A 144,179-nucleotide genomic window follows, 5' to 3' on the forward strand; every position below is an offset into this window, starting at 1 on the left:
AGAGTTTTGGTCACTTGTGGGCAGAAAAACTGAAAAACACAAACCCCTGATACATTATCACCTTATAAAGTTGCTCTGGCTACAGAGACGAGAAGAAAAGAAGAGGGGTGGAGGCAAATAGAGTTTTTGAGATCATGTGAGCTATCACAAACACAGCACAAGCACACTCTGCACACACATGGTTAGTGCATACGTTTATACGCACACGCAGCAGGTATAACCTGAACCGGTCAGCTGATAATCAAATACCTGCAGGTAGTGGAGATGCTGTGGTAAACCTTAATTTCATCTTTTCACAGAGACAATGCAGCATATTTTCCATTTGGCTTCAGGCCACTACAGGCTTTGTGAAATATGTGTTTGTTGGTCTGTATGATTTTGCGATGCTGTTGGTGCACATGCTATTTTGTTTACTCGTCACTCCGAGCTGTCAGTTCAAGCTGCATGTGCTGTTTTGTGTGCCGAATTGAAATGGACCACAAACCACGACCAACCGGCTGTGGCACTGTGCTGGTCTGGTTTTGGAGCGCACCTGGTATGATGATGAAGTGGGACAGTTATAAATAGTGTCAGTGCTAACCTGAACTGCAACATTTCCAGATGAGTTTTAATCATTCATTTCATAGTTTATTAGCAACTGCTAAACTGCAAAATACCTTTATAAAATAAATACGCATTGGTACACATATTGGTGGTATCATTGGTGCATTTACATATTTTATGTTTATAGGCTAATTCATATGATTTTGGCCCTCGAGGAACTCCATACAAACCAACCGAGGAGACAGTTCATGTTCAATTATTGGATTCATTGCAAATTATGAAAAATGTATTTGTGTTTTTAAAAATAGAAAACAGCATGGCAGTCAAAAGTGTATTAATCTTGTTCGTTTATAATAAGCTGTATTATGCAATGACGGTGGTTTACTTAATTAAGCAAGATCAGAGTTTTATAAAATTTTAAAAAGTATGACGTATAAGTGGGTAGATAATATTGGAGGTACTATAATTGCGAGCATTGTCAGCATCGCGTAGATTACGTGAGATGCTTCCTGCTGGTAGAGGCTGGCTGTGATGTAGAACTGCCACCCAGAGAGCCGAGGGTGTGTGTGTGTGTGTGTGTGTGTGTGTGTGTGTGTGTGTGTGTGTGTGTGTGCGCGCGCGTTACTGCGCGCGCGGCCGGAGACGGCGGATTCCCATCACAACCAAGATGGCGGCGGAGCGGACAGCCGGCTCGGCTCAGTGACTGACAGACACAAGAAGCCTCGTATCGGTTGGACACCTAACGGTTAGACTCTGAGAGGAAAAAAAAAAAAAACATAAAATAAAAACAACACCCGCGCAGGTCACCTCACCTTTTCGGTACCGACAGTGCTGTGATGAACCAACACCGGTAGACGACACCGGCCGAAGTTGCGTGTTAGGACTAATTTGACGTCCACAAGCGGGGGTAAGTACGAAATGATGAACCGTTATAGTGACTGGTGAGGGATTTACGGAACAGCTGCTAGTTCCGTGCTACAAATCCCCCATGCTAGCTCCGTCACCTAACTTGTGTTGTCTGTTTGTTTACATTTGTTTTGTGTTTTATCCGTAACCAACTATCGCTAACGGCAATTCCGCCCCTCGTAGCGTTTGACCCAATGCCTCCAGTGCTCCCCCCGCCCCTCCTCGCTGGTTTCATACCCGTAGTTAAGTATGTGCCACAGGTTGTTTGCAATCAACGCCAACGGGTGAATATTTTAGTCACCTGTGCTGTGTGTGACGTGATGCAAACGAAGCCCTAGTCGCACCAAATTAACCCTCTGTTCATCCAGCGATATATGTGTGTTTTATCCACTAGCGTGCGGTCGTTTAGAGCTAAAAATAACATAAAACACTACCCTTGTACACCCCCCCCCCCTTGCCTCAGAACATTTTAGGTTGTTTGTTTTGTACTTTTGTCTCAGAAAAATGCCTCTCACTTAGCCTTGCTATTAGGCGTTTTTCATGTCTTGTTTTGTGAAGCATTTGCAGTCCCGACTATAAGGCTGTCATTGGTTTTCATAGTTTTTTTGTTGTTGTTGTTTTTTTTTAAAAAGCTGTAACTGGTGGCAAAAGGCAGAGAGGGAAAGGGTGGTGAGTGAATGCTAATGCAGCCTTGCAAATGTTGCTCATGTGTAAGTTTGGGGGAATGTGATCACTGATATTGTGGTGCATCATCATGCAAATATGTCTGTCTGAGAAATTCTGCCAGTGCAAGGTGAGGAAACAGAGCTGCGAAGGAGGCAAACATACCGGGAGTCCAGCTGTGTGGACCACTACAGCTGGACTCCATGTACATTTGCCTCTGGTGACATCGTGGCTTGACACTGAAGGTTTACTTCCCCAAAATTCCCCTCTGCATCGTTTAGTGGTGTTGCACAGGACAGGCAAGTCTGGTCAAATCATACATGTGACAGAAATACTCTAAAGCCTGTGATTTGAAAACCTCAACTCCACATACCAGAAAGGTAACCTACACTGTGTGATCCCATAAATCCTCTGCCTGCTCAGCATTTATGTATTTAAAAAAAAAAAAAAGTTTTGCTTTTCATTCAAGTGTTAGTTTCTTCACGTTCTGTTGTTGTGCACATGATGGACGGGGTGTTTGTGTTCTGTCTAGTATCCGTGTCTGTTCATGTCCCGAGGGCAGAAGGGCGCCCTGTTGAAATGCCAGAGAGGAAAAAGAGTCGCACGTGAGATGAAGGCACCGTGGTCTGGCACACGAGAGCCAAATGGCATGGACCGAGTGCTCGACTGTAGTCTTGTGCAGGTCCATGAAGAGGATTTACAGTGAGTAAAAGATCAAAGGGCAGACAGCTAGACGGTGTCTGCTTAGCAAGACTTCAAGTAGACTCAGTAACCCTGGTTCCTCTCACCCTGACACCAGCCTCAGGGTTAATGCCTGCTGTCCATCTATAATTGACAACAAAATGTCGCCTCCTGTGGCAGTGGGGGTTTTAACTGGGGAAAAAATCATGTATTTCACTGTAGCATTCACCTTAACTTGTTCTGCATAACAGCACATGCCAAGTGCCTGAACTGGAGTTTGTAACAAGACTGTTTCTTTGGCAGCGAGTGGAAGTCTGATGTTGGAGTCTGCTGTCGAAAGTTTGATTGTTTAATTCCCAAGTATTTCTCCAGAAACTACATGAGCCACTAAAGCACATATTTGTATTTGAAACATTTTTTATGTTATTACATGTTATATATGCTCTAATATTACTTTAGTTCATACAACAGTGTATGTATTCTTTGAATATTGTATTATAGGCGGACTAGACTAAGGTTATGTTTATATCGCTATTATTTTGTCTTTAAGTGCTAGAATACAGGTCCATATATTTTTGTTTTTTACGACAGGTGATGGTGCGGTAAGGCAGTTCTTTACTGCGCATGGGTAAAGACGGTTAGGAACAATGTGGTCCTAGTAAGATGCAGAGGAGTCTACGTACGTCATACGGTGTGAGAACGTGTAACAATGTGTAGTTAGTCATGTAAGTAGGAACAGAACATCAAGTCGGTAATGGACTGTGCTGAGATGTAGTCTTGAATGAGAATCACCTGCCCGTGATGTTGTAAATGAATCGTCAAATAAACCCTCATTCAACGTTTCCCCTGTCTTATAAGTTCAAGAAAGTTGGATTTAATTTAGTGGAACACGAAACAAAACTAAGATGCTTATGCAGACTAAGTGACCTTGGTAAAACAGCCACTACACTATGGATGCCCCCCCAGTTTCTCCCAGTGAAACTACAGGTTGTATAGACGGTGTAGTCCCTCATTCGTCCAGGAGTGTTCTATCGTAGAAAAGGTTTCAGTCGTAGTCATCTGGACACTGTTTTCAGAATCAAGACGTTTCGGCTCCCATCCGGAAGTCATTCTCAATTGTGAAAAAATGGAACGGGAACTCAGAAATTTAAGCTACTCTGTGTTACATAAGCCCTGCCCTCAGGAAGGAGTCTACCTGAGTATCTATGTAACACAGAGTAGCTTAAATGTCTGAGTTCCCGGTCCATTTTTTCACAATTGAGAATGACTTCCGGATGGGAGCCAAAACGTCTTGATTCTGAAAACAGTGTCCAGATGACTACGACTGAAACCTTTTCTACGATACAGGTTGTATAGGTAAAATACTATGTTCATTGCTTTCCTGGAGTTGTTTTGTGATGAAGCTGTAGCAGACATGTGAAGACACTATGAAGTGTTTCCTTTAGTTTTCACCCCCTCCAGCAGTAATGTGGAAGCTGAAGGCTACAGGAGCTTACGGCCTATTTTCATTATGATTAGGTTACACTATAGTCAAGCTAATGAATGTTATCACCTAATTTACATTATTTTCTAACAGAATCGACTTATTTTTCTCCAAGGACAAGGGAGAACAATTTTATACTGCTGCTTTACTTTAGTCTCACTTGCATCCATGTAGAAGGGTTATTAACGATTCCTTACATTTGCCCATAATCCCGTTCAGTGCCAACTTGTATTTAGCTGTGGTTTATACTTACAGTTGGAGGGAGTAATGGAGATGGTGACAGCATGGAAGAGCAACAGAGCAAGAGATGTAACTGCTAAAAATTAGTGACAGTCACGCTTTTTGCATTCTGGTCTATTTCCTGCTTCTGTGAATGTTAAAAATGATTTTTTTTTCTTCCTCTTTCTGTATGATTGTTGACTGATGCAACATGGTGGGTCTAGAAGGAAGCTCTTGCTCTTTGGTGCAGAGGGATGCACACTGTGCATGACACTGAAACATTTTCTCTTGTTAAACTTTGTTGAAGCTGCTGGAGATATGTAGACACGATGTGACAGCGTTAACATGTGGCCAATATATAACGAAATATGCCCAGTACATCACCAGCAGCTGCTTTTTAGGTTGCATATTTCCTTTAAGGATATCAATAATGAATTAAACAACGAGGCGGTTTTGTTTCAAGCTTTGGAAAAATAAAAAATGTTTATACTGAGATCTTTAAGCCCACTAATTTGGACCCAGCTGACAGTTAAATAATGAATAAATTACCAAAATTTTGAAAGTGTGTAATATCAGATTAATTAAAAAATATTCAAAATTAAGAATTTGATCAAGAATACGGTGCCAGGTTTTGAGTTTTTGATTGCTTGCTGCTACAGACACTGCTGATTATGCCACAAACTTAATATTTGAGTAACAAGACTTGTTGGAAGCAGAGCTGATGTTTCAGTGATGTGAAGAATTCTTTGATAAAAAGCAGGATATTGTATCAGCCAGAAGGTCACAGCACAGCGTGGTCACCATTTTTATGCTATGTACGCAAAAGGCGACACTGTACTAGAAAAGAAAAGCTGCTATAGATTGGCATGCAGAATAACTGAGAACAGGATTACATGTTCCCAGGGAATACTATCCACAAACACTAATTAGCTGTAAGCTCAGAGTATTGTCTGCAGGGAGAAAGGCAGGATGTGTCCTCAGTTGGTGGGTGGTATCTGGTGTTAGATGAGATGAATTTGGCTGTTGGGCTCCTAGCAAAGTCAGAACACAAAACACAAAAACACATTTCACTCGGTTCAGTTGTTAGTGCCTTTTCTCTGTGGGAAACTGAATAATTGGGTAAATAAAGTTCAGTTCAGTCAGGGGTAGTGGAGTAGTTTTTAAGAATTGAATGACCCCTTTGAGAGCTGGACAGGTGCTCAGACTGAAGGGTTGCAAGTATAGCTCTACTGGTACCACTGTTTCACATTCAGAAGAAAGTACTGAGTACTTAAACAAAAAAACTGTCAGAAAGAGCAGTATGGACAAGTGCATAATTTGATTAAAATAGCAGATAAACTACACACATTGTGAAGCAATTTACAGTAAAAAAAAACAAACAAACATACATATCATTGGTAATACTTAATTAGAAAACCTGAATGGGGCTTTGGAAACCTGGAGGTGTTCTTTTCGCCAAAATGTTACTCAAACATCCGCCATAGACGGAGCAACATGGGCAACCCATTGGACTCCTCTTTCTCTCCACGTTTAAAATACGAGTCCAATAAATTCTGACTTAAGAGAAAAATTTCTATATACCGGTATTTATAAACCAATAACTAATGCTAGCCAATTAAAATATCATAATAAAACTTAATGTGTAGCAGTTTTTGAGCAATGGATGGTCCTGCATTCACATGCACTGAAGTATACACATTGTTTCTAGGCTAAATTACATTACAGTCAGATTTTCTGCTCCGTTACACTATTGAGGAAACTTTTAGTTCAATAGACTGAAACTATAGTCGCTAACATTAACTGAAACTTTCTTGGATGTAGGCTTGTCACAGCCAAGGCTCGACTGGTGAAGGCTGTAATTGTCTGATTCTCACATTATTCTGCTGCAGCTGCTGTTGTGTGGTCTACTGGGTTCTCAAGGGTAAAGGATTGTTCCCCACTGTCTTCCCTTTCTTCTCATCATTCAGACAGAAATGGGTGCTTATCAGCAGAGACTAAAGACGTCACTAAATCAAAACTGCCAGACTCTAAAGTTAACAAGCTGCAAATAAAAAGAGGTCACACTGGAAAACAAATGGGTTTTGTACAAATCATTTTGTCTGCCTTGAAGGCAAAAGACCAGCCTTAAGAATGGTTTTCTGCCAAATAGGGAATTAAAAGATCAGGCTGGGAGGGGAGGCAGGTTAGTGAGATCAGGTTTCCTGGAGACATGGTATTAATTGCTGCAGGGCTCTGCGTTAGCACGTCCTTGTGCTAATATTGTACACAGAGCCAGGATGGTAACATCTTGTTATAGGGCTGTAGCCTGGGAATTGTGATCCCAATATTTCCCTTGATATCTGTGAACTGAAATATGAACTAGAAATGCAAAAATAATTTCAATTACTTTTCATGCTTAAATGAAAGATCAGGTGTGCAGGAGGCTCAACAAATGGCTTCATGTAAAATCAGACTGCAGAGGAGCCTTCAGGTGGAACATCAAGTGCAGTAAAAAGATGTAATGTTAGTCTACAGCAATGCTCCTGTACCTCAAACCACCAATACAACTGGACCAAAACCTCTGCTGACTAATATCAGAAATTCAACAGACGCATTTTCAAATAGGATCCAAGTTGATTATAAAACTGCCTTGTTTTTACTAATTGATTAGTTTATATTCCTTTGCCTGCCCGCTGTAGCTCTATATGCCTAAAGTGAAACTGGAGGCCTTGATCAGTCATCATAGATATAGTTAACATGGTCACAACATGTATTATAAAGTTGGAGATTTGTGTGATTTCAATGGGTGCCACTGCCTATGGAGATTATGGTTCACTAAGCGCACAACAGGACAAAAAAAAATACATTTAGAGCATAAAAACTCCAGGGAGCTGTGTATTGTCTGAATTGGTCAGAACAATATATTTGCTGTTATTAGCATATTGCAGGTATATTGCTATCAGTGTGTATGTTGGCTGATAAGTTACAAGAAAATGCCTAAATGAGAGAGCCAACAAACCAATGAACTGCAACGTCCCCAGTTCGAGTCTGATTGGGATGCATCTTTCTCTCCCTCGTTTCTCGACATCTCTCTACAGTCGTGATCTAATAAAAGCCATAAAATGCACAAATAATAATAATAAAAGGGAATGCTAAAATATGTTCTAGGTAATTTTGAAATAGTGCAGTGCATAGTTTGTCCACCAGAGCAAGTTTATTTTTCAGCTACAAAATGCCCTGTTTAGTACACATCATTCTTTATAAAACAAATTTAAGTGAATGGTTATGTTCATGTATTTATGTTAAATAAAAAAATTTGACATCAGTATCGGCCTTAAATATCCGTTATTGGTCGGGCTGTTGTATTGACATGCGTCATGTTGTCTGTCTGAGTCATGTTGTTTGGCACATTTGTTCCATGAGATGGACAAGAAACACGTCAAATGCTGGAGGTGATGAGTGCCCTTTAGTCTGTCCCCCAGCTCATTCGTAGTGGATTGTTTTTGCTTTGTTTTTATTTTTTTCTAGATGTAATCAGATAGTGATGTTAATAGGATCAGTTGCAAGTCTGTCACCGCTGCGTCTCATGCTGCTGCTTCACCATCCATCATGGTCTGTGCTTAATTATCCATAACAAACACATCAGTCTCTCCGCTCACACCAAGAGAGAGAGAATTTCAAAACATCTTTTTATATTTAGGTCAAGACCTTGTACAAAGTTTTTCAAGGCACTTGTTATGCTCACCGATGCTTTTATAGTAAAGCACCTCACAGTACCATTAGTATATTCATGTAGGTTAGTTCCAGCAGGGCACATATTGCTAACCCTAACATTATTTCCATTTTCTACCCATTGATCCTCCTCTCTACATAGCTAACAGCATTATGATCTGTTACATAAGTCATGTTTCTCATGTACAGTATGTGTGTTAATGGATAAAACCTCAGTGCCCGACCCGAGAGCATCCTCCTCCTGCTTTGACAAGTGCTTAACTTTGACAATTTAATATGAAGTCAAGGAGAGTTACTCCGGAGGCACAAATACTGGAAGTGCCATAGCTGCAGCTAAACCTTTGCTATCTTCATTAAATAAAGCAGCACATTTTCTCATACTGTAACCTTGATGTTTGTTTGAAAGTATTTTTTTGTTGTTCATTTCACAAAGCTGAGACACTTCAGAAGGCCTGTGGTTATTCAGGAGGCGTCTTCTGTAAGCCTCTACAGTGGAAATAATAAAATTTAAAGCTTCTGTGGTTTAAGATACTATATATTACTATTATAGATACAAAGTTATTTTCTTGACTTTATATAGCTGTAAATTTAGTCAGTGTCAACACACATTGAGATGTTGTTGATAATTAGTACTATATTGAAATTCTGACCATCTCACAGCATCAGTTCTCCCATCATTTTTATTTTTATTTTTTGCAAAACGTGAACAAATACTTGCCTGAATTTATTTGAGCTGCTGTGATCAGTCCCAAAAAGGTTCTTGAAATGATTCTAATGTAAATGTAAACTGGTTACTCTAAGTCTGCTGACATCCTGCAAGCAGAAAGAAAATGGGCCTCATAAATGATGACTCCTTTATCCAAAGTGATCTTAATGCCTGCTGCTTAAAACTCGCAAGTCACAATGTCCAGTTCTACCAGTGTTGCCAGCTGTATGATAATTATTGCATTTATATGATCATTTACCCCTTTGTCAGAGTATCAGTTTTTCCACTGTTATTGGCTTATTATTAATGAAAGTTTATGGAGCTGATTTGGAGCCAGCCTGACTCCAATGTGCATTAACTACTGTGTGTCAATAATGTGTTACAGAAAACTGACCCTGGATCTGTCGTAATTGATCAAATCACATCTCTGCTGAGATCTCATGAGACAGCCACTCACAACCTTGTTTAAACTCTTTGTGACTGCATTTCCCAACTTTTGTTTGGTGTGGTTTATGGTACAGAAAATCTATAGTCTACCTGAAACCTATTTGCATAACATATTTTCTTGTCTTCATAATAAATGCTGGCCTATAGTCTGGGCCCATCGCAGTAAACTCAGTGAACCCACGGATGTATTGTGACCTTTGGCAAAGATTCATACAAGCTGGAAAGCAAACTCAGTTCTGTGTGCGCTGCAGTCTGGATTTAATTTGCCCTCAAATATGATCATTCTGGAGTCAGTGTACAAGTATTTGGTTATTTTACAAAGTACCAACTAATTTATTTGTGTCTCTGGATCTGTCTTCCATCTTTTGTATATGGCATCTTAAAGAGAGATGACTAAATTTGGACAAAACACGAGAGTAAGTTTGCATCTCGTTACTGTGCTGTGGCATTTTACACATTGCACTTTTGCACTGCTGACTGGGTTTTGCTGAAAACTAAAACAATTATACACCTATTGTCCATTTTCTTTTTGGCACTGATTGGCCCAAGGTCGGGTGCCACAGTTACAGGTGAATATTTGAGACTGACTCAGAGGGGGAATGCATCATTTGTGCAGAACACCATGTTTATTGTTGCCTTGTTAGAAAACGGAGCGCAGTCTAAATGATGGTTGTAAGATAAGATTGACTTTATTAGTCCTTGAGGGAAAATTAGTTTCAGACTATGAAAAAAGCACTGCAACAAATAGTCACATACCTAATTAAAAATAAAATGTCTGTTGACAAAGGTTAATGCATCCTAACTGTCTCCTATGCATACTGTCTGCTGGATACACACACACATTCACTCAATATAAGAGCAAATATAAAGTTCATGTTTCATGTTCATGCAAACTATTCTAACTCGCTTTTTGTCGATGGAACCAGGGCGATGCTAACTTTCGGGTTGGCCTACAAAAATACGTCACTGTGTAAATAAATCGACCGTGATACCAGGAAAAACGTGGTTATCTGCCAGAGGAGCTGGTAGCAGATACATTTCCTGCAGTACCAACAGTAAATATGCAAACTTCTTTCATGCACAAAGCTGGCAAAGTCTAAAGCTTGTTGCCCATTCCTCGGTGGATATTTAGCTTCCTTTTGTGTCTGTGTTTTTAATTTGATCGTTGTTTTTGGACCAGCAGTAACTCCATTACATTTCACTCAGGTGTGTCAAAGATGTTCGGCTGCAGAAACATGGAACAACTCGAGTTGAGTTTCTCTCAGCATTTGGTTGAATAGTTTAAATAACAAGTCAGGTGTTGAGATTACAGTTTTACATGGAAAAACGTATTTCTCACAGAGGTCATCTTTCCTCCAAAACGTTACTTGACCTGATGCTGCTAAAAAGCACAAGAGTCAAATGCCCACCCCTCTGGGCTAACTGGACGCAGATGCTTGGCGAGTGAGGCTTCCTACTGGCGTGTTTATGTTCTTGAGCACATTCCTTTTCACCTCCTCCACGTGTCTGCCCTGCTGTGGCTGTCTCTGTGCTGGATGTCTATACAGCTGGAGCCGAGAGCAACGACTGGGCAATTAGAGACTCGAATGAGAGTCCCTTTGGTGAGTTTCATTGGCCCCGGTTCTCGTGAACTCGAGACAGCTGGAAATCATTCCCTTGTCACGTTGGCTTAAACAAAACCCTTGTGGAACCGACTGAAGGCCTGTTGGGTCTGGACATCTTATTGAACTCCTCCCTGAGCTCCTGCTGTGGTTATAAGTCAACGAGTTTGGGCTGGGAAGCTTTGTCTACGGCTCTGGCACCAGGCCCTTCATGTGGCCGAGTTTTAAGTTTCTCTGGTTATGTGGTGCTTTTCCACCAAGTCTGTTTCTGTTGTTTCTCTGGCTCCCACACCACTCTCTACCCTGTGTGATTACTGTAGAGTATCATACAGAGCGCAGATAATCTGTGCATCCAGCTGTGTCATGTCGTAAAGTGCATTTTAATGGAAGTTAACCACATCATTTAAGGTACTCTGCAGTCAAATGCTGATTTCAGCTTTACAAAGACAAATTGTCTGCAAAGTCTTGGGGAAAATCATGTCTTAAGGCACTTGTGCTGAATAAACCCACATCATAAATGATTCAGAAACACATAAATATTATCTGTAGTGCTTCAGGATCACTGTGAAGGACTCCAGTGACCTTTTTAAAGATGCTTGTGGCCTGAGCACATTCTCTCTTAAATGTTCACAGCTTTTTATTCTGGGAGGATCAGCTGTGACTTCTCTCTGGGCGTTTACCTCAAGACCAAGTCAAGCTTTCCCTTCCAGGTCAGTCTGCCAGGGGAGAAGTAGGGCAGCCAGCAAATTAAGATATTTGGATTAGACCACTTAAGCTGTGAAGCAGATTTTTATTCTTATGTATCTGGCACGGTGTGAGTCACAGCTCTGCATCTTTTGGATGCAGTTCCTGGGAGGGAATCCAGTGGTAATTGTGCATGAAAATTCAAGGACTAGATACGCAATAGATGGGTGTCTCACACTGTTATGCCTTCTCAGCACTTTGATGCACCTAAATTCAAGGCTGTCTGGGGAGAAAAACGTATCGCTTTTTCTGTTTCTGCGCAGACTGAACATTTCATATTAATGTGAAATTCATTTTAAAAGATTGTTTTGTTTTCTGGTTTCCAGCATCATGTCAATGCAGCATAGGCTAAGATTGCCTCTCAGTGGATCAGTTTTTGTTGTGTAACCCATAAATCCTCGCTATCACCTTTTTACAAGAGGCTTGACTGACGGCTTAGTGAAAGAAGTGAAATCTAGAATTCATTTTTCATTCTGTCACCTGTGTCTCCATCGTGAACCCAGCAATGTTGATTTCTTCTATTCTTGAAATGTAGGGCAGGCAGAGAGAGCAGGTTGAAGACAATAGAGGTCCACATATGCAGTGTATATATATGTAATCCTTATATAATGTGTGCCACGGTACTGCTACTTTGGTTTGCATTGTATTTTTAGCAGGCTGACAACACGCCAAGGATGAGTATCATTCTTTGGCCCATCGTGTGGCTCTGTTGTCAGTCAGGGACAGGGAGGTGACTGCAGAGCTTTCCACTGCTTTGCATCCATGAAACTGCAATACATTTAGGTCAATATATATATATTTTTTTGTTACAGTTTTGTAACAAGTGAGGAGTTAACTGTTCTTACTGTGTGTTCCATTAAACAATATCCACGTCTGTTTTTTTGTCAGTTGAGTCTCATGCAAAATCCCTATGGGTCAATAAAGCAGCAGTCATTTGCAAGAAACAAGATAGTCGCTGTACTGGTCGACACCCTGTGTAATTCCACCCCTCTTTTCATTATACATTGCATATGATATTGTACTTTGTTTTTTATATGGACTACAATTGAACTTAGATGGGCTTTATAGTTTTAAATGGTTGTCCTGCACTTGACAAAAAACACACGTGTTGACCACATTTGTTTCGGCCCTTCATCGTGCCTGTGAAATACAAGAATGTGACCCCAGGACCTCGTGCTTGCACACACACTCACATAAAATTTCATCAACGCCTCATCTCTTCTTCAGGCTGTCTGTCAGCATGTCAGCCTATCCAGACACATGCTCACTTGCAGGCTTTTAATGAGTGTGTTGTTAGCACGTGTGAAGGTGCAAAAAGAATGTGTGTGTGTTTGTCCCACCACTATGAGCTTCCCCCATATATCATTTCCTATTTTACTTATGCTGTTGTTTTCCTCGTGCCTCATCTATTCTGTCACCCAAAGCAGGGAAGACGTTGACCAAAGTTTGAATCAGGGTTATTATTTAAAAAAACCTGTGTTTGTACAGCATAGCTGTTTAAACCAGAGTTTCCACTTGCACTAGTGCTGCAGTTGACCTGTTTTCATTTTAAAACGAGGGAGGATTATTTTTGGTATTTTGTGTATTTTGTATTGTGTTAAATTCCCAAGTAAACATTTCTAAAAGAGAAGTGAGCACGTGTCCCACTTCCTGTCCTCTGGGTGTTACACCAATGTGTTGTCCCAGGAACACTTATGAGTCCGCTCTGTGTATTGGACAGGAAGTTGAGTGTAGACTGTGGTCCAGGACTCAGGATGCTGTGCAGATGTGCAGCCCTTAGAGCTCCTGTGGTCACTCTTAGTTTAACCAATTATTCCCTAGTTGATAACCACAGGAGCGCTGCCAGTATCGAGGTAGATTTAAGATATGCGATTAGGCCTGAATGTCCTGGTGCCATATGAGGAATAGAAGGACCAGAGGCCTAGGTCCACCTCACTTCTTCTGCCTTAACAGGACTGACCAGACATCACTTGGCACAGAAAATTAGCTTGCTGTGACTGTCTTCTCATCAGCTTCTCACAGTGAGGAAGTGGTGAGCTGAGATGAATTTATAGAGCCAGAACACAGTGAACCTGTGTTTTCTCACCATCTGTCAATAGCTGGAAGTGATAACCAAAGACAGAAACACAAATCGCTCTTTGTTTGGATATAAGCTTGGCTCATTGACCCTGCAAAGATCATTTCATTATACCAGTAAACACCCAGCTTTAGTTGGATTTATGTAAACAGACCCTTTTCTCCACCAAATGTTGTGTCTAAAACATAACTATAGACAGAACCACTCATTACGCAAAAAGACCTGAAGCTGTTATGAAGAAATACAATAACAAATGTGATTCTGTTCCATCTGCCTGCAGCCTGGAGGACAGGAGTTTCAGTCTGCATGATTTTATATTGAAGCAACAACATGTGTCACAAGGACACTTTCACATGAAGTGTTTTCAACAGCTGATCAAAGACAAAGACCAAAAATCACAATGTGCAGATGGAGGAGATTCACTGGTAGAGGTCAGAATCGAGAAAGATTTTGTCACTTTGATCTCCTTTTGACTTAGTCTGTGATGGTGAGGAGATAAAATGAGGTACTAACAGTGGTTTATGTATCTGCAGTGGCAGCTGAGGTCTTGCTAGCATAGTATCACACAGAATGGAGTTGGCAGCTTTTTCACCTTTCCCCTGAGCCAATGCATTTAGACTAGCTAACACACCCTGCTAATTAAACCTCTCCTCCCACACCCTCTTACTGCATATGGTTGGAATCACAGACCTTGTCCAGTTGAATTATTCAGAATCAAAGTGAGCAGAAACTCTTGGATTACAAAATCTGCTCTCAATGAAATGACTATCTGGGTGAGAAATTGTCACTGGCTGGCACACCAACTTGGGAATTTTAATGTTGAATAAAACAGCTTTCACATGCTCTTTTTTTTCCATCTTCGCAAAATTCTATTTTATATGAAAACCATAAGACATGTTTGAATTGTGTCCCATTTCTTACATTCAATCTGTGTTCTTGCTGTGCAGGTACACATTTCTTACACCTCCTGATTTCAGCTGTCATGAACCCAATGTGTTGTTGTGTTTTTGCATGACTGACTGGAAGAAGAGTGAGAGTGCTGGCAGGGGTAAAGTTTCATTTGAACCCACAGAGACAAACTCGTGTCCCAGAGGCTCGAGTGACAAGAGGTTGAGTGATGAATCTGGTCACTGAGACAGACTAAGACTTTACACCACCATACCCAGAGGCTGCCAAAGAGGAAAAAGTCCACTGTAAAACAAAACTGGCTTACAGTATTTCTTTGTTTTTCAGCACTTAGTAGCATTTTGTTAGACTTTTATGCAAAATGTAGACCTGCTTTGTCAAGAAGAGATAAGAAGAATATTATTTTTCTTTGAGTTGTCACATGTACATATGTATCCTTGTGGGTCACCATAGGTGATCTTAATTTATGTAACTTGAAATAAGATTTAGTGGTACAAATTGAGAGTTACGATGTGTATGTAATTCAAACGTGTTTAGTCATTTCACACTTCAATCAAATTGCCTCACAATGGAACCAAATCCCCTGAAAAATCTAATCGAGGACGCAAAAAAGTGCCTTTTAAACGAAGGGAGCAACACAAATTTAACACAACATTTTTGGCAAAGCCTCCAGCAGCTGCTATTTTTAGATATGCCATAGTTTCTCCTCCCACCATTTATTTTGTTCTCAGTTGTTTCTTTGGCCCCAAACGTTTTAGTAGTTCTGTCCCAGACTCTGACCTCAGTCGTCTTGACTCCTCTGTTTTCTTGAAATGGTACTGCGATCATGACACAGCAAACAATCAGTGGTCATTTGCAGAGCTGGACTTTAAGATTCACCGGCTATCCTCACAAAGTGGTGAAAGTGTTTGTTGAGTCTCCCTCTGTTTCTGAAACAGAAAATGCACTCCCGTTGTTTGGAGATTTGAACTGTTGCAGCTGTAACTCGTGTCAGTGTTGTTTCCAGAGGGGGATTTGAACATATAATCATCATTCGGCACAATGAAGACGGAAGTTTTGTGATGATGTCCTGGCAGAAAAACAACATAGCAGCATTTGATTAGGTGCAGATTTTATTGAGGGTAACTCTAAAAAAGTCTTCTGTCTTTATTATTTTCTAGTTGAAGGTGACATCTCAGATGTTTCTGTAGCGCTAATGTGTTTACCCACCCATATCAATACGCCTTTCAGTCTGTGTCAGAAAGTGTAGATGATGTTGTGCAGTCAGGACATGCCCTTCTTAGGACAGATTAAGAAAACTACTGTTTGGCTTTTATCACGCTGCTTAATAGGCTCCATGATATCACAAGGCTTCTAATCAGCAGGTTTTTATGTGGCCTGTAATTGAGGCAGAATGTCAAGTGTGAAGAAACACCTCACTGCTCCCTTTTTAAAATGCACACTCAGGTCTGTGTAGCCAGCCAGGCTTTAACTGTGCTGTTTCAGTTTTTCGATTTAGAGAAAGGTTCAAAATCCTCAACACCAACAATGTTCTGTCCTCTTCAGAGCCACATGTTTTGTCAAAGTGTCCTTGAGCCAGGACGCTGAACCTTTTAGCTGATCATGTGAACTAAAGTCAATGTGGTCAAAGACCGTCAGCTAACTGCCTAAACCGTAAATGGCTGCCTGGTACCTAATCAAAGCCCCTCTCTGCCTCATATTTTTACCCTCTCTTTTCATTTGCCCTTCTACTGGCCTCCCTTCAGTAAGATTTATGACTGTCAGATTTTCTATTTTACTGCCATAGCAAGGACGCAAGAACCGTCTGTACCTGCTACCACAACGAAAATCAATCTCCCCTCCCCTCCCCTCTCTCCCTCTCTGTCTCTATGTCTCTCTTCCTCTTTCCCTGTGTAATCGTGCAGGCAGTTGGCGGGGATGGGAGATGATGGAGGACAAAGGCCCTCGTGTAGCCGACTACTTTGTGGTGGCTGGTCTGACGGATCCGTCCAAGCCGTTGGACCAGGAGATCCACTTTGATGATGTCTGCCACAAGACAGCCAAGCCTAAGGCGCCCATCACCGATGTGGCGGTGGTGATTCGCTCGATGGGCGAGGAGGTGCCGCCAGGGTTCACTTGCATAGAGGAAACACCAACCGGCCTTTCGGCTGATCTTAACAATGGCGGCCTCATGGCGCCCCAGATCTTCCTGTGCTACAGGCGGGGTCGTGACAAGCCACCACTCACTGACCTGGGGTAAGTACCAAAGTAGTCTTAATCATTGTTTCTGACATGTTGTTTGTGTTCAAACAAGGCAACACAAAACATTATGTGTATTAACAAGCTAAGAGTCTACAGCCACACTAGCAGCTGTTTGAGGCTGTATTTAGGCACAGTGGTACTTGCTGAAGTCAGCATGCTCACAATGGCAATGCTAACATGTGTTAGCAGGTAAAATGTTCACCATGTTAGTTTAGCATGTTAACACTAACTTTTGCTAATTAAGCACAAATGAGTTAAAAGTTTTGCGGGTATTTGGTAAACCAAAAACCATAAACGACCGGTTAAAATTTTGACCTGAAGATGACACTCAATGAAAAGTTAAGGGATCACCTAAGTTCTAACAATTCATCCTGTGGGAGGCATACACGTGTGTACCAGATGTCAAGGAAATCAATCCAATAGTTGTTGAGATATTTCACTAAAAACCACAAATGTGAACCTCGTGGTGGCGCTAGAGTAAAGGTTAGGTGCTCACCAAAGTCAGTAGGCATCATCCTAACAGAAATGATCTCATTGCACTTTTCCTATAGAGCAGGTCTAGACTGTAATTATGAATGTCTGTACACAATTTCATGGCAATGCATCCAATCATTGTTGTGAGATTTCATTCTGTACCAAAGTGGTGAACTGACTAGTAGTATGGGTAAAAACATCTGCGTTATTTAACCATAGCAAAATGATTTTAAAAGGTCTATACAAAGTCCTCCTGCAGTATAATGCATTTCAGCAATGCCACTGGCCAGCAGTCCTGCTCAGTTATATCTCTCATTGACTCAACCTAAAGCTATCTAGCCAAATTGTAAAGAATAAATGATATCCGACCAACCGTCATTAGATGAATGACCAGAATTTGTCACAGTACTTTTGGGAAAACAAAACTTTTATTTCCAATTCACATAGAATCCAATTTATTCTACAGAAAGTGAGTTTCAGTGTGAATTTTATGGAGAAAAATCAGTTGTAGTTGTGTAATATCAGGCAGGTAAAGGTAGACACATACTTTTCTGTCCCTGCATCTTCGCAGTCACATTGTAAAACAAGTTCTGGACAGGCTGCTCTGCAGAAAACTGTTAGCAGTGGTATTGCATTGTGACCACAAAATCTAGAGGTAGACAATGTGGTATACTGCAACAGACAAGGTGTGATAAAGGCTGATGGAAACATATTTTTAAATGCACCTTGACGTTGCAGTTGCTGCTTCTGCTTCATCTACTGTAGCATATATTATCAAAAAAGTGGTTGATGGAAACATACACTGATCCACATTTTATTTTGCTGAAATTTCTGAAATTCGCTTTAAACTTATGTGTCCAGTTTCACAGAATTTTCTAGACAACTGAAATGAATCACTGTAATGAAGTGCACAGTCTATCCAACCCACACAGCCAAGTTATTAATGTATTGCAACATGTTTCTGTATCCATTATTTGTCTAATTCCTAGTAATGATCAGCTGCTGCCATTATCAAACATTGTGGTTGCCGGTTTTTCTGTTAGCTTTCTACTTGCCATGAAACTCTGCCCTGCTGTTCCTTGCTATTGTGAGTGAGGAGTACAGTTCCTGTATAAAAAGTGGTTCATGTCTGTTTTGAAAAGCTTAAGTGCTCTGAACTTTTGAAAGTGTTCTGCTCTGCCTCAAAATTCCTCCTGTGCAGCAGTTTTCTACATCAGCCACTTTCTGCCTGCCTTGCAGCCGTTCCCCATTGTGATTTCTGCAACAAAAAGTGGAATAGTGTGAAGCGCTTACAGGTGTCCTCCTCAGCAACATCTTTTGAACTGGGGGAATTCAATACTGTTTGTTCAGGGCTCTCTGGCTGGCAGAGGCAGGTGGTGACAATGCTAAGGAGGCTCATACTGGCCTCTGACACTACAGAGTGCAGTGCTTATCAGGCACTGACAAAGAGGCTTTGCTCAGACAGTATCAGCAGCTTTTGTGTGCTGATAGCTCAGAGGGGCTGCACTTCCCAGACATTGGTAGGTCTAATGGGAAGCTGAAGTGTGTGTGTGTGTGTGCAGGTGTAGCCATCATTTATATCCATTTTGACTTATTGCTTCATTATAGCTCAGGCTGATCAGAATCAGATCAGAAATCAGAAATACTTTATTGATCCCTGAGGGGAAACTCTTTTAAGCTACGGCAACAGGCAGCATGCACGTATGCGCATGCGCACTTTTCACCGCAGAGGTAATAATTAGTATTATCTGTGACCAATTTGGCTTTGTTCAATACTGAGTACTAGAAAGGAATATGAGGAGCATTTGTACCTCCAGCGCATCCACCAGGAAATTGTTAAGCAGAGGTGATAATCCACCCAAACATTGACACATCCCCTGTTGTGATCACTTTAGTTAGTAGCTGACGGCCTAAACAATAGCCACACTCATTAAATATGACATTTTCTGTGTGAAATTGATTCAAAGAGATTCAAGAATAGCACCTCTGCTCCTTTTCCCTGAAGATTAATGTTTTATTTCAGAAGTCATTTAATGTTATTTTCTAGCAGAGGTGAACCACCTCACCTAAAATAAAGACCAGCTCCTGCATGCTAATGCTACTGCATTTCGTTGCCTTGTACTTGTACATGTGTAATGACAATAAAGTTAAATCTTTAGAAAATACTGTGCAAAACTCTGACCTCCTCACACAAATCCAGCTGTTTGGAGAAGTACTCAAGGTCTAATTTAGCAAACACAAGGGCCAGTTTAAAATTCAACAGAACTGGTGGCTCTGTCAATAAAGAGAGGATATCAACTGCACTGGTCTGATGGCGGGGGCTGCATCAACAAAAAACGGTCTGGTATAACCGCAAAGAAAGATGTGCACACAGTGTTTGGCCCTGCTGCGAGCAGAACAGAATCACCACAGCTGACCACTTTAAATCCTGTTCGGTTTTCAACTTTCAGATAGTGCCATAAAATGCCCGTTGAGTTCCACTTGAAACGGTAATGGAGGATAAGTGCATAATGGAAACACAAAGAGGGATGTTTAAAATTACTGCTACAGGTTGTGTACCTCTGAGTACTTGTCCTCTAAGTGGTTTGTGTGAGTGTCCTCTTGTGCCTTATTGTAATGTTGTACTGGGTTAATATGTTTTGACTGTACCTACGGCACATGCATATACTGTATCAGGACTGTCAGATCCAACAATTAAATTAAATTCAGTTGTCATTAAAAAAAAATCTTAATAGATGATAAAACTTGCTATTTTGGGCTAGGAGACCATCATGGATAAATAAAGGCAATAAAAAAAAATCTGTATATAAAAACAACTCTGCAACAAAACAATCTCCATTATAATTTTGAAAAGAATTGTACTATAAAATATATTTGCACAACAATTCCAAATATACATTTAGGTCAAAGCATGCTCCAGTTTAAAGCATGGTCTGTAGATAAGAAGGGAACAGTAAGTAATGAGTGGATAGGCATAAACATATTACATTTGTGCTGCAAATACAGCATCATACAGTATGCACCCACCCAACTTCACGAAAGCCCACATACAAAAGAAAAAGAAGGTGTAATCTTTTACTCAGTGATTACTTTACCACAAGCTCTCAGTTTGGGTTTGAATGCAGCTGGGGCTCTTCACTTAGCCGCATTCGTTTCCTTGTGATGTCTGTTTACGTGAGCTGCCGTGTTTCTGTTACCTGACATGGAATATGGCATTTTGCATGCAACATAGCTGCCAAACTGTCATTCTTTTACCAGCAGGTATCATAATCATGAGTTACAAAGAAACTAAAATGCTTCCATACTCATGACTTACTGTAAGTGAAATAGGAGAATCTGCAGTTTCAGATTACTTGTAGGTTTACCTTCAGTCTTCACTCGTGTGTCAAAAACTTTTGCTAACAACTCAACACAACTTGATGGCGCTCAGCTTTTATCTCATATGTTGTTGTTACTATAAGTGTAGACTCCCGTGAGTGTGGCCAAAGGTATTGAGTTTAAAGGTTGTCCTGAGCTTGAAGGTAAGGAGACATCTGTACACCCTGGCTGCCATTTTATAAGATCATAGATCTTAATGGTTTTTCATGAATGCATCAATTCTGCTTTGGTGGTTATGAGGTGCAAAGCAGACATTAAGCGTAATCAACTCCATTGTCAACCACTGAAAACTGGGATAAATGCCCAATGTTACGCTTAAACAGGGAGCTCCACCTAATTGGCTCAATGAGATCATGACTGCATGCTGTGTTGATTAATTCTACACGGTAATCACACTAATAACTACACGATGTGGAGTTTTGTCTGGCTGACTGCCATGTTCTGCCTCCCCTCACAGCGTGCTGTATGAGATGAAGGAGCGACTGAAGCAGGGCTGCCACCTCATCCAGACCACACCCTCCGGTCGTCCAGCCAACATCAGCGGCAATTCCTCCCAGCGGATCTACGTAACCTACCGCCGGGCGCCTGAGAGCCAGCCGCACACCGCCCTGGCCGTCACCGACATCTGCATCATCATCCCGAGCAAGGGAGAGACGCCCCCACACACCTTCTGCAAAGTGGAGAAGAATCTCAACAGCAGCATGGTGAGAGAGACACTGGTGTGCAGAAAACGTCTTATAGATAAATTCTCCCCTACAACGCTGGTGAGGTGTTTCTTGGTCAAGCCCAGGTATTTCTAGCGTCTGCAGTGGAGTTTTGATATATCACCAATAAACATGAAATTTTGGTGTCAGTCCCTCAGAGTCAAAAAGCAAGGGCTTCTTTCCAGAGCCGCCATTTTGCAAAAACATTCAACAATCATACGGGGGGAACTCTGTAGCAGAAGAGGAGAAGAGACCAGTTTCTACAGCCAGAGCAACAGGATAGATTTATTAAAGTTAACCTTATTCATTAACAAGCTATATTTGTGTCTGCATACACCAAACTTTAATTGCTCATGCTCCTTCTGATGTAGTTGTTAAAGGGACTTCTTGAATATGAAGGAAATAGGTAACTGAGGTAGAGGGTGCAGGTTGAGGGTAAGTGAACACCCCAAAAATGTCATTCTTCATTACAGAATAACTGTTGATCAAAGATTTCAGCAGAATTTATTGCTCCTCAGAGCCTTGTCTGAAATTCAAAATGTCAAGATATTTTTTTTAGTCAGACGTTTTGAATCCTCAACTCCACTCTGATGCCTCTTTCCTCAAATCCTTCTCCACACGTTTTAAAGGAGACTTAAATTGGTGATATGAGCTTCAGAAATACAGTCAGCACTACAAGATGACATTAAGCCTTATTGCAATCACTATGAGTAAGCCTGACAAACACTGACAGATTTAGCTGCCATACTTTCTTCAGTTGAAATGATGGAGTTGTGTTGGCAGAGAAATGAGAAATAGACTGCATCTCACCTGTTTAATCTTTTTTTCAAGTTAATTGTGGTTTGATAAGTAGTTAAAAGAGATTTCAGCCCCTAGGTGAGTCTCTCGAACTGGCTAGTGCATCCAATTATGGAAAATTGTGTAAAACCCTGTCTCAGGAAGTTTTTTTTTAATGCCGTGTGTGTTTATACTGTCCCAGTCTTCAGTTTCTTTTCAAAGAGGGAAGCATAGTCCCTCGAGCTTTATGCCCTCGACTCCTGTGTTTGGTTTCCTCCTCACATAGTATTTGTGCTGTAGGAAAATATCTCTTTCTATCCATTGCCCTGTCATATTCTCTTTATGTCTCGCTGCTTGTCTCTCTCTCTCTCTCCCACCAGTCCACCCCACCACACACACACACACACACACACACACGCACGCACACATTATGATACTGTAAAAGTCCTTGCTGTGTCGGCTTGGTCTAAATTTGGCATTTCATAGAACAGGCTACAGGCTACCCCCGTTGAGAAACTGTGTGTGTGTCTTGGTGTGTGTGGCTTCACATGTGTCTTAAAATCACTGCAAGCTGAGAGTAAGTGTGCCAGGAAGTGTTTAGAGTTAGTATATAAATCTACAGAGACTTGTGTTGCATGAAGTCCTACAATAAAATTGGGATTTAGCTACACTCATTTTTCAATCTGACTAAGGAGCTGTGAAGATAATTTTTTAATATTTCAGCACAGCTCTGGGTGCATACTTCATGTCCAGCTCCTGGATTTAAAGATTTATTGCAAATTTTAGTTTCCATCAAATTTCATCTTCCCCTCACAGTGACTAATAGTCACAAACAAGATGTGTTTATCAGATATATCATCGCTTCTCTGTACATGCTAACAGTTTAGTTACTAGATGCACAGGCCTGACACCGACTGGCTTGATGGGGGCATTTTAATTGAGATCAAATCATGAATAATAATAACAGACTGTACTGTGTTTTTCTGCCTTAGCGGACAAAGGGCTTTGCAATTTACCTCTCATTCACCCATGAAAGGCACTGGCCTGGAAATCAGGAGCAATTTGGGGGTTTAGAGTTTACAGTTTTTTGTCATTAAAATGTTAGTTTGAGACACTGGCCTTGTAGTCGTAACCTTTGTTGCATGTCATCCTCCGTCTCTCTCTCTCTCTCTCTCCTCATTTCCTGCCAGCTTGCTACTGTCTCTGTTTAATAAAAGCACCCCCCAAAATATTTAGAAATATGTCATTTTTGACACATAGTAATGCAATAGCAAGCAGAGGCCATTTTGAAGATTTCAGACTCTGCTGCTAAAGCATTGCATTCAACCATATGCAATTATAGATCAAAGCCCAGGTCAAACAATAAGCACACATGCACTTTGTGAAATGAATTTGGCTGTTTGCATTTAGAAGGTTTTTATCAAGTGTTGGTACATCCTTGAATGCAACAAAAAGAAGGGTTTTTAAAACAGGCCCTACTTGTGACTGCATGACATACTAATAACGTTACTGTGACAAAAATAAAATGTTAACTGTGATGAACTACATACTGTATCTGCAGCAGGTTTCAAGCCTCTAATGGTTTTCTGGAAGGGGGGAAATCGGCAGTAATGTAAAGTATTATAATTTGTAACTTAACACCGAGCTGAAACTCTCTGTTTCACTGACTTCTTCTTGTTAAAAATTCTGTTGCTCCTCTGACCACACCCAGCATTACAGAACTAATCATTGGATTAATGGGTTAAATCATGCAAAACCACTTGGATGTTCCTTTAAAAACGTTGCGCTGACTTGTTTATAATTTCATAATTGCTGTGTTGTGTATAGATTCAACACATTGGGTTATAATTTCAATTTTGAAAAGGAGTAACTAGACTACAGCTCCAAATTTGATGGAATTTGGGATTATGCATTTGGTTCCTGTTTGGCCCATAGGTGGCCTGTGTCATTCATGAGGGACAACATGCTAACTTTTCCCATTTTGATCTTGTTTTCAGTGGGGCTCCTCTGTCTACCTGTGTTATAAGAAGTCTGTGGCCAAAACCAACACAATAGCCTACAAAGCAGGTAAACCCTCCCTAATCCCATAACTACAGTGCACACAGATCCAAATGTCCAGATATAAGATATCAAATAGTCATGTTGTGTGTAAATGCTTTCGCTTCTTCCTCACTTCTTCCCCTAATCACTGGCTTCTTGTGTGAGAAAACCAAAATTGTCAGAGAATGAGGATAGTTTTATTGCTTGTTGTTGTATGAATAAGAAATTGGACACATTGTACTAAAAATTAAGTTCAATTTGAAGTGATAACAGCTTTGTGTTGTTGTAGAAATGCCTCTAGAGAGGAGGGTCTCCTGCAGAGTAAACTGGCTGCATGAGGACATTCTGCTACAGCTGTGCTTGCAAGTTCAGGCTTGTTGAAGCACGTTGATGCCTCAGAATGGGAGAGATGAGATAAGCCTGCGCACGGCAATATTCTTCTCCTTTAAAGGGTTTAAATGGTTGCCATATATTTAATGGTAATATGAGTATAAGAAATGATATGCTTATTTCACATTAAATCCATCTGACTTTTCAGTGCCAAAAACACTGACAGAAGATTGTCATTTTCTGATAACACTGTTGGCTCAGTGCTGCTGTGTTTGGCTCAGCCTCAGATTGGCTGGCTGATGTTTTGTTATACATGTCTTGAATATACAGCAGAATGCGAATGGAGCGATCCTATCTGTTTCTCACTAATGCTTTGGATGAGTCAGCTCACAGAAATTAAGTTTATTTTCAACATTTCAGGCCAGGAAAAATCCAGCACGCATCAAGCTTTGAGTTTTGGTAACAGACGTGTTTTGCAACATCTGACTTTATTTATAGTCTAATGCGACAGTTTGAGCCAGAACTGAACACACTAAGTTCGTTTCCTTGGTGGATACACAGTTTTCATTGTGTAATGAAATATTGTAAATGTGCACATTTAGCTGTAGAGCAGTGCATATACAAGACATTCCCCAGTGGGTACAATATAGTGGGCGAATTTTAAGATAAGACACTAATAAGAACTGGGGAAACCTCCTGAAATGATACTATATTAATTCTCAAAGTTGCATTAATCAATATATTTTTATATTATCATTGAAAAATCAAATGTCTTCAGTACATGTAATGTGAAAGGAGTCACTTGCACATTATATTCCACGAGAATTATAGCCAACTCTTATCACCATGGAGCTTATTAACCTTTTACAGCACATTTAGACTGGTTCAGTCGCAGTGCTCTTATTTGCTCCATTTCCAGCAGCACCAGGCAGCTGATTTCAGCTGATAAATTGTATGCTACCTGCCAAACACTAAATGGCAGACAGGTAGCAAATAGCTGGTGAAGAAAGTGGAACATCTAGCAGCTAAAGAACCAGATATTTTTTGCATCAGGATGACACAAACACCTACTTGACAAAATAATAAGTGTGTTTTGGGCTTTATAATTCTAAATAGTCAGAGCAAAGCTTTAAAAACATGTTTCCAGAGTCTGTTGGCCAAGTAAAGCAGCAAGTTGCACCCTTTTCTAAGAGAGCTATTTTCAACACTATGTTTGCATTTCGTGAGTATACTGCATTCCGAAATAAATGAAAAAACAATCAAACATGTAAAAACAACAAATTGGTTTTACAGGGGTTTATATGCCAGAATACTTCTTGGCAAGATATAACGTGTTCATTTGTGAGCTTTAGAGGTGCTTGTAGGTTGATTTTGTTACCTTTGAACAGAGCCAGGCTAGTTGTTTCCAGTCTTTGTGCTAAGTTAAGCCAGCTGCGGTCTGTAGCTTCATATTTATCGTACAAACTTGAGAGTGGTATCAATATGAATGTCTACAGGCCTGGTCATACCACAATTTAAAATGGTACAAACTATCATAGTTTGAGTTGCTGACCAAGCCTTCATTAGACAGCATGTTCATTTATTCCCTCAGGGGGCTATAATGTAGCTGTGCACTTGCAGGTGTTTTAATGATGAATAATTGTATCAGATCATTTTAGTGAAGTGTTTAATGATACAGCATCGAAAGAAAAGTATGTCCCCAAGAATGTAAATGTGCATTTACAACTGTCCAACCTTTTAAGGAATGAACCTTTTGATGAGACTGTTTTGAAGATTTGTCACTTGGTAGGCATTGAGTTTTTAACAACAGAAACTGTTTTCGTCCACTGTTTGTGTCTGTTAGTAATGCTTGTAGAATACAGTCCTTGAGCCAAAGTTAGATGTAGCACAGAATTAAGTAAGTGCGCTAATACTACTTCATTGTTTCTTGTTTGTGCCCACTAACAGTGACTAATGAGTGACCCAAAGCCCTGATTACCAAGCACTTATTGCTTATTACAAAGCCAGGAGTTTGTAGTGAAACACTGGCCCAATAAAGTCGTATATTATCGTTGAGATTATAATGAATTGAACTTTTAAGCTTAGTGGAAAGGCGGTTTTGCATCTACATTAGCTATTAATTGGTAATCACAGGGGGAGGTTGCACCTAGCAGTTCACTAAATTGAGTTCTCAGTTTTTTTGTTTTGTTTTTTCCCCCTGTTAGGTTTATTCAGCAGATATCCAGAGGAGGACTATGAGTCATTCCCTCTGCCAGAGTCTGTCCCTCTCTTCTGCCTTCCTATGGGGGCCACAATCGAATGCTGGCCAGCTAACACCAAATACTCCCTCCCTGTTTTTTCCACCTTTGTCCTCACCGGAGCCTCTGGAGAGAAGGTAAAATTGATGAATGGATAGATTCACACTTCTATTCTACTTTTTCTTTCTTTCTCTCTCATCCAGACAGCTAACAAACATCTCAGTAGCAGCATCGGATATGAGAGGATGCCATTGACTGTTAGACCTCATCAACAGACTGTAACTTCCATCTGTACAACTGACATGACCACAGACTAATGCACTGTAGTAGGGCATGAGAAAACCACAATGCTCTGCATGCCAGAAGGGAAAGTGGGTCAGACATGCATGTTGCCTTTGTCAGGTGAAAACCTTGTAAACTAGTGTTTCTTTTTTGAGGATGGGCCCGTTGGCTTAAAAAAATTAGATCAAATGCAAAGATCCAACTGAATAATGTAGTACATGTATTAACACATGTATTTATTGACATCAATGACAAGGCTATTTCTTTTGTGGTCTTGAAAAGTTGACATTGATCTGTAAGGTTTTTACCAGACAACAATGCATACTCTTCCACCCACCCACCCACTCACCCACTCACTCACTCACTCACTCACTCACTCACTCACTCACTCACTCACTCACTCACTCACTCACTCACTCACTCACTCACTCACTCACATTTAGTCACGTATAAACAAACATCAAAGAGTTGACATGCACACTAGTGTCAAAATGTGATATAAAGGATGTAATGATCATCTACATGATCAAACAAAAGTTAAAAATACTTCTGTACCGTCTGAAAACACTTAAAGACTTAAAATCCTGAATACATTGGTTTAGGCAAAAAGACTATTTTGTCACAAAGTCAGTTGTAACAGACTAGACCAATTAACAGGATCACACACTTACCTACATAACAGATATTATTCTGCAGATAATTTTGGAGTCCTGACATCACATGTCACGAACATTACATCCTCTGACAATCTGCCCTTGACACTCAATCCAGTGTGAATCAGCATGCATGAAGCAACTTGCAGAAACTCCAGGACCCATCAAATGTCCAGTCATAACCCATTATCCACCATGTTTGATTGATTGATGCGGCTCAGATCAGTCCGGGACTTGATCCCTTTGTTTAGGCTGTACAGCCTGTAAAACTGAAGTTATGCTTCTGCGGAGATACAGGTAAATGTCTTCGAACATACACAGAGAAGGGTGTCAGAAGTTTTCTCTACTTTTCCCTTCAGAGTTTTTGCGTACATTATTTTTGTATTCTCATTGTTTAATATTGGCACTATTGTTTTTTTGGGCGTACATTTCAGCATAGTACTGCCACAACTGATGTTGTAGCATAGCATAGGAAACAAAATACCTTCTCAAGGAACTTAATATTGTTACCCATCTTGTCATTGTCCCCCATTTAAGTTTATAAACCAAATTTTTGTTGTTTGTTTCACAGATGTATTGGTTTGTTTACACTGTTACAGGACTGAAATTTATTTCTGTTTCCTGATTTCTTCTACGTTTTCTTCACATTGTGGTTTGCTAAACGTGACAGTGCTTCCTAGTGGACTTGTACATTTTACCCCCAATTAGTACAACTGTAAAAGAAACACGCACGCGACTGTGTCCGAACGACACCCGTCCGAACGACACCCGCTTACGTGCAGCCTGGAGAAGCATAATTCCAGCTTAAGACACCACATACACACACAAACACACACACACACACACAAACATTCTTGGTTTCCAGATCTAAATACAAGTCCCTTCCCGCTGTGCTGGTCTGTGGGTTTGGAAAGTGGTCCAGTTGGGTTGAGGCTCATGTTATATTAGTGAATTATGTGGTGGAACACAATCGTGATTGAAAACTAATAACATCCAAAGCCCACTGATGTTTAGATAGCAGCAGCTCTGCTGAACAACGGCAGTTAGGGGTCAGCAGCAATTGCTGGTGCCAAACCCTCCGCAGTCTGCTGCTGCTGAGTCAAGTTTGTGTGTGTACAGGTGTGTGTGTTTGCATGTGAGTTTGGAAGGCCTGCTGTAGCACATGCAGGGGAATATTGGCTGAGGACAGTGTGTATGCTGACTTTTGTTTTACTGTCCAAGGTCAGAGGGAGACTCAGCAGGACTCCAGTCTGCAGGCTCCATGTTTAACTGAGGAGTCGCCTGTTGACCCATGTGTACGCACACACACAACACTGTGTTTCTATACAGAATGGCCTATGTCAATGTTACATTATTATATATATATATATATATATATATATATTATTGGATTATTATTATATTATTACTGATGCATTCACATGTAAGCATAATTTTACTGTTGCAGATTAGGTCAAGCAAATTTGAACTACTTTATATAGTGATCGATAGTATAATGTATAACATTGCATCCTATTTTAGAAACTGATGTTTTGTTCGAAAAATCTTAATATGTAAAGTAAGTAGTAACTATAGATGTCAAGTACTATATTTTCCTCTGAAATGTAGTTGAGTAGCAAAAAAAAGTAGCAGAAAATTGAAATACTAAAGTAAGGTACAAGTACCTCAAAATTGTACTTGAGTATATGTACTTCTCACTTTTTACCACGGCCTAAACTAAACTCTTATTCAGGGCTCATCTTTACTCAAACATGAACTCTTGCCACACACCCTAATCCTAAACTATCCCAATCCTAAATTCGAAACATAATGCTAAACTAAAGAAGTTAGAAGTTTGTTTTATTTCATTTCATATTATACTTTTGTTTCTGCATGTTGGACTGAATTTGTGTCTTTCCTTTTGTTTTTCTTTGGGAATATTTGTACGTGTTATGTGCAGGTTGTTTGAACAGAATAAACCCAAACCAAACCAAACCAACCCAGAATGAGTCCCTTGAATAAGTGGGGACTGGTTAAATGTCTTTACCTTCAAAGAATGTTTTGTTTGTATTACACACATGCCTTTTTAAATAACCAGGTCCGATTGTCATTCATATATTCATCGAAATACAATGCTGTTCAACAAATAAGGCTCGTTTCAACAACATACACACACAGGCACACATGCGTCCTCACCTCAGTCATCAGCAAACAAAGACTTGGGCCACCTCAGTCCCTTTCGGGGGACCCACACAGGTGGCCCAGCAGGCCAGCAGATAAGCCAGTTAGCTTTGATCTATGCGTGAATTGGGAAAGTCTCATATTTCCAGGAAGCAGAGGGGATTTATTTGGCCTAATGCTGACGCTGGCTCCACTAACCGCTGTTTGTTTGGGCACTGTTGGCAGTCATGGTATTGATGTTCAATAAAGGTTAAACAGCGGTGCTCTATACTTACTTTATTTCTATGCTTATTGATGTGTTCATTTATTTAAGAGTGCAGGGATGATTCAGAGAGCGGCATAGAGGTTTGTAAACTGTCTGCTCCTTGTCATTATTAACTGGCCAGTTCATCTGTTGGACTTTTTCTTCTGGAAATTATTGTTAAACAATGACATGAGGTTTAAATTATATTACCTCTGTCTTTATGAGAACCAATATGAGTTTTGACCCTGAGAGTGGGGACATTTTTGGAAAGTGAGGATATTTTGGATTGTCCTCACTTCTTCACAGGGCTGTCTGAGGGAAGTAAAAAATCAATACGGAAACTAACGGGCAACAAATGTAAGGACTTTAAAACAGGTGTAATGTGTTCTCTCCTTCTGGTCTTGGTCTGTACTCGGGCCGCAGAGTTCTGAATCAACTGTAGCTGATAAGGTTTTTTTTGGTAGACTAGATAGGAGAGCATTACAGTAGTCAGGCCTGCTCGATAAAAAAGCGTGCATCAGTTTCTCTGTGTCACAATTCTTTGTCATATACTGCATCATTATTGAATATCTTTGGGTTTTGGACTTCTGGTCAGATAAAAAAAACAATTTGAAGACGTCTGCGTTCGTAGCAACCCCAAGGCTAATGAGCACAGATATGTAATAGATGTATTGAGAGGTGCCTTCACGGAGAGTTTAAGTGCGGTGAACTCTGACCTGCGCATTTCTACAGCAGGCGAACAGAAATGCTTTGCCACTTTAACCTTTGAAAGAAAATCCAGTATTGAGAAGTGTCTAACTGTGGCAGTGTCACATCATAAATGTATAACTCTTTAAGGATGAGCTACAGCGTGGCTTCAGACTGTTTTTTAGAAAGTACTAGCTTGTGCAGTTTCTGTATGTACATACTGCACTGATGTCTCAGTAACACTGTGTTGCGATAGACATGATACATCTGCAGATGGTGAGCTGTGTATCCAACCTGTCCCCTGTTTCAGGTGTACGGTGCTGCCATTCAGTTCTATGAGACCTACCCGCAAGAGTGTCTGACTGATCAGCAGCGCTCCCAGCTGGGTCTCCTGAGCCCAGATCCACACAAACCCTCCTCCTCCAACACTACGGTGACAGCCACCAACAGCACCACTAACAGCACCACCACCCCACGCTCAGTCTACACCAACAAGTGTATCTGTCTGCTTTCCCACTGGCCCTTCTTTGACGCTTTTCGCAAGTTTCTCACATTCCTCTATCGCTACTCCATCTCCGGTCCTCATGCCCTGCCCATCGAGAAGTGAGTTCTCTTTTTTTTATTTCTTAATTTCACCACTTTATGCTCTGTTAAGTTCACATACGCGCTCCGAACGAGATTAAAATCACTGTCGAGTGCAGGTTATGTTTAAATCACCCCTCCTCCCCTAGAGAAATAAATCCAGTCTGAATGGGGCTAAAGAAAGATGTAGTAGTTTTTCGTTGACAAACGTGCAACATTCTTGTACAGGAATTTACTGTATGGTGTCAACCTTACTAAATCAAAGGAGATATTATCAATACAGTATGTGATGTGCAGTGCATCTGAGGGACTGACAGCAAAGCCTGATGTTTAATGTTGATGTTATAGCTGAAAAATGTATCATCCTTACACCAGAAACATCTTGGTGCTTGCAAATTTGGGCTGTTATCCACCAAAAAAGAACAATACACCAAATAACAAAATAGCTCCCGAAATGCAAAATAAATCACCAATACTGTTCTCTCTAACAGGGTTAAGTTGTTTTAGGTTGGATATTTACTTGACATAACCCTGGCCAGGTCATAAGTAACAGAAGATTCATGCTTTTCATGTTTTACTGCTGCTCATAACTCTCACCCGTCTTGAGAGGGTTGCACTGACGGATTATTCGGCGTCCAACTGCTGTTATTTTTGGCCTCACATCCCCTAATTCTTCTTCTTCCCAGGCACATCTCTCATTTCATGCACAAAGTTCCCTTCCCTTCCTCTCAGAGGCCTCGCATCCTGGTGCAGGTAAGTTTAGGTCGCAAGAGTAAAACATTCTCTGTGATGTTTGCTGCATATGGTGCATTTTAGAAAAGGGTCATTTTCATTTTGCAGAAAATATTGTTGTTTTCTGAAGGTGTCTGCAGTAGTTTAGGTCTTCCATTATGGATGAATATTTAAATGATTCAGTGCAGGCGTTTTTTTTTGCTTGGTTGGTTTTATCTCACTTTCCAGCTTTTCTACAGCTTTCCCCTCATGACAGCTTGATGTTGAGCCAGCCAGTGTCTTCTCCTTTACCACTCAGGTAAGAACAGCTGGACGCAAGTCTTTCTTGTGATATCTGTCCCCACTAATTTTGTGCTCAAATGTAAAGGAATTATGCATTTTGTTACTGATTGGCCCAAGGATGCAGTGCATGTATGTGCAGAACAACATGTTTGACAACATTTGAGCTCCCTTCTATCACTTGAAAATAGAATACAGAGAATGCCAATATCAGATTCACATGACAACACTATTATTGGTTTGAAGAGTATTTTGGAACCCAAAATGTGTTCACGGACCAGAAAAGGTAGAAAGACCCTGTTGTAGTTTTTTTCTAGAAGTAGCAATAGTGTACATTTTTATTGAACTTGAATTTTGCACATTTGTGTTTTTCGTAGTGGTGGTCGATTTTCCATGCTGCTCCAGAACCTCGGACCAGAAAACGCCGTCACCTTGCTGGTGTTTGCTGTCACTGAACATAAGATCCTGGTCCACTCGTTACGACCCGCCGTACTGACCAGCGTCACTGAAGCTCTGGTGTCTGTAAGTTTGCCGTTAGCCTTTAGCTGAGTGGTTACCTATCTCTCCCCTCACCATGTTGACTTTGCACTCTTCTTGCTGTCGTCCTCTTCTTTACTTTTGTTAATGTATTTTTCTTTCTGTTTCCATTTCATTTTAAGTAAACTGCTGCACTAATAGTTATTAATGTCTAATATGGTTGTGATAGTTACTGTGTTGGTCACCGTCAGTTGTGGAAACAGAGAGTGGAAGTCAGTGAAATGTATAAATTGTGAGGGAATACAGGTTGTTAGCAGAATGTCTTTCATTTAGGTCATTAGGAGGTGTTTTTTCTTTTTCATAGTAAACTCTACTGTGTGAGTGTTTACCCCTTTGAAATAATTCTAATGAACCCGTAACATTTAACAAGAGAGCCCTATCTTACTTTTCATCTCACTTTACTTCTCATCTTCATCCTCCTCCTCAGATGATTTTCCCGTTCCACTGGCCGTGCCCGTATATTCCTCTGTGCCCCCTGGCGTTGGCTGACGTGTTGAGCGCCCCCTGTCCATTCATTGTAGGAGTGGACTCCCGCTACTTTGATCTTTATGACCCCCCACCAGACGTGAGCTGCGTGGACCTGGACACAAACACCATCTTCCAGTGAGCACAATATCCCAAAACCTTCCCATTGCTGTTGAGTTATTTAGGCAAACTATTGATGTGATAAAATCTTTAAAATGTGCAGACTTCACATGTTGCCTTCTCGTGATATCGGAAATAGCGTATGGCATCATTGTATGTAGGATGAACTACAGGGCCGTGAGCCACACATGTACTGTACAGCACTTCCAGCTAAGAGCTCAACATTGTTTCATTTGCTGCATCTTTTTTCCCTACCACGTAACTGCCAGGTCATGAGTTCTAAGTTTAGAGACCAGGCCATTTTCCTGGAGCCTGGGTGGAATTGGTTATATTTGTAGTGTCAGATTCGTTTTAATGTGAAGAGAATGCATTTTTCTGGTGCGTCAGGTAAGGTCAGTAACGGTTCACATCATTTTTGGCCTCATTACCAGCCAGACAGCGTTAGGGTGGTCTGAACTCCCCTGGTCCGACCGCTGTCCATGTTGGTTTTGGCCTCTGAGCCTCTCCAGAGCTCAGTGTATGCTTCTGCCTTTCCAGCAATGAAGATAAGCGAGCCCTCACATGGAAGATCCTGCCAAAGAAAGCCTGTAAAAACCTAATGAATGTGCTGAGCAATCTCTACCAGCAGCTGGTTGACGGTGAGTACTGAGCTGATGAATGAACTGGTAGAACAAATGACTGTAAAAATGTGTCAGTTGTTTGATTTTGTTGTATTAATTTCGTGATCAGTCCTGCATGTGTGGCAAAGCACACTTTCAGCACACTTTTCCATTCAGTGGTTCTTTTTATTCTGTGTTCGGTTGAATAGAAGGTGTTAGGGCTGTCTGAACAAGAAGGGTATTGCATCTTCTTAGACTATATTACTACCTTTTCTGACCTTTAGTGTAATCAAAATAAAATAAAATCTCCTCACAGACATCTCTAGTTTTGGATTCGATTGTCGTTACAATTTGTTCTCCATTCAATCTGTACTGTTCTGCTTTCCATTCAACTAATTGAAAGCCAGCAATAATTCCATCATAGCATAATTTCCTAATTACCCGTTTGGTCTGCCGTGGTGCTCATTGTATTATTGTGAACTTTCTCTGCTGTTCATAGAGCACAATCACTTAGAGACCATGAAACCTGCTGCTTATTGAGCTGTAGAAATTGAGTAAATTAATTTTCTTATTCAGTGAAGTTGAAAATCTACCCAGTTTCTGCCAGAAGTGCTGAATATTGATATGTCTGCCAGAGGTTTTAGTTGAGACATTTAAGCCTCATGGGCCATCAGAAACTCGGATATCAACTTTCCTAATTATGTAAGCTAATCCTCATTTGCAAAACGAATACTTACTTAAATACTTACAGCAGTGCACTGGCGTAAGACCTTTCAATGCATATCCTTTGATCATAACAACTTCATCAAAATGCAAATGATGCAACATTTTCAGCAGCAGCCTCAGTTTAAAGTGATCATTCAACGTTTATGTTGACATGAGACATGTAGAGGTTCTAATACAGTATGTAATGACAGCTTTTTTCTCTGTCCTCAGGTCAGTACCGTCCTGATGGGCTGCTGGAGCTGAGCATGAGTGATTCGTCAGAGCTGAGCTGCGGGAAGAGCCTCCACATGCTGGAGCTGGAGATCCAGGAAGCCTTCCTGCGCTTCATGGCAGCCATTTTGAAAGGCTACCGTTCATTCTTACGACCTATCACCCAGGCACCTTCTGAGAAAGCCACAGACGCTAGCTCGCTTTTTGACTTGCAAGGTATCTGGAATAATGTCACCCTGAACACTTGTAGCCAAAACACTGAAACAGTTTATCCATGTGCAGTGTGTTAGAGCCTGATAGCCAGGTCAGAGTCACAGAGGAAACAGGGTGAATGGATGAACCCAGCTGTCCTTTTTCCCAGCAGCATCCTCAAACTCCTCACACGAACCAAAACAAGTCCACTGTTGACTATAGTGGCATGAGCCAATTTTTTCTCTCTGAAAGAAATTTATCTGGATGGTAATTCCCACGAAAATGTGTTTACTGATCGCAGATGGTTTGAGCTTTGCTGTCTTAATACCAGCAATCTGAAAGAAAGGTTCTGTCATGCACAAGACCGGCTAGTTCACCACTAATTCTAAGAAAGATGGAGCTGATTGAGCGCTTGGTAGAATTATTGGTTCACTGTGCTTTCTATTGAATAATCACAAGAAAGCACATAATTACTGCAGTTTTTAGAGGGCGGGCAGGTCACCCACCATGATTTAGAAGCTCATAGAAACTTTTGTTTATAGTCATTTAAACAGAATATAATCAGAAGGAGCTTTGGCATGTTTTGACAGGTGTCCTTTTGATGAACAGATTGTTAAATTAATGAAAAAAGCTAGTAAATGGATCTATTATTTCCAAGGTCAAGAATAAACTTTCATTCTCAAGGATTGTAAAATGTTTAAGCCAAATCATTTCAAACGGAAAGACATTTATTTTGGAAAGAACCTGGTTGCTGATTTTTACGCCTGCGCATATTTTTTAAACTGCCCATTTTTTACTCTGATGGAGCTCTTTTTCTGATTATTAGTGAAATAAAGGGCTCAGTGTATGTCTGTCAGTCAAGTTTAGTGTTATAGCCCAGTACCAAATACAGTACAATTTTTCAAATGGCTCTACAGGCCCAAGACGGCATTAGTTCCCAACACAGCCTGAGCTCTTTGAGAACAATCACTAATGTCATTGCTTCCTGTCTTTTCTACAAACATCTGGAAATCACTTAGGGGCGACATCTCATGAGCAGTCAGTTCCTTAGATTGCATCTCAGTCAAGATCCTTGGGATCAAGAGCCGGGCTGATATTTATTTAAAACATCTAATGAGGGACTGATTTAAATTATGAAGTGGCGAAGGGGAGAAAACCAATAGTAATGAGACTGAGTACTATGTGATTGAGAACACGTTTGACCACCAGGCGGTTTTAAACAGAAGCAGATATTGTCAGATCAGAATGTCTATCATCAAAAAAGGTTACTTTGCTCCACTTCTTTATAAGTATTCAGTCTTCAGCTAAGACTGTGAAGTCAGTTTGAATCAGTTACAGTGCATGATTAGTGTTAATGAGTCTATGAATATATAAACTAATACTGGGTCATCTGTAGCACCTTCCTCTCTACAGCTGGCCAGCCTCAAAAACAGATGGCGTTGTTTAATACATGAGCTTTCGTAAGTGTCCATCCCCACCTCTTGAGTAAATATACACAGACATTTGGGTAGGAAGGCTGGGGTTTGAGAAGATGCTGGGGTTTGAGGTTCAAGGCTGTTTGCAGATTGAAGGTTAGTCAGTTAGCAGCGCAGCTGCTAAATGCTCCAGAGGCTTGAGTGTGGCCTCTGGATCAGAGCCCATGAAAGCTGGTTCACATCACAGCTGAATGAGTTAGGGTGAAATCATGGCTGCTCCGCTGGAGGATAGCTGTAGCCAAGGTCGTGTCCAGTATGAGTTATATGATATAGCAAACACTAATAGATGCAGTACATTACATAATGACTTGAGGAAAGATATTACAGCTTGTGCATCATGTGTATGAACCCCTCAATATTTTTGGACCTAATATCTGTAACAACAAAAATTAACAGAATGTGTTAATGTGCCCATATGGACTATTTTTTTATGTTTCCCTGCTGCTCCCTAAAAATCACAGTTTCCTCTATTATATGATTATAGTGCTTACAGTCCAACATCTGTGACTTTAACAATATTGCATGCATATTGCATCTGTATTTCCTTTTTGTCAGAAAGTCAAACCCTGAAGATGAGATGATAAAGAAACAAATACACCATTACAGAGACTGTTGCTTTACGAACTGTGGAATTAGTAATTGTTTGGGGTTTGTGTGTATTTGTTACTGTTTAAGGTCAAAGCCTAATTCTCTGAAGACCTGTTGTGTTCTATCACCACTTTCTGGGGTTATGAGCTGTTGGGTAAAACAAAGAATTTGGGACCTAAATGAAAATATAAGTATCTTATTATGTCTGTTAAATCTTGTCATTGAACTGTAGATGTTTAAATTTCCACACACACATTGAGCACTTAAAAGTCAAGTTTCAAAGTTCAATCTTGACCTTGGAAAAACCAGATGACAAAACATTTTCACTTCAAGGTCCATTTAGTAGCTGTTCTGCAACCATATCATTCCATGACAGCTGGGCAAACTCCCTCTGGTGATGACCATGTCGTATGATCAAAAGCTACTAGATAGACCTTGAGGTGAGATGGTTTTGTCAACTGGTGATAATGTATTCTTGTTTGTCAGTACTCAGCAGCACTCTATTCTGTTTTTTTTGTTTTTTTGTTTTTTTTTACATCTTTTACCATATTACTCATAAATTATGTCTCAGATCTTGTCAGTTGTTTATACTTGCTTCATTACAGTCAGTGTCACTGATTTTAAAAACAAACAAACATGCATTGTGTCCTTTTGGGTTGATGTTTGGAGGTTTCTGTTATTATTTTTTTTTACATAATGACTTTGTATTTGAAATGCTTTAACCAGAAAATGTAGTAAAAAAAAAAGTACTTGATTAAGTTTTGATTGTGGAATCAGTAACTAATCAATCAACTAATCATTAAATCGCTAGTTAGGACACTAGGAGTGTCCAGAAGCATTTTTAGACTGACTGGAAGGCTGTACTTACTGTAAAAAAGCTGTATAGTGTAGCTACTCAGATCAGTTTTGGTCAGAATCAATTGATGGTGCAGGATTAAAATATTTATCAGCTGTAGGAAGTGTTTGGCTTCCACCTCTGTGTTGTGAGCCAGTGGCCATCCATCCTGCTGTCAGTCTCACAACGGCAGTGGCATATTAGTCAGTTAAGCTGCTTTCAGCATCTATTAAGGAAGCTATTCACCATGTTGTTGTGCATCCCAAATTGGCCATTACACTAATAACAATGTGTTGGCTTGCATTATCCAAACCAAGACAAATGGAAGAGCCTTCTAAGGCAAAATGGATTCCTTAACCACAACATCACACACCTTTTTGGATTAAGTCCGTAAATTGCCCTTGTGAACGCTTACGTCTTTTTGGTAGATGAAATGAATTGAGCTATGTAAACAAACCTGTTGCTGTATCTTAAATTATCTGTGAATCATTCCTCACATTAGTCAAGAAAATAAGACTCAGCAAGGTAAGATTACTATCATTAGTAAAAGCTAACACTTATGTCCTCAGGGTTCTTGAAGAGCCGCGACCGCTCACACCAGAAGTTCTACACGCTGATGACCAAAACCCAGATGTTTATCCGCTTTATTGAGGAATGCTCCTTTGTCAGCGACAAAGACGCCAGTCTGGCCTTCTTCGACGACTGTGTGGACAAAGTAAGTGTGGTATTTAATCATATAAAACATACAGTATGTATGTTTATGTATTCGTTTTGATGCATTTCATAAAACTTCTCCTTTTCCTCTTTGGCCATTTCTGTTAATTACACTCATCTCAGTCTTCCTTCTTTTGGAATGATTGTGTGTCTCGCCAGGCCTCTTTGTGCTCCTCTTCTAACACTATTAGTAGTTTTCAATCAAACCTGCTCTTTTCCTCTTCACATTTCTTGAGTTTTTCTTTCTCTTTCCCTTTCTGCCTCTGTTTGCGAGCAGCTCTACAATTCAGAGCGGGGTGCAGACAAAGGAAGCAAGGTAAGTCTATTATTATTTGGTCTCGAGTCTCACCTGTTCTAGGTGCATTTTGTTTTCAGATGGGGGGATTAGTGCGTGGTGCATGGTCCCAGCAACCTACAAAATGACTTGTTGACAAAATGACAAGATGAAAATACAGGAAACAATATTTGTCTCCTAGAAGCAAGTAGTATGCCTTTAGACAATCCTCCACCCCTGCAACTATAGTTTGAGTTCCTTATGGTCCAAACTCTATCACCTTCCTAGAATCTTTCCATTTTTAATGAATATTGGAATATTCTCTCACCACATCAAATTTGCTGCAACAGCAATTTGTCCTGAGATAGTGAAAGTACAGTTTTAATAGAAAATCCATGTGCAAAGATTTCTGCCCTAAATGTTTCATGACTCCAGTGAGTAAGGGCTTTTAGCACTTTGGTGATTTCTGAAGCACTAACGGAGCGTGAAGTTAGTGGGGTATTTTTTTACATCCCCTGGGCTTATATCCTTCAGTGTGACAATATGAAGAGCCTTGGAGAGGCTGTCAGTGTATCTTCTGTGCTCCACTGGGAGCATTTTGAGTAGTTTGACCCTATGAGCTCACAGGGTAGTGTTGCTCTATCAGACTGCGTTTGTATGTTGAAGGTTAAACTTTGTGTGTTTGCAGTCTTAAAGTCCACGCAGTCACTCGGTTCCCCTGTCACGTCTGTGGGTCACTGGTTTTTGCAGGTGACATTTGTAACAGACTCTGAAATAGACTTGGCCATCCCTAGATTACTTGTGTATGTGTGTGTGTTCTGGCTGTAATTGAGACATAGTGGAAGTGAATCCAGAGGCCAGCATCCACAGCCTCCCCTCCCTGTGTGCTCAGGCCTGCAGTGGGGCCCGGGTCTCCTCGTCCTCCCTGTGTGTCAGCTCCATGGGTGATTAAATCTTCCAACTGTCTACACTGGCTGGATTACATTATGTACTCTCTTGGAGAGCCCACACGCACATCTCACACTCTAATACACACAAACACACACAGCAGTCACATACAGAAAGATAAGGTTGAAATGTATTGATCCCTGAGGGAAAGTAGTTCATTGCAGCAGCAATGCAATTAAATCCAGCAGGGGAACAAGACAAAAGACAAACTATTCATACATCATATATACACACACAGTGGTGTTAAAAAGTGTTTGCCCGCTGATTTCTTATTTTTTTGCATGTTTGTCACACGTAAATGTTTTAGATCATTAAACAAATTTAAATATTAGTCAAAGATAACACAAGTAAACACAAAATGCAGTTTTTAAATGAAGGTTGTTATTATTAAGGGAAAACAAAATCCAAACCTACATGGCCCTGTGTGAAAAAGTGATTGCCCCCTAAAGCTAATAACTAGTTGGGCCACCCTTAGCAGCAATAACTGCAATCAAGCATTTGCGATAACTTGCAATGACTCTTTTACAGCGCTGTGGAGGAATTTTGGCCCACTCATCTTTGCAGAATTGTTGTAATTCAGCCACATTGAAGTGTTTTCAAGCATGAACTGCCTTTTTAAGGTCATGCCACAGCATCTCAATAGGATTCAGGTCAGAACTTTGACTAGGCCACTCCAAAGTCTTCATTTTGTTCTTCTTCAGCCATTCAGATGTGGACTTGCTGGTGTGTTCTGGATCATTGTCCTGCTGCAGAACCCAATTTCACTTCAGCTTGAGGTCACGAACAGATGGCCGGACATTCTCTTTCAGGAGTTTTTGGTAGACAGCAGAATTCATGGTTCCATTTAACACAGCAAGTCTTCCAGGTCCTGAAGCAGCAAAACGGCCCCAGACCATCACACTATCACCACCATATTTTACTCTTGGTATGATGTTCTTTTTCTGAAATGCGGTGTTACTTTTACACCAGATGTAATGGGACACACACCTTCTGAAAAAGTTCAACTTTTGTCTCGTCAGTCAACAGAGTATTTTCCCAAAAGTCTTGGGGATTATCAAGATGTTTTCTGGCAAAAATGAGACGAGCCTTAATGTTCTTTTTGCTCATCAGTGGTTTTCGTCTTGGAAGTCTGCCATGCAGGCCATTTTTGCCCAGTCTCTTTTTTATGGTGGAGTCATGGACATTGATCTTAACTGAGACAAGTGAGGCCTGCAGTTCTTTGGATGTTGTTGTGGGGTCTTTTGTGACCTCTTGGATAAGTCGTCGCTGTGCATCCATCCATCCATCCATCCATCCATCTTCTTCCGCTTATCCGGGGCCGGGTCGCGGGGGCAGCAGTCTAAGCAGGGACTCCCAGACTTCCTTCGCCCCAGACACTTCCTCCAGCTCCTCCGGGGGGATCCCGAGGCGTTCCCAGGCCAGCCGAGAGACATAGTCCCTCCAGCGTGTCCTGGGTCTTCCCCGGGGCCGCCTCCCGGTGGGACATGCCCAGAACACCTCCCGAGGGGCGTCCAGGAGGCATCCGGATCAGATGCCCTAGCCACCTCAGCTGGCTCCTCTCGACGTGGAGGAGCAGCGGCTCTACTCCGAGCTCCCCCCATGTGACTGAGCTCCTCACCCTATCTCTAAGGGAGCGCCCAGCCACTCGGCGGAGGAAGCCCATTTCGGCCGCTTGTATCCGCGATCTTGTCCTTTCGGTCACTACCCAAAGCTCATGACCATAGGTGAGGGCAGGAGCGTAGATTGACCGATAAATCGAGAGCTTTGTCTTTCGACTCAGCTCCTTCTTTACCACAACGGTCCGATACAGCGCCCGCATCACTGCAGATGCTGCACCGATCCGCCTGTCAATCTCACGCTCCATCCGTCCCTCACTCGTGAACAAGACCCCGAGATACTTAAACTCCTCCACTTGGGGCAAGGACTCCCCACCCACGCGAAGAGAGCAAACCACCTTTTTCCGGTCAAGAACCATGGCCTCAGATTTGGAAGAGCTGATTCTCATCCCAGCTGCTTCACACTCGGCTGCAAACCGTCCCAGTGCATGCTGCAGGTCCTGGTTTGAAGAAGCCATCAGAACGACATCATCTGCAAACAGCAGAGATGAGATCCTGTGGTTCCCAAACCGGACACCCTCCGCCCCTGACTGCGCTTCTGGAAATTCTGTCCATATAAATTATGAACAGAACCGGTGACAAAGGGCAGCCCTGGCGGAGTCCAACATGCACCGGGAACAGGTCTGACTTACTGCCGGCAATGCGAACACAGCTCCTGCTCCGGTTATACAGGGACCGGACAGCCCTTAGCAAAGGGCCCCGGACCCCATACTCCCAGAGCACTCCCCACAAAGCGCCCGGGGCACACGGTCGAATGCCTTCTCCAGATCCACAAAGCACATGTGGACTGGTTGGGCAAACTCCCATGAACCCTCGAGCACCCGATGGAGAGTATAGAGCTGGTCCAGTGTTCCACGACCGGGACGAAAACCACTCTGCTCCTCCTGAATCCGAGGTTCGACTATCGGACGAATTCTCCTCTCCAGTACCCTGGAATAGACCTTACCGGGAGGCTGAGAAGTGTGATCCCTCTGTGATTGGAACACACCCTCCGGTCCCCTTCTTATACAGAGGGGGACCACCACCCCGGTCTGCCAGTCCAGAGGCACTGTCCCAGACCGCCACGCGATGTTGCAGAGACGTGTCAGCCAAGACAGTCCCACAACATCCAGAGACTTAAGATACTCAGGGCGGATCTCATCCACCCCCGAAGCCTTGCCACCAAGGAGCTTGCCAACAACCTCAGTGACTTCGGCCAGGGTGATGGATGAGTCCGCCTCCGGTCCCCAGCCTCCGCTTCCTCTTCGGAAGACGTGACAGCGGGATTGAGGAGATCCTCAAAGTATTCCTTCCACCGTCCGACAACATCCCCAGTTGAGGTCAACAGCTCTCCACCCGCACCGTACAAGGTGTTGGTGAAGAACTGCTTCCCCCTCCTGAGCCGTCGGACGGTTTGCCAGAATTTCTTTGAGGCCGACCGATAGTCCTCCTCCATGGCCTCTCCGAACCTCTCCCAGTCCTGAGTTTTTGCCTCTGTGACCGCACGGGCTGCAGCACGCTTAGCCTGCCGGTACCTGTCAGCTGCCTCGGGAGTCCCACGAGCCAACAAGGCCCGATAGGACTCCTTCTTCAGCCTGACAGCATCCCTTACTTCCGGCGTCCACCACCGTGTTCGGGATTGCCGCGCGACAGGCACCAGAAACCTTGCGACCACAGCTACGAGCCGCCGCATCGACAATGGAGGTGGAAAACATGGTCCACTCGGACTCAATGTCCCCAACCTCCCGGGATCTGGGAGAAGCTCTCCCGAGGTGTGAGTTGTAGACCCTGCTGACAGAGGGCTCCGCCAGACGCTCCCAGCAGACCCTCACGATACGCTTGGGCCTGCCAAGTCTGTCCGGCTTCCTCCCCGCCAGCGGATCCAACTCACCACCAGGTGGTGATCGGTTGACAGCTCCGCCCCTCTCTTCACCCGAGTGTCCAAGACACGCGGCCGAGGTCAGATGATACGATAACAAAGTCGATCATCGACCTCCGGCCTAGGGTGTCCTGGTGCCACGTGCACTGATGGACACCCTTGTGCTTGAACATGGTGTTAGTTATGGACAAACTGTAACTAGCACAGAAGTCCAACAACTGAACACCGCTCGGGTTCAGATCAGGGGGCCGTTCCTTCCGATTACCCCTCTCCAGGTGTCACTGTCGCGTTGCCCACGTGGGCGTTGAAGTCCCCAGTAGAACAACGGAGTCCCCGGGTGGTGCACTGTCTAGTACCCCTCCCAGGGACTCCAAGAAGGCCTGGTACTCTGCACTGCTGTTCGGCCCGTGAGGCCGCCACAACAGTGAGAGACCTGTCCCCACCCGGAGGCGGAGGGACGCGACCCTCTCGTTCACTGGGGTAAACTCCAACACGTGGCGGCTGAGCTGTGGGGCTATGAGCAGGCCCACACCAGCCCGCCGCCTCTCCCCGCCCGGCAACGCCAGAGAAATGGAGCGTCCAGCCCCTCTCGAGGAGACGGGTTCCAGAGCCCAGGCTGTGCGTGGAGGCGAGGCCGACTATATCTAGCCGGTAACGCTCAACCTCCCGCACAAGCTCAGGCTCCTTCCCCCCCAGCGAAGTGACATTCCATGTCCCTAGAGCCAGTTTCTGTGTCCGGAGATCTGGTGGCGAAGCCCCTGCCTTCGACTGCCGCCCAGATCTCTCTGCACCGGCCCCTACGGATCCTCCTGCGGGTGGTGGGTCCACGGGAGGACGGCCCCACGTCGCTCCTTCGGGCTGTGCCCGGCCGGGCCCGTGGGGAAAGGCCCGGCCACCAGGCGCTCGCCGTCGGGCACCCACCCCAGGCCTGGCTCCAGGGTGGGGCCCGGTAGCGCCAATCCGGGCGACGTAACTGGCCTTGATTTTAAATAATCCATAAGGGTCTTCTGAACCGCTCTTGGTCTGACCCGTCACCCTGGACCTGTTTGCCATGGGTGACCCTACCAGGGGCATACAGCCCCAGGCAACATAGCTCCCAGGGTCATTCGGGTACTCAAACCCCTCCACCACGTTAAGGTGGCGGTTCAAGGAGGGGTGCACTTGGGGTAATTTTGTTTGGCCGGCCACTCCTGGGAAGGTTCACCACTGTTCCATGTTTTCGCCATTTGTGAATAATGGTTCTCACTGTGGTTCACTGGAGTCCCAAAGCTTTAGAAATGGCTTTATAACCTTTTTCAGACTGATAGATCTCAATTACTTTCTTACTCATTTGTTCCTGAATTTCTTTGGATCTCAGCATGATGTCTAGCTTTTGAAGATGTTTAGGTCTACTTCACTATGTCAGGCAGGTTTAAGTGATTTCTTGAGAAAAGGTGTGGCAGTAATCAGGCCTGGGTGTGGCTAGAGAAATTGAACTCAGGTGTGATAAACCACAGTTAAGTTATGTTTTAACAGGGGGGGCAATCACTATTTCACACAGGGCCATGTAGGTTTGGATTTTGTTTTCCCTTAATAATAACAACCTTCATTTAAAATCTGCATTTTGTGTTTAGTTGTGTTATCTTTGACTAATATTTAAATTTGTTTGATGATCTGAAACATTTAAGTGTGACAAACATGCAAAACAATAAGAAATCAGGAAGGGGGCAAACACTTTTTCACACCACTGTGTAAAATACAATGGTTAAGGGCAAAATTGAATATAAATAATTGTTGGATTTTATAAGTAAATCAAGACCAAAATTTAAAGGGTCAATCAGTAATTTAACATATTCACTACATCGTAGAAAAGGTTTCGGTCGTAGTCATCTGGACACTGTTTTCGGAATCAAGACATTTCGGCTCCCATCCGGAAGTCATTCTCAATTGTGAAAATGGTCTGAGAACTCAGAAATTTAAGCTACTCTTAAGCTACGATAGAACACTCCTGGACGAATGAGGGACTACACCGTCTCATATTCACTACAGGAATACTTACCTACATTTTCAGGTGCCACTATTTGGTGCTGTATTAGAGTCAGGGAGTGTACGTTTAAAGGAGTAGTTTGACATTTTGGGAAATTCGCTTTCTTGCTGAATGTTAGATGGGAAGATTGATACCACTTTGGAGCCAGCAGCCGGTTAGCTTAGCTTAGCATAAAGACTGGAAACAATGGGAAACAGCTAGCCTGGCTCTGCGCAAAAGTAACAAAATCTACTAAATGACGGGTTTTACAGGGGTTATGTGCTGGACTATTCCTTGGCTGGGAACAGTGACTTTCTGGAGCTTTAGAGGGGTTGGTAGGTGGATTTTTATTATTCCTTCAATAATGCAGTCAGTAGATGTTTTGGCTCAGTATATTAGGGAGTAGTGTGGAAACGTATAGATGAAATCATAGTTGTTTCTGTATTTACCATTACAAGTTCATCTGCAGTCATTCAGCAGACACTGGGTGTCTCTCTCTCTCTCTCATGCACCCAGCCTCTTGGAAAGCTCCCTGTCTGATCCAGATGAACTGAATGTTCTTTGAGAGACGTAGACAAGACGTTCTGGTCTCACTAGTCTGTGTTTTTCTTACTGATGTCTGAACTGGCAGCAGACCTGCTTGTCAGACAGATTGCTTCTTTATCATCCCAGCTGTTTCCAGTCTCGGTGGTGCAGGTTGTCTCGCATTAAAAAACAAAAAACTCTGTGCTCAAGTATCCACAGGTATAAATTACATTATATTTGTGAGTATAGGGGGGTTGCAGGACTCAGTTCTTAAAATGGTCCCAAATGCTCATGTCTACAGTATATTGGAATTATTTAGATAGTTTAGTTTATTTGACATTATGACAATTACGAGGATAACACAATAAAGTCCCAGACTTATTTTCATTGTGGTCCTTGTAAAGATAGCAAAGAGGCAGTAGTCCAGGTGAGTAGGCGACATCACACTATCAACAAACCATCACTGTAAATACCTGAATCATCATCAGTAAAGTAGCTAAGATGGTAAGATTACACATACTCAACAGTTTTCTGTAAACAATAATTTGCCCTAATGTCCTAAATTGACTGAGATATTACTTTATAGATATTGTTTTTCCAATAGTTCTAGAGTTCTTAAGAGGTTTTCCAGCATCAAACCAACATTTTATTAGCTATAATGTAGTTAAATGCTGCTACTCACACATGTCCTTTAGCACTTCGTTCAGGTTACCTTGGCCATTGTGGGATATGTTGAGTTCTGGGTCTGCCCCCAGGTCTCTTCCCAGGTGGACATGTCCAAAATATTTCCATGGGGAGGCATCCCGATCAGTTCTCTGAATCACCTCAACTGGCTCCTTCCAATGCAGAATAGCAGTAGTTCTACTCCGATCTCTTTTCAGATATCTGACCTAATGCAGTTTTAGTATTGTGATTTAATCTGTGCTCAGAGAAACATCACAGAACATTATATTAGCCTTTGATGTTAAGACACAAGAGAATTAATGAAAGTTTTCTTAGGCTAAAAGACTTTGACTGCACCAAAGAACTTCTGTCTCCCACATTTTACTGCTTTGACTTTAATTGCTATCAGACTAACTAGACTAAATTATGAACTTTCAGCAAGTGCTTCTCTTCCCTTCCATCCTCCATGAATAAAATCAGTGCTTGTAGCACTAAAGCCTGTCATTAAGCACTTCTCAATTTATGATGCTTGTCTCTGTGACCCTTAATTTTTTATATCCACCATAAAGCTCAAACCTCCTGCTTTAAGATTCACTCAGAAAACTGCAAGTCTTATCTGTCAGCTCCACAAACATGGCTGTAGCAAAATATGTGCAGTAAATCCAAATGTCAGTGGTGAAAGTGATAGGTGTCGACCATTGCACCCATTGCATTTCATTTTGCCACCTTTCTGGCACCTTTTTAAAAAAAAAAAATAAATAAATAAATCTGAGCACTTTTCCCCACCACTGAGCAGCCATAACCTGTTATCTGCTGGATAAGGGGTTATGGCTGCAGACATGCTGGTAGGAACTAGCTTTACAGTAATTTAATGCTCCCGCCAAGTTGATTGCAGGCCGTGTATCAAACACACAGGACTGACTGCATGGGACTTAACTCACACAAGAGCCTTTACAATAGATTGTATACTACTGTAGAATGTCAAATTAAACTTAAAGCACGCTGATATGATGATGTGGTATGACGACTGGCTGATCTTGATAGTGTTTGATTGTGTAAATCAAACTGATTGATGATCCTGGTATATTAATAAATCAGTTGGTCATCCAAAGCTGGATTTGAGTTACTGAACTGTTGAATGAAAAATGTAGTTTAAAAAAAAAGTAACTTTCTAAAGTCCACAGAATATATGGCAGTAGTTAATACATAAATGAGAAGATAATTAATTATCCATTATGGGTTTAAATTTTCACTGTACAATAGCAGATATGTGCAGCAGAATAAACAGGCTGCTCACACACTGACCCAGCTCCCCCGAGGTGCAGATTTATCATTATGAAGTCGACACACTCTGACTAGACAAGTGACCTATTGTCGTTTGACCGTATAAATCCTCTCTGTGCTGATTAGATTCTCACAGTTTCTGACATCTCTGCTAATGTCATGTTATTTTCTCACACGTGCAAACATGCACACACAGACCACAGCAGGACTTTGAATCTAATTTCAGTTAATCCTTAAAGGGACACCGATTTTACATTTACTTGTTTTAGACACACACACACACATGTTTGTTTCACTATTCCTGTGGGGGACAGTCATTGCCATAATGCTAACCTAATTGTAACCTGTACCCTAAAACCAAGTCTTAACCCTCAAAAAGCAGTCTCTACCCGTGGGGACCTCAATTTTATGGGTTAGTGTGCATTCAGGTTAAAGTCCCCACTACTCATATCTACTTTAATTACTAACTTTACATTATCTCACAGTTTCTGACATTCCTGTGTTTAAAATTTTCATTTAAAAGATAAATAGACCTACCAATCACACCACCATACAAATGTAATATTGCTCCCTCTTAGGTTTCAGACTGAATTGCACCTATAAACGAAAGTCTGGTGTACTCGTCACTGATCTTGATAGTGTTTGATTGTGTAAATCAAACTGATTGATGATCCTGGTATATTAATAAATCAGTTGGTCATCCAAAGCTGGATTTGAGTTACTGAACTGTTGAATGAAAAATGTAGTTTAAAAAAAAAGTAACTTTCTAAAGTCCACAGAATATATGGCAGTAGTTAATACATAAATGAGAAGATAATTAATTATCCATTATGGGTTTAAATTTTCACTGTACAATAGCAGATATGTGCAGCAGAATAAACAGGCTGCTCACACACTGACCCAGCTCCCCCGAGGTGCAGATTTATCATTATGAAGTCGACACACTCTGACTAGACAAGTGACCTATTGTCGTTTGACCGTATAAATCCTCTCTGTGCTGATTAGATTCTCACAGTTTCTGACATCTCTGCTAATGTCATGTTATTTTCTCACACGTGCAAACATGCACACACAGACCACAGCAGGACTTTGAATCTAATTTCAGTTAATCCTTAAAGGGACACCGATTTTACATTTACTTGTTTTAGACACACACACACACATGTTTGTTTCACTATTCCTGTGGGGGACAGTCATTGCCATAATGCTAACCTAATTGTAACCTGTACCCTAAAACCAAGTCTTAACCCTCAAAAAGCAGTCTCTACCCGTGGGGACCTCAATTTTATGGGTTAGTGTGCATTCAGGTTAAAGTCCCCACTACTCATATCTACTTTAATTACTAACTTTACATTATCTCACAGTTTCTGACATTCCTGTGTTTAAAATTTTCATTTAAAAGATAAATAGACCTACCAATCACACCACCATACAAATGTAATATTGCTCCCTCTTAGGTTTCAGACTGAATTGCACCTATAAACGAAAGTCTGGTGTACTCGTCAAACAGTTGGTTCGAACTAAGATCCCGCCTCTGACCAGTCAGATAGCCAATCATAGTTTAGGATGATGCGTGGCCAATCAGGCCACTCCCTGGACACGCCCCTGCGTCTTGGGCTTGGAGAACAATGGGGGTGTGGAGTTTGAAAGAACCAGGTGTTTACCACCTATGGAAGGTCTAATGAAAACACAGTTAGTGCAGGAGCCAAGTTTTCTAGGAGCTTGACCCATACTTGGAACTAGAAGTCAGGTCATTTTGACCTTTTTTTTAATCTGTCTCGTACAAGTCCCTCAACCTCATGGAAATGCAATACTAAATCGTTGGTTTTAGCTATTTGTCTTGAGAAAAGACTTATTTTGATATTGATTTGATTTGATATTTGAATCAGCTTTATTGGCCAAGTATGATTACGCATACAAAGAATTTCACTCCAGTTTCTAGTAGTTTTCAATGCACTTTCACACAGTTCCAAGAACAAATGTTCAGGAAGATAATTTGTGTAAAGAAAACAACAATATATAAAACAATATATAAAACTGGTAGAATTTCAATCGGCATTAAACACAACTGTAGGAGACAAATGGAGGAAGATGGAGAAATTGCACAGGCTAGTTTAAGTTTTGTGTGTGGTGACAGAGAGGAGCTGCAGAGAGGTAGAGTGAGTATTAAAAACGAGAAAAGGGGAAGCGTGTTCACCCGGGAAATCTAGGTCACCTGCTGTCATCCTCCCTCAGCTCTCCCAGACACTCATTCTGTAGAAATCCTGCTATCTGGGTGACAGTTACAAAGCTGTTTTTAAATTATGCTTCAGTTTTTTAAAGGTGAATTGTTTTTTAAAGGTGAATTGAAAAGCCAAAACCCTCCCATGCAAACGCTGACATATTTATTACAGGGCATAATGTCAAGATATGTGTTGAATTTCTCACCTGTCTAATGGGATACTCCCTATTTCCATCAGCTGTGATAGATGAAGGGTCATGGCACAACCAAACAAATCTGTTCATGTTTGTGTGTTCTGTTCTGCAGGTGGACAGTGACAGGCCGGAGGAGACCAGGCTGATAGAGATTGATGAATCCCAGCGCAGTGAGCACACAGTCTTTATCACACCTCCAGAGCTGCCTCCTCTGCCTGAGGGGGAGGAATATCCACTATGCTACAGGTAAAAACTGCATTTATGGAACTGACATTTCTACTCAAATGGGACAACAGATATACATTTTTTTAACTTTTCTGTTTTATTCTTGGTAAATTGATAACATTTTTGCACTTTTTTTTTTACATTTTGCAGTCAGTCAGTGTAACCAAGCTTTCACACCAGAAACGACAAAACGCATAGTCCTATTGGACTGACCAGTGACATGAATCATGTGAAGTCAGTACTTTAATCACTCAACAGACTGCTGCTTAAGCTTTCGAATCAGAATGTGGAATTTTTAAACAAACAAGTTTAATGTTATTTGTAAATGGGAAAGATGTACTATTCTGCTGTTTAAGTGCCATCTCCCCATTTGACAACTTCCATGAGATTACCTGAATACAAAACTCACACCTAACAGCAGGAAGAAAATTGGAAAATCAGAATAATACATTGAGTTGAAAATTGGTGAATTAATTCTTGGAATAGCTGATTGAGGACCAGCAGGAGTCCAGCTCCCTTACTGGGAACCAAAGACTAAACACTACTGCTGGACTGTATGGGGCTGGATATGTGCTATTTGTATTCTGCAGTCATGTTTTGCTCTAAATAATTCATGCCAAGAGATTTTTCAGAACCACTCAAGTTAAGCTCCCCTAATAATACATAATGACCAACAGAATTTATTATCAGCTCTCTTTGTAGATAATTACAAGCAAACTGTATTTATGATCACTATGACCTTGGAAGGAATCATTTCATGTTAGATATTGCCAAAATTTACTTTGCAGACGCTCAGTGCTAGGAGAAAAATTGTGTGCCTGTTGTCACTAATGCGTGTATGTTCTTCATCAGGTACGATGGTTTCCCAGTGTTAAGTCTTGACCTGTTTGACCCTGTGGAGGGCCTGCGGACCCCTTCCTCCCGCCTCGCTGCCAGGCACAGCTGTCCCACCAGCCCTGCCCCCATGTTTAGACGTACAAAGCAGGTCAGTGTAGCAGAAACTCACTATTGTCACACAATAATTTATTGATTTACCAGTTTAGGTAGAGAGTTGATGCTGTTCTCCAGAGTTAGCGAAAATGAGAGCAACAGTACAAGGTTGTTTTCTAAATTGCCAAACTTGCAGCCAAAATTGCACAAGGTTAGATGATCACATGATGAGTCAGTTTTGCAATTGCCAATTCAGCATACATACAGAATTGCCTTAAGCAACCCATGCATATGAAAAAACAAAGAGCTAAGGAAATAGAATTTTTATCTCTTTTGTAATAGTGGTAAGAAAATGGATATGATTCACTGGGTCAAGGGTGATGAGATGGATTTATGATTTCAGCCTGAACATTTAGAGTGACGGCTGCTTTGATTACTTTTATTCAACTTGTAAACACACAGTATTTCTAACTGGAAATCCCAAATATCCATGAGCCCGGTTTGTGCATTAAAGAACTTCTTTTCCCTCACCCTCCTTTTCATCCACAGGAGATCAAATCAGCCCAGAAGATAGCCAAGAAGTACTCGTCCATCCCCCAGTTGTGGTCCAAGTGCCTGCTCCGTCACTGCTACGGCCTGTGGTTCATCTGTCTGCCAGCATACGTGAAGGTGTGCCACTCCAAGGTACGGGCACTTCGCACCGCCTACGATGTCCTCAGGAAGATGCAGGCAAAGAAATTGCAGCCCCCTGACGAGGTACATTAGCCATTCCCAAAAATACCTGTTTGACATTTATTCACCCAGACACATTGTTAGGTTTTTACTATTTTTGACAATTACAACAATGTTTGCACTCAATTAAGATCAGCCAATTGTTTGAATTCAGCTTTTTGTCTCATACCAAGGTCTATGTTTAGGGGTTGTTGTCTTTCTGCTTAAACAATCACACATGCACATATGCTGTACAGGTCTGCTACCGGGTGCTGATGCAGCTGTGCGGACAGTATGGCCAGCCTGTCCTGGCAGTCAGGGTCCTCTTTGAGATGAAGAAGGCTGGAGTCCACCCTAATGCCATCACTTACGGCTACTATAACAAGGTACAGTTTATGCCTCTGTTGATCATAATGAAGCCAAAAATTGTTCTGTACGGTTCATAAAGTGGTGTGATGTAAATCTGCCAGTAAAGGGTGGGATTTTTATTTGTGTCATAAAATTACAACACAAAATAAAATTGATGGTAGTATATTATATAATAATATAATATTCTTTAAACACATTCTTCTCACATTTACACCTTTACATATTTACAGAAAAGTGGCCTTGGATTTAAAGGTGGATAAAAGGTGCAACTCACCAATACCTACCCAGTGCAGTGTCTTACACAGGCGCTAATATATTAGCACTGGGACTCCCAATGCTACAGTATACTGTCGCCCTGGGTTTGGTGTTCCTGATGTGGGTGTGTTAAAAATATTCTGCTGATTCTGCTGCAAGTTTGACTAATGTTGTGAACACACCCATGACAGCCAAATATGAAACAAATCTCTGGAAAGACTGTCCGATGGGATACTCCCTTTTCCATCAGCTGTGATGGATGAAGACACGGACTGAGTCAAGGCAATAAAATACAGTAAAAGTCAGGGGAATTGGCTACTGTACAAATCAAACAGTCTTTATGCTCATTTTATAGCGACAGGCTACTATATGAGAAAATATCATAAACTCACTGAGTACAACAGAAAGTATTTCACTGTAGGTGTCATCAGATGTGATTAAAGAAATAAATAAAAGTTAGATAACCTTGATATTATTACTTACTGCAGTTACTGCAGGAATATTCTAAATTAGTATTTCTAATTAGTTATAAATTACACTTCATCACAGTAATGCTCTGTCTGCAGACACTCGGCTTTCAGATAAAAAGAAACATTGGTGACATTTGCAGTTTCCCACCCAAGGTTGTACGGTGTCGTGTGTGATCAAACCCAGGGTTCAGGATGAATCGTGGCTCTGTTCTCGATCGCAACCTGTCCCTAATCTGGCATCCCAGGTAGCAAAAAAATAAATTGGCTGATGTGGGAGCTGGCTGTCAGGAGACAAAGCCGCAGTAAAGGTTACTCCGGTGTGTTTTGATGCCTCAGAGGATCTTATTTGATCTTACAAATAGAAGGCGTGGAGGCACAAGGTGGCTGATTCCTCCACTGACACAAACGGTATCCAGTGCAGCTGCTGCATCGGACAGTTGCAGGTGTTTTTCCCTTTCATGCTTCTTTAGGTCTTTGAAGTCCAAGGATGGGAAGGAGGTGGGAAAAGGTTTTTTGTGTGTGTATAAGCACTTATCTATTCATTCTGGCATTCATTCCCCATTAAATTCGGTTGGCCTTCAGTTGCACACAAATGGGACTGAATATTTTTGGGCTTAGCTTTAACACAGTTTTCTAGAATGAAACCTAACTGAACTAAGTAAGGAAGAAACAGCTAAATTAGGAAAGATCAGTAGCTCCAGAAAACTAAACTGAAAAGAAAATTCCTCCTGAAATTGTATCGACCATAAAACTTATTTAAGAAAGTGGAGCTGAAATAACCTTGATGCTCCCCTGTAAAGGGACCTCCATGCCAAAATCATCACTGTTTGCTGTAGTGTTCTGTGTCATATACCTGTTCCCTGCAGAACCGCACTCGAGGTGAGGCACCATGTGATGGCATGATTCAGTTCAAGTTCATTTCCACAAAAGTACTGTGAAGTCTATAATTTCTGTACCCTTGAGAGATAGTAGTAGTAGTAATGAAGACTGGGAAAAAAAACTTAAAAGGTTATGTCGTAGAAAAGGTTTCAGTCGTAGTCATCTGGACGCTGTTTTCAGAATCAAGACGTTTCGGCTCCCATCCGGAAGTCATTCTCAATTGTGAAAAATGGGCCGGGAACTCACTGTGTCGTTTACCACAGTGTACTAGCACCTTGGTCACGCCAATCATATGCTAATCAGGTACTGAACAGTGATGAGGGAGGTGCAGCCAGAAAACAATAGGCCTGATTACTGATTATTGGGCCATCATGGAAACAATTAGGTCAGTTTCAGGTGAAATTAGGCAGGGTAATCAACAGACTCTTTCCTGAGGGCAGGGCTTAAGTAATCACAGAGTAGCTTAAATTTCTGAGTTCCCGTTCCATTTTTCACAATTGAGAATGACTTCCGGATGGGAGCCGAAACGTCTTGATTCTGAAAACAGTGTCCAGATGACTACGACTGAAACCTTTTCTACGATAGAACACTCCTGGACAAATGAGGGACTACACCGTCATAAAAGGTTATGAACATAACAAGAGAACACAAAGCTGCTGAAAACAGCAACCAAATATCAGATTATTATATGCAGCTCAAGAATCTTGAAAAAAACAAAACAAAACATAAAACATTTCCACCGGGCATAGGATTTCTGGGATAACAGAAGGTATAATCCAGTCCGGGGAGCCGAGTCCGAGGAATTTCACACAATTTACAGTATTTCACACTTTTTATACCTGCTTCTTGCTACAGTCCTGTAGAAAAACATCAATAACTAACCAAGAAGTAGGAACATCATTAAGTCAAGTGGAAGTCATGGATTTTCACATCACAGCAGGAAACTTTGAACAACTATCTTTTCATCCACATTTGGTTTTGGCCTCAGAGGGTTAGACTCTATAAAAACAGCACTATGATTTGGATACAAACCACACGAACAATTCTCCATCATCAGTGGCCCTTTATGCACATTTGTCTGTGTAAATAAATATTCTGCACAACAGGAGGCTAATGTGAGCTTCATGGTGAGACCAGTATATTGACTGAGCAAGAAATCAGGTTGATAACAGCCTTTTAATGGTTTGTGATTGGAAATGGAAAATACCAAAAATTCTTTATCCATCAGTTTTTTCCTCATTTACACTTAAATTGGTGCAGTGGGTGGAGTTCTTTTTTTTTTCCTATAATAGTCAATGGGAAATGCGCTGATTCGCTTTCTTGCCGCTAGAAGATCGATACCTCTCTTATAACTGTCCGTTAAATATATCTGTCTGTTAAATATGAAGCTACAGCCAGACAGACAGATAGCTTAGCTTAGCTTAGCATGAAAACTGGAAACGGGGAAACAGCTAGCCTGGCTTTGTCAAAGGGTAAATTCCACCTAGCAGCACCTCTAAAACACACAAATTAACACATTTTATCTTGTTTGTTTAATCCGTACAAAAACCGATGTGTAAAAACGTCACATTGTGGTTTTAAGGAGGTTATGTGCCAGACTATTTCCTGGCTGGGCACACTGGCTTCCTGGAGTTTTGTCGTCACCATGAGGTTGTCAATATGTTAAGTAGTGCGTTTTATGTCTTTTCATATCTGTATGCTAAATATGAAGCTAGAACCAGGAGGTGATGAGCTTAGCTTAGCAAGGGCAGCTAGTCTGTGTAAAGAAATAGTTCCAGCATGTAACTCCCTGTCAAAACACAACTTAATTAGTGAGCTTCATAGGCGGATTTTTTTTACCCTTTGACAGAGCTGGGCTTGCAGTTTCCTGTTTCCAGTCTTTATGCTAAGCTAAGCTAACCAGCGGCTGGCTTTAGTTTCATATTTAATAGACAGATATGAGAGTGGTATCAGTCTAACTCTTGGTAAGAAAGCAAATAAATGTATTTCCCGAAACGTCAAACTATTCCTTTGAACTGTAAGTCTAAAGATGTTATTGATTTCGGCCTAAAAAACAAATGCAGTATGTCATATCCTGTTGCCAGGAACGTCCATCCCCACGCTCTCTTACACTTAGACACATCTAACGGTACTTTCTCAAACACCAAAGTGGGACTGTGGCCAGATTGCTGTGCTTTAGTTGTCTTAACATTGCTGAGAACATCTCCAGGAGGGCAGCCTCATTTCACCTGGCCCAAAACCTGAGAGTCTTCACACAGGGGCAGCCAGCGCAATAAACCCATTTCTGCTCAGTGGCATACCAATCGTGTTTTTCTCTGGGGGGCTTCTGAAGTGTATTTTAGGAGCAGACAGAGACTGCAGAACGTGACGTGGCCACCAACAGCTGCAGTGCCTTTCCTTTTCCTTTTTTGATGTTGAGTGTGACTGTGAATCTATTACCACTGCAGTTAATGCCTTTGATGAAAAAATGTATTCAAGATGATTTTATTTGGAACAGTTTTAGTTCACTCACTTCAAAATGTTAAGTTGAAACTGAATGAATGAAGTTTGAGCTGCAATTCACACATTATTCTCACAATATTCAGACTCTTCATGTTCAATGATTTATTTAGTAGATGAATATAAGAACATTTCATGGTGGAAGATATTTGAAAAAACATCCATATTCTTAATAATTTGAATTTAAAAATGAACTGAAAAGTCTCTGATCACATTTTCTTGTTGCAGTATTGGAGTCAAGGTAATTTGGCAGAACCATTTTTCCTTCAGTCATCTTATCTTGGTCTCCTCTCTCCTTCTGATATTTTTCCTCCTCCACCTCTTCTGTCTCTCTCCTCCTGGTGTCCAGGCGGTGTTGGAGAGCACGTGGCCCTCCAGCACCAGAGGAGGATACTTCCTGTGGATGAAGCTGAGAAATGTCGTTCTGGGCGTGGCGCAGTTCAAACGGGCGCTGCGGCGACACGCTCCCCTCACCCAGAGCCCTCTGTCAGGTAACTGTAATCAATAACACTCTGCATGTCTGAGAAGAGGAATGATGTTGTTGTGTCACTAAACCCTAAACCATAATCTGATGCACAGACCTGCGATGATCCTGCAAACTTGACAAATTTCCAAAGTTGTGGTTTTTACAGTTTATTTTTCAAGGTGTCAAGAGAAACTTGTCGCCTTGCTTTAGCTTGAACAAAAAAATAAACTAAAAAATGCATTCAAACCCAGAGCAGCTATGAACGCTACAGACTGGGATCAGAATCAGTTGATAGTATAATAAAGGGACTGTACATACTCATGATGCCTATCTACATGTGTATGAAGGCATAAACAAATCCCAGTGAGGGACTTTACTTTCTCTGGTGTACACACCAGCAGTGGTGGACAAAGTACTCAGCTCTTCTACTTAAGTAAAGGTAGTAATACCACAGTGTAGAAAATACTCTGTTACGATTAAAAGTCCTGCATTCAAAATTTGACTTAAGTAAAAGTACTAAGTATTAGCATCAAAATATACTTATCAAATTAAAAGTACTCATGCAGAATGACCCATTTATTACTATATATTACTGGATTATAATTATTGATGCGTTAATAATTACTTATTTACCGCTGGGTAGTTTAATCTATAATAATGCATTAGAATTTATTAGTTGATTATATTTTGCATTAATAATCTGAATCTGCAGAGTAACTAGTAAATAAAGCTTTAAAATCAACGTAGAGTAAAAAGTACAATACAAACAATATAAACTAGAAAACAAACAAAAACGATTACATGAAAAATAACTTAACGTAATACAAGTGAGTAGAGTCTTTATCCAAGAAGGTGAGAAACTTTTTGTAATGTTACACATGGAAAACTTTGCTTGCATGATTTAAATAAATCAGTTAGGCTGGTAGCTAATGATAATTAATCATTCAATATAATGTTAATAGATGATGATCAAAGACTTACAGAACAATGTGAAGGATAATAACATTATAAACAATACATGTACAATCTTAAATAGTCACATCCATGTATCTCAAGTTCAGAAAAGAAAATCAAACTACCCACCATTTCTAAAATGACTTTTGTCAGTTGTAATAAATGACCAGCAGAGTTGGAAGGTAAAGCTATAAAACACAACTATCTCTACATGTGTGATTTAACTCCCCTGCATGCCAGTGAACACCTGCACACCCAGCACATGCTAATCCCCGTCTTGCTAATCCCTGCTTTTTTAAGATACTCCGTTACCAGTCGTAAGCATTGTGTTCTTAAACACTCCTCTTGAGTTCAGTTTGAAAGAGACAAAGGTTCCTGTGAAACACACTCACTATACACACACACACCACTGAAAGACACAGCTGGATTTCTCTTCATTTTTTACAATGTTACTGATGTCAATGTTTATAATACTTGACTCTCGCTCCACTCCCGTCCCACACATCATATATAATGTGCTTTGACAGAGACACAAGAGCTGAAAACAACTGGCTGACTCTTATTTTTACGTGTCCTGTTATTTTCTAATAACTTGGGAAGTTTCCTGGAAATAACTATGTAATTTGGTATTTATTATGGGGAAAATGCTCTGTAATAGTTATTTGAATTAAGTTGGTTGTGTTGCGTTTATAAGCACTTGTTGATTTCAAGAGGGATTTCCTTAAAAGAACTGCTAAAATCTTGACAAAAACAAAGACCTTTTGAAACCCAAGTAAATATTAGTTTATTATTGGAAATCATCCATATATGTTAAATTATGTATATGCTTTCTTGTAGACACGTTTTACATTTGTGCATGTTCACCTGACCTGTGCACTGACTAAAAGACTCTCTGGGCTACGCTAGGAGGTAATTTGAATTAATTAATTGAATGTGTAACAATTGAGTCAGTCTTTGTTTTCCCTATAATTAGTACTAATTTACATCTAAATGTTTCTAAGTATTTACAGTTGCACATCAGTTCCTTTCTAGGAAACAATTGCACCCATAAATAAAAACGTTACAACCACTGTTTGATCCTGGTGGCTGGAATATATTCATTGTGAAAAATGATTTATTTTTCACATCTCAACATTATGCATGAAGTATGTTTAAGCTTTTAAACAGTCCTCTCTCATGTTATCAATCATTCTTACTGTATATGCTGGTTCAACTGGATTTATATCAAATTACAGAAACAACATCATAAAAATACCATTTCTCTGTGATGTTAAAAACACAGTATTGCACAGATTCATTGGGACAGTTCTTGTAGCCCGCTTCTCAACACAACAAAAAAAAAATTCAAAACAATAGAAAGAACAACAGCTGACCGCTTGTGGAGCAGAAATGGCGCCCGGCTTCCTTTAACGCCTTGTTGTCTTTGGGCAGATGGCAGCGACCTGGACGCTGTGAGTCACGGCAGCCTGGATAGCTCTGCCGACACTAACCTGGCCGAGCAGGGCCCCTACGCCACTGACTCCGTCACAGTAGACCCCACTGATGATAGATCTAGCACAGGTACACTCAACGTGGCTGCTGCTTGACTCAATCTTTCACAGGCAGCCATCTTGTTCTTCATCTTTTTCTTCTCTCTCAATGACATTTTTTTATCCTCCTTCCTCATTTGTCCTGCTCACCGACCGGCCTCTTCCTCGTTTCCCACTTCCTCGTACACCTACTTACCTCTGCTGCCTGTTTTTCCACCTTCCTTTCGTCCCTGTTGTTCATCCATGTCTCTCCCTGGTTTTGCGGCCGTGGTTTCTGCTCTGCTCTGTCCCTAACCCTGCCCTTCACTCTGGCCCTGCCTGTGTTGCCCTTGCATGCAGCCGGCCGTGGGCGCGGCGGCGTGGGCGCCAGGGCCCTGGTGGCCCACTCACACTGGGGGGGCTCTGAGCTCAGAGAAGCCACCCTCCACCCAGGTAAACCTCTCTGTCAGTCTGCCAGTCTGTCTTTCTCTGGTTGCATTTTTCTGTCTCATCTTGCAACTTTTTTATTTTCGGACTTTCTTCGTCACGCTTGTCTTTTCTGTTTCTCTCTGTCTCTGTGATCTCGCCTCCCCTTTCTTTTCTCCACTGTGTCATCTCTCTATCCGGCACATCACAGTTGCGTTTCTCTCTTACTCTCACTCTTCGCTTCACCACAGAGTGATTGTCATTGTCAATTATGGCTAGTAATTCCCCAGAGGCACATTCTTTTTGATTACGCAAATAATTTTAATCATGGAGATGGCAACTCGGCAGGAGACTTCCCTCGTGTGCAGAAAGACTGAGAGGGAATCACAGCTCACAGCACAGCAGGAGGAAAGGACCTCGATGTTCGCTCAGATTATTACAGTCCTGGAATGAGTTTTGTCACTTGCCATCAGTTGCGAGTCGCTCCATACTGTATTACGGCTGAGCTGTGCAGCCTCATGTTTTATTTAGAGATGACGGCCAGAGAGGTTCATGGGAAAGATGAAAGTGGAGAACAAAACATCAGACAGCTGGTTGCCTGGAGACCCAGGGAAGTTTTACAGACAGATGGAAGAATGAGCCTGGAGTGACGGCAGGCTCAACAGTTAAATGCATTAGCAGCTATGAAACTGCAGGTAGTTTCCCTACAGTAACTGTAGATCTCTGCATGCCCTGAGGAGGATTCTTTTGTTCAGCTTAGCTTTTTCTCTCCTCTCTCTGCACCAGTGCTGTGCCTCCCAGGATTGAGGAGATGAAAGGGAAGAAACGCCTCGCTAGTTTTTCCTCTTATGTATGTTTCATTTACCTCTCCTACCACAGTGTAAAGCTGCAATAGATTCACATTTTTTACACCAAAAAGCTTTTTCGGTTGTGTTCAGGAAATACTGTGAAAGGACTTGGCCCTCAAACCAAGGGAGAGGCGTCCCATACAGTGTTGTTGGAGTGCAACTGTTTTCAGAGAAGTGTCTTTGTACTTGAATCGTTCCTCTGCATCGGTTTTCCATGCGTTGTGTTGCATATTTCTGTGATCGTGTGGTTCAGTATCAGAGACTTCATTGCCTATTGCGTCCCTCTCGTCATCGAATTTCATCTGTCTCTTTCTCTCCGCTCTCTAGGGGATCAGTCAGATTTGGGTTATAACTCACTGTCCAAAGAGGAGGTTCGGAGAGGAGACCCCGGCGCCCAGGACATGGCCCCTGACAAAGATGACAAGAAGGAGAGCGACTGCAGCTCCTGTCAGTAATCTGTCTGATCTGATATTTGAGTCTACTGTACCTTCTAAAAAATTATAACTTGGCAGCCTCACAGGATTTCCCCTTCCTCTGCCTTGATCTTTCTGTCTCCTCCAGAGATGATTCCTTTATTTTGGTTTCTCAACATCAAAGCATTTCAGTTGTGTGTTGTCCTTCAATGGATTTTTTTTTAAGAACAGTGCCATTTTTCAAGCTGTACACATTGTAAAAAACGACAGATTATAAATTGTAATTTTCTATGTTTGTAGTGTCCGAGACAGAGAGCGCCAAGGGAAGTAAAGACTGCCTCCCTCAGCTGGACATGGAGGTCCATTCCTCCTTCAAATCCCGTGGCATTGTTCGCAGCAGCTGTCCATACGACGATTCATCCTGTAAACCCAAGAGCTCCGCCAGCACAGGTAAAAAAGAAAACTTTCAATAGATGCTGGGAACTGAAATGTTTTTCTCCACTGTAAATTCCCATTTCAAAGTTTTATTTTAATGATATCCTCAATGTTCCTCAACATAGAAACACAGTCTTAGTTTTAATTATTTCAATGCCCATGAGCCTCAGCTGCTGTTGCCATGGAGAAGAAGCCAGAGGAAAGAATCAGAGCTGTAATATATTAAGAACACTTTGCTTAAATTTGCTTGATTTTAACTCCTGAATGTATTATCGTATCTCTAGTGTAATCTTTACCTTCCGCTCGTAATAAGCAGCCCATGCAACAGAAGTTTAAGCTCCGTTATTGGGTGTTTCCCACTAAAACGTTCCTTGGCCATAGTTAACGTATGTACACAGGCTTGTACCTTTGATCTTTTATCAAAGAACCTGATATTTTCTGATGCAGTTGCTCTTATTTGTATTAATTATTCAATCAGGAGAGTTTCATGTCCATCCAAGCCTTGAAGTGCTCCAACAGTCAGTCACCTGACATTGTCTATGCAGAAAATGAACTGTACTTTTACTTCTGGAACCCTGGATGCTCCAAATAACTGCTTCCACTTTGTAACTCTATTGCTCGCTCATGTCACCTTCCTAATACAAATGCAAGTGATTTAGTAGTTCTTTCCCACCCTCTCTCTCAGGCCACGTTGCAGGTCTCCTCTTCACTTTCTCCCTGGATGAGATCGGTGAGGTCCAGACCAACAGTTTGCTCAGGAGACATAAGAGTGCCCTGGAGGAGGTGGTGGGCAGCGCCAGCAGCGGCTCAGCTCTTGACTGGCAGGGCGTGAGGAGCCGCCGGCTGAGCGGCGACACGGTGGGCAGCAGCAGCAGTGGCACCACTGTCCTCGGCCTGGGTATGAGCCAGGGTGAAACCGACCCAGATAAGATCGCAGAACATTTGGGCGCAGATGTCAAAATTCTCTCTGGTGCCAACTTCAATAAGAAGAGGCCTCGGTCACTGGCTCTGGGTGGATTAGAGGGGGCGGCTGCTAAGGCAGGCGCTGCCAGGAGTCATGATCACAGGGAGGAGAAAGAGGAGATGGAGAGACAGGACTCCAGTGATGAGGACAGAAGTAATACAGAGGCAATTTTTGATTTGGAGGATCTGGATTTAGACAAGCCTGCCACAAAGGCTGGCATCGGCTCTCACAAAACCAACAAATCTCATAAGATACCTGTCGAACGCAGCGCCAGCTACAGTGGCATGAGCACCGAGACATCCAGAGGAGCTGTCAAGCGCACAGGCATTGAGACGGGCTACGACCCTCTATCCCTGCTGGCAGCAGAGTCACAGTCCGAGCAGGAAAATGAGGATCAGTACCCAGAGGGGGACGAGGCCAGCACGCCGAGCGCCCGTAGGCACCTGGCCAGGGAGATCGAGCTCTACATGAACCACATGGGCAGCCCGCTGAGCAGCCGTACACCCAGTCTGGACCTGCAGGACCCTGCCAGCCCCCTCCTCCTCCACCCCTCCTCACTCTCTGCCCCCCGCAGAGCCAGCCTGCCCCACACCTCCCCCCTCAGGACTGCTGGAGTAACGCGCTCCCGCACCTTCCACCCACCCTCGCCCTCCCAACCCATCTCACGCCAACGTCTATGGTCGTCACCGCCCTGTCGCAGCTCTAGCACCACCCCCAGCCCATACAGTGAGAGGACAGACAGGATAAGCCTGGCGTCACCTTCGCCCTCCTCCTCCTCGTTCGCTCTGGACACTCTGCTCACACCAACACTTGATGTATTCAAGACCAGTGTGTTCTCTGCTGGGAAGGGCGTGGCAGAGAAGGCAAGCCGCTGGTATTCCCGCCTTGCCACATACACCACACCTACCAAGGTACAGAGTCCTGTAGTCAAAGTGAACTTGTTGTTGTGTGGTGATGCACAGCATTCTCAAGATCTGTTATGTGAGTCTGAGACGTCAATCTTAATATGTTCAGTTTTTAGGAGCACAGATCCAAATAGGTTATATAGAAATAGTGACCTAATTTTAAACCTGTATCATATATTTTAATTGAAAAAAGGATCAGACTGATCTCAGTCTATTAGTGTTCATGTAATGCAAATATGATTTCTAGTAAATGGGCTAAAACCTGCATAAATTGTGATTGTATTTTAGCACTGTAGCAAATCTGTTTCTGTGGCATACAGTATTAAGCTCTCATATAAGCAGTAGTCTAAGACGAGCCTGAAGTAGGAGTGCTGCTGCCATCTTGTGGCCTTTTGAGTGTCTGACAGTATTCTTCCTGTGGACTGTGTGTAAAAGCCTCCTTTGGCCAACTGCATTGGTCAAGTCTGCTCTCTGGGTGTTACGGTTTCCAAAATCCATCAACAACAAAAAAAAAATTGCTAGTACCACAGAGACAACATGCATCTTCAATTTTCTTTGCAGTCACTAATCCAGAGTCAATGTCAGAGCTGTACCGTGATATCAACCCCTTGCCAGACCTTTTGTTCTGTGATGAGACGGTGCTGAAATGTAGTTTGGAGATCCGGCAACATGCCTGTGTGTGAACTCTTCACTGTAGCTTCTGCTACCTTAATCAGTAGTACAGTTTGTGGGTTTGCTGAATGCTATATGCTTAAACAGCCAAGTACTATACCTTTCCAGTGTTCGTATATAATATTTCTTGATTTGTGTGATTAAGGTCATAGGTATGCATTTGAACCTCGTGAGCAGTATTAGTTGTTAGTCAGTGCTGAACTTGATCTACTGTTGCTGCGAGTAATCTGGTTTTAAGATTAGAGAACTGTGCAGACCATGACGACGTTAACCTACCCGGCTCTCCTCTGTTCATCCAGGACGGTCATAGTGACCGTCTGAGTGTGTCCTCCCTCGGTGCTGGGGATCCAGACTGCTCCTCCCTGCTGGATGAGGAGGAATGTGGGGAGTCAGAGAGGTCCGAGGTCTCTCCACAGAGGAACGGCCCTGCGGGGCCCCGCAGGAGCCCCAGACGCAGCCCCCTCCGCAGCAGACTGGATAGCCCCACTGCAGGCTCCAGCCTTGGGAGACCCACATCTCTGCTCCCTGGTAATGGCAAGTCTCGCTCGAGTGACAGTTCTAACCAACAAATTCTTACTTCACTTTGTCAAACAAAAGAAGACTGATGTCATGTAAAGAAACATTATATTAACAGCTTTCCTTGTTAGTTTTTAATATGATTAAATTCCAAAACAACGGTTTACTTTGTGCCCCGCTGAAATCTAGAGTTTGAATGTTTGAATCTTGTCACTCTCGATTCAATATTCATTCCTCATCGTCATTCTTGCCATGTGCTTAATGACAAACACAGTCTATTAAAAACAAACAATATACAGTACACCTGTCACCAAAAAAGAAGTCCCTAAAGTGGGATGAAAGAATGCCATCACAAATTGTTTAAGAAATATATGTTGTGTTGCTGACATGTTGACTCCTTATGTGTCGTAACATATTCTGATCATCCTTCCTACTCCTGCAGGATGTGTCCTCTCGCCTCCTGGCTTCCCTCTACCAGACAAGTCGGACCTCGGCTCTTCACGCTACACCAGCAACACCAGCATCTTCAACAACTACGCCATGGAGGTAAAACTACAGGATGGAAAGTAGAATTCAGCAATTGGGTCACAGTAGTTAAAGACAGGATGCAAAAATCAGGAAACCAGAAATTATGGTTGATACAAAATGTCTTTATGTATGTACTTTATGTGCTTAAGAAGCCCCCCATAGCAAGCTTGGGTTGAAGTGTGTTTTCCTGCTTCTACTTTGGCTTTTTGCTAAAGGTATGTTGTGAATTCTTATTAATATATAACATTTATTCATGCTGTGCTTGCAGCAGACTTTCAGAAAGGGAGCATCTTTGCAACTGAGAATTTTCTTGGCATTCAGTTGTCACTTAGTGGGTGCTGGCTGATGCTCGCATGTCAGCAGGAATGAATACTTTGATGGTATTTCCCTCTGAATGAATTACTTTTAGAAACATCTTTCATAACTTTCAGGAATGGCAAACTGCTTTGCAAGCTAATCAGAGATTCTCCCTCAGCAGAATATTTCTTTACATTGGTATATTTGGCTACAGCAGTTCAAACTCACATTATAATGAACCTGAGGGCATAGCAGCAGACTGCATCTTGGTGGTACAATACTGTGTTAAATCATGCAGCAATCAGAAATGTATCCTCAGCCTTTAACCAATCAGAAATATTTATCCAGGTTGTGACATTAAATTATACTAATAAAGTAAAAACATATATAACAGTGGTCCAAAGTGCTTTATAGGCAATACAAATTAAATAAACATTAAGACAAAGCGAATCAAAATGACAGGCTGTCAGTGTTGGAGAATATAACTGAGAATTAGTGTTTAGATGTTATTTAAAATCTTGATCACCTTTGGTCTGTAAGCTCACCTGCCTCTGTGTGTTTCCAGCTGCTGATCTCCAGCTGTTCTCGCTGTAAGACGTGTGACTGCCTGGTGTACGACGAGGAGATCATGGCTGGCTGGACGGCAGACGACTCCAACCTGAACACCACCTGCCCCTTCTGTGGAAACCCCTTCCTGCCCTTCCTCAACGTGGAGATCAGGGACATGCGAGGACCCGGCAGGTAGACGATGACACTTTAGTACTGAACTGCCGTAAAAATTAGAGGGATTTTGTAATTATATTGTATGTGTTTATTGTTGTCTTTCAGGATGAAGTATGGAATAATTAATTTTTATTGCATATTGCCAAATTATTACACGATCTGTAGCATTTAGTCTTTTGCTCTTTGAACTCTGAATTTTATGTTTCACCCCCCCGTTAATAGGTTTGTACTGATATTGGTCGATTACTTTTGTTTTTTAACTATCCACTGTCTCGGCCTGATTTTTCTTACAGCCACTGAAAACCCGGTTTCATTTTAAGTGTTTATGTGTAACATTAGAAATTCCTGACTAAATAAGCAACAATCAAAGTTATTATTTATTAAGAGTTTAACTCTTAGGGGTCAAAGATGATTTTAGAATCATATTATAAAACATATATATAAAAAGGCATTCGACCCCTAATGTAGGATAAACCAGTCTATCTCAGAAAATAAACAGTACCTGACTTGAGTTTCCAGGATGTAAACGTAATCCCTCCCTCTGCGTGCCCTCTTCTCTCTCCACAGGCTTTTCCTGAAGGGCAGCCCGTCGGTGGATGAGGCGATGACCTCGTCGTACTCAGCCTCCACAGGTTTGGACACAGGGACCTCCACCTTGTCCACCCCCTGTCCTACAACAGCTGTATTCCCTCCCTCCCCTGTGATTGCTGTCCAGGAGTGCTCCGGGAGTGGAAGGTACTCACTGTCACTTCATTTATTCACATGATGATCCTAAAATGATTTTTTTGTTTTGTTTGCTGTACTACTTAATAACTTGTAGTTCAATCAGGGAAAGAAGATTCTTTTTAAAGTATAAGACAAGAGCTCTGGTGCCATCATAAAAAAAATGTTTTTTAAGAGATAAACCATATTGAAATGTTATTAGACTGAAACTGGAGCAGATTACTAAACATATTTATTGAATGACAGTGATTAGTAACGAAACACTTGCTGTACAACAAGATGTGCTGGGGATGTGGAGTTAGAAAGAAGTGAGCTTACCAGACCTCTGTAGCCCGCTCCTCATCTCTGCTGCAGGCTCCATTAGCTGCTGTTAGCAAAACACCTGAATCTACCTGATTGAACTGTCGGCGGTTCAGTTGCATTGTGGGTAACGTAGGTGGCAGGTTTTGACAAGAACAATGCTTGGAATAAAAAAAGATCTCTGGTTCCACTGCATCGATTTTGATCCAATGTTGGGTTTTTTTTGTTTGTTTGTTTTTTTAAACTGTCCATCGTGAGTCTGACAATGTTGTAGGAGAGCAATGACAAAAGCGGTAGAATCATGTATCGTATTCAGGAACAGCTGTAGATCACCACAAATCACAATGTGAATATGCAGAATCTGCTCTTTTTTCTGTAGAATAACCAAATGTCTTTCTGTCCAATGTAATATCTTACACACCTACTTTGTTCTCAGCAAAATTACATATATAATGGCATGCGCACACTGAATTTTATAACAGTGTATTTTGTGGTGTGCGCTTTATCAGTTTGCCAACATGTGAATGTTGGAAGTGGAATAAACTAAAAGAAGGGACCTGCATTGCTTTTTATTCATCCGCAAGGCTCAATTTTATATAACCTCTAATATCCCTCATATCTGTGGTTTCAGGTCAAACAATATACCACATGGTTTAAATATTATGTCCCTACCAATCCCAATCTCTGATCTTCTTGATATTTCCAAATGTTTTCTTTTATTCACAACCTCTTTATATGTTCTATTGTACACAAAAAAGCAATGTGATAACTTCTTTGTTAAATAAGAGATGAGCTTTTAAACTAAATTATGACAAATGAAAACAACCTTCATATCCCATTTTAATGTCAGCAAGTTGACTGATTGATTTTGAGTATGTTAGTAAGCATGCATCTCTACAGACTGCGTTTGGTTTGATGGGAAGGCAGCAGGGAGGATTAAATACAACCAGAGAGCTTTAAGCAGAAAACCTGTCACAGATTTACCTCAGAATATAATTTTTTTGTTTCTGTGGTGTGCTGTATGATTATTTTTCCATCTCATCTTCATTCAACTTCCAGCTTATCTAATTACACAATGCTTTTGAAGTAGGAACCTACTGTATCTGAATCCACATGCTCCCCATCTACATTGTAAAAGAGCGATGTGCAGCACCTGCTCCTAACAAAGCTGTGTGTGTGAGAGACAGAGAGACCACGTGCTTGTATAAAAACCCTCATGAGGTTATGAAATGTGTGAGCAACAGGGATACAAAGTGCATGATACCCTGATATCACGCAGCAAAAAAATATAGTGATTTAAACATCTGGATTCTGTTTTTCTGAAAAAGTAAAATCATACCACACCTTGATTCACTGTTTTGCAGACTAAAAACATATTTTCTTTAAAAAGAAAGTTGCAGCTTCTTGTGATTTGTTAAATGTTGTGACTGTGAGCTGAGTTGTGTGTTGGTGTTACGAGCTGACCGTCCTCGCTGTGTCTCCGCAGGACTCGAGCAACCAGGGTTCAAGGTATCAACATCCCCACAGACCGCCGGCAGGGGGCGCTGTCCCCCGGCACGCCCATGGCCCGCAGCGTCAGCGCCTTCGGTCCTCTGGACGAAGCATCCCGACTCAACCGCTGTGTGCCGACGTCAGGCAGCCTGCCCAGCCGTCTCAATGAAACCACTGTATGTCTCAACACAAAATCACTAATATTAGAATATTACAATCATTTAATACTGGTCAGTAGTTTCTCCCTCTGGGTTTTATTCTAATCATGGTGGAAAAACTCTCTGTTGAATCCATCATTTTTATCCCACCCAGGACCCGCTGAGTATGGAGTGGCGGCTCCACAACCCCGAGCCGGTGACGGTTCCCTACCTGAGCCCGCTGGTGCTGTGGAAGGAACTGGAGAGTCTGCTGGAGAACGAGGGCGACCCGGTGATCACAGAGGCCGACATGGTGGACCATCATCCCATCATCTACTGGAACCTGGTCTGGTACTTCAGGCGGCTGGACCTGCCCAGCAATCTGCCCGGTCTCATCCTCACCTCTGAGCACTGCAACAGAGACTCCCAGGTCAGACGCACACACACACACACACGATCATTTTAATTTCATAGCACTTTTCTAAACAAAGTTACAAAGTGCTATTAGCTGAAAATAAGTGTTTCTGGTGGAAAGTTTAAAGTCTGTTGCACCTGTTTTCGTGTTGTCATGGTGTACGACACCCTAAACTACACTTCTACAATCCCTGCAGCAAGGTGAGAAGTTAAACCACTGGAGGTCCGCAAAAACAAGTTTCTCTTTCAAATTCACATTTCAGAACTGTAGTAACTTTTGATCATCAAAAAGTTACATTTTAAACTGGAAGCCAAACTCCGCTATACTGTATGTGGATTTACCTGTAATTCTTTTATAAGGCTCATTGTCTTTCACCAGTTTTTTGTGTCCCTGTGCACCCCCAAAAAACTAATCAGTCAGAGAAAAATGGGTCTTGTAGTGCAAATGGTATTTTAAAAATCTGGATGTGATTGTATAATTATTATTTTGATCAAATTTTCATCCATTTATTAATACTTAAAAAATAATACTGATGAATTTGGATAAAACAGCATTGGATAATTTTGATTAATTTATTTTATTTACAATAAAAAAACAAAAATAATGAGCCCTATTTATATGGTAAGGTAGTAGTGGAGGTTAAATTAAGTGAATTACACGACTGTCAAACTGCCTCTCTCTCTCTCGTGTCTTGTCAGGTTCCTCGTCACTGGATGTCAGAGGACAGTAAACACGTGTTGATCCAGATCCTGTGGGACAACCTCAAGCTGCACCAGGACCAAATCCAGCCTCTCTACATCCTCTGGAACACATACAGTGAGTCTCGCTGTCTCTGTGTCTGTCAGACCAGTTTAAAATTCACGAGTACTGACTGCTGCTGAAACGTTGTCTTAAGAAACGGTGGAATTATACTTTAATGATCCTAAAAACAAAGAAAGAAAAACATTTAACTTTACTTAAAAAGAACAATTTTAAGTTGAATATGTATCTGCAAATCCACATAACTGTTTTTATTGTGAGTGATTGAGAATACACCTATAGTATATTATTTGTGAAAAGTTCTATAAATAGTTATAACAGATTTGAAGGGGGTGGGGGGTGACATGCCAAAAATGTCCTATGAAAGGGTGCCATGGTTTTAGTTTGGGAACCACTGGTCTAGATCACTAGTCAGTGTGTTTTTATGCACTGGGGGGAAAAAAGGCCAAATATCTCACTAAAAGTTTTTACGCTTGACTAAGGGGGAAAAGTTGGTGCATCGATAAAAAGAAAATGCAGCAAAGTGCAACGGCTTAGTGAATAAATCATGTCTTACATGAAGCATGTGACTGTAACGCTCCTCAAGAAACACATGTAACAACAATATAAATGTCATATTTCCACCATGTTTTCTCCATTGTTTGAGCTTTGACTGGAGCTCTTTTAATCACGTCATCTCGTTGCGCCCTCTTCTTCTGCGATGGTTTAATGCCACCCGACTGAAAAATGAACACCACCAGCTGTTTCTCCATGCGCCCAAATCCTAATACTCACATAATGTTAGTGGATGGAGCAATAATTTGCATTTTCTTTTGCCGTTTTTCCGTAAATTTGGTTAAAATGTACATTTAAAATCGCTACATTTGGATGGAAACCTGGTGATTGTTATTGTTGTTCATATTGTCATTGTTGGATTCAAATAAGTTAAAGTTGAGTAAAATAAATAAATTATTTTGCAGGTTTAAAGTGTGAAATATAAAACCTTAAAACACACACATAAATTCAGTTAGAGTAGAGAAAAGTTGCCATTAGACTTAAATCATGTGACCTGCACAGCAGCTGGATTTGTGATCACTGTGAATGAACAGACTCTGGTGCTAACATGTCTGTTGCTTCGCTCAGTCTGCAGTAACTGATTATTAAATGGACGAGGAGGCGTGGAGGCAGCCAGCTAACCCTTGTGCTAACAGGCTCTGTCTGCTCTCTGTCTTCCAGGGCTTAATTGTACTCTGTTGTTAGAGAGTGAGTGTCCATCTCTGCTGCAGACTCCCACAGATGAGTCCTGTTTGTGTACTGTACTGTCTGAGGCCTGCTGTCTCCCTCTGTTGTGTGTCCTTTGCCTGATGCATTGCAGTGTCGCCTGTGGAAAGTCAGCCTCTACTTTTCATGGTTTCACAGTGTTTGGAATGAAAGTCTCTGTGCAGTGTGAAATCTTACGATGATTTTCACAGAGGGATTATTTTTTGTTGTGTGAAACACTGTTGACGTGGAACTTGTTTGTCTCAAATACAGCCCTGCTCTGTATTTGAAATGTAGGTTTGCATCTCTGGTGAATGTGTTTCTCCACTTGTGGACAGTGTTGTAGTACTTAAAGGGCTGGGTACTGAACACCAACCACATCGTGCACCTGAATACCTTATTTCTCCATCTTTAAGTCACCAGGAGTGGGTTGCACAAGCTCATAAATCCATTACTAAGTTTGCGTGACTACTACTAGTATTTACTAAATCGGGTTGCACCATTAAACTTAAGAAATGTTTTATAATAAATACTTTGTGTAGATCGGTAGGGAAACATCTGTGGCATCTCTATCAAAACAATGTAAACAGGAAGTCACTGTAGCATCACAAGCTGTAACACAACAAAAAAAAAAACTTTTAGGGGTCAAACGATATTTTAAACTTAAACTGTCAGTTATTTGTTGATATAGGTTTGCCCGTTTTATTTACGTCTACATATGGAAAAATGTGTGTTTCATGTCATGTGTCATTTGTGAAATTTAAAATCTTCTCAGTTATTATTATTATTATTAGTGTTTTTTAATCAAGTGTCAGCTCATGTGTCGAACATACGTCTTTTACTCTTTAAACAAGTCATAGCAGTTATAGTGAGACTAACTTTGAACTAACGAACAGCTGGTGCAAACGACTCCTCATAACTACGAGTTTTAACAGTAAGAGTCCTTCATCTGTGTTTGCTCACAGTAGGAACACAGTGTGGAGGAAACTGTTCGAAGTCTGGCAACTTATGACCGGCAACACGTCAAACCCAACGAAGCACATAATATATTATGTGTTCACTTTAACCAAGAGAGAAATAAGATAACATTCGAGCCCAGCAGGTGTCATAGAGAAAAAGAAATGCACAAATTAGTGAATCGTGCTCTCGAATGATTAATTTGATAGCGTGAATCCACAAATTCTCTTTTCTCCATGACACTCGCTGGGTTCGGTATAAAAGTTGACAAATATTTTAAACTATTTAAAATATTGTTTTAGCGATGAATCTGAATTTTGATTAAACCAAAATGTGTTCTTCTATTCTAAAATTGTAATTGTAACAAATTAAAACATTGTTCATAAGGTAATGTTATATCTTGTGTGATGTGTTAATAAAAATAAAAACTTTATGTAGTATTTTTTATTTACTTGGAAAAAAAATATCAGGCTATTGTTACTACATACATACCACGCTTTTATTCACTACACACTGTACTTCTAATTAAGTACTGATATTGTTATATTGTTGATTTTACTAGATCTAATTCAACATACAGTATATATCAATCGAAGTACTGCTTCATACCAGTACAGATACCCAGCCCCAAGTACTTTTCATCTGAGTGAAGATGTTAGTGATAAAACCATCCTCATTGTGTGTGTGTGTGTGTGTGTGTGTGTGTTTTGGTAGATGTGGGTTACCCTCTGTCCCGGCCGGTGTCGGAGGAGGAGAAGCGGTTCAGCGAGGAGTTACTGCAGAGTGTGGTGAAGAGCATCCAGAGGAACGACGTCAGCCGGCCGATGGCTCAGCTGCTGCAGCTGCTGGGCCAGACGCTCGGGGTCAAACGGCAGAGGTCAGCACCGACTCATATTTAATCAACTTCATCACCTCTGGAAAACACCTATGTAGAGATTCTTCCACGTGTAAACTAATATGTAAATTCTCACATTGTGCAGAGCAGCGGGTCAACAGGTCAGCTCATATAAGTCATTATGTTTGTACTTCCTCCCAAAATCTGTCTTCCAGAATCAAACACACCTTGAAAAGTTTTTTACTTTCCACCACTGATTCTCGGTGAAGAAGTAACTAAATACATTTACTACATTTATTTGATGAATTTAGTTACTATTTACTTTACACATTAAAATTATTAATACAAATACAATTATAGATTAAGCTACACAGCAGTATATAAAAGTAATGAGTCCCACCTTTACAAGCTGCAACATTAAAGTCATACTTACATTAATTTTTCAATGATTATGATACACATCATCCTGAAATGGGCCATTCTGCATGATGAGTACTTTTACTTTTGGTACTTTTGTACTTCAGTTCAATTTTGAATGCAGGACTTTTACTTGAAACAGAGTATTTCTACACTGTGGTATTGCTACTTTTACTCAAGTAAATATTCTGAGTACTTCTTCCACCACTGCAGGGAAAAGAGACTTTGCTCGGCTTAGATTCACGTTGATGACAATTGTTTCCAAAAGTGAGAATTTCCGTTTGGAAAGGAATAATGAAAATTGTGTCTTTTTAAGCTAATTTTTAAATCAAACTTTCATTGAAAGAAGTATCTGAAAACAGCTCGACTCTCTCCTCAGGAGTTTGTACAGGGACATCCTCTTCCTCTCCCTGGTGGCTCTGGGAAAAGATAACATTGATATTGGTGAGTCATAATTTTACGTTTTAATGATTACATGCCATATTGTTTAAATTAGTTTTTGCACATACAACAGCAAAAATTTAATTTAAACCTGCATTTATTGATTGTTTGGCCACTTGGGGGCAGCATAAACAAGCTGTCAACAGTTACGAAGCAACACTAGTGTTTATTTGGTTGTCAGGTTTCTGGCCACTTGATGAATGTAAGTCTAACGTTCACTCTCCTTTTAGCTAAGAGTTTGGTCTTTGGTCCTAAATGCTCCACTATTTTCACCAGCTAGTCTCTTAACTTTGTCTGTCTGTGATTTGAGCTCGCCTGTTGCGGCTGGAAACTACGCTAACGAGAGTGAACCAAAACAGACAAGTTGTGGGCCGTAAAAACCAAAACAATGAGCTAAAACGCTACATAGAGCTGAGGGGAACCGCCGAATCGGTTGATGTCTCTGTGGGTTCGTCACTCCGAGCGCGTGCACACAGTCATTTGGTCTATTGACTATGGAAAAATACTGATTAGAGCAGCTTTAAAAGGAGAGAAATTGTAAAACCCACGTTTTTTGTAATAATGTTGACGTCCATCTCTTCTTCCCGCAGACGCCTTTGATCGTGAGTACAAGTTGGCGTACGACCGCCTCATGCCGAGCCTGGTGAAGCTGACCCATAACTGTGACCGCCCTCCCAGCACGGGGGTCATGGAGTGCCGCAGGACGTTTGGAGAGCCTTACCTGTAAACACTCACCTTCACACACCACGATTAACTCTCACCACCCACGTCATTGCTTTAAGACGAGCTCAGGAAACCTGTTGGAAGACTGTGAATGTGCACTACGGTAACGTTAAGTGACCATAAAGGTACAGTTGACAGCGATCAGCGTTATGTAGCCCGAAACAACAACAAAAAAGTTGATGATGGAAACACACACACACACACACACACCGTTCATAAACAATTTCATCCAGTGGCGCTTACCTGGTTTCTTTGGAAATCCTGTGAAAATTATACAAATATACTGTAAATACACAGTTGAGGATCTTTTTTAAATGCAACATTTATATTGTTTAGTCATACAGCATATGAAGACTAATATTAGCAATATTTTAACTTGAACTCTATTTATACAAAGTAAGCTTTATTTATTGTAGTGTTTTATGGTGTCCTGTGGTCGCTGGGCGTCGTCGTCTCGCAGTTTAAACCAGAGCGACCTGAACGCCCACTGCTCATTTCCAACAAACCGTGGAAAAGATGCTGCAGTGTGGATTCAGTGTCTGTTGTAAGTGATGACTTAGTTTCTGTGCTTTACGAGTTTAAATTAGAGCTGCAATGATCAGTCAATCCACAACTGTTTCGATAATTGATTAATGGTTTCAGTCATTATTCAAGCAAAAGTGCGAAACATTCTCTGGTTCCAGCTTCTCAGATGGGAGGATTTCGGTAAATGTCAATTGAATATTTTCAGGTTTTGGACTGTTGGCCGGACAAAACAAGCAAATAAGACATAACAGTGGGAAATTCTAAATAGCATTTTTCATGATTTTGTAACATGTTGTAGACAAAACAATTAAATGTTTAATCCATGAATTGACAAATTAATCAGCAGATTAACCAGTAATGAAAGTAATCATTAGTTGCAGCCCTAATTTAAATGTTTAAAACCACTTTTTAAGCTGCTTTTAATGTTAGTCCTGTATCTGAAGATAAATGTCCGCTGTGCTGCCACCACCAGTTACAATACTGCTCTACATTTCATTATAATGTAAAGTTTTGTTCCAAAAACAGTATATTTTTAGTTTGTTTACAAAACAGTTTTTGAACTTTAAATATTTCATCACCGTATAAACAATAATAAACTTTTTTTTTTTTTAGTTTTCTTCACCAGTGGAAAGCTGCGCTGTTCGTTAAATCAAATCTCAGTGTTACTATTCATCGTCTTCGTACTAAACGTGTTGACTATTTGGATGAAGGGAGGCCGCTGACGCAACACACACACACACCTGTGATCATCAGGTGTCGTTTACATGAATTTCCACGGTTTTATCCAAATTGAGGGATTAATTTAAGGTTCGGAGAGAGCTCACTACAGTATTAACGGTTTTTCCCAAATATACAGAAGCTGCTCTGAAAAACCAAATAAGATGCCAGCACAGTCACTTTTCTGTCCGTGGTCACTGTCAACGCTGATCAACAATGATTTAACACACATTTTGGCCGCCATTTTGTTGGTTTACGGTTCTTCACAAAAGCCTAGGGAAAAATCTAATATATATCGCAACTTGGATTTTATTTTTGTAGTTTTAGCCTCATTTCTGTCGGTTACTATAACACTGTACTCACCAAAAAAAAAAAATTGCTGCCACCGCTACAACGAAGTCCGACAATCAGACAACAAACAAGTTTATCCAGATTCCCTAAACCACTTTATTTGGAGGTAAAACAGGAAGTGAGCACATGTGATTTGTTGGTAATGATCCCTCATTACACATCTTTCGTTTATGCTTTTGTTTTACACCTGTGGTACAAATTGTTAAACCAGCCTCTGGTTCTTCAACCACACAACTGAATGTTAATGCAGTCTCGTGTTAGGCCTGCGACAGTATTGAATGACTTAAATCTCAGAACCGTTCTGTTATGCCGGGTTCAGACTACACAGATATTTGTCTGTTACGATGGTCACTGTGTCAGATTAGGCGAGTCAAATTCTTGCAGAGAGACATGTCAGACTACACATTGGCTCTCAACCATTCATAGCCTGTCACGATTTGCGTGATGTCATTGGGAAGGATGTGCTAGGGGCCGACTTCCAGGAGCAAGAATGTAAACAACCAATGGCGTCCGATGCAGTGTGTGTGATGCTGTCTTGTGTTCGCCTAAAAAAAATAAATAAAGAAAAACGACTGCGACCTTAACCTCTGTTTCACAGTTCCACCTCGCAGCACCAACAGCATCATTCCTCCTTCACTTCGCCATGTTTACAGTTGAACAGCTCTTATTGGTCAGCGTTTGAAACATGTTGTGGAATTTTTCAAACTCTGCGAGAGAAGGCAAAATAAATTCCTGACACGCTCGTCTTTCTGTCGGGACGTAGTGCGGCGTCGGTTGTCGTCCATTATGATACACTAAAAAACAATCGATTGTCGTGCCCGGCGCCCTACGTCTGTCGGGTTGAGCCGTTATTGGGCTGATATCTTGTAGTCTGAATCCCACATTAGTGTGTTTCCGTATGACTCGAAGGGGACAAACTCAAGCCATTGTGCTGATGAGCTCTGAATCATTGTTTTCTGCAATTTCCCCAAGCTGCATTGAGATTTTATGATTGTCATTGCTTTGTTTTTACTTTCAAATATCTGGGTTCTATAAAAAGCCCATGGTGCAGCAGAGACGCCACAGCTTTGGGAAAATGTTTTAAATATGCCCCAAGGTAACATCCGGCCATCTTGTTTCAGTACCTGCTGTATGTAAGTCATACAGCAGCTTTATTGCCACCATATCAACTTGAAACCAAATTTCAGTGCTCACAGGAAATGCTAATGATGCAGTAACAGATGGCAGAATAGCGGTTTTTAACGTTTGCTGTTTCAGGAAACGCGTTAGAACCACATTGAACAGAACTTCTAGATCCCTCTGAAGCAAATGTCCAACTGTGTTTCATCAGTGCAAAGATTTTTTATCAAAACATGCTGCTGTTTCCACGCAGATCATCCTCTACTCTCATGCAGCACAAATGGGAAAATTTAAACCATCAATATCCAGATTTTGTTTTAGTCCAAACCATTTTCAAGCTGTTTCGTCTCTACAGTCACTGAAAACTAGAGAGTTCATATTCTGTGTTAGTCTGAGGGGATGGACATGACTGACTGAGTTTTATTTAACATGCACTAGTGTTTTGTAAAAGCACGGCAGGTAAATCAGGACTTTAATATTGAAAATGCAAAACAAAACGCTCACAGGACGCACAAATGTGTAACTTCATATTTGCGAATGTTTACATACTGAGGTTTATAAATGGGTTGAAAGATTTTTCTTCTGGATGCAAAATCTCTGTACACATTTGCACGTCTACTTCTGCATTTTTTATAGGTAAAGTGTGATTTTATTTACACGAAAATGAGGGAAGTGAAACAGATATTTGTCGCGGGTTATTCAAGTTTTGAAGAATGTGGGAGATTCTGTCGGGAAAACCTGACCAAATAGATTCTGGATAGAACTGGATTTTGGCCGGATAAGAACTTGTCAGTGTCACCACACATTATTGTTTCCATGTATATGTTAATCAAAAGTGATGACTGACAGACTGATATGATGGTTGAAGGAGGACCCTCGAGTCTAAACTCATGACGGTCTCATGAATGTCGACCACGTGTGTGATTTGTGGAAACCAATACTGGAAAAGTCAGCAAGCTGCACTTTGCCCCAAAAAGTGAACTGACTGCTTTTAGCTTGATAATCCTGTCGAGCCGGCGGGTCCAAGGGGACACGCTGACTTTGATGTCAGCAGCTGGAAGAGCTGCCATTCATCTGTGGATTTTTGTTGTGTTAAAAAGTTGTACAAATGAATGATTTTGCAGAATCTGGGGCCATGTACATTTTAACTCGCCCTTTGTAGAAATCACATTTTATAACAGTTTATTCACACATGTAAAGGTCCTTTAATAGCTGTGGTGAAGGTTCTGTACAGCGACCAGATCTACCGGACTGTTTAATTGTAAATAAAATCACTTACATGCTCATTGTTGCTTTTTTTTTAAATTATTCTCTATTTAAGTACTAGTGAAATATTAACTTTTTTTTTTTTTTAGCCAAGCTAGAGTTATGGCTCTTGAGAAAGCAATGTTGGTTGATCTAACTACTGAAATGATGAAATTTGTACAAATATTCACAGTCCACATAGCATGACTCCTAATAATTTTGGTGATCCTCTGACTTTTCACCAGATCCTTGTTAAATTGTCAAAAGGTACCCTGTGAGTTTATGACCACTAGTAGCGCTATGGAGCAGTGTTTTATTTAAGAGTCTGTCCCAGTTTAGTTTATATTTTAAAAGGCAGAGAAGATGACCACAAGTTAGAGGACATGGATGTAAACAATGCAGAATTTGAAATATTAAAAAAAATAAAAATGCACTAAATGTGTTTGTTAGACCTCAAAGACGCACACAATGCATTTTGGTGAGAAATGGTGAATGTAAACATAACTTGTTTACATGAAAACTCCACAGGGCGTTAATGTTATTGTCAGTCTTTAACATGATAACATTAGTATGTTAGCAAAGTAGTTAAACTGTATGCAACATACCAAATGCTAGCATGTTACCATTCTTCCTGTGAGCTTCCAAACATTAGCATGCTAAAATGATAAAATCTTAAATGCTAAAGTTAGCATTTAGTTTGAAACACAGCTGAGGCTGACAAAATACCTGAAAGTGGCACAGCAACATCCCTCGCACAATAGGTGGTGCTGGAAGCTTGGTGATGTAGTGGCTACCTGTGGGGCTATCGGGCGAGCTAACTGGGAAAATGCTTGCTGAAAATTTGCTAGCGCTATAGAGCTACACTAGCTGCCTTGTCATTGTAGCTCGCTTGCTTTAACTGAATGCGAAAGCCCCACAAATTTACTTTTCCTCCACAAGCCAATCCTGATTGGAGACTTTTGGTTTTGTTCCTGGTGTGACTAAAACCATTAGACTGATGACAATGCTAACAAAGTTGAGCTGATGGCCACCATGCAAGAGGGTGTGCTGCTTTTAGATGCTACTGTAGGTGTTTGACAACAGGAATGGGTGTTGTCTTGCTCGCTTTTCAAAAAAAAACAAAAAACAAAAAAAAACAATTAATTTTGTTTTTGCATTTTGTTTAGGAATCAAGATGTAGACAAGGAGAAACATACATCACAACTCGTAACTTTAAGAAACTTCCTACTTCTGTTGTTGAATACCACGTCAGGTCGGTCAAAGACACGATAATGACGCCATTTGAAGGACTAATAAGCCTTTTTGATTAAAAAGGAACATGGCCTGTTTAACAGCTAGTTTGTCTCCACTTTTCAACCATCCAGCTTTTTGTTTTCTGATGTAAATGAGCCTCACAGGGTCACTAAAGTCACTTCACAATAATACTGCACACACACAGCTCCAGCTCACTGTTAAAAAAATAATTTATTGCAGCATGGAATTTTAATTTGAAATATTGATAGTTTTCCTATCAACAATACACGTTTGCATCCACTTCAATCCAACAAGAGCATTTAACAAGACAGTAACATCTGACAACGTGACACCTGTCCGCTTTTTCTCACAGCTAAGACAGTCTGATGCACATTTACCTGACACACGTTTCTCTCCACAACAGTTATTGTTGACAAAATTGAATGTGTGTTCGCACAAAAACATTTTATACACTGAACATGAACAAACACTAGTTTGGTTGAATACAGAACAGAGTTTTAGGAATACAGTTCAGAAAATGCTGAACATACAAGACTGAAGTTGCATCCAGTAGTTTTGAATTGCTGCACAGTGAATCTGAACCTTCACTGCTGTAATGGACATAATTTAATTCACCTATTAAAGTCACCTCAGGGATGTTCCATAAGCAGTATGCTCACAATATTAAAAGGAAAACTCCACCCCCAAAACACTGTTAACCAAAAGAGTCAGTGGTGTTGCATCTCTGATACTTTTATTGTGAGCATTTTTATTTTCATTGTAGATAATAGGGCAGTCAAAGATCATGTGACGTCTCATTCAGATATTTCCAGCAGCTACAGTGGAGTCTTAGAGCAGAAAATGTATCAGCGATCTAAAAACAACAGTTTGTGATTCGGTGTCAGTCCCCCAAAAATAAAAAAAACAAGGGTTTCTTTCTAGACCTGCGATTTAACACCACAAGTTCAATAATCATACAAGGAGAAATTAATCGTAGACAAAAAAAAAGGTATAAGGACCGATTTCTACACCCACAGGTGCAGGTAAAAGTTAAATTATAGTACGTTTAACGAGAAAGTCCACTTTTTTTTTTTTTTTTTACTTGCCCCTATACTCCTGTTTCCAGGATAATTGAAATACTCGCTTGTGCTTGACCGGTACTGCGCATGTGCAGCTCTCAGAGATGAGAAGGAAGCGAGATGGCTCACTCCTTAGCTACTTCCATCTTCTGCTCCAGGAAAAAAAAAAAAAAAAAAAACGGTGTTTAATTCTTTTTTACTTCTGTATTTAGATTTACTTGCCCCAGGCAATTGTTGTTATTGAGCCCTGCACATAATCGCATAGATTCCTGTTGGAATTTTATGTCAGTACAGATGATTTTACCAACAAAAAACACTGTGTCTGAAAAACCGCTTTTTCTGCTCAAAAATCAGCTTGCGTGTGTCTGCTTGGATTTGAAAGTTTGGTTCAGGCGAATTCTCTCGCCCCTCGCTGACCGTGACGTAACAGGCAAGACTCCCAGGTCTAAAACGTACGTTGACACCCCACAGTGGTAAAACCCGATAGTTGATGGTTTGTGGGCTTACAAAGAAAACAAATTAAATTTTGATGCGCGTCACACAATGATGGTGTGTGTTACTTTCTTTTTTTGTTTTGTTTTTTTAATTGTCAGAGCACAATGACTCCTGTGGTGACAGAGATATGAGCCCAACTCTGAAAACCTGATTAAACCAATGTCTGAACACTTTTCTTTCTCATGAAGACTAATTTACCCATGTGCACAGAATGCAATTCAGGCTTCGACTCAAGGGATTGCATAAATGCATTCTGGGAAATGTAGGAAACCAATTACTGAAGTGGAAGATGCAAGTTGAGGATAACTGCACACCAGGATTGTGTACAAAAATCACTTCATCGCTCACTACTCCCTGTATTGACGACACTCTGTTTATTGTGGGCAGTAAATTGAGATTTCTGACATTTTGCTGTGTGGCACATTGCATTGTGGGATTGTAAGCAGAAAATAGCATACATGAACACTATTTGTTCCATTGTGGGAATTTTTCAGGGCACTATATATGAATAAATGTCAAACTCAAATTCAGACACTCAAATAAAATGGCGGTGGGTAAATACAGGGCCGTATGTAGTAAATGGGGAATGATTTTGGACACAGAAAATTAAATTACAACAGTTATCACAAAGTAGCTGCTGGAAAATGTTGAAGATCACAGACTAATTATGTAAAACTATGTTAAGGGTGGATTTTTCCTTTAACGTCACTCGTTTAGTTATGTGTTTCTACCATGTGTCTACTGTGCGTCAGGTCAGCCTTTCGACATTCGGCTTGGTTCTTCTATCTAACATATCCTACGTACAGTATTGATCCTATCTGGATGTACTAAGTCATGTGCAGTGGTGCTGTTCGCTCTCTGCCCGTCAGATCATATGGAAACGGGGCAGATGAGGATGCGATCCTCCAGCATAACGCTGAGGACGAGGAACACGAAGTACAGTACGAACATGGTGAGGCCCAAAATTCGGCTCATCTTCCAGCGACAGGCGGCGATGGAGATGATGACGAAGAGGAGCATGAGGAAGAGCAGCACAATGGCGCAGAACAGGCCGTTGGAGCTGACAGTTACCGGCTCGCCGTTGTGTAACAGAGTATAAATGAGCCACGGGACCGGCAGACTAAAACCAGAGGGGACAGACGGGTTTCTGTCAAATTTACAGTTCATACTTTATCTGATCAGTACATCTGAGTGAATAATGAATATTGTACTTTATACTTGAATAAATGTATTTTATACTTTTCACTACATTTATTTGACAGTTAGTTAATTTTCAGATTACAATTTTACATTAAAAACATGCGATAATCTTATAAAATACAATACACTGTTAAAGATTAAACCAGTGGTTCAAAATCTTTTTGGCTTGTGGCCCTTCACAAAAAAGCAGAGTCTAGCTGGGGCCCCTTGTCATGTTTGAGATGTCTAAAGAGCTGTTAGCAGTTCTACAAAAGAGTGAGTTCCCCTCTAAACTTCTCAGATGGTTTTATTTAAATAACAGTTTGAGGCCAAAAGAGGTAAAGTTATCGAATATTTTAGAGAAAAATGCAACAAAATGAGCAGAGAACGTTTTTTCCTTTTGTCCTAATCATTTAATCATCTCATGACCCCTCGGATTTATCTTGTGACCCTTTGGAGGGGCCCAGACTAAACTAGCTAACTGAATATTTAGTACTTAAAACTAGCTCTACCTCGACCAGCTGCAACAGTAAAATGCTGCTTATAGTACGCACTGATGAGTCAGGATTAGCAATCTAATAATATATATATATATATATATATATATATATATATATATATATATATATATATATATATATATATATCTCAAACGGGACATTTACTCTGCACTGACACTTATGTACTTTTACTTAAGTAGGATTTTGAATGAGGACATTTTACATTGTTGTACTGATACTTTTACTAAAGTAAAATACCAATGTATTTAGACAAAACAGCTCAATAAAATTCCAAAAGAAATATTCTCTGCCTGCTGTGAACCTTTATATTTTGAGAAAATTATGACCGCTAAGCAGAACTTCAACCATCTTCAACCTTATGGATTCAATCTTCCGAGTCACTTCCCATCATACAGTTAAATTCAGATCAAAACCTCTTCTGTCTGAATTACTTACTATTGGCTGCTTGTGTCTATTCATCTGCTACTGTTACTTTTGGTGTTCCTCAGGGTTCGATTTTAGGTCCTATACCTTTTAGCTTGTAAATGCTCCTGCATGGTTATAGAAATGCAAAAATATATTTCTTTCCATTTTTTATCCAGATGACACTCAACTGTATCTGCTGGTTAAACCAAAATGTCTCTGCTGGCCTTTGCCTCTTATAACCTGTCTTGTTAACATTAAATGATGGATGTCACAGAACTCTCTGCAGCTAATGAAAAGCAAGATAGACCTCAGTGTTTCTGAATCTCCCAACTGATCTTACGATCAAAATCTTGATTTTGATTTACAGGTAAATAAGGTGGTTCAAGTGATGCTTCCTTCAACTGAGAAATATTCTATATCCCAAATCCTAAAATTCTCTTTAGTTTACAGCTAGTACAGAAAGGGTATTGCAGTTACTCACCCAATAGTGATATCAAAGATGTTGCTGCCCACTGAGCTGGACACGGCCATGTCCCCCAGACCTTTCCGGGCCACGATCACGCTGGTGATCAGGTCAGGGATGGACGTACCGGCCGCCAGGATGGTCAGGCCCATGATTTCCTCTGAGATGCCCATAGTCTCGCCCACCTGTAAACAAGAAACGATGAAAACAGGTGTGTGAGAGTCACTGCTGAATGTATTCAACTCGTACATACATGAAATCAGAAATCAGTAACACCTGGCCATATTGTCAGTGTATCATTCAGGATTTTTTATGCAAACTTCTTGGGGGTTGTTTTTGGCCTGGTTGGTCATCTCGCCCATTTACCACCTACCCAACTCAGACCAAAATCATATCTGTGCCCCCCTCCAGCATAGCATGTTAACTCTTAGTTTATATACAGTATAGGTCTTAATTTGTTTTATTTTTACAAAAAAAATTCCAGGAATTTGTTTATTTTGAATATTCATAAATTTGATTAATATACATCAATCTGGGTGAATCAGATTTCAGAAGTTGGCCATAGACAGTCTTGTCGTTACAAGGAATCCGCCAGACAACCAGCGGAGACTCCAGAAAGTCCTCCATAAAACCAGGCTAGCTGAGCCAAATTGCCTACAAGTCAGAGTAATCCTTTAAATTATTAGATATAAGCTTTGTCATACAACTGAAATATTTTCCATGCTCTGTACAAAACACTAGTGTCACAGTGGCTGTAAATTCCCATAAACATGACTTGTGTGAATTGTCAACCAACCTGATGAGCCCACCACACCATCAGGTAGGAGAAAACTCCGATCCACAGGATGGAGCCGATAAAGGTCATGACAAAATACTTCCTGGACGCCTGGAAAATACAGAAGTAGTTCTGGTGTTCAGAGAAACTGCCACAGAACATTATGTAACAGATTTGGATCCAGATGAACAAATGTTTTTTTAACTCTAGTAAAACACGTTAAACTGTATGTGTGTGATAATACATCTGTTTATACCTTTCACTTTCTTAAAAGTTCTTTTGGTGCAACAGCTCGTCCACACACAACTTCAGTAACACGAAAAAATACAGAGGTTGCACTCTTGAAATACCAAAAGCCAAAATCACTTAATTTCAAATATTAATTTTTTGACATATTTCAGCACCCGCTGTATTCAACACCCTTCGGCAGATGCCAAAACACGTCTGCCAATAAATGAGTGTGCGTGTGTTGTGTATGTTTTTTCAGATGCTGAAGATCTGTTTGATAATCCACATTTTTATTTCAGCAAAATGTAAAATATAAGTAAGTGGAGGTTTATCAGAAGTAATTAAATTGAGTTATCTAGAAGCACTTACATCTACTGTATCACTTAAACTTGTTCATGAGCAGCTCAGAAAAGCAGCTACGTTTTCAGCTTTGTGACAATGCATTTTCCAGCTAATCCAAGAGGGGTTTGGAATAGTTTACTTAGCCTAAGAAGCAGGAGAATTTTCTCAACCCATAAAAGGAAGACTTCATCCTTCAGTTTATCTGAAACATTCAAATTCAAAATCACCAAATTTGGTGATACATGGTTTTCACTGGACAGGAAGGGGGTGGACAACTGTAATTTGCAAAGTAACTAAAGCTGTCAGACAAATGTAGTGGAGTAAAAAGTACAATATGTGCCTCTGAGATGTAGTGGAGTAGAAGTATAAAGTTGCATAAAATGGAAATACTCAAGAAAAAAGGACCTCGGTGTTCACGAGGACGGCTCGTACTCACCAGGTTGCGGACGTCAGGCAGCGTGAGCCACAACGGGAACACAATGGGCAACAGGAAAAGATATGTGGCCTGTTTGCGTCTGGTTTCAGGCCACTCTAAAGACAACGGTTCATTCTCCTCCTCTTCTTCCTTTTCTTCTTTCTCCTTGTTTACATCATCATCATCATCCTCCTCATCATCCTCTTCACTCTCACTGGAGTCACTGCTCTCGTCCTCAGTGCCGCCCTCTGATCCCCCCGATCCCCCCGCTGCCGCCTGCAGGAGAGAGCCAGTGTGTGTTTGTTCTTACAAAGTGGTTCAAACTTTTTCTGTCATGCTTGATTTCATTATCATCAACCGGTAACAATCCTGGGGAAACTAGTTACAAAAGGAGCAAAGCTGAATTTTATTTGAAATAATATTTTCAAAAGACATGACATGCATGTTTCTCTGTCTCTGTTGTGCAAATGAAACATGACAGTTGAACTTTTTAGACACAAGACAAAAGGATGTACACTGACACTGAACACAGCAGGACAGGCTTCTTCATATTTAACTCATGTGTTTGTTCGATGAGCATCACCTGTTTTTCTTTTCTGCTGTCAAAAATCTGTCTTGTACATTTTAAGATAAAATAAGAAAAGCCTTTATTGATCCCCAGAGGGGAAATGCAGGCGTTGCAGCAGCACAAGGACAGAAATAAGTATATTATTAAATAATATAATTAGAAAAAATAAATAATTCGAAGAATAGAAATAAAAATAGAAACTATACAGTACAATACCAATGACCAGTGTTGTATAGTAATAGTGCGGTACGGTCTCAAGTGAATTGACACAGTGGTGCGATTAGTAGCAGTCATATCAGAGTAATATGATACCATCTATTATAACAGTAAACACCAGGATAATGTAGCTATTTTATGATTAAGTAATGATACTTAGTGTTTTTCAGTATTTATATATAATATATAATGTAATAAAACAGTATAACATAAACATAATATAGTATAATTTAGTTTTAGATATAAAATAATACGTGGTGAAATGTAGTAACAGTATAACATAATATATTAGTACAGCAATATGGCATATCATATATATTACACAATACTATATTTTATAATATAGTTTGTAATATAGACACAATATAACAAAATGTAATAAATATGTAGTAGCGCAATATTTGCAAATAACCTGAATAATAGCTAACGTGCTAATATCAGAGCACTCTTGACTCAGACGTGTTTCACAGCACGTGAAAAGCACAGGACGAACTAATTACGTTAACGATGGCTGGAGGGATTTTTGTTTGACAGGTCAAAATGTCTGTTGTGAAAAAGGTCTTTGGTTTCACGTCACGTATCCGTTATCTAATTCTTAATATCAGGGCTGCAGTATTTGAGCCTGGTGTCAGATCTTCAAGCCAAGCAATCATCATTTAATGCCCCATTTCATTTCTGCCTTTAGTGACTCCTAATCATCAAAAAACACACCATCACTGACAGGATAGTACGCAAGCTGTGGCGAGACACGGAGGAACGTGAGGTAAACGTAGATCATGTGCTTATTTAATATGTTCATAAATACTTGAAGTAACATCTTTAAAATAATGCAAACACACACATTAAATCTGTTAAAATACTCTCTCACTAAGTGCACTTTAGTCTACCCCGTTCTGACAGCCTGATACGAAGGCTGAACGTCTCCGTCACTCAATTTCAGCCTTCGTCGAGGCAGCGACTCATGCAAAAGCTTATAACTCGAGAGTCAGTGAGTCGGGGTCGGCTTTGGAGGCCGTTTGTGATGGACGATGGATCGTGTTTTCTATAATCCAAATTGACAAGAGCTGTTTTTTTGGGGTAAATGTTAAAAACGATAATAATAGTTTTCAGCAGAATCATGAATTTACAGCTAATTCATTCAAGTCTAGTGCATCATTAAACTGCCTTCACATGCTCATCAATACCTCTTATTTCCCAGCTGTCAAGTTGTAATTAAAGAAGCGACTGCATTCAAGTGCTTCAAAGTCTCAACATGGAGCACGTCAGGAGGATACAGATGCTGTTGGGTCTTTATTTTCAGGTAATGTTACTTTGACATGGTTGTTTATGTTTTGCAACACAATACATTGAAAGTAGTAGTTAGTAATAACATGTAAGTTAAGGGTCATTTTGCCAGAATAGAGATCAAAGCGCTACTTCAAAACAAGTGGATAAAAATAATATCCAAAATCTCAATTTAAACAGATCTTTGTGAGTAATTTCTAGGTTGACAGCTTCCTATTTTCATCCTGCGTACCTTTGACTCATCTGGATGGGCGGTCTCCTTCTCACTCGTCTCTTCTGTTTTTTGAGGCTGTGAGGTGGACGGCTCGGCTGCAGCGCCCCCTGGTGCACCGGCGGCAGCAGCAGCACTGGGCTGCTCAGCGTTTGGCTTGTGATCAACATCTGGAGAAAGAGGAAGAATACACCGCAGATAAATGTCACATTTTATCATGTCATCAAGACCTGTCTAAACTTTAAAACAAGTCAGTGTAGGTGATCCTGTTAATGACTAAAACTGCTCACACACACACACCTTTTATAAGCTTAAATCATTTTTTTTTTAAACAGATAGTGCTGTTTATTTCACACTTTCAGACAAAACAAATATTTTTAAATGTTAAACTGAAAAAAGGGTCACGTTGTGTGGGACCATATGAAGTGCCAGTGGAAGTGATTGGAGATAAACATGCTCTACTAAAGGAGGAAAAGGGATTCACACACACACGGTCCCATCTGCATGTAAATCCTCGGGCTGATTGATTCGGGCTTGTTGAGGCCTCTCCAGGCTCCCTGCAGCCCCACTTTGCTCTGCACCTCAGACTCTGAAGTACCTCATTACTGCACACTGTGATGCGCAAACACTGACTGAGAGGCTCCGCTGATTGTGGAGAACCTCCTTCAACCCCCAAACCGTCTCTGATGATCGATACACAAAACCAACCATTTATGAGTGCTGCACCTCCAGCACAGAAACTAAATAAAACATCTTACAATATAAATCGAAAAATATATACAGATCATGTCTGTGTGTGTCTGCATCTGAACTTTCTTTAAACACAATTAGAAATGTGCTTGTTTGCCTTTTTCTAAGATGAGAAAATCAATATACATTTAATTCCTGTGTGTTTGGTACACACGTGTTTATCTTAGCTTAACACAAAGAGGAGGCAGGGGGAAACTGCCAGCTTAGTCTAAAAATTAAGCTTTCACAACAACAACTCCTAAAAATGTACTTTATCTTGTTTAATAAACAAAAGGAAATTTAAAGTAGACATTGTGGTTTGAGGCAGTTACATGTTTGGAACCAACTTTTATTTGGAACATTATAATGCTAAATATTAGCATGTTAACATGGAAACTATACATGTTAATATGCTAATATTAGCCTTCAGGTTAAGCAGCTCAAGTACAACTTTGATTACTCTATAATTAATCTAACACTAAAACATTTTTTGAGCTGTTAATGTACAATTTTATAGAGAATTTGACCAATAGTATAAAATGTTGTCAGTAATGCAGAAAACAACTCTAAATGCTGTTTTTTTTAGGGGTTAAACCCGGAGTTAGACGTTCTCTCCTGATTTGGAATTTGACCTCCTGCTGCAAAGAAAATGGCCGCCGTACCAAACTATTTTTATTCAGGGAACAGCGTAGATCTTTTCCTCTGCCACCACAACAAAACTTTAAAATATTTTGTCCCATGAGTAATTAAGAATAGCAAGTTTTTTGGTTTTATTCCATCTGAAAACTTTCTGCTATGTAATGAGAATTACAGCTGCTTTGAGGCCACTGATCTTTTGACAGGGCTAGGCTAGCAGTTTCCACCTGCGTCCAGTCTTTGTGCTAAGCTAGGCTAATACACTTCTCGGGCCTATCTCATGAAATTTATATCATTGTTCTTATCTGACTGTGGGCTTTTATCAAAATGTCAGATTTCACCTTCATCATACAACTCACCTTCAGAGTGGTGGTGATGTGACTTTTTGCCCACGACCGGGACGTTCAGAGGGTTTACTTTGTTCTTTGCTGCAATGAAGAGAATCATCGCTCAAACAACATGAGTCCGTTTTATATTAATCGGGATACACTTCTTCACAAGCAATTTTGTGCAACCAAGTCAGCATGCCTTTGACCTTTGACCTTATACTCACACATTGGCCATTTTGTAGAAGACAGGCTTAGAACAACAATCTAACCACTCCAAGGACTCGAATCAAACACAGGAGTGAGTTGATTACCCACACCTCTGCTAAAATGTAAACCTACATCCCTCCAGATTCTTGTGACCAATTGCAGAATAAATCTTGGTACACAGCAGCGGGACAGTGCGGGACCTCTATGTGCCAGCGTATATATCTCCTCATATCCTTGACTTTTATATTTCTATGTCTAGACTCTCAAATTAGCAACCGAATAAAAGTATCATGCTCTTTACAAACAAACTATTACCTTCAAACAGGTTTGTGTCAAAAGCGTAACATGTTTTTTTGCTTTAGTACTAAGACTTTTCCAAAGTCTTAGTACTGGAAGATTGTGCAAATAAATACAACAAACAAAACACGTTCATATTGAAGAGGATACACTTATGAATCCTTCTTCGAGACTCATTTGGAAGTCTTGTTAACAGCCACATCCTCATGGAAACCAGAACCAAACAGGCGAAGATGCACAAACTGAGACTCCATGAGAATCCTGTGATCATTACGTTTCCAAACAGCTGCTGTGTGAAAAAGGTCAGTGATCCTCAACAACACAGACACAACTGGGTGCAAACACACGAACATGCAAACATCCAGTATAGACAAACAACCATCTAATATAAAACAGAACAACCATCCAAAATCAGTTCAGAAACACTTCTGGGTCAGAAGTTGAACACAACAACAGACACAACACCAAAATGTCTTACGTCTTACCTTTCCTCTGTGCTGACCCCTCCCCTGTGACATCACCATTAAAGGATGTCTCTGATTGGCAGAGACACACATCAGACTAAATACTAAACATTATCGGTCTCCTCCAGTTATGTGACACTTCAGTTAGATGCAGCTACATACAAATATATTAAATGAGAATTTCCTTTTTGAAATATATTCTTGCACGCTTCAAACGATGGAGCTGGAAAAATCAAAGAATTTTGCTTCTCAAGTTTCCAGATTATTTTTAACCATCTCAAAACAGTGCAAAACAATCACCAGACTAACCGCTGGGAAAGTTAGTTCTCTGCTGTCTTTTGTCTGAGTTGCTGACAGGGTCGCATGTGAATGCAACGCAGTTTAGCATCAAATGAACGTGAACTACAATCACAACAAGACACATGACAGAAAACAACAGCGAGGCAACATCTTGTTGCCGCTCTTACCTCTTCTGGCTTTCCTCGGGCCGGGGGTTTTCAGGGCCCCTCTAAGGGCTGCCTCTAGGATGGAAACCCACAGCAAGGATTTTAACTTCTGGGCCATCTGATTTATTTATTTTCTATGTTACTGCATCAGTGTTTTTCACTCTTACTTTTTGAGGGCAAAAATCAGCGTGTGTCCACTCAAACTGATAGAAATCATCTGTCTGTACTGTTTTCAGTGTCTTCCAAATGGTCCGTCAGTATTTTGTGATAAATTGTTGTATTTGCATCACTGATACTCACTTCGCATCCTTTTTGGATCTAGAATTAAACTAGGAAAGACCCCCAGAGATGAAAGTAAAGGTAGAAGAGACGGATAGCTAAGGATACAGTGAACTATTTAGGATGTGCATTAGATAAACATCTATCAGGGGAGGCCATGGCTATGAAAGCCCTCACTAACATCTGCCAAAAGACTAAATTCTTGGCAAGAAAATCAGGGTTGTTGGATAGATCAACACTAAAGACGTTTGCCGGAGCATTAGTTGCTGGTTTAACAGTTTATAGTTTTATAGTTTAATACTTCAGACTGCCCAAAACAAGTAAATCAGGGTTGTGTTAAAGTTACCTCCGGTACTCATCTTGATTCAGCATATTTTCAACAACTTAAGTGGCTTCTAGTTGAAAAAAAATAGTCATACAAATCAAGTTGGGACTTACCCACAAACTTGTTCATATTGGTGGTCCCCAAATATCTGTCCAACTACTTTAAATCGCTTCAGAGACAATCACAACTATGGAACAAGAGGCAGCCCAACAGATTTTATTCTTTTTAGATTCAAGAGTTCAATGGGCAAAAATACCTTTTATACATAATAAACTTCCAGTATCTCTGAAACTCATTGAAGCAGAGAGACATTTTAAGCATGCTATGAAGAAATGTTTAGCAAATAGTCTCTCAGAATAGGAACCTTGCACAACTTAACTCAGAGTTGTCCTTTTATGTTACTTCTTTTATGCAATTAAATGGATATTAAATCGCTATCTATTTCCTTCATTCCGTCTCGTCTACTTTCAACTTTCAGTTAGAGATTTCCTACAACGCCTTTCAACAACACTGGAGAACGCACTTGGACCGAGTTTGGCACTGTCAAAACAGTTTTTTTAAAACTACAGATGAAAAGTGGCTCCAAGAAAGAAATCTCAAAGAATCCCTGTTTTATTGTAACGGACCAACATTAAAATCTGATTTACAGCGAATGACAAACATTTTCCGCTGTCAAAAATATCTGGGCATGACGTGACTTTGTTTGACTAGTTATCTACAGGAATAAAAAATTAATACTTAAACCTAGAAATGCATCACTAACAACTGTTCTTTACCAATGTTTAAGTATCTTTCCTTTCATGCCAAAAATAAAGAAGGAGCTTAAAGAAGTGTACAAATGGTTCCTGCAGTTCAGTGCAGTTGCAAAGCTCAGATGTCACACTGCCGTCATAGTTTAAACAATGTGCTTTGACCACTTTCTAATGAGTCACTCTTTTATAGGATTTATAAGTTGTATTGTAATGTAATAATAACATAAGAAAGGTCAAGTTGTAATTATTAATGGTTAATAAATCATTTACTAATGCTTTATAGAGCAGTTTTAGCCATTAATAACTAACTTTTAGTTTGTCAGGTTGTGGAAAATCCCATCGGCTCTGAATCATTAATTGTAATAAGCCAACTACAAAAGTTAGAAAGGCATTTGTAATTATAGATGTTAACTTTTTAAATAAAGGGTTCTTACATTAATCCAAGTCCAAGTTGTTAGTAAATTAATTCTGGTCCTCATGGTGAACTAAAAAGCTACAAATACAAATCAAGAGTCATGCTGAAGAAGGATTAACACCAGCCACTTCCTGGCAACCCAAAAGTTGTTCTTTTCATGGCTTATAAAACATTATTAAATGATCTATTAACCATTAATAAATGCATTAGTTACAATCCCTCATAAAGGGAGCTTTATTAGAAAGTGATACCAAAATAAAACTTAAATTAATAGAAGTAGTACTGGGTTAACTAACACTTAATTCAGAGTGGGGATGTGCTGATATAGAGAATGAAAACTGAACCACAAACTGACAAATTCCTCGCGCTCATGATATCTGGGCTTTCCTCTCCTGTCAGTCTAAACACTGGGTCACAGTTCATAAAGCCACTGCAGCACACTGACTACTTCTTAATCTATAGACAGTGTAACCAAGTACTGTACTTGTACTTTACTTGAGTCTTTTGTTTTCATGTCACTTTCTACTTCTAATCTCAGAGGGAAATATTGTACTTTTTACTGCACAACATTCATCTGACAGCTTTAGTTACTAGTTACTTTACAAAATAAGATTTTTGCACACAAAACATATGAAGAGATTATAAAATATGATGTTTTGTTATAAATTAAACTACCCAACAGTTTCTACAAGTACAGCTGAAACGATAAGTCGATTAATCGAAATTGAATTTCCCCGATGAGAGAGTAATAAAGTACTTCTTAAATCGATTAGTGGATTGACAGAAAGCCAATTATAGCCAACTAATTTGATAATCATTTAAGTCATTTTTCATGCAAAAACATTTTATGGTTCCAGCTTCACAAATGTGGAGATTTGCTGCTTTTCTTTTAATTATTTTAATGTTTTGTTAATAATGTTGAGGTTTGGACTGTTGGTCAGACAACAACATCGTGAAGGCGTCACTTGGGGCTCTGGGTCGTTGTGACGGCATTTCTCACTATTTTTCTGAATTTTTACAAACCAAGAAAATATTCATTAGTTGCAGTCCGATACAAAACTGTTCAAAATGAGCTCCACCTCAACCAGCTACAGCAGCAACATCCTGCTTTTACATTAATGCATCAGTAATCATAATCTAATAATATATAATAGTATAACAGTCACAGGGGACATTTTACTGCATTGAGTACTTTTACTTTTAATACAAAGTACATTTTCCTGATTATACTTCCATACTGTAACTTAACACTTTCAAAGCAGGACTTTTACTTGTAACAGAGTATTTTTACAGTGTGGTGTTAGTACTTTTACCCAAGTAAAGGATCTGAATACTTCGTCCACCACTGTCTGTTGCTCCACATCTGAATTTATGTAACTTAACAGAAAACTGGTGTCATTATCAGGAAGCTAAATCTCCTCAGGTCCACTTTTAAGATGCTGACAGTTCAGCGTAATAATATGCAATCCAGCTGCACGGAGCCGGTCTCAGCTCCAGTCCCTCTGCTACAGTAGCTCCATAGAGATAAAGAGCTTGGTCTGCTAGCACGCTGGCTCTTATCCAGCTTTTATTAGCCTGTATTGAAAAGCTGATTAAGGCTCAGCGGTGGCCGAGTGCTGTGGGAGCGAGGAACAATGGCACTGTGAGTTCGAGGACAGGCTGAAGGTCGCTGTGGTTCATCACGCAACCCTGACTTACAGGACGGACATAGCTGAGTCACTGGAACATTTAGTCGATTAGTTGATTGATGGACAATTAATCGATTTGAGTCATTTTTCCAAGCAAAAATGCCTAAAATTCACTAACTCCAGCTTCTCAGATGTGAGGATTTGCTGCTTTTTTGTCATATAATAGTAATTAGATTAAATGATATTTAGCAGAATAATTGATAATGAAAATAATCATTAGTTGCAGCCCTACTCCATCCAACAGCACAGTGTTCGCTGGGATATAATGATGATGTGGTACAGAAATAACAGCAGAGTATCAAGTTAAGTCTGATTAAAATTTTAAAAAGTAATTTACCCATTTGTTGTGATCAAATAATATCCAAAGTCTCTAAATGTTGTTAACATTTATTTGCAGACAAATATGAAAAAAGGGTTTAGAAGTTGGAGTTTTTTGCCTCCTTATGCTTAACTTTAGGGGCATGTTGTCATTTTAAGGAGATTTTAAAGTATCATTAAATAGTATATTTAATGAACAGTGTAACAGTAAGACATTCAGACACAGTTTTTGGTTGTTTTATAAAGCGGCCCTGAGATGCAAAACACAACATTTCAGAAAATACACTTTGCCACAGCTTCTCAGAAAACACTACCTTTTGGAAAAAGTGTTGTGTTTTGTTAAAAGGTCATATTTTCTTTATTTGTTTCCTGAAATGTTGTATTTTGTACCTCAAAGCCACCGATGCAGATTTATGAAAAGCTATGAAAACTTTTTTTCTCCCACACCACAGCTGCCTCCTTCAAAATCACTCCAGTAACCCATTGGGGGACAGTTTTACCTTTTTACACGTGACTGACAACTGGATTGAAAAACCTTTAAAAAGGATAAAATGTTAAAAAAAGGGGTACATTTAGTGGTCTGTCTCCTCATTTTAAAATTTCACAGGGGTTTTATAAAACACCTCTACCACCAGATGCAGATGTGAACCATTGTTGGTTCTGGTTGTTACCTTCTCCCAGAGGGTCCAGTGTGTGGATCATCAGCTGGAAGATGGTGCTCCTCAGCGAGGTGTTGTGGAGGGAGGCCGAGCTGCCGCCTCGCTGCAGAATGGGACGCACCTACAGGCCAGCAGACACGTAATCAGAAATCAAACTGCAGCAACAACTTTCTGGCAACATAAAGTTGAACAAGTGCAAAACTTTGAAGGCCAACAGCGACACCAATATTAAGTGTGATTAATAGCTAATTTCCAGCTAATACTAAATATTTTACAATTACATGCTAAAACCTACTTGGAAAAATCCTTTGACATAGCATTTAAAAAATTTGCAATCTGCAATCTTAATTATAATGCCTGCTAAGATGGAAAATGACCAGCTTCATGACAAAAAAAGTAGAAAATGAAACCTAAACCTCTTCACCAAACAGTGACTGTCAAATCCTAGCTTAGACACTTTGGATTATCTCCACATGTTGAAGCGGTGTGCATGGGGCTGTAGTAAGAGAGATACTCTGCATTTAAAGAGCCGAGGTTGGGTCTATTTGTTTCCAAAAACCAAAAATACAATAGCACAAGTGTAAAGAATGGATGTTTGCCTGCACTAACGTAGCTTGCAATTCTTAGCATGTCCAGCTAACTAGCATACTACCTATAGTAGTAACTTGGCGTTACTTCCGAGGCTAAGAGTTAGCATATTATTAACTAACTACATTAGTTTGTTTGGTTACTAGACACATATAGTATTTCCCCACTGTGAGGAAGCCAGTGTTGTATCCTGGATGCTATCAGAGTTTAAGCTGAAGTTATCGGCTCTGGAAGTTTACACCCCATCTAACGGTACGTTTGCCAAACACACCGCATTGCCCCTCATCCTAAAAGCCTTTTCTCTTGTAATGTTAAGAGGTGAAACATGCGGTTTTAAAATACAAACAAGTATGTACGCTAAACAGCCAAACAGGGTTGTGCGACTACCTAGCTCTACACTACGATACAAGAACAATTCTGTCTTTGTTTCTATGTCTTCTACATGGTTCATCAACTGGTGAGGATGCTGACTGTTAGGGACCTGTTAGCTTTAGCCGCTGATTTTTAGCATGCTAGCATATATGTAGCCATTAAGTGCATATTTAAGGCCGCTTTTATAGGGTTTTCATTTTTATTTGAGTTAAGCTGGAAACATTGAAAAGTCAGCAGGAGACTGTTCAGCTCATGGAGATAACGGTAGCTTAACGTTAGCTAGCTAGCTACAGCTGATAAAATCTTCTAGCGTCAGTTGTCATTTCAACCATGCAAAATTGATGGTCGCTGGCTAGAAATGCAAAGCTGCTTTTGTCTACGTCTGTCTGAAATCAAGGACCCATTGTTTAAAAAATTGCGATGGTAAATCTGCCACCATTAACATTGTAAACTGCATTTATGCTGTGTGAGAACAGAAAGCTAACTAGCGTAGCATGTAGCAGTGATTTTATTTGGCGATTTGAGCATCACAAGCCGAGTGCCATATAATCCCATTATATTCAAAAAAGGCAGACATCTCTACGGCCGATATCTCCAAAACCCGGCAACTCAGACCAAAAAAATCTAGATGCACTACAGGTAAGAGGGAAAATATGTATTTTTGATTTTGCGGTGAACTGTCCCTTTAAACAGATTGTTTTTCTGAAGCTGCAGTAAAGGAGAAGATTTAACACTGACAAAGATACAAAGTCAATCTGACTCCAACTTCGTACCCTGAGTCTCGCTTTGTCCTCTTGTGGCTCTGATGGCGGTTTGTTGCATTGAGGGCTGCTCGGAGGCGGTTCAGGCTCTCGCTTGGATTTATCTTCATCTTTTGGTGCAGCAGAGGGAGCAGCAGAGGGAGGAGGTGCTGGTGGAGCTTCACTCTCCTGTAAAGTCGGTGACAACTTAATTCAGTTTACATGCACGCACGCGCACACACACACACACACACACACACATACAAGAGCATATTCACACATTCAGTTTCAGACTTTTGTGGATTGCAGAGGTCGTGGTTCAGATTGTTCAGATGTTTGATTTATCTGATCAGAAGCTCAGTCTAAATAAAGATCAACTTTGCAGACTGTCAAGGACGTAGTTGCTGGGGGGTGACGGTGGACTTGTCCCCCCCCCCCAAGTGTGCAACAGTGTTCCTGGGTAGACCCGACAAAACGACTATACAGTACAGTAATCCTATCTAGTTAACACTATAGTATGTTTCTCGCCATCAGCAAAAGAGCACATCATGAAGCTTAAGCTTTAAAGTGGATCCTGCTTTATTATCTCATCCTGACACCATTATTTCTGCTGATACTGTGCTTACATGATGCATATTGTTAAAATAAGTTGCGTTTGATCAAATTACCACAAAGCAAACCTGGGCCTGTGTAATATTCTGGCATAGAAAGACTGCACGCAGTTCATAAAGAGGGCTGGGAAACGGGGGAGTTAATCAGGAGCCAAGAACCAGCAGCTCATTTTTCTGCCAGTAGGTTAATCCGGCCATGGCTGTAAGAAGATCTGGGTCTCACTCAGTCACTTGCCTTTAAACTTGGTCTGTTGTTGATTTGCTGCTTGGTTCAAATCACTTGTTAAATAGTAAAACACTCAGGAGGTGTGTGGACGCTCACTGGCACAAACACTGGGACTCATGCAAGAACATTTTCGCATTCTTATCCTTCACCTCTCTCACCACTTTTTTTCCTGTGAAGTTTGTTGGTTTTTCAGAGTTTTCCAAGTCAGATTCACCAAACTCTCTTAACTGCACAAACCTGACGAACATCATCTGTTCATGAGTTGGTGTCCGTGAGATTTGATCATTAGAATAATCCTCGCACAATATGCTACGTAAGGCAACCTGCTCCGCTCTGTTTGTAGGCAAATTGAAACTGTAAAAAGTCGTATTAACGGGACCTAAAAGGAGAAAATATTACTACAGCTGTCATCATGGTACTGACAAATAAAGAAGCAATGGTTTGACATGCAGTGAGATGCTAAAACATGATTTGCTAAAACAAAGCAGTCCATGACTAAAATGGGAGGCAGTCTAATTGATGTGATCGTCATGGAGATAACATTACATTGCAGGTGATGTTAGGAATACGTCAGGTGTTATTACGGAGGATATAAGTTCCCTCTGGATATCGGCTTGCGTGAGGACCCTAAGGGAGCTGCTGGAGTGATATATGCACATTACACTGATGTGATGAACAGGATATTAATTTTACATTAAGTTTTTTAGTTCTTAAGTCAAACAAGTCTTTCCCCCCACCTGTGGAGAGAGGCAGACTGCCTGTACATGACTCGTGCGACAGGTCTGGACCACTCGTGAATGTCGTTCTTACCTAAGAGAAAACTGGCTGATGCGACAAGTTCTCTCAAAATCACTCGTACGAGCCACTTAAGAACGAATCTGTTCACCAGAGTGATTCCTGCATGAGCCCATTGTCTCTGCAACACGCGCCTTAAATGCCCTTTGTGTATTATTCAACAGGTATCCACAGATTATTTTCTCTGAACACACTGACGAGAATAAGACTAAAAACACTCAAAGTGTTGGGAAATTGATATAAATAGATTAATATGAATAAATATTGGATTTCCTGAAAGATGATATTTTGAATTTCAGTAATTCTAGACCCATTAATGTGGCAGCATGCCTCATTATGCTCATTGTTATGACTGAAGGGGCACATACTGACTGCAGACGTGCTTCAGGCTAATTGGAGACTGTGCTGGTGATACTTGAAATACTGAAACACGGTTCTGCATGTTAATTACAGGCTCAGACATTTACTGCTCTCTGTCAGCTGCAGAAATCTGTGAAGTCTGCAGGTGTTCTGCAAAAAATAAGCCTTTTAATAATACATTATTCCTTTGTTGAGCCCCCCCCCCCAAAATCTAAATGAAATGACAGCGCTACATACTGGTGTTTCAGGGCAGAAACAGTAACATTCACATCACTTCATCACTGTGACACGCTGTCTGTGACACCTGGAGTCCTTTCTGTTCAGCATCATCAAAGGGTTTTACACAAATACAGGCTGTCACCTGCACAAATCACTGTCCCTCTTTCACTGTATCTGAGCAGGCAGCCGTCCCAACTGTGAGGAGATGAAAGGATAGAAAACATCCTGTGTTTAGATGGAAGTCGGTCTGGTAACAACTGCTCTGCAGAGACCTCTGTTATGTCTGGATCCATCATCCATTATATCTGATGTTGGTGTTTTTATTATTTAATCTTTTTTTTTTTTTTTTTTTTTAATGCGGGTAGCTGCACAACAACAAAACAGTTTAAAACCAACACCTTTTAAGAGTTAATTCAACAGTTCAGGTAATTTTAGAGGATAAGGCTGGTGTTATTCTGTCTCTTTCCTATTGTCAACAAATCCCACGAAAAGACCAAAAACAACAACATGGAGGTTGGAGGAAATAGTGCATTTATTGGGGACTATTTTCAGCGGCGGATGAATCCACAATTGGTGCTGTAGTGAGTGTTTGGGGCAGCAGGACGGTGTGTGTGGGACTGAGTCAGAATAAACTACAGTGTGTATGTGTTCAAGGTGTTGAAGGAACACAGTGCAACAGTGCGGCTCACTGACTCACAACACTTGTTAGTTGGATCAATTCATTGCTGGTTTTGGTCTTTTTATGGGATTTGATGACGAAAAGAAAAATATAGAAAATAACCAGCCATACCCTTTAAACTAGGGCCGTTCTATAATGCAAAGATATTCTTTATCGACTTCCACTGGAATTGTATTTTGATGATTATATTATCATTCTAAAAAATTCTGTTGTCCAAATTGCACTTATAAACTAAGATAATTAGTTATTTAACTTTTGCTTTAAATATGTAAAAGGCGTTATTTTTCTTGGTGTACTGCAGAACAACTTGCACTGGACATCAAATGAAAAACAATTCGATTATCTAATTTTACAGTGAATATTGTGGTATATATTAATATCAGATAATTCATGTCCAAAAATAGTTTGTGATATTGATGTAAAGCAGGGCAGCAGCAAACGATTATTTTCATCACTAATTAATCTGTCGATTATTTTCTCGATTAATAGATTCATTGTTTGTCTATAAAATGTTGAAAATTGGAGGGAAAAAAAACAAAAACAGGGCCCCCGACCCGACCCCCCCCCCAAAAGACATTCAGTTTACTGTCATAGGTGACTAAGAAAACCAGCAAACATTCCCATTTAAAAACCTGGAACCAGTCAATGTTTGGTATTTCTATTTTAAAAATGACTGATACGATTAACGTATTATCAAAACTGTTGCCGATAAATTTTCTGTCGATTGACTAATCGATTAATTGACTAATCGCTTTGTCTCTAATTTCAACAACATGACACCACAGAGTCATTTCAGCTCTAGCAAACAGACACACAACTCTCTGATCGGACAAAACTGCCTCTGTGAAATCAACACTATTATCACTGGAAACATTTCAGTGTAGCATGGATTTGATTTGATGTTGCAAATCAGTGAAGGAGCCAAATTGTGGCTTTAATCAGATATTTGGAGTTTCCAAAGTTGAAGCTGATTGTTGAATCATGGAGCTGATATGACCCTGAGGCTGCAGTTCACATCTGTATTCAACTAAAATCAACTTTGATGGACACAGACTGACAGCAACACTGACAGAAGGTTGTTTCCTACAACCTCAGTGTGAACACGAATGATGATGTTGTGCATTGCATCCTTATTTGACACTTATCTTTAAGATACTTTTTTCCCAGATATGTGACACCTTCAAACCTAACTGACCTTCTCTGGCTCCTCTGCGGTCCACACCTTGACGATACTCATGTGCTTATTGAGCTGGCTCTTGACCGCATGCTCGATCTGACAGTTGAACTTCATGAAGCTGACGTAGCTGATGTAGCCCGTCACCAGGAGCATGCTCTCCCACCACAGGATCATGTTGTCCAGGAAGAAGACGATGAGCATGATGAGGTCCAGGATGTAGAAGGTTACGTCTCTGAAGAGCGGCCACCAGGTCAGGTGCAGCATCTCCCGGGAGAAGATGGCGCACATGCCGATCACAAACAGGATGTTGAAGACAGCTGAGCCCACGATGGTGCCGATGCCCACGTTGCTGTGGGAGATGAAGACACCGATCAGGGAGGTGAAGAGCTCGGGGGCAGAGCCTCCAGCCGCCATGAAGGTGGCCCCGGCCACGTCGTCGGAGATCTCCAGCTTGTTGGTGATGACCTCCAGCCCAGGAACAAAGAACTCATCGCAGACAATGGCCAGGGCGACAAACATGTAGATCATGCCTATGACATGCAGGACCACCCAGCCTTGCCGTCGCTGCTCCACTGAGAAGAGGTCTTCTGGGTAATCACCCTTCCTGTGAGGGGGTTGGAGTGGGGGACTAGGGGTAGCTGTTGTGGTTGGTGGCGGTGGAGATGGTGGTGGTTTGGGAGGGTGAGGATCTACGTAGATGCACTGTTCGATATCCGTACTGTTGACGATTATCACCAGAGGAGGTTTGGTGCTTTCAGGTGAGACAACCTCCTCTTCCTCCTCCGTCTCATTGGATGCCATCACCTCCCGAATGTTGACCTCCACGACATCATCACCACCCCCCTCTGCTCCGAGAGCGTCATCCGTCTGGGCGGAGGCTCGCGGCTGAGAAAGCCTGGCCTTCAGAGTCAGCGTGTAGACGAAACACAGCAGCACACCTGAGATGAGGAAGAGGACGCGACTGCGCCTGAGTCTCCTCCTCGGAGGCGAGTGCACGTTCATTGCCCTGTGGTCTCGACTCCAAACAGGAAGTTATGTCAGATGCATTGCTATTCCTTGATAGTTCCAGCACCGTTATGTGGCGAGAAGACACCGCTGACAGGGAAGAGACACACACACGTACACACAGTGTGTTTCATCTTTTACAGCAGGCAGCTTCAACCTGTGGAAGGACTGAAAACAGAAAAACACACACACAGCTGAAAAATCACATCATGAACATGTGTGTATTTTTAATGTGCTCTCTGCTTGCATAGTTGCAGAGGCAGATCTACTGAAGAGTGTGTGTGTTGGGGGTGATGCAGACAGCCACCTGTTACTATGGCTACCTAATCACACAGGCTTTGGCTTCTCACAAAACAGGAGTCCATGAAAGACACGTTAAACATGTTAAATCGGTAAGAAAAAAAGCGGACTTGCATTAAAATAAAGCAATCAATTACGAAATTGCCTCCGATTAGTCACAGCGTGAGCGCCCACACGGAGACAACGTGATGAAATGCGCGCGTGCTGTAAACGATCATTAATGAAACATTAATTAACCCTACCCGCAGTGCATTAAGACCTCCGTGTTAATAAAACCCATCAAATCTATGACTAAAAAGGGCGTGCTGAGGTTTAATTGTCGAGTAACACTGAAGCCGGTGCGGATTATAATACAAGGTCGACGCAAACCGTTAATCTATATTCTTTTACAAACCATAATTAATAACAAAGAGACAATTAAATGTAGAAAACAGGTGTGTGTATTAAGTGGTGGTGGTGCGGGTGTTACCTGTGCCGCCGGCCGCTCGACCCCTCGCCGCTGCGGACCGTCCCTCCAGCTGTGCGTAACGGACGCAGAGATGCTGACTCCGGGTTTTGGGGAGCTACAAGGGCGCACCGCATGTCACGGCTTGAACGAAGCTCAGCATAATGCTGCTAAGAGGATTAGGAGCCAAACACCTCTCACCTTCCCTTTCACACATAACGCTGTATCAATACACCAACATTCAAACTGTTGAATGCTGGTCGCAGCTGCCAGTTTGAGGTGAAACCTCGGAGGCGGCTCTGAGCGCTGCGCCTGTTGGATGTAGAATAATCAGATGTGCAGAGGCTGACAGGGGGAGTTTGGTCGTTACTTTGGGTGTGGTCAGGTGAAACCTCATTTCAGGAGTGTGCCGAATTGATTTTATTTCCCTAAACAGAGAGCAAAACATGAAAATACACGTGGAAAAGAAGTGCCTTTTGGTTTAGCATGAAAACATTTGCTTCACACGTGAGAATATAGATATTTACAGTATTTTAACTTTGAAAAATGTTAATGTTTTGTCATATTTAGTTCATACACTTACTTTAACAAGTTGCAGGTGGAATTTTCATGTCTATTTATAATTTAATGTGACAGTTTTTTCACTTAAGGGTTAGTGAACAGAGTTTGGACTGTAATTCGAGTAAACATGGATCAATTAATAAATAATGATAGTACTGATAAATCAAGTTAACGTGACCAACAAAAAAAAAGCAATTAAAAAAAGAAACCATTTTATGCTAGGTGCCTCAAACTTCAACAAGAAAGTATTTAAAATAAATAAACATTTTACCTGCAGTCGGAGTCCCTGCTCACCCACACAGGCGTTTTCACTTTGCCTGATTAGACATCAACCAGAATAAGGATAAGACCAGAATAACACCTGTGGGTGACTTAAAGAGTGGCAGGGGTCCTCTAGGACAAGATCACAGCATCTGATGACATTACACTGATAATAAATTCACTGGACTGTTACGTGAACTTGAAATTTACTAGTACTGCAAATAAAAAAAAAACAAACTAGAATTGTCCTGAAAAAAGAAAACTGAACCCATTAACTGGAGCTAACCTCAAACCCCAATTTAGAAATTAAATTAAAACAAATTAAATATTTGTTCACTCACATTTCCATTATCTTGGGCTTTCCCCCCTGAACTCTCTGCACAAGAGTTTTGTCGAAAAATAACTATACAGTTGCCTTAATTTTCACTTTTACTTGCACAAGTATATGATAACGCAAAGATCCAATGTTGAAATCTGTCAGGACACTACATTAATTACTTTTTTTTTTTATAAATTTTAACATTTTTTAAAAAGCAGAATGAAGCACACCAGAAAAAACAAACCATGAAAACAAACAAATTAGTGTATTCACAATGCAAAACTGATTACATCTGAATCCAACTTAAATCACTAAATTTAAAAAGGAAAGTTTCACACATTTTTCACACATGAACATTGAAACAGGTTTTAGTGGCTGTACTCATTCCTACTGTTCAAACCTTGGAATATATATATATAAAAATTAAGCTCCATTTTACCAGCTGCAACACTAAAGTGATGTACACATTTATGCATCACTAATATAATCCAGTGATATATATGATTAATATATATGATGGGTCATTCTGCAAAATTAGTACTTTTACTTTATTTTTATGCTAATACTTTTGTACTTTTACTTAAGTAAGATTTTGAAAGCAGGACTTTTACTTGTAACAGAGTATTTTTACATTATAGTATTGCTACTTTTACTTAAGTAAAAGATCTGAATACTTCCTCCACCACTGCTCAGAATCAACAGCATACAATCTTGTAAAAGTAATATGTATTGAAGCGTCCTGGTGGCCCAGTGGTTAAGACGCATTTCAAATAACTGCAACGTCCCTAGTTTGATCCTGTCCAGGGACTTTTGTTGCATGTCGTACCCCTCTCCTACCCCCACGTTTGAAGGCCCCACCTCTACTGTAAAGTATCTAAAATACCCAAAAACCCTAATTTTTGACATCACCACAGGAACTGGGAGCCGAGAAAAAAAAAAACAGCCCACCTCCAAAATAGGATCGCTGATGTTTATTTTTGTCAGGAAACCATAATTGTGACTTACAATGTAACGCAGCATTAGTCTAAATTTGTCTGCCTAAGGACTTTTGAAATGCAATAGATTGTTCTAAATCAAGCTGTATGCCCACAACACATCCGTCCCAAAAGACACCCTTAGAAAAATCTATCTGAAACAAACTAATTAAAAGCAACAACTTCAGTAAACATAAATATAAAACAAATAAAGAAAAGGCTCAAAGGTGAACAGATAGAAAAGGACAAAAGAAAACAAAGAACTCAAGTACAGTCAGTGGAAAAAATGATGAGAACCCCACCTCCTGCTCAACTTGCAGCGCTGTTTCACAGGTCAAAGTTGAAAGGGAGTGAAAGAATTGAGATATATTTGCATCGCGTGGACAATGTATCGCTGCCCTTCTTCACTCGGCTTGTGGTGCTCAAAGCGCCAAAAAAATATATTTGAAAAACTCAACAGCAATGTCTCTTTCCAGAAATCATGACTCGGTTACTCAAGATAATCCACAGATTTGTTGTGAGCAGTTTCATGTAGGAACTATCGGTAGAAAGAAAATAGTTCCTACATGAAACTGCTCACAACAAATCTGTGGATTATCTTGAGTAACAAGTTTTCATGCAAAGGCATCTGAAATAATTTCTTTGACTATTCAAGAACCATAAAAGTGGTCTTTTAGCTTATCAACTTCAGCTTGTGTAAACTTCACATCACCGCTGACTGATTTTCCAAGAATCTACAAGTTCAAAATCAACTTGCAGAGACTTGAAAGTTGCTTGAGATTGCTCTGACTTCATGCAATTGCAAGCAGGAACAATTGTCAAACTCTCATGGTGCGTTGAAGTACGTTCAGACGTTCGAGAATTCAGTCTTCTGACAAAAAACTTTTTGTTTACAAGATGTCTGACAAGCTGTGTTGTCAGACAATAAAACCCACAAGAAAACAAGCAAACATGGACATCAGGGAGATGATCATATGAATTTATCGCATTTAATATAATGCAGAAAATTCCTAAATTCCCAGATAGTGAAGCATCCTTGAACACACCACATCAGAGAGTATCAAAACTGTATTGGCTTGTAATTGCATTTATACTCAACAACAATATAACGGAAATATAAAGGTTAATAATGTATAGATAAATACATGATTTCTAATTAATGGTTAAAAGACAATAAAGCGCCATTAAAACACGTTTTGAAGAGCCGTTTTGAGGTAACATTATCTTTGAACCAACAAGGACCATAATTTCATAATGTGAAAGATATAAAGCGGAAAAAGGCGGATCTATTGCAGTGTTTGTACACAGAAACTGATTTCCTAAACTACATGTAACTGTTTTATTTCCAACCCTAAAACAAATTACTCCCATATGTTCATAAAGGAAACGCTTCTCTCGTATCCTCAACATGAAAATAGACAAAATATTTCTGTTATTTCAACAGAAGTAATCAGAAATAACAAAACCTTAGACAGTGACTGCAGACGCGGACAGAGAGCTTAATAAATATGGACATTTGAAGGAGAATAAACATGGTAACAACTCAAACTCACAGTAGTAAAGCACTGGATCAACGTGTACAGTGTTTTCAGGCGATGTCCGTTCAACAGTGAGTTGTCGAGCTGGTACAGTAGGATTTACAGGATTTGGTCTGGACAAGGTCACCAGTTCACCCAGTGGAGGAATAAAGTTACCAGTACTCCAACATCAGGTCAGTGCGCGCGTGTGTGTGTGTGTGTGTGTGTGTGTGTGTGTGTGTGTGTGTGTGTGTGTGTGTGTGTGTGTGTGTGTGTGTGTGTAGGAAGGCAATCAGAGGAAAAGAAAACAGCTGCTTTATCTTTAAGTGGAGGGCAGTTCAGAGGGTGTGTGCGAAATAAAGGTTCTGATCAGTTAGTGGACTTTCCTTTTCCTCGAGCGGTATCGCCTCCTCCTCTGCTTGTACAGGTGTCGGAAATTGATGAAGAGTCCTGGGGAGGAGAGGGAACCTCTGTCAGTATTACGTTGATAGACCAGTTGTCATGTTTGTCTCAGCGGGTGGCTGCATAAACTCAGACTTTGTCAGACTAACAAACACATGAAAACCCCTGTTTGTACAGCATTACTCTAAGGATACCTCAAGTACTTCATTAATGCCTCCACACGCGCTGCATTTCCAGAGACGTGTTTGCACCGGATAATGAAAATCCAACAAAATCACAGATTTTACTATTTGTTAACTCTGTTAATCTGACAAACTAAAACCTAAGCAGCATATCCTTGTTATAGTGCATTTACTAAAAAACACATGTACTTTAGATAACTGCCCGTTTTGTAAAGCTTATCAGCATTTTAGATTTTCTGTATGTGATTTTCATTCCAGGCAGCCATTGCCTTCTATTCACTTCATTACACTATGAAAATCAATGTGCAAAGATGCTGAGCTTGCTTGGGTTTGGTAATCCATCACAGTGAACGTCATATCTCCTTTTATTTTTTAAGTGCGCACCTAAAACAAGATTACCAATGACAGTAACTAATACAAGAAAGCAGCAAAGGCAAGCAAACGTTTTCAGCCTCAGCAAGTTGAGTTTTATGGTGTAAAGAAATAAAGTATATGGAATTTGTAGTAAATAAGTCTTATTGGTCTTTAAGTGTGTGTGTCAAATATGTGGCCAAAAACTTCCTCAGTAGATTTCACTCAATAACAAAATGTTTTAGAACAAAGTGAGGATAGACGTCACACAAAAATGCATCAAGACGTCTAACAGAATTATTATTATTAATATTGAGGGACCTCTTGTTTTCACCAAAATATGTAAGATTATCTGCTGTGGAATTGTAACATACAACAGGCACGGCAGATTCCCATGGGCATAAAGTCCCAGTTAACCTTCACAATTAATCCGAATCAACGGACATCCTTAGGTAATGTTACTCTGGTGCAGTGTGAATTCAGACAATAAAAACAATGACAAAAATATTTGATAACTACCATGACAAAATTCTGAAATAAATACAAACCTGTGAAAACTAAAACTATGACAAAATGTATTTACTATTTTCATCAAGGAATGAAAAAAAATAATGTCAAAGACGACGAATTATTAATTTTTAAATCTTATTCTTTCATAAAACAACCTACACAACATTTATTAGGACAGATGAACAAATAACTATTTTTAATATAAAACATATCCTGTTGCACTAATAAGCAGCATCTTTCATTACTGTTATTTAGTAGCGTTGTGTCTCTGCCAGTAATGTTAACTAACCTTGTCGGTTTTTAGTAGACAGATTTATGAACTAAATTCATCCTCAATCCCACTGAAAGTTAGACAAGAGGAAAACAGGCCTGCCAGCAGCCTGAGGGTAACAAAAAATGACCAAGGCCTGTTGGTGTAATGTTAGTTTTAGTTGGCTTTTATTCCCCCAGAGACATACAGGGTGAGTCAGAGAGGACAGGAGTTTGTTAGTGGATGTCTCACCCAGGAACATGAGGACCAGGTAGAGCTGCAGAGTGTAGGAGAAGCTTAAAGAGTGTCCCAGCACCGCAGGGAGGGGGAAGCTGAACAGACGCGTCTCATCAAAGATCGGCAGGGACTGGATCACAGCCACCGCTGGAAACACAGAACGACACACTGTCAGCAGCAACTAGCAACATGTGTAACGCTTAAACTTGACATGACTGCCCCCCAACTTTTGTTTATGCCACCATTTTCTCAGTAAACATAAAAACTAGCCACTAAGGAGTCACTAACCTTCAGCCACAACCCCCAGCGGATACAGAGGGATCCAGAGGCTGTATCTCAGCCACGTTAGCAGCTTCCACTCTGTGCTGATGCAGGCCAGCATGTAGTAAGGGTACCTGATGTGGAGAAGGAAGAGCTGATGTTACAGCAGGCAACAACACATGTTCACCAGAAAGGGGAGGAAGGCGATCAGAGCTGACCTGAAGATCTCGATGGTGCTCCACAGGTAGAACACAAAGAAGACAACAGACTTGTTCTGCATCTCTTCCAGACAGCCGAAGATAACGAACAGAATGACGTTCCTGCCTGCCACCTGCAACATCACAGAGCAGAATATAAAGAGATCTCAGATTAACTACACTGTGAGGAATCGCACACAACTGCTCGATTTTGAAGTTCAGTTGAGAGATTGGTAGAGGAAGATTTTTTTTCTTCCATTTATTCTGATTTTACAGCACTTTTCAAAACTATTTCTATAATATACCACACTTGAGAGGCAACCTTTGGAAAAAAGATCTCCCCTTCCCCAGCTAGGGTACCTCCCCCCTGATGTTCCTACCTTTACTGTGGATCAAATATGGAGTCACCTACAATAAGCAACAGTAAAGCTGATTTATACTCCACTGATTTAGCATTGCACTCCTATAACATTGTCAGACTCAAAATCGATACAGCAGAACAAGAGATCTTCTTCTTCCTTGTCAAAACCGGTCTGCAATTTATCAGACTTCACACAGCTCCCTCTGGAGCCACAAAAGGCTTTATGCAACTTTTTTTCACACATGTATTAGAACTCCCCAAGACCTGTAAACAGACTTTGATGTGTAAAACTGGTGAAGAATTGGTCAGCTTGGGCTGCTTATGTTTTCTCAACCACATCCAACACCTTTGAGGCGTCAGTATACTCCATCAGAACTGCTTGTCGGATGGTCGAACAGCGAAGCAGCGTTTGAACTTCTCTCTAAAGGTCGCTTTTTTTCATTTGTCAGATAACTATTTCTGCCACTTGTCATGTTTATAACTGAGTGCAACAGTCTGAAAATGTGCACTGTTATCCAGTGGAGGCTGTTTTAACAACAGATTAACGCCCATCATTTTGGAATGAGATGTTTAACTATCACATACGGGTGTAATGTTTGAGTGTCCACATACTTTTGGCCATATAGTATATGTGTGAATACTCCATTGGCTGCTGTGTTAATTATACTGTATATATGATTATTTATTTCATACTTATAACTATTTACAATAAATGTACTACGTTTTGATGACCTCAATGTTTAGGTGTTGCTGGAGTTTTCGTCTTCAGGGTTGAAATCACAATAAAATTAGAAGTGAAGTGAAGTGAAGTGAAGTCTCCCCTGTATTACCTGTATCATAGCAGGAAAAAATCCAGTCTTAACCAGACCCAACAAGGGATTAATGACCTCGAGCACGGCCATCATCTGACAGAAATACATCATGTCAGCCGTGGTGTGGAAGGTATCATAGAACGAATCTGTGGAGGACGAGAGAAACAAACAGACATAATTAAACAGCACATTGCATGAGCCACTATCCATAATCCTCATCATTTGCAAAACAAATCCCTGCTGTGTAGTTGTGTTCCTGTTTCTATTCAAATGAGCTCATCTGTGAATAGCTCCTCACAAACAAAAACATAGGCCTCTCTCTCAGTGTTTTCTGGACCTCCTGTTTTATTTTACTGCTCAGTGGTGCTAATCGTGTCTCTTTTCTGTTTTTGTGTTCCATAAACACTCGCCCAAAACTGTCGTCTAGTAATTAATTATTTAGTCCATAAAATTCAAAAGCTATTGAGAAGGACAAATGTTTTATTCCTGTTTTTATCTTTATTTAGTCCATCCCTCTGCAGTCTGCCAATTCTGCTTTTACTCGTTGAGTGTCTTTGTTTTCACTTTTAGCTAGATTTGTGTGATGTACTGAACAAAGCACAAGAACAATGTAACTGACAATAAAGTGACTAAATATAAACTGTGATGGATTACCATCATATCTCAAGAAGGTTTCTGTCTCTGCAAGCAGATTTTTATGGCATACTAAAATGAAATGAAAATAGTAGCTGCCTGGAAGGTAGGAAATTAGTCCTAAAACGTTCGGTATGTTTTTGAAAATGGTTGGCAGTAATGTTAAGTATACACAATTTGTCTGCAAGACTAAAACACTCAAAACCACACTGATCGTCCTTTGAAGAAATAGTTCAAAATGAGAACGTATTGTGGATCTCATCTTTATAGTTTTGGCCATCTGTTCTCTCAATTATGATCAGACATGTCATAGCAGTCAGACAGGTTGTAAACAAACCCGCAGGTTAGCCAAACGTATATGGAAGAGCGAACAAATGTGATCAGTAAAATTATTACCCAAACTGTCCGTTGTAAACATCAGTAAACATCACAGTTTACAGACCTCTGCTTCAACTTTGACCTACCATACGTACTGTAGTTTTCCTGTGCAATCAGGGATTATTACTGGCATTTCAGGTGAGCTCACTTTACTTTTACCTCATACTAAAGTGGTTTGGATAATCCGTCTAAACTGGTGGTTTGTTTAAAACCTGTTTGACTGTCATGTTTCTTGCCTCTTCGGACTTAGCTGTGGGCATGTTGATGTGTTCCCAGATCTCAGCAATTAACTTGGTGAGTACAATGCTAGCATGGCTGGCCAGAACTACGAAAGTAAGACTGAAGCTGTAATAAACTGGATTTATCATTTAAATGTTTATCTTTAAATTTATCTCTTTGAATGTTATGCAAACACATTTTTTTTCCTTTTTACAGCTCCAGCACACACAAAAATGTGGTGCAGAATCTAATAATTTACATGTAAACAATCGACTGCACTGTGAGTCCAAAGGTCCAGTTCTTTACCTCACAGGTTTACCTCACTGCTGACACTTTGGTTTTGGCAGAAGAATCTGTTGGAGTTGTTGGCATGTTCAAGACCAAACCACTGTCAGTAGGAAACTGCAGAAGCTAAATAATGCAGATACTGTGTATTTAGAGGAACACTTGGAGAGGCAGGGGGGACTAACTTGTCGTACAAACCTTGACCAAGAATGAAGAGTCGAACGGTCATGTTGACAAAGATCCAGGAGAATCCCAGGAACTGCACCAGGTTGTACATAAACAAGTAGCCTTTCTTCAGCCCGAGGTAGGCTGAGGAAACAGAAGAAAATAACTAAAATGAACTGATGCTAATGTTGCTAAAGCTCCTCCTATAGGATAGTAAATGTCTGTGACAGCATTAGCTCCAGTTAGAAACATTTCTGTGAGTTTTTATGTTTGCGGGTAAAGAGATCAGTCTGACTTACGGTCTTTACGAACTCTTGACTCCACACTTATCCTGTTTATCTTCTCCTCCTCCTGAAAGAAATCACACCATCAGCATCTCACTTTGCAATGACTAAACATGTTCTACATAGTTTTTTATATTTACTGCTGTCTTCACTGCTGTTTTAATATGGTGAATATGAACTATGAGATAAGTTGACTGACTAATCTGATAAGTCAGAATAAGTTTTACTGATATTTATAGTGTATGAATGACTGCTAACTTGAAATAGAAAAGCACAATAAGATACTTTATTGATCCCATGCAGGGAAATTTAAGAATATGAAAGCATCTACAGTGAAGCAAAATAATCAAAACAATAGGTTTGTAGTTTCTGAAAAGACTGGGAATATTTTGGTCTTTAATCAAGAAGCAAGAATTAAAAATTAAAAACAATTAAGAACCAAAAACAGAGAAAAGATTGGCTGAAGTAATCAAAGCAAGCAGCAGCCTTGGTAAATGCTGTAAGCTCAGTTGTTGCTAGAAAAACACCCACTGAGAACCAGCTGAGTCCACCAGCTACAGGCCGAACCAATCAGAGAAATACGAGGAGTGGATCAGATGATGACGCGACTCCTTGACTCTGAAACACATAAATGTTGCTCTTCTCACCTGTGTTTGATCCAAAACAGATTTTATTGGATCATTTAGGCCAAAACTAATAGAAGAGATTTATCAGTTTTGGACTCATTGATGCTTCCAGCACCTTAGCAAAGATTTAGGCGGTGGTCATCCTGCATTATTGGATCATTTAGGAAAACTTGCGTAGCATTCTCGTAATTGTTGCTATGTTTTTTCCAGTTTTAAAACTGTGACAGCCCAGTGGGAGGTGGCTTTGTCGAGTCATGTTTAGCATTAACATCCCTGTGAAGAAGAGATCTGTCTTGCACTGAGCTTGGCCAGACCACAAAGAGTGATGCAAAGTTTTGTGGGCTGGCTTTGCAAGGCTAAGCATGAGGAGAAGCTGAGGCTAAAAAAAGCTTCAACCAGGCCTTTGTTTTTTTCTATCCAAACTGAGAATATAATAATCCCATAAAACCTGTTTGCACTTACAAAGACTACATTCTGTACTAATTTGCCTTCACAACAGACTCATGCCAGGTTTGCGTTAGCAGTCAAAAGGCTTTTCCATGGTAGACAACATTTTACTCTCTTTTTATGTTTGTTTTTCAAGTTCCTACCTTTGCCTGAAGCTCCATCTCGGCGTCGGACTCGTCCAGCCAGCGGTCGAAGTCGGGAGCCAAAAACAGAGGCTTCTTTTCCTGCAGGGTCAGCCGGTCCCACCAGCGCTCCTCCTGCTTCTTGATCTTGATGTCCACCTGACGCTGGGTGGACTTATGGTTGATCTGAATACACAATATTAAAAAATTATAAAAGGTTTCTTAAAGCTAGGGTAGGTAACGTTGGAGACACTAGCAAGAGAGATTAGATTTTGAAAGTATCTAATCGAAGAAATCCCAACCCCTCCCTTCAGGCCTCCCTCCAAATCAACTCCCCCAAAACACATTTTCATGCGCAATGAGTGCACAGGCAGACTGCACGCAGGTAGGCAGGCAGGTAGGCCAGCCAATCATTTCATTCTGGCCCCAATGGAAAGACTGGCTGGGCTTATTACAGGCCTGTGACAGCCACAGATAGCAGATTTTTTTCACTTTTTCCCCAGAGCATTTGATTTATTGATTGCTGTCGGGATGTAAAGAGAATTTCAACAAATATAACTAACAATGCTTCTGAAATACATCACCTACCCTAGCTTTAACTGAAAACCAAATAACGCAATTAAATAATGTGAGAAGCTCTTGTTTGAACACATTTTATCCGCTACAGATGGTCAATAACCTTGGATGGTTAAAGGACACGTGTGACATGTATAACTAATGCACATCACCAGACATCACAGGGCTTATCTTAAGTCACTCTGCCAATCCCCAAAATAAGACAAACAGCATCTAAATGCATTTTAGTTGAGGTATGGAATAAAAAGCTGCAGCTCTTTGTCTCAGAAATAAATTCACTGATAATAATGTGACTGAATATCCCGGACGTGGTGTATTTTAATCAGCGTTCACTTTGACTTGACGACAGTGATTTCTAGCTGGTACACTCGTTCAATCAGTGCCATGATGCATTATCATGCACTCATTCATGTATTCCAGTTGCGATAAAACTGTGGATTCTTCATCTGAACAGCAAGAGAAAATTGTATTTTTTGTATTTTATATTTTGTATTGGCAGAATATGTTAGAAACTAGTCTAGAATCTGGTAGGTCTTCATTGCATTTTTAGTTAAATGCCATTATTTTGTTTTAAATATTTATTTCCAGTTATCCTTAAGTAATGCTGGAAGGTGTGGGCTGAGCAGGGTCTGACATTTACACCCATCATACCAAGTGACACCACTGAAATTTGTCTCTGAAAGAAAACGCAATAAGAGATAATAGAAAGTACAACTACAAGTGCACCAAATAGTTAATACCAGACACTGTATGAAAATAAATACAATCAATAAATGCCCTTCTCCGCTCTGGCTTTTAATATCAATTTTTTTTTCTCAAATGTATATCGTATTACAATGCCGCAAAAACAATACATTTCAATATAACAATTGATTCATAAAAGATCAATACCTCAGGTCTAACGGGTTCCAGGAACTCCAAACTGAACTCGTATTCATTATCTCCTTTAGCTCCATGGCCCTGTGCTGTGGAGCAATATTAAGATTATATTTTTATATCATAACAATATCAGGCTTTACATTGTGTTTCATACAGATATTGCCATCACAACAGACCTCATAAATAATGTGAAAGTTTGTGGAATATTTTATAATGTTTCATTTCAAAATTGTCATTATGCAACCGAGCAACTTCTCTTGAATGGTTCTTATCCACATTGTTTTGCTCTTACATGCACCAATGTAAATACCAACCTCTGAACTGAAGTGTGTTGTTTTCTTGCAGGCTGATGTCGAGATTCTGAAAAACATAAAGGCAGCCATCAAGACCAACCCGACACTGACGCACACAATAGACAAAATTATGAGATGGAAATTAAAGGACAAGTCTCGTGAAATTCCATATTTTTCTCATTGTCAACAAATCCCATGACAATCCTACAACCAAGTATGTGTTAGTCTCTCAATTGTTGTATACTTTCCTACCCTGTCTGTTTCACTCAACACCAAGCCCATTGGTTCCTACTGAAGGCGTAAAGCTTTAAAAAAAAAAAAAATAGTTTCTTCTTCTTTTCCTTTCGGCTGTTCCCTTTCAGGGGTCGCCACAGCGAATCATGTGCCTCCATCTAACCCTGTCCTCTGCATCCTCTTCACTCACACCAATTAACTTCATGTCCTCTCTCACTACATCCATAAATCTCCTCTTGGGTCTTCCTCTAGACCTCCTGCCTGGCAGCTCCAACCTCAGCATCCTTCTACCAACACAGTCTCTCCTTTGAACATGTCCAAACCACCTCAATCTGGCCTCTCTGACTTCATCTCCGAAACATCTAACATGAGCTGTCCCTCTGATGTACTCATTCCTGATCCTGTCCGTCCTCGTCACTCCCAAAGAGAACCTCAGCATCTTAAGCTCTGCTACCTCCAGCTCTGCCTCTTGTCTTTTCTTCAGTGCCACTGTCTCTAGTTATTCTTAAAAAGTCTTAATAATTTCCTGAAACAGCTGGGCACTGTAGTTTTTAGTCTTTGCTCAAATAGGAATAAATAGTGCATTTGTTGGGGACTATTTTCAGCGGCGGATAAAGACACATTTGGTGCTCTAGTGAGTATTTACAGCAGCAGGAAGGTGTACGGGTTTTTGGACAACAATACTCTATGGCACAGAAGAGTAAGATTATATATACAGACAATACTTGTTAGTAGGATACATTGATTGTTGGTTCTGGTCTGGAAAAATATAGAATATCACCAGACTTATCCTTTAAAATCAGTATCCTGTTTATTACTGTAGGTGCACCTAGCTAAAAGTAATGCAGTCTAGTACAAGAGCCCTGCAATAAATCCTCCCCTCCTGAAGGTTATAATGCTCAGCTTTTGTTGAAACTGTTTTACAGATGTGTTGATTCCGCTTTATGGGCATTTTAGAGGCTGTAATGTGGTGCTTATGAATTGTATTGCATTATACTGAGAGGACTTTCTTATATTTTATATATTTAATCAATCCTCATTGATATAAATGGGCCTAACATGTGTAGCATGACAGGTGTTCTTCTGTCATGCCTGTTTCAGTTATCCTAAAGCCGTTCTCCTTAGAGGCTAAACAAGATCTAGACCGACCATTAAAAGCCATGCATCTTTTATAAGACATTTGTCTAACAGACGCAGGACAGAGGGATGGAGGAGGTGAAGACACTGTATTTCATGTTACTAATGCAAACACACAGCCAGCAGAATTAAATTAAAGTAGTCAGTGATGACGTGAAGACAAAACCCACCCCCCCAAAACTCAAATAATTATTGATACAGGTTTTGATTGGCACCTTAACACCTTAATGTGGTTGTGTATAGAGCTGGGCTTGGTAGCTTGAATGCTTTCTTCTGATAACGATATCAGTAACGTTATTTGTGTAAGTGTTGAAAGTCAAGTTGTCGAGTTGATAACTGTGAAGTGCTGCTAAGGGTGTCAAACTAGAGCTGTCACTTTCAGCTGTCACCCTCCACTAATTCAGACATCATCAGTATTGTTTTGAAGTGTTAATTTAGACGGCAAACTTGTTAAGGACATTTAAAATAAACGTTATATATGACGACGACGACAGACAAAGAAAAAAAGGTTATCAATGCCCTTTAAATAGTGTTATTTGTGCAGCAAATAACATAAACATATATTTTTCTGAATACGGGACAACTATGAATTAATTTCACAAATCACAAATAAACGTTAGAGGTCAATTTAGCCATCTTATAACTGTACACCATCACTTATTTGCTATGTGCTATATGCTAGCTAACAGTTAGGCTAACTGTTAGCCGCTGTAGCTTAAATCCCGCTATCGCTACAACGGGGGGGAAAAACATTAGCTAGCTAACGTTACAGCAAGAGCATTAAGAAAATAAAGTTTAGAGGTATTTGAAGACATTACGTGAGCAGTAAAGGACAAGTTAATGGATGTTGTGGACTGTCCTACCTTGGCGTCGCTCAGCTCCACCCGGAGATAAATCTCTCCGTGACGCTGAGCCCAGTAAACGTGAGGAGTGAGGGTCTGCATTGTCACTGTGTTTTTTTGATATCTACATGCCATAAAAATGGGGGAATTTACTCAAATTAATGAACCGAAGTCCTCATCTGCAACTCTGCCAACCCCCCACCAACACACATATACACACACACAACAGACTGGACATCAGACCAGATGATGGGCGCATACTTCCGGGAAGAGGAGGTCCCTCACGGATTTCAAAATAAGAATCCTGAAGAGCTGTTAGGCCGCTTCAAAATAAAAGTCCTCAAAATATATATATATATTTTTTATTTAAACATCCCCTCCAGACATGTTTTAAGACATATAAAATATTCCCCTTGGAATAATAATTTGTTCCGGATTTGTGTTTTCCCCCACTAAAAAGCCAAACTCTTAAAATTACACGCACTCCTTCTCCTTCATTAAAAAAAAGAAGTAGAATCTATGAAAGTTTAACACAAAATATCTCCTCCTTCACTGAAAAGTCCATTCTCAGTGTATGTCAGTGGTGGAGGAAGTATTCAGAGCCTTTACTTAAATAAAAGTAGTAATGCCACATCACAATACTCTGTTACAAGTAAAAGTCCTGCATTGAAAATGTTACTGAAGTAAAAGTATGAAAGTATGATCAGGAAAATGTACTGCTAAACAATCTGCTGATTATTTTCTCCATTAATCGATTGATTGTTTGATTTGTAAAAAGTCTGAAAATACTGAGAAATGCCATCACTATTACCCAGAGCCCAAAGTGACACCTTCACAATGCTTGTTTTGTCCAACCAATAGTGCAAACCTCAAAATTATTAAAAATACATTCAAATAATTAAAAGTATTAAACGAAAAGCAGCACATCTTCACATTTCTGAAGCTGGAACCATGATATGTTTTTGCATGAAAAATGGCTACCAAATAACTGTAGTGAAGTAAGAATCACAATATTTCAATCTGAAATATAGTGGAGTAGAAGTAGAAAGTGGAATGAGAAGAAAATACCCCAAATTTGTACTTAAGTACTTGAGTACATGTACTTACACTCAACCACTGCATATAAAAATATTCTGCTTGGGATAATAATTTGTGTCTAATATGTTTTTATCCACAAAAAAGCAAAATGACCTTAAAACCCTTACATTACATGTACTCCTCCCTCATGGAAGAAATCCAGAATCTATGAAAGAAAGAAAACACAAGATTAATTTCACTGAAAAGTACATTATCAGTGTATGTGCACTAGAGGCTTCAAGTTTCCACATCACTAGTATAAGATGTATATTGGACCATGGTTGGCTTCCAAACTAGCTGTAATGTCACAAAACCAGAGAAACTTTCTCCTTTCCGCAGAGGGATTTTGTGAAAATTAAGTAACAATAAGCAAAACACATGTTTTAGTGGAGGGGGACTAAAAACTCCAAATGACAAATATTTGTCATTTTAATTATGTTTATTTACTTTGTGTACTTTTTTGTGATCTTTTGTTTTTTATATTATATTTCAAACGTTTTTGGGGGGTATATCAAATATCAATTTAACATTATATCAGCCTAACCTAACTCCAATCAGCAAAGCAAACAACCCCACATCTAATGTTCTCAATTGTTTTTTTAATGCTTGTAGAGGTAAAGCTGTCATGTAATTATCAAGTTAAAAATAAAAATCATAAATATCATTTGTGTAGCACTTTTTTTTCTTCTTATTTCCTATATTGGTATTCATCTCACTCAAGATTGATCATGCAAACCTTGGTTACGTCAGCTGTGCTCATTAAGGGCGGATGGCTGCATTTGCAGCAAAGTAATTATTTTATTCTCTGGTTTCACCTTACCTCTCTTTATCCTAATCCTCAACTCATCTCCTCTACGTTCCCAAAGCAAATCCAAGCCTTTGTTAATGAGGTGCAGTTCTCCAGAGCCCAATCTGTTCTTCAAAAATGGACTCTTCCAGCAGGAACAAGCATTTAGTGAACAGAAATGAGACCGCATTTAATAACAACAGTATAGATCATTATTTCTGTTCATAGATTTCACTGATGATGATATAGTGACTTTACTGTAGTCAAAGGTGTAACCATTCTAAGCGCATACTTTATAAAAGTATAAAATTACTCCAAACACCCCTTGGGTGCAATTCCAAGTCTTTGGGTCCAGATGTTATTCATAAATGTTGGAACAAACTGTCATCTGACCTCAGGACCAGCAGGATATTTGCGTTATCTCCTAGATTCTGCCACAAGAGGGCGTTGAGAGACTGCCTTGTGATATCTGACCTGCCTTTTAGCAGATATACCCTGTGGTCATTTTCTTTGCGATACTTTAACTGCACACAGTGTCACTGTTTCATTAAAAGGAAGCCACTTCACTCATCCCATAACTCGCAGTAACATCCAGGTTAATGCAGAATCACACGTAACACTGCTCAAATGCCCTTTGTAACTTACTCTATGTTGGCAAAACAAAACGAGAACTGAAAAGCAGAATATGGGAACAGAAATCACTTGTTGTTCATCATGATGAGAAAGAAATGATATTAAGACATTTCACTGCTTGTAATCACATACTTATAAACAATTACACATGGCTGCCAAGTGGCAGAGGTGAAGTTATCAACGGCCTGAGGTCTCCCTTTCATCCACTGGCTCATATGTATTTTCATTGCAATAACTATGTTGAATATTTACTTAACGCGTTGTGCCAGGGTTGAGGGCTCTGTCATTCTTGAGCAGGGGAAATAAATGTTAATATTACTTTAACATCCCCGTTCCTCCCACATCAAACCAAAAGATCTGAATACTTGGAGGACGCTTACTTGTAATGGAGTATTTTCCATTGAGGTATTGTGACTTTTACCTACGTAAGAGATTTAAGAACTGTTAACATGTACATATCATCATCGTTAAATCCTGCACGCTGTATATATAGACATGCATATACTGTACATAACCACCTATTTCATGTAAAGTAATCTATTACATTACCCAGTCAATATTTATTCCTTTGCACTATTTGTATTTGTATCTACAGAACACTTGACTTGTATGTAGAAATTGTATGTTGTTGATCATTGTTGCTTTTTAGAAATATTTGTATGTACACCTATTTTACACCTACTTCTATGTACTATGTTACTAGCTACTTTACAAATTAAGATTTTTACACACAAAACATACGAAGAGCTTATAAAATATGATGTTTTGCTATAAATGAAACTACCCAACAGTTTAAGTGCAGCTGAAATGATTAGTCGATTAATCGATGAGTCGATTGACAAAAAATTAATTGGCAGCTGTTCTGATAATTCATAAAAATTAATTCAATTCAGTCATTTTATAATACAAAGATGCCATTTTATGGTTCCAGCTTCTCAAATGTGAGGTTTTGCTGCTTTCCCTTTTCCATTTCTATGACTTATTATTTATTCACTGATCTACTGTATATAATTTTCTTTGAGGGGCATAAAGGGAACTACAAGGCAAAATCTCATTATACAACCCTGTGTTGAAATGATCAATAAATCTATCTTGTTATTTTAATTATTTTAGCAATTTATTTTATACTTTTGAGGTTTGCACTATTGGTTGGACAAAACAAGCATCGTGAAGGCGTCACTTTGGGCTCCGGGTCATTGTGACGACATTTCTCACTATTTGTTTTTAGAATTTTTACAAACCAAACAATCAATTGATTCATGGAGAAAATTATCAGCAGATGAATCCATAATGAAACTAATCATTAGTTGCAGTCGGATACAAAACAGTTCAAAGTGAGCTCCAGCTCAACTAGCTACAGCAGTTAAATCCTGCTTTTACATTAATGCATCAGTAATAATAATCTAATATTACATAATAGTACAACAGTCACAGGGGACATTTTACTGCATTTAGTACTTTTACTTTTAATACAAAGTACATTTTCCTGATTATACTTTGACTCAAGTAACATTGTCAAAGCAGGACTTTTACTTGTAACAGAGTATTTTTACAGCGTGGTGTTAGTGCTTTTGCTTAAGTAAAGGATCTGAATACTTCCTCCACCTCTGGCACACACACTTGGCCAGTAAAGCTGATTCTGACCCCCATAAGCAGGATAAAATCCTAAAAGCATAAAATCTTAGTAGCAGTCCCTGAATGCACCACTGCAGAAAACGTCCCGGTGGGACTTCCGTTAATAGACGTTTCTGTTCGCTCAGCTCGTAATTACGGTAATTTACAGTAATTGCGACGGGATTTGAAAGCGGGGAAAGGTCCAGCTGTTACCTTAAACCAAACATTTTTTTTCCATTTTCGATTATAATTGTTCATAACTGATCGCTAACGTTAGCTAACATGTAGCCCTGTAACGCCTCCTTTCGCTTCTCCGTTCGGTTCAAAAGTACAAGTTAAGTTAGCTAACGCTAGTTTATGCGAAAGTTCACCAGGTCAAAGGACATTTTACCGGAAAACGGTACACCTCGCAGTTTGATTCCCACCGGCGTTTTCCCTCTCTGTGGTTCTGTGTGAGAACATTAACGTTACTGTAAACCGGTGGGTTTTCTACAAGAAGCAAAATGAGTCGAAGAGGAGAAACGACCGAGGAAGCCTCCGGAGCTTCACTTTCCTCCCAAACTAAAGCTGAACACCAACCAAAGAAGATGCAAATTATTTACGTCGTTTACCTAATCGCTGCTTTGGATACCACATGGATGTTTTTACAGTTTTCTGTAACGCCTGTAAGTATTTCTGTTATGTCAGAGCAGGAAGCCGAGATTTCCGTGCCCGCCGTGAATGTGTTGCACGCATTTACAGCAGCACCCTCACACCCTTCGTTGCAAGAAGTTATATCTGCATTCAAAATGTACTTAAATATATGTACATACGAATAATCAGCAAAATGCACTTAAATGTACTTAATCAACAGCTAAAGGGCTCATTCTTGCAGCCAGATTGGTTTATGTCGTTGTTGTGTATGTTATATAATAATATTCAAGTATTCAGATCCTTTACTTAAGTAAAAGTACTAATATAACACTGTAAAAACACTCAATTACAAGTAAAGGTCCTGCATTCAAAACCACCTAAGTAAAGTCTTGTGATTTCTGTTATTTTTGTGCTGGTGACTGCAAGTAGAGCTGAAATAATTAGATGATTAATCGATTTGTTGATCAACAGAAAATTAATCATCAAAGTCTTTTGATAATCAGTTAATAGTTTCAGTCACCTCTCAAGCAAAAATGCCAAACTTTTGCTGTTTTTTAGCCTCTCAAACATGAGGATTTACTGCTTTTCTGTTTTATATTGTGAATATTTTAAAGTTTTGGACTGTTGGTTGGACAAAACACATTTGAGCTATGACAAATTGCGTAATGAGAAACACACTAACTTCTCCAAATTACAATAAACATAGCGTTTATGACGTTGCTTAATATACCACTTTCAGTTTCTTCATGACTCTGACCTCAAAGCTGACATAAAACTCTCGAGTCACACATTATGCAAAAAAGTGCAGGGGAAAAATCTGCCTGCACCACTACCATAGCCACAGACAAACTGATAACACTTTCATTTACATTCATGGGGCAGCTACTGTAATTATTAAAGGAAAAGGCAAAAGAATTGTCTGGTACAGAGTAATCAGATTCCTGAATGCTTACAAGCTGTAAACATGGGAATCTTTTTCATCGCTATCTTCCCCACATGACATGAAATGAATGTGGCATAAAATCCATAATATCCAGCAAAAAAATGGGGGTCACCCAAATAAAGTCAAAGTTTGGATGTGTTAACTAGTAGAGGTGGTTTTTCTCAGTGAGTGTCACATCCATAGATTTCACACCGTCAGTATCACTGAACCTGCTGTGAGCATGTTAACACGATTGTGTGAAGTTAAGTATGTATTTTCATTATGTCTCTGTAGTATTTGGCAAAGAAACTTGGCTTCGACACGTTGTGGTTTGGTTACTTGCAAACCATGGTAGGTGTAGTCCAGCTGGTTGGGGGTCCTATGTTTGGAAGGTAAGTACAAGGCAATGCTGACAACACAAAAAAGTTAAAGCTACTTTTACCGACATGCATGGAGGTGATTCTTGATGCATCACAGAAGCTACTGTTTTGCCAATATTAGCGACCCGCACTGCTTTTGTCTGGCAGAAAACTTGTGGTTTCTGGGTTTTGTTTTGTTTTTGTCAGGTTTGCAGATGTCTTCGGAGCACAAGCAGCCTTGTCTCTGGCGTGTTCTGCTACAGTTGTTTTCTTTCTGCTGCTGGCCATAGCAGACCATCCTGCCATGCTGTTCATCCACAAACTCCCCACGGTCTTCATGCACGTCCTCCCTGGTAAGCACCACTCATCTACGATCCTCCTCTCTCAGTTTAACATTTGAAACTTCAAACCTAGATTATTATTTGGTATAGAGTAATCATTCATTGTTATTTATTCATTATTTCCCCCCTTTCTTGCTTTGCTGACTTTATGACTAAACTAAGTCTGCAATTACGACGGAAAAAACTTCTGAGATTTTGAGATTAAAGTCATAATATTACAAAAATTGTTCTCATTTTTTAATATTTTTTTCCAGAATGTTCTCAAAATATTCCGACTTTTTTAAATTGAAATATTATAACTTTTTTCTCGCAATATTTCAAATTTATTCTCGAAATCTCATGTTATTTTTTCCCTAACCATGTGTCCCTAATACTAATATATGAAATAGACATGCAAATGAAGAAGTCACTGTGATTAGTGAAACCCAGAAGCCAATGCTCGGAAATAAAGGAAAATTTAAAAAGGTAATATTTTTATTGGAATGTCTAATGTAATACTGTTAGCAGGAAAGTATTTATTGGGATTTGGTATCAACAGGTAATCAGTAATAAGGACATCCCCACTGTACACTGTAATTTTATATTGCTATCATATCCATATTCTGTGGGTAAGTATGGTGAAACATAAAAAATGGGGCATTTAAGACACTCTCCTCTGCTTATGAGAAATATTCAATAGCTTTCTATCTTGATCACTTCAGATAATTTGATATTCACATTTACATTACTTCAGTCGATGACATTTTAACTGCACACCACTGATAGATAAGCAGTATTTGTCTGGATTTGGACTGTGAGTTTACAGAAATATGGGTGATATCATGTGGTAGTGCATCCGGAAAGTATTCACAGCGCTTCACTTTTTCCACATTTTGTTATGTTACAGCTTTATTCCAAAATGGATTAAATTCATTATTTTCCTCAAAATTCTACAAACAATACTCCATAATGACAACGTGAGAGAGGTTTGTTTGAAGTCTTTGCAAAATAATTAAAAATAAAAAACGAAAAAAATCACATGTACGTAAGTATTCACATCACTTGCTCAATATTTTGTTGAAGCACCTTTGACACCAATTACAGCCTCAAGTCTTTTTTAATAATGATGCTACAAGCTTGGCACACCTATTTTTGGGCAGTTTCTCCCATTCTTCTTTGCAGGACTTCTCAAGCTCCATCAGGTTGGATGGGGAGCATCGGTGCACAGCCATTTTCAGATTTCTCCAGACATGTTCAGTCGGGTTAAAGTCTGGGCTCTGGCTGGGCCACTCGAGGACATTCACAGAGTTGTCCCGTAGCCACTCTGTTATCTTGGCTGTGTGCTTAGGGTCGTTGTCCTGTTGGAAGATGAACCTTCGCCCCAGTCTGAGGTCCAGAGCGCTCTGGAGCAGGTTTTCATCAGGGATGTCTCTGTACATTGCTGCATTCATCTTTCCCTCGATCCAGACTAGTCTCCCAGTTCCTGCTGCTGAAAAACATCCCCACAGCATGATGATGCCACCACCATGTTTCATGGATGGTATTGGCCAGGTGATGAGCGGTGCCTGGTTTCCTCCAGACATGACGCTTGCCATTCAGGCCAAAGAGTTCAATCTTTCTTTCATCAGACCAGAAAATTTTGTTTCTCATGGACTGAGAGTCCTTCAGGTGCCTTTTGGCAAACTCCAAGCGGGGGGTCATGTGCCTTTTACTGAGGAGTGGGTTCCATCTAGCCCCTCTACCATACAGGCCTGATTGGTGGAGTGCTGCAGAGATGGCTGTTCTTCTGGAAGGTTCTCCTCTCTCCACAGAGAAACGCTGGAGCTCCGTCAGAGTGACCATCGGGTTCTTGGTCACCTCCCTGACTAAGGCCCTTCCCCCCGATCGCTCAGTTTGGCCGGGCGGCAAGCTCTAGGAAGAGTCCTGGTCCAAACTTCTTCCATTTACGGATGATGGAAGCCACTGTGCTCACTGGGACCTTCAATGCTGCAGAAATGTTTCTGTACCCTTCCCCAGATCTGTGCCTCGATACAATCCTGTCTCGGAGGTCTACAGACAATTCCTTGGACTTCATGGCTTGGTTTGTGCTCTGACATGCACTGTTAACTGTGGGACCTTATATAGACCGGTGTGTGCCTTTCCAAATCATGTCCAATCAACTGAATTTACCACAGGTCGACTCCAAACAAGTTGTAGAAACTTCTCAAGTATGATCGGTGGAAACAGGAAGCACCTGAGCTCAATGAGTGATTTGAGTGTCATGGCAAAGGCTGTGAATACTTTTGTACATGTGATTTTTTTCGTTTTTTAAATTTAATAAATTTGCAAACAAACTTCTTTCACATTGTCATTATGAGGTATTGTTTGTAGAATTTTGAGGAAAATAATGAATTTAATCCATTTTGGAATAAAGCTGTAACATAACAAAATGTGGAAAAAGTGAAGTGCTGTGAATACTTTCCGGATGCACTGTATTACAAACAACAAACAACATGCAGTAACCTTGAAATATTTAGGATAGTTAAAAGTTTCACCCCTGTGCGCCACTCTACTGTAGGACCTAGGACCAAATTTTATTTACTATCCTAAAATCAGACTTTTATTTTTTTCATCCCTCTCCTGTCGGCAGCATCTCAGATGGTCGTTGCAGACCTTTCAGGACCTGAAAAACGGGCAGATGCTTTGTCCAAACTAGGTCTGTGTTTTGGCATCGGTATGATAGTTGGCTCCACGTTGGGCGGCCATCTTAACACACGTTATGGGTGAGTGTCATTGTGTGTTGTTGTGTGTTTGTGTGGGTTGAGTCTAGATTGAGTGATGTATTGGAGTGGAGAGGTGGATGGGGTTATATCAGGCGGTCAGGGTTTAAAAAGTCCTATAGATAATAGGCTTAGAAATGTAGACTTTGAAATGTTTACGTGGTATTTATGCGTGTGGAATTCTATATCTACAGTACATCTAAAATGTCCAAAATATTTGTCCACCCAACACTGCTTTTTCTTCGTCTTTCCCAGGGAGACATTTACTGCATGTTTTGGTGCTGTGGGGAGTGCCTTCAGTTTGCTGTTGGTTTTAAAGTTCATCCCCAAAACTACCAAAGTTCAAGCTCCAAGAACCAACACAGACAGTAAGACGAACTCCTGTCTTCTACACCTAATGTTCTCAGCTGTTTGGGAATCTGTATGAAATGCTGATCATGTTCAGGCTTATGGCACACAGGCATTAGGAAGTAGGGGTGAGCCGGTGTTTTGGATCAGTGAGTTTCCCTGTTAAAGGCCAACTGAACTCACATTCGGTCATCCCTTTTTGGAGTCAAAAATAATGTGTTTTTCAAGATTTTAATAGTTCAGTTTAATAGATAGTTAATATTCAAGTTGATCTTGAGTTTCGTGAGCCTGGACGGACCAGCAGACTGGACGCAGGCCCAGACCTACAACCAATCAGAGCAGCGAAACGTGTGACATGTGACTTTTCAAATCTGGACCGGTAACGCTCCTCTGCCGGTCATCGTATCAAACCCGCCCCACATTAGATAAACGGTTGTGATTGGCCCGACCAGATCCAGGACGGGTGGAAATCTGTCTGAACGGCAGGGAGGAGTCCACGGGCTACGTGACATAGACAGTAGTGTTCTATGTGAAACACAGTGAGATAATTTTAAGATTTTAAGAGCAAATGTTGATCAAAATATACGTTTTTCTTTGTGTGTGTGGGTGAGAACAGAATGCCCTGCTCAGCTGTAGAATGTGTGCGTGCTTTGTTTCATCACATCCTGTTGGAATGTTGTGATGTCATATGATGCGTTTCCAACCCTACACCAAGGTGACACGAGAGTAAGGTGTACACCTCTGCATTTCAAATCTTATTGAGACCTGGTGTTAGACAGAAATCAACAGGAAAGATGGAGCGCATTCAGAATGAAAAGCATTCGCATAAAGCAGGCCCCACGTCAGCTTATCATCGTTACGACCTGTCATCAGTCCTTCCCGATGCTCAGCAGGAATATCTCTGCATGGAGGAAAAAAACAAGGCCCTCGAGAAGGAAAATGAGGCCCTCAAGAGGAAAGTTGAGTTTTTGATGACTGATGCTGAGCAGTTCAAGGCAGAGCGGCAAAGAATCCACAAGGTGATCAAAAACAGAGACCACCAGAGGAACCAGCTGATACGCTGCAAAAATGAATTGTCAGTGTTGGGTAAGAAGCTCGGGATCCAGGAAACGGACCTGAGGAGGGTGCACAAGCAGAATGAGGCCCTCAAGGAGGAAGTGGAGTCAATGAAGAAGGAGCTGCAGTCAGCGAAGCAGGCTGCTGTCCACCAGAGGGCCGAGCAGAAAAACCTGAAGGAAGAACTGGACCAGGTGATCAAAGAGAGAGACGACCTGAATGACAAGTGGCACCGCTGCAAAAATGAATGCTCGGAGTTGCGTGACAAAATCACCAACCAGCAATCAAGGGTCAGAAAGTGCCGCGCTCTTGAGGATCAAATTGGGAAAACAAGACTAATTATCCAACAAAAACCTCGCACATCACTCTTCAGAATATCCAGACAAGAGGCGCCTCTCCCGAGCATTGAGTCCTTACAGAAAGAGCTGCTCACCCAGACTGAAGAGCTGAGGAAAACACAGAAGAAGTGTGAGGAGCTGAAGCAAAGTCTGATACAGGTAGCAGTGCAGTTCCAGCAGTGCCAGGCGACGGTCAGAGACCAGAAAGACATGCTCAAGGCAGTAACAGCAGAGAGGAACATGTACCGAAGTGAGATGGAAAAATTGGAGATGGAATTAAAATCAATCAGAAAGGGGCACCGCAGAGAAAAACAGCGGAACAAGGCGACCAAGAGGACAAAAAACGTCAAGCTGTCATCTGGAGACAAATCAAGCCAGTCTCACCTCCCACCATTATCCAGTAAAGTCCAGGTGCAGTCCGAATTAAGGATTGTAGGGACAAAAATTTAATTGTGCTTGTGGATGTTCCCAGCTGTCCGAGGAGGGCCTCCTGGGCCTTTGCTGTAAAATCCATTGAGACATCAATTATACAAATAAACTGACTTTACTTAATACTGGTCTAATTCTTTGTGATTTTTGTGATAGCATAACAATACAGTATTTTATTAACAAATGCTTTTCAACATTTTAATTTAAAATGCTACTAACATACAGCGGTTCATCAACAGTATGTGTTTTTATTAAAACTAGTGTATTGTTTGCTATGAATTGGGTGTTTCGGGTTACACTGATGTGTTACATTGGTCTGTAGGTGTTATTTTAAATGAAAAACACCTAATTAGCTTTTGCATGAGCTGTAACTTGCTTTCTACGATTCACAAACTTCTCTTGCTGTGGTTGTTTGGTCGGGCCTGTTAGAGATAATAATCTGGCAGGTATTGTACGTGCAACTGTACGTCCGTTTTATTCTTTCTCTTTCATTTAGCTCCAGGCGCGAACAAAAGCAAGTCGATATTTAATGTGGGAGAGATCACAAGACTGATGACGTTTCCAGGTGTGACGCCGACTTTTCTTGTGAAGATAGTTGCAGGTTTGCCATCAGGTAAGAGTTCGTGTGAGAAGAGGTTTGGTTAAAGACACTGTTTACTACAGTACATTTGTCGCTTGTGACAACAAATTGTGTTGATATCCATTCTCACTGTGCAAGAGGAAGCAGATGCTGTGTGAACTACGTACAGTATATACTGTATATATATATATATATATATATACACATATTTTCTTCTCCCCATAATTTCTCTGTTGCACAATATGGGCAATCAATCAGTGTTGCTGTTTCTAAAGGCCTGATGTGTGATTTTACTGGAATGAAGATATGTGTTGTTGAAAGCCACTTGTATAGATCTGACTGGAAAATGTAAAAAAAAAAATATACGTAATAAACGTCTCTTCAGTCTGGGTTCACTGGGCTCGTTAGAGTTACATTTAAACAACTCTGTAAATCAAACAGAAGAATTGCTCTTCTCTTTACGAAGGCATTTTCCAAGTGATGTTCTCCATCATTGCGTTGGACTTCTTCAAGCTGCAGCCTGAGCAGAATGGTTATCTGTTGGCTTATTTTGGCATACTTCAAATGGTAAGTGTTTACGTAGACTGAAACACAAGACAAGTTGACTATGATTTCAGTGCAGCTCATGATGATATCAGACTGTAAGGCGAGGCCAATAAAATGTTTGTTCAGGTTATTCAAGGAGGAGTGATCGGTCGACTTACAGCGAGATACTCCGAGAACTCGCTGCTGCTTCTGTCTATTGGGGTTTCTTCTTTGGTGGGACTCGCTCAGGTACACACAAAAACACGCACATAAAACACACACACACCAGAGCTGGGGAGCATTTAAAGTGCTGTACTGGTTCATTTTTCAGGATCTCTGAAAAACAGCTTTGTTTCAGCTCGATGAAACAATTTACTCAACCTGTACAAGACTTTGTACATTTTTTATTCCTTACCTTCTTCCTTGATTTTCTGTCTTTTTTTTTTCTTCTTCACCCCCAACTGATCTGAAAAAATGGAAAATCCCTGAAACTGGAGATTTTAGGTGAAATTAAACCACGATTCCTTTTACATTGGATTGTTCATTTCACTGCTTCTACTTGATTACGTTTACTTTGACTTTTACTTGTAATGGAATATGTTTTCCATTGTGGTGTTGCTACTTTTTCTTAAAGGATTTGAGTACAGAATTAATAGATTACGTTTCATTCATTTAAGTCAGTTATCAAGTAACAAGACCAAGCTCTGAAGTTGTACTTGTGCTTTGAGCTAAATGCTAACATCAGCATGCTAACATGCTCACAATGACAATGTTAACATGCTGATTTTTAGCAGGTATAATAGAATGGCATGGCTAATAGAAATATTAAATATTTGTTTGTTACAGCTTCTCAAATTTTAGGATTTTGTGCATTTCTCCTTTTCATAGCAATGTAAATAAATAAATCTACATATATTATCTATATCTATAAATCTATTCTTTCAAGTGATTGTCATTTGTCATTTTTAGTAAATAGTTTATTTATTTTTTTGTTTAAATTACTGTAATTACCCAATCATGAAAATAATCCTAAATTGCAGCCACTGCTCAGATACTTTTATTTGGATATTTCTTTCTTTCTGCAGGCTTACATGCAGAACGTGTTCCAATTCTGCCTCACCATCATCCCGATGATGTTTTCTCTCAGTGTGTTTAATGTCATCACAGACAGCATGCTCACCAAGAGCGTGCCGTCCTCTGACACAGGTGAAGTCATCCTGCTTTTCTGCTCGCACAGCACACAATCAGAAAACCAACAATTTTACAAAGCTACATTTTGATCACTTGATGTGCGACTGCATCTGATTACAGCTACAAACCAAATAAAACAGAAAGGACCCTGAAAACTACAGGCTCACCTCATATCAGATAGTGAGAATTAACTAAGAACAAAATGAGTTATTTGAATCTGGTTGTTTATTAAACCCACTTTGCTCTTGTACACAGGCACAATGCTGGGACTGTGTGCATCTGTCCAATCTCTGCTTCGCACAGTCGGACCGACTGCTGGCGGCTTCCTGTATGTGAACTACGGCATGTCCTCTATAGGCTTAATCCAGTTTGTTGTGAATATTGCTGTGTTTGTGCTCCTGCTGCAGCGTCGCCTCAAGAAGACAGCCGAGCAAAAGGAATGAAATAGTCTTTGAAAAGCTTCTCTTCATCTCCAGTTTGTTCAGAAACTAATAGTGGAGATGGAAATCAATGTTTGATTTTAGGAACAATCATTTCTACAGTTGCAGATATTTAAAGCACTCTGCTGCTGTTGTTTTATCTGTGGTGAGGAATCAGGACCAAACCACTAGATGGCGGCAAATCCTCCATTTTACCTGATGATACTTTTATTTTCCAGGGTTCACTGTTCACATTCATATTAAGGTTACACTTGCTGATATTGAAATTTTATTAAACCAATAATTTTGAATTTGTAATGAAAGTTTATTTTCTTATTGGTCATTGTTTTTCATTAAACCTTTAAATAAATGTATTTTTGTACGTTAATTAATTTAAAGGCAGTAATGTATTCCAGGCTTCCCTTTGCATTGAATAGGTGCAGTGAGTGACTTAAAGAGCTGCTGCTTAAGAGAATAGAGAATAAATCTGTGGCAGAAACACATAATATATGTGTAATTAAAATAGTTACACACTATATGTACAGTGATGACAGTGGAGTCCTTCAAAAAGCCACTCGGTTGTGCAGCTTTATTCATTTATTAAAACTATGAAATTGGACTGCGGTTATGCAGCTGAGGAGAGATTTTTAGCATGTTTTTGCTCCTTGCAACCAGCAGTTCGGTGTTAATGAGAGTTGCAGAGAGTGTTTTCTCTTGAATGAGACAGGATGTAGTGAATAAGAAAGAGTGCAACAAAGCTGTTGAGAATTTAGTTTCTGCACATAAAGTCCTGCAGATAGAACGGATTCTCTGATACTTGTACTTTACTTGAGTATTTCCATCTTCTGCTACTTTATACATCTACTCCACTACATTTAACAACTAAAGTAAGCTATTAGTCAGCTATTTTTCAGATTTAAAAAAAAATTACATTAAAAGCATGTGATAAGCTTTTAAAATATTATACACTGTTAAAGGTTAAACCAGTGGTTCCCAACCTTTTTTGCTTGTGACCCTTGTGACAAAAAAGCGATGTCTAGTTGGCGCTTCTTGTCATGTTTCAGGTGTCAAGCTGTTCGCTGTTCCACTAAAAAGACATTTCCCCTCTAAACTTCTCACATGGTTTAATTTAATTAATTGGTTGAGGCCCAAAGAGGTAAAATGATCCAGTATTTCACAAAAAGCAAAGATATGAGAAAAATCCCAAAAATGTATATAATTTTATGTATCAGAACTTTTTTCTTCTTTCCTCTCACATTAATCATCTTATGTCCCCTCAGATTTATCTTGTGACCCTTTGGAGCGCCTCAACCCCTAGATTGGGAACCACTGGAATAAACACCAACAGTAAAATGCTACTCAAGTATAGATGTATAACAATTTAGTAATGTAATAATGTATCAGTTACATGGACTATTTTTCTACAGAACAAGTACTTTTACTTAAGTGGGATTTTAAATGCCGGACTTTTACTTGTAATGGAGTACTTTTAGATTGTTGTATTGGTACTTTTACTTAAATAAAGGATACTGAATACTTCTTCCACCACTGGTCAGCACACACATTAACAAATATTAAATCACTAGTGCAGAAAAACAAATGATGTACTGTGTGGAGGATAAACAAATCCTTTAGTGTGGATCACAGTCTCGGTTGTTCTCTGTCATAATTACTCACAGTTTTCTGCTGCTTCAGTTGCCAAGCTGCAGCATGTTGAAGTGATGTCACAAAATCTGCAGCAGGTGTTTTCATTGTGTCTACAAAATACTCTGTTTTTGAAATATGACGTCCAGCAATCCCGGATGAATATGATCTTATTTAAACAGTAGGGGGTCAGTGGAGTTATTATGGACCAGGCTACACCTTCAACAGATGTCACTGGTGTGATTCCTTTAGCAGACTGTTGGGACAAATATCTGATGAAAGCAGCCACCCAAACAGAGGAGACTGTGACAGTCAGATTACAGCTTAAAAACTGCAGCAAGGGTAGTTTGTTTGCTTATTTTTCGTTACAGATAAAAGACGAGAGAAATTGTGTTTTCTTCATGATCTTTAGGAGACATTTTGAAGCAAAGCATTCGACCATAACTAATAAATCTTTTCATCAGTTTCAAAATCGAATTTGGTATACGAAAGCGGAGACATTATTGTGGAATATGATTTTATTTTCATGACACTTTTAGAAATTTAAAATTTACTAAATATAACTATAAGAAATTAGTAGCCTTGGCTGAAAGTGCATTTCACTTGCTGTAAGCATACAGATTCCAAAGTCCTGCCAAACAGACAAAAGAATCATGTTATAATTCATCTTAAACATGCTTCTTTGCATTCATTTGAAGAGTAAAACACTTCTCTAATGACAGTTTTGACATGACATGTTTTTTCTGCACAGCTTTCAAATGCCAAGTCCATTTAATCCAAACATTCAAAGCGAGCGTATTGGAAGGATATATTTAGTAACTCATAGCTGGCAGGGTGTGACAGCTGGTTTAGGCAGTCTGCACCTTTTAATGTGATCAGCCTTCTCAGTGACAATCCCATCATCTGAGCCTGATCCCACACCTACACTCATTTCTCGCTGTGGCCTGAGTCGTCGGACGTATTCTGCAAAAACACACATCCGATGTCCGTGTCGGTGCAGCTCCACTGACTTTTTACAGCTTGTAAAAAATAAGCCACTTGCTCTTGATTGTTCTATCTCCACCTCCCTGTCTGACTCACAGAGACTCATAGGAGCTGTAGATGGATTTGAAGGGTGTCACTGTATCTGTGGACCCAGGGGGGCAGCCCTGACCACTGGAGGGGGTGCCTTGTTACACTTGGCCCTTTGAGTCAGGGGGAGCCGGGACAATGCTGCTGTTAACACTCCTGACGGGGACCTTTGGGTTCTCTGAAAGTTTAATGTGACTCTGCGAGCGACCTGCGCTCACTGAGGTCAGAGATGAGCGCGGCCCGGCGACGGTCCAAGGTTGCCCTGTGTTGGTGCATTGGAAACTAAACGCCAGCGGGGGGGCCATCGGGTCCTGGGTTTGTTTTGTCCCCTGTGGCATGGATAATGAGGCATCTGTCTCCACCTGCCGCATGGAGAGATGAGGCTCACTGTCTCACTTAAAAAGAGCACAGGTTACCTATCTGATTTGTCCAAGGCAGGCCAGGGACATGATCTGAAGCAGAGGAGCCTTCAGCCTAAATGTTTTATACCACGGCTTTCTTAATTCTTTTTGTGCTGCGACACACAAAGCTCCTTATCAGAAACACTTTGCTGTCTCTTTAGGTGCATCTTGAAAATTACGATCCAAATCAATCAAACATAAGTCAGCATCACCAAAATTGAATTACCTATCCCCAAGAAAGCGGGACTTCTTGTACTGACAGCATGAACATAAAGAAACATTACTTAATGACATTAGTTAATTTGTCATAAACCACACTTTATGACATTGTGCTGATTCCGGCTCAGAAATAATACAAACCTGACGTGCTTGTGACAGCGGCTCAACATGGCCACACAACCCCCCATCATCCTCTCTAATGGACCTCGTGGAGCTCGTGGAGTTGGCCACGGGAGCGAAAGGTGATCTTAGAGGGTTTTTGTCTTGGTGTAATCAGACAGCGACATCATCAATCATGAGAGGGTGAATTACAGCGGGTTACAATGGGAGATAAGATAATGAGTGGGGCCACAGCGACCTGGTGAGGGACAGCTCGAGTTCCCGTCCTGATTACATGGTAGCGGCCTGACTGGCTGCAAACCTGCTGAGGACGCTGCCTGCACACATCCAAGATGAAGAAAAACTTTTTGTCCAACTACACTATATGGATAGTGGTAAAGGACGGCATGCAAGTGGAATTAGCTCTTAAATCTGGTTAATTAACTCCGGCTGATATCAAATGATAAAGTTTTAATGTCAGTTAAAAGGGTTTTCAGCTGCAAGAGATGCCATCACATATATGGTAATGAAATGGCATGGAAATCAACTGCTGGTAACAGGTAGATCCTGGAGGCTAAAGGATCAGTGCTTCTGCAATTTGAAGGACTTCCTGGACGTCAGAGTGGAGCAGAGGAACATGCACATACCCAACACTGCAGAGATCAGGGTTCAGTCCCCAGCAGCGAGTCTTGTGTCTTGGTCCATAAAACACAATTGAAGGAGCAACACTGTATGAACAAGTTGAGTGAAACAAACATACTGACATGTAGCTAGTCTTGGAGCCTTACTAGTAGCGGGGCAAAAAATTCTAAGTTTACATTTAGGTTATTAAAGGCTTCACTCCCACAGGTGTTCACACTTATTTTACCTGATTAGACCTTCTCTCAGGACTGTGTGGTTGTGCTCAGGTTGTGCTCTATAGACATCTCCTTCACTGTTGTATTGCACCAACCTACAACTATCATTCTTATTGGAACATTGAGTTTGGTGACCTAATGTAATTCCCATCATAGCACCACCCAGCTTCGACCTGAGCAGAGGTCTATTCAGCGAGGGAAATTGAAAACACCTGTGCAGGTGTGCAGGGCCTTTAATATCAAAAGGGTTCATCCTTTGAGGAGCATCAATGTGCAGTAGAAATTTAGGCCTAATTCATTAGAATTCATGTCCTGGAGACCATGAATGCCCATTGTAAAATTTCATGGAAATCTGGCCTTTAGTTTTCAAGTTTCCCTTGTTATTACTATGTTAAGTATTGGTCAAGGAGATTTTTAAAAGAATTTTTGTGGCATTTTTGCCACAAAAATTCAAATTTCAAAATTTCAAAATTTCAAATTTCAATTTCCCCCTATGACACAGAGTCTACACAAGTGGCTAGACAGAGAGTTTGAAACCCTCTTCCTCCCCTCCTTTCCAACGTCGGAATTGGGGAGGAATGTGTCCGACAATTTTTGTACCTTTCCGTAAACTGACTATCCCACATTCTTACCCACTTCACGCAGGTGTAAGCAGGTAAGCATGGTTTGAACTTTTCTCTTGGGCTGTTTTGTCACTTCATGTGAACAACCAAGAGCATCACCACGAATGCCTTCATTTGAGTTCGGACGACATGTCGTATGAACTAGTTCTTTTCGGTCATACGTTTAGAGCCCAATGCATTTATAACTCTAAATCACTGTAGTTCCGCGCATAAAACGGAAGAAAATGGTCGCGGCTGAAATGCAAGCTGTTACGTGGCTGGTGTAGCCGGCTGTATTGATTAAAGTTGAAGCGTGACTGTTCCCATGCGTGAGAAGGACGACTGAAAAACGCAGAGGAAACGCCTCCTTGAGGAGAATCACTGTAGTTACGTGCATAAAGCAGAAGAAAATAAGCTTAAAAAGCCTAAAAAGATAAAACATAACTGTGTAGACAGCTGTATTAATTAAAGAAGAAGCCTATCTTCTGTCAAATGTCTTCTGTGTAGATACGGTGTTAGAGGCAACCAGGACGCCCCCAACAAGGAGAAATTTTGGTGGCAGTCACAGGGTCAGCATCCCTCACCATTTTGGCCACTTGAAGATTGAGATTTTGGACAGACCAATTTGCTAATTAACCGACATCACCATCTAAATACCAATATCTCTTAACAGGTATTGATACTAAATGTGTACTGATTGGGTATTGGGTTATCAGTATGCACATCGCTAGTCTGCAGGTGGGTGTCACGTGTGGAAAAACAGCAGGCTGTGTGATGTATCACCAGACATCTTAAGACAAGCTGCCCTCTCCTCTGCATCTGTGCTGCGATGAAGCGTGCTCGGTCGTGTGTCAGCGGCTTTGAGCCCCATGACGCCCAGTCTGTCCAGCATGCTGTAGTCCACACTCTCACTCCCTGACATGTGCCACTGCTCGCTAATCCTCCACTGACGCCTCTGCAGCATTGCACTCGACAACACAACAATAAATGACCACTGCGCTGACCTCAGAGGGCAACCGGCTCTTGCGGCATCAGACAGGATCTTCTCTTCTGCCTCTGTGGAAGCCCATATTGGTTTTCTATACAATTTAGTTAATACACAGCAGCTGTTGCTTGTTAGCTTTTTATCTTATACAGGAATACAGGGGAGGTTCCTTTATGATGTACGTGCTACTCTACAAAAAATAATTGTTTTCTTCAGGATTAAAACAGTTAGAGATTTGAATGTTTGAAGATAATATGGTTCAAAAGAGAGGATGTGGATATCATTTTAATTATGGCTGAGCCGATTAGATAACAATATGATGCATTAGTAAAAGGCGGGAAAAAGTGTGCCAGGCGAGGCATCTGTTTGAATTAGCGGCTGTAAGCTTTGCATGACTCATATGGAGCAGCATCTGTGTTCTTCAAAGATAAATCTGACCATTATTGGTCATATTGGTCAGCTTAGGGGCCACCATGTATGACGCAACCAAGGTTTCAAATAGGCAAGTCTGAGTTTTTAGAACAATCAAGTAAATACAAGTCTAGTTAGAGCTGGATTATCTATCTTGGATCTACAGCATCTGGAGCGTTTGATGTGGCAAAACTGTGATTTACTTAATAATGTGAATTTTATTAAACTCTTAACCCAAAATATGATATTTTTCAGAATATAAAATGGCATAAAAATAAAAAGACATTCATGAATATCTCATAAAGCCAATTTAGATGTATCCTGAAACAATGTATTCTGAAAAGTTCTTTGAATAAATTATATAAATAATATTGAAAACAGGTGAAATTCTCTATCTATACTATCATTTAAAGAAACTTGCAAACAGGAATTTACGTTTGGGGAACAAATACTTACAGCTCTTCCCACTTAGCAACTGTATGTGCTGAAAACAGCACATAGACTACACCATGTTTTACTGGGATTGTTTCATGTTTTTACAAAAAAAAAAAAACCCCAAAACAACACAAAACAAACAAACAAAAAACTTTCCCATCAGAATCATTTGGAAGATGCTAAAGTCACATGAAATTCTTTATGTAGTGGCTTTAACTCACAAGTAAACAACAGTGGTGGAAGAAGTACTAAGATCATTTACTCAAGTAAAAGTAGTAATACCACAGTGTAGAAATACTCTGTTACAAGTAAAAGTTTACTTTTTAAGTACATTTTAAGTAAAAGTACAAAAGTATTAAAGTACCAAAATCAAAAGCACTCATTATGCAGAATGTCCCATTTCAGGATCATATATATTATATTATTGGATTATAATATCACTCTAATGCTGCAGCTGGTAAAAGTTGCATTCATTTTAATTACTTTATATACAGCTGTGTGTAGCTTAATCTATAATAATATATCATATTTTATGTGTATTAAGTAGAAGTAGAAAATACTCAAGTAAAGTACGTCAAAATTGTACTTAAGTACAGCACTTGAGTAAATCTTCTTACTTAATTCCCACCACTGGTAAACAATAGAAACTCTATGGAAATAATTTATTTACTTTATATTTTAAATACCCTGGAGAGGTGTTTTCAGTTAATCTGATTAGATATTGTCACAGGTTGAAGTTGTGTTGGAAATGACGTGATGTCAGTAAACTCCATGAACCAACGAGAATAGTAATACATTTTCCAGCCCTAACAGGTGCATCAACGCTAACAGAGGAGTGAAGGAGATGTCGGTCAAACACAGTATGTACACGCCACAACAGTCAGTCAGTCAGTCAGTCTAATCAGAATAAGTGAAAACACCTGTGTGTGTGTGTGTGTGTGTGTGTGTGTGTGTGTGTGTGTGTGTGTGTGTGTACCACAGGTGTGTAGGGCCTTTAAAAGAGAAGTTGTGGGTTGACTTCAATACAGTCAGAAGTTTCTTGGAGCTAGCATGTTTAGCCTAACGTAGCACAAAGACTGGAATCGGTGGAAAGAGCTAGCCTCCACAGAAAGAGGACAGTTACGCCTTCCTGCAGCCCCAATGTTTACATGTTGTATCTTGTTAGGTAGCAAGCTAGCCACCAGTAAATCCAAAAATAATCTGGGGTATGTTTGTTTGAGTTGGGAAAGTGTACGAAGCTGGCAGCTTCACCACGAGGACAGGATTTCTGAGGTGCTGCATTCAGTCACTGTGCCCAGCAGTTGCTGGTGAGCAAATAGCTCCAATGCCTAAGGTAACAAACTACCTCTAACTACACTAGATATGAAGCTGGAGACAGTTAGCTTAGCAAAAAAAACAAACTGGAAACAGGGTGAAACAGGGTGTAACAGCTCGCCTGGCTGTCCAAAGGTAAAAAAAACTAACACCTCTAAAGCTCACCAATTAGCACGCTATGTCTTGTTTGTTTTAAGTGTAAAAACAAGTTGTGTTTTAATGGCGGGCTCTGTGCTCTTTTTCAGTGAGTCACTTTTTACCTTTGGACAGAGCCAGGCTAGTTCCCCCCGTTTCCAGTCTTTGTGCTAAGCTATGCACATTTTCTTTTTCAGAATAACCAGGGCTATTTGAAAATGAAAATTTATTTGAAGGGAATTGTTGCAGTCCAGATTTACTATAGATTATATAAACATGTGGAATTTAGGTTTGCCTAGAAGAAATTGCTGCAAAATGCATTTTATTAAAACTGTGAAGGTGTCAAATATGAGAGCTCATAACAGAACAGTAACACAACCAACCAGTGTTACCTGTGAGGTTGTTGTTGAAGCTGACAACTATGAGCTCACAACAGCCTCATAACTAATCAATAACACAGGTGAAAACTGATAAAAGGCAACAACAAAGATTTACTCCGTAACTTTTCCTCAGGTTTTACTCAAATCAAACATGTCACTAACCTTTCTGACTTCATAGGGGTCAAGGGTCAACACCTAGAATGTGAGTAGTTCACTAAAGCATCATAACCAATAAATAACACAGCCAGCTATTTAGTAAACTCTGTATAGCCTCATTTCCCACTAGGAAGAATGGGACATAGCCAAAATTGATGCTCAAATGTTACTTGGATTGCTATAACATGCAAAGAGGGGTTACAACCAAATGTGATGGTTAATTTTGTTCATAAGGACCAGGGCTCTTGATATGTTGAATGACAGCGAGATAGACCAGTCGGTTTGTCTACATGCCTCACTTAAACAGTGGGACACCACTGGGACTAATATATGGTTAAAGCACAAACATGAGAGTGGTAACGATCTTCTCATCGAGAAAGCAAATAAGCGTATTTCCCAAAATAGTCACTTTAACCCAGAGATCAGTTCAGAAATGTCCGAGCATCTCGGGGATGTCGAAGATACACCTGCACAGACAGGTGTATCTTGTCGGAAAGCCAGATAGTGCATGCTACATACAATGCAAACATACAGGGATATTTAGGTAAGTTACTGATCATATTTGGGACATTGGGGATATTTACATGGTACTGAATAATGATAAGAAGATAGGATAAGACTGATAACTAGGAGACCAGTGAAAACACTGATGACAAGTTCCTTCTGGTCAGCAGTGAAACAGTCTCAAAATTAACCTGTAGTTTAATTTACTGAGTTAAATGAGCTTACATACCATATATTTACTCAGGCAATTGATTTCCTCACTCTGATTATTATTTGGATGGCAGATGGTGGGCCGGTGGTAATCCCAGCTGCCCACTGGCCTGACCCCTTGCACTCCACCCACCTCCTCTCAAATCACCACGCGACACCCCCTCCCCCTGAAATCTTAACGAACCTGCTGAGCTGCACGGCAAAAGAGCTGCTTTAAACTGGTGAGTAATGGCTATGTCAGCAGTCAGTAGATGAGCCGGAGGGTGAGGCGGGTGGACGGGTCATGGGGTGAGGGGATGAGTGGGGTATTAGAGCCCCATTAAGTGGCTTCTATTGTTAATAAAAGAATGTACTGTAAACACTGCAGCTACTGTTACTGTACACTCCTGGGGCTCACAAAGAAAAGATTTCCAATTTATTTGTCTTTGTTATGAAATAAATAACATATTTATTTAAAAAGCAGTATTTCTATTTTGTTTTGCTGTATGTACATGGAGGATTGTGGGACTTTGTTGTGGAAAATATGTACTTAGAACAACAACTGTTTATGTTTTAACTAGATTTTCCAATAAAAATGAAGCAAAGAAAAAATGTGTTGGACAGTTGATTGATTTTTAAACAATCAGTCGAAAATGTCAGAAATAATGACACATGCAAATTAGATGTTACCGGACCCTAAACTGATGCGCTAAAATTGGTTATTTTGTCAAAAAATTCCAAAAACAACAAAAATCAATTGTTCAATTTCCCAAATTTCCTAAAAATATCCCTGATAGTCCATGACACCATGAAACGGAGGAGAAAACTCTGCTTCTCACATGTCAGACGTTTCAGGATAATTGCAATTTTGTAAAGTTATCAAATGACATTTAAAAGTACCACGCTCCTTAAAGTACATCTGTTAAAACAAAGCTGTGACACTGGATTGTAGCTTACATAAATGTAACAATGGTCATTTCAGTTATCTCATTTGCTATAATCTTCTTGCTTCCTCTGTGTTTCCACAGGGGCCCTAATCTAATCTAAAGTCATCTGAACTAATCCGCAGCAGCAGCAGCAGCAGCAGCGGTCGAGGTAAATTAGGTCTTCCAATGACTGACTGCCAACTGCCAGACATTTGTCTAATTAGTTTGTTTTACTCAACTAATGCAATAACGAAATTTAGACAGGTGAGAAGTGGATGTGGAGTTAGTAGCTGAAACTGAAAGTGTTGTAGTTGAAAGACAAATCACTTTTATCTGCTTAGTAGTTTTGCGCAGCATGAAAACTGAAAAATCTTAAAATATTTAAATATTATCGATAAAATTTGTTATGAGAGGTGAATTGGGCTGATAATTAAGTAAAATTTTCCAAATTGGATTAAATAATGCTTTTAAAATACCTGGTAAATAACAAATCACCTGGAATTCTTAATCCTACTCTTTGACAACAGTTGACATTCAAATGGATTATTCAAATCTTCTTAAGTTGATTCACCGTTGAACTGCACTGTGGACTTAAATGTTCGCGTTGTCAAAGACATAATCATAAATTCTACCTCATGATAAACCCACTGAGAGTCAAGTTTATCTTTATTCAGTTATTTAACAACCTCTATTAGCTGAAAACCCAATAACATGATAGTAGAAACATTAAAATATAAGGACATATTTACATATTAAACAAACGTATGGGCCTTTATCATGAGATCTTATTTTGCACAGATGAGAGCTGGCATTCTTCTTCTGTCTGTTGAGGTTGGCAGAGTCAAAAACATTCAGGAGGAAAACAGGAGGTGCGAGCTGCGTGATTTAGGAGAAGTGGAAAGTGAGTCCCATGTTTCCTTTTTTCATTGTACATACTATGATGATTTAGTTTTTCATGAAATGGCTCGACAAGACCCTGAAATATTCTGGTGTGCAGATGATCAAAAATTGGAATAGCTGTTCAATTTTTTATGTTTTGATATCTTTGTCTCAAAAGCCTGGAAAACGAGACAGAACTGATTATTTCATTCGTATTCATCCTGATTTCTCCAGTGTCCAGTACATGTTTATGAATTTTGTATGAAATGAAGGCATGAAAATCTGATTGTGAAAATTGGTTTTCTTTATTGTTTTACTTATTGTGGTGGTGTTTGAAAATGTACTATACAGACCATTTTGGATCTGGCTTATATGAATTTGTGGTGTCTTGTAAGCCCGTCTTTCCCTAAAACTAACCAAACCATAGCATTGTCACATCATAAAAACTGTTTTTTGTTTTTTACTTTTTCACTTTGACCTAACCAAAGGAAAATTACGTCATCCATCAAGTGTATAATAATAATAAAACTTTATTTATCGAGCACTTATCAAAACAAAGTACAAAGTGCCTCACAACAAGAGAAATAAAATACCACAGTGAATGATGAAATATAAAGAAATAAAATACACAAAAGCAATAAAATATACAGCCATTTCAGGTAAAATCAGGATGTGCTTTCCGATAAAAATGTGTTTTGAGAAGAGACTTAAACGAAGACACTGACTCAGACAACCTCATTTCTTTGGACAAGTTGTTCCAGAGCCTCAGGGCCCTGATACCAAAAGCTCTGTCCCCCTTAGTTTACCATCCTGGACTCAGGAACAGACAGAAGACCCCTGCCCGAAGATCTCAAACTACGTGAAGGTTTATAAGGGATTACAAGGTCTAAAATATAATCTGGAGCCAGGCCATGGAGAGCCTTAAAAGTAATCAACAAGTTCTTAAAATCAATCCTAAAACAAACAGGGAGCCAATGTAAAGAGGTTAAAACAGGTGTGATGTGGTCGTACTTCTTGGTCCTGGTTAACAGCCGAGCAGCTGAGTTCTGTACAGTCTGCAGTCGTGTCAAAGTTTTTTGATTAAAACAAGTGAACAGGCTGTTACAATAATCAAGGCGTGAGGAGATAAAAGCATGTACAACACTTTCTGCATCACTAAAAATAGATCGGATTTTTGCAATGTTTCTGAGGTGATAAAAACATGATTGGACAAGCTTAGTGATATGTTGCTCAAAACATAAATTGCTATCAAACAGGACACCAAGATTT

The 144,179-nt window shown here is 40.3% G+C and overlaps 4 protein-coding genes and 1 long non-coding RNA gene across 22 annotated transcripts; 3 read left to right on the forward strand and 2 right to left on the reverse strand.

Moving 5' to 3' along the window:
* The first annotated feature begins 1,061 nt into the window (after window positions 1-1,061).
* LOC122886523 (C-myc promoter-binding protein-like) lies at window positions 1,062-88,506 on the forward strand. 11 transcript variants are annotated; one of them, XR_006380411.1, is made up of 38 exons: window positions 1,063-1,450; window positions 16,592-16,922; window positions 21,238-21,484; window positions 24,259-24,328; window positions 26,836-27,005; window positions 31,205-31,497; window positions 32,163-32,229; window positions 32,448-32,506; window positions 32,865-33,009; window positions 33,452-33,627; window positions 34,147-34,247; window positions 35,145-35,360; window positions 38,804-38,949; window positions 39,226-39,264; window positions 50,649-50,782; window positions 51,614-51,746; window positions 52,241-52,447; window positions 52,660-52,788; window positions 57,224-57,365; window positions 59,726-59,854; window positions 61,404-61,523; window positions 61,790-61,939; window positions 62,610-63,799; window positions 64,765-64,993; window positions 65,424-65,527; window positions 66,372-66,547; window positions 67,097-67,264; window positions 69,039-69,219; window positions 69,356-69,610; window positions 70,294-70,411; window positions 71,570-71,596; window positions 73,265-73,427; window positions 74,182-74,246; window positions 74,834-74,966; window positions 87,528-87,605; window positions 87,783-87,919; window positions 88,041-88,142; window positions 88,415-88,506. XR_006380411.1 is itself a non-coding variant. In XM_044218876.1 (36 exons), the coding sequence occupies exons 2-36, from the start codon at window positions 16,612-16,614 to the stop codon at window positions 88,419-88,421; spliced, it is 6,102 nt and encodes a 2,033-aa protein (XP_044074811.1). In that variant the 5' UTR covers window positions 1,062-1,450; window positions 16,592-16,611; the 3' UTR covers window positions 88,422-88,506. The 11 variants fall into 11 exon arrangements, 8 of the variants coding, with proteins under 8 accessions (XP_044074811.1, XP_044075173.1, XP_044074973.1 ...); XR_006380410.1 differs by having other exon boundaries at window positions 87,528-87,919; XR_006380407.1 differs by lacking the exon at window positions 87,783-87,919.
* On the reverse strand, window positions 80,369-104,797 carry LOC122886881 (sodium/potassium/calcium exchanger 1-like). Of its 6 annotated transcripts, XM_044219675.1 has the most exons (13): window positions 104,231-104,797; window positions 103,423-103,826; window positions 101,667-102,821; window positions 97,615-97,770; window positions 95,894-96,002; window positions 91,467-91,520; window positions 91,021-91,071; window positions 90,062-90,130; window positions 88,359-88,507; window positions 86,080-86,334; window positions 85,095-85,184; window positions 84,317-84,483; window positions 80,369-82,850 (listed from the first exon to the last, which is right to left on the reverse strand). In XM_044219675.1, exons 3-13 carry the CDS (start codon window positions 102,648-102,650, stop codon window positions 82,601-82,603), a joined length of 2,334 nt encoding a protein of 777 aa, XP_044075610.1. In that variant the 5' UTR covers window positions 102,651-102,821; window positions 103,423-103,826; window positions 104,231-104,797; the 3' UTR covers window positions 80,369-82,600. The 6 variants fall into 6 exon arrangements, with proteins under 6 accessions (XP_044075610.1, XP_044075629.1, XP_044075710.1 ...); XM_044219694.1 differs by lacking the exon at window positions 103,423-103,826; XM_044219775.1 differs by lacking the exons at window positions 91,021-91,071; window positions 104,231-104,797 and adding an exon at window positions 103,982-104,220.
* Window positions 104,798-105,495: 698 nt separating this feature from the next.
* On the reverse strand, window positions 105,496-117,985 carry LOC122887154 (very-long-chain (3R)-3-hydroxyacyl-CoA dehydratase-like). Its single transcript, XM_044220143.1, has 11 exons — window positions 117,735-117,985; window positions 115,522-115,567; window positions 115,220-115,293; window positions 113,774-113,938; window positions 112,573-112,624; window positions 112,307-112,417; window positions 110,612-110,739; window positions 109,442-109,554; window positions 109,251-109,357; window positions 108,978-109,109; window positions 105,496-107,480 (listed from the first exon to the last, which is right to left on the reverse strand). The coding sequence occupies exons 1-11, from the start codon at window positions 117,846-117,848 to the stop codon at window positions 107,404-107,406; spliced, it is 1,119 nt and encodes a 372-aa protein (XP_044076078.1). The 5' UTR covers window positions 117,849-117,985; the 3' UTR covers window positions 105,496-107,403.
* Window positions 112,274-116,045, forward strand: LOC122887225. Of its 3 annotated transcripts, XR_006380508.1 has the most exons (4): window positions 112,274-112,412; window positions 113,767-113,861; window positions 115,553-115,714; window positions 115,987-116,045. It is a non-coding gene; the product is annotated as an uncharacterized LOC122887225 (long non-coding RNA). The 3 variants fall into 3 exon arrangements; XR_006380506.1 differs by lacking the exon at window positions 115,987-116,045 and having other exon boundaries at window positions 113,767-113,985; window positions 115,553-115,896; XR_006380499.1 differs by lacking the exon at window positions 115,987-116,045 and having other exon boundaries at window positions 115,553-115,896.
* A 3,910-nt stretch (window positions 117,986-121,895) lies between the features above and the next one.
* slc22a18 (solute carrier family 22 member 18) lies at window positions 121,896-132,073 on the forward strand. Its single transcript, XM_044220431.1, has 10 exons — window positions 121,896-122,489; window positions 123,674-123,771; window positions 123,946-124,091; window positions 126,688-126,820; window positions 127,073-127,185; window positions 129,485-129,601; window positions 130,035-130,135; window positions 130,241-130,342; window positions 131,179-131,299; window positions 131,540-132,073. The coding sequence occupies exons 1-10, from the start codon at window positions 122,328-122,330 to the stop codon at window positions 131,725-131,727; spliced, it is 1,281 nt and encodes a 426-aa protein (XP_044076366.1). The 5' UTR covers window positions 121,896-122,327; the 3' UTR covers window positions 131,728-132,073.
* The last annotated feature ends 12,106 nt before the right edge of the window (window positions 132,074-144,179 follow it).

The sequence above is a fragment of the Siniperca chuatsi genome, linkage group LG1 (genome assembly GCF_020085105.1).
Source record: "Siniperca chuatsi isolate FFG_IHB_CAS linkage group LG1, ASM2008510v1, whole genome shotgun sequence".
In the NCBI taxonomy this organism is placed as follows: Eukaryota; Metazoa; Chordata; class Actinopteri; order Centrarchiformes; family Sinipercidae; genus Siniperca; species Siniperca chuatsi.

What these genes read in the sequence shown, in the direction of transcription:
- LOC122886523 (XM_044218876.1), top strand. Translation starts at nt 16,612, where the DNA reads ATGATGGAGGACAAAGGCCCTCGTGTAGCCGACTACTTTGTGGTGGCT. An exon ending in GAATATCCACTATGCTACAG is followed by an intron (nt 50,783 to 51,613) that starts GTAAAAACTGCA and finishes GTTCTTCATCAG; the next exon opens with GTACGATGGTTTCCCAGTGT. An exon ending in CTCGGGGTCAAACGGCAGAG is followed by an intron (nt 73,428 to 74,181) that starts GTCAGCACCGAC and finishes CTCTCTCCTCAG; the next exon opens with GAGTTTGTACAGGGACATCC.
- LOC122886881 (XM_044219694.1), bottom strand. Translation starts at nt 102,650, where the DNA reads ATGAACGTGCACTCGCCTCCGAGGAGGAGACTCAGGCGCAGTCGCGTC. An exon ending in CCGCAGAGGAGCCAGAGAAG is followed by an intron (nt 97,771 to 101,666) that starts GTCAGTTAGGTT and finishes CCGACTTTACAG; the next exon opens with GAGAGTGAAGCTCCACCAGC. An exon ending in ATCTTTGATATCACTATTGG is followed by an intron (nt 82,851 to 84,316) that starts GTGAGTAACTGC and finishes CTCTGGTTTTAG; the next exon opens with TCTGCCGGTCCCGTGGCTCA.
- LOC122887154 (XM_044220143.1), bottom strand. Translation starts at nt 117,848, where the DNA reads ATGGCATGTAGATATCAAAAAAACACAGTGACAATGCAGACCCTCACT. An exon ending in GTCAAGAGTTCGTAAAGACC is followed by an intron (nt 112,418 to 112,572) that starts GTAAGTCAGACT and finishes CTGTTTCCTCAG; the next exon opens with CCTACCTCGGGCTGAAGAAA. An exon ending in ACTCTTCATTCTTGGTCAAG is followed by an intron (nt 110,740 to 112,306) that starts GTTTGTACGACA and finishes CGTCCTCCACAG; the next exon opens with ATTCGTTCTATGATACCTTC.
- slc22a18 (XM_044220431.1), top strand. Translation starts at nt 122,328, where the DNA reads ATGAGTCGAAGAGGAGAAACGACCGAGGAAGCCTCCGGAGCTTCACTT. An exon ending in GGGGGTCCTATGTTTGGAAG is followed by an intron (nt 123,772 to 123,945) that starts GTAAGTACAAGG and finishes TGTTTTTGTCAG; the next exon opens with GTTTGCAGATGTCTTCGGAG. An exon ending in CATCTTAACACACGTTATGG is followed by an intron (nt 126,821 to 127,072) that starts GTGAGTGTCATT and finishes CGTCTTTCCCAG; the next exon opens with GGAGACATTTACTGCATGTT.